Below are 112,872 nucleotides of genomic sequence, written 5' to 3' on the forward strand. Positions count from 1 at the left end.
TTCAACTCAGGGCTCACACAGTCAATTCACCACGAATTCCTTCAACAGAACGCACCACAACGGATTCTCCTCCTCACGACACCGTTTCACTCACTCTCTTCTCGCCACCGGCTACCGGCGCTGCCGGGCACCGGCACCTTCCGTTTTTCTCCAGCGTAAATCGCTTTCCGTAATTGCCCCTTTCCGGGGCTTTAAATTCCGATTCGCGGTTTTCCACTCAATGCGAGCGAGCGAAACCGAAACCGTAACCTAAGGGTTTCTGTAGCTAGGGTTTCTCTTTCGGTTGGGGATTTCGCAGTTTCGTTGGTGGTGTTGGAATGGCGGATCGCGAAGACGAGGATTTGCAAATGGCGATTCGGATGAGCATGCAGTACTCGCCGCCGGAGCCGAAGCGGAGCATGCCGCAGGACGCCGTCGCTGGGGGCGGCGTTTCGGAGTCGCCGGAGGCCAAGAGCCGGCGGTTGCAGCGGGAGCTCATGGCGGCGGCTGCTGAGAAGCGGATGGCGGGGAAAGGCGGTGGCGAGGTTGGGAGGAGGGAGAAGAGGGACGAGGAGTGTTCGGAAGGTGGGAGTGCGGTAGAGCTTTCTCTTGAAGAAGCGAATGAGTTGTTTGATGTGGTGTTTGGTGGTGAGGTCTCGAAGGGGATTCTTGCGCAGTGGAGCAACCAGGGAATAAGGTAGTTTCAGTTTTTGATTGCTTGGGGTTAGGTTATGGCTGTTCATTTGTTTGTTTGGCTCGTTTTTTCTTACATTTTGTTATTATTTGCTGGATTCAATTCAAATGCATCCACACTCTAAAATAATCTAATTAAAGTTTATCATATGTTGAAAATTGGTTGAGTCCAGTGGTCTTAAGTTCGAGTCTTCGGTATTCACACACTCAAAGGGAGAGTGTGGTTCTATTTCTACCCAGGATTGCTTTCTGTGAAGGTGGAAAGGATACTTGTGATCTCTTAAAAAAATATTGAAAATTGGTGGCTTTTGTTAGTACGTTTGACTGTCGTTTTGTTTTACAAAAATGATTTTTGGCCTCCCAAAAACTTATTTGACACCTAGTGAGAGAGAGATAACAGATAAAATTATAAGTATGATAGATGATATGATGTGATAGGAAGAGAGAGATAGATAGAAACAATGAGTGTTAATTAGGTACTTGGAAAAGTGGAGTACAAAAATCATTCTTTGTTATAAAAGATGATGATTTTACACACTGATTGGGCATAAACCATTTGGCCCTGTTTAAAACGAATAGGAAATGAATTTGAATCATTGGATGACTTGTAATGTGTTTGGATTACTATTTCAAAGCCTTAAAACAAGGTAGTCAAAATTGAGATTCTACTAAAATTATAAAATTCTTATATATGCATCTAACATAGGGTAAATATGAGGGGAAAAGGCCATCATAACACATGTAATGCTTAATTTAAGCTTAAATTCATAATAACAGATTTATAAGCATAAAAAAGTCGATTACTAAACTCCATACAGAATTGAAATAACCAACAAAACAAATTAAAAAGTTGAAACACTGCACTGCAGTAACAACTAACAAGACAACTTTAAACACCTTCACCTAGTTTAGACCTTTGATAGACTAACACTATGGCTGAAATAGATCATAGAAATTAAAATCATAATCACTAGAGATATCCTTATTTCTTCCAACATCTTCTCCTTGTCCTTCATTAACCATATTACTATTAGCAAGATGAGTCTCATCTAGAGGTGGCACACAAAGAACATCATCCCCATCCTCATCCCTCATTTGGAGGATCCAGTTCTTCATTCTCTTCCACTTCTTCATCATAATTTTCCATAATCCACTCATCATCAGATGAAAGATTATCAAACAAATCTTCAGATAACTAAATTTCAGATGATCTTCTTTTAGCTTGTTTTTTCTCTGGCAGCTTAGCCAATTTTAAATTAACCATGACTAAAACAACATTATTCATTGTATTTTGCTTCAAACAGTTTCTTCTCTTTCGTGGACATAAAGAAAAATGCAAATATGGTTGTTGGTAATCATTAAACAAATTACTATAGTCTAATACTCAACTATTATTAATACATAATTTACAATTCAAATGAAAATCTTAATTACCATCTTGAATGCACTCTAGTTACACTTACATCCAGAAGGACTGCATGTCAAACTTATAACAAACTTTTGGAGCTCTGGATGTTCATCTCCATAAGTCTCCCACTAAGCTGTTGGAGTCTTCTTACCAACTGCCCTAAAAGGCCATAGGATGACCAAACATCAAGTTTGGATTCTTGAAATCTTCTATTTTAACATCAACCAAAGTTTGTTCATTAGGATTCTACACCCTCCTTTGTATACATGTAATTAGACCCTTTTTAACTTCCAAATCAACTTTAAATTTAGGGGCCATAATGCAATTTAGGGTTCATATAATAGGCCGCAACATGCAATGGCTGGTGAAGTCGCTTTTGCCATCTTTCATCAATGATATTCCATAAAAGGCTAATAACTAAACAGGAAAGAATAAAATGAATAGAGTTAGTGTTTGCTCAATTAGTTAATTGCTTTTGAAACCAAAACCACAAAACAATATTAATAATAATTATAATAGGTACCATCCTTTTGACACCATTCAAGTCTTTCTCAATCTTCTCCTTAGTCTAGTCCATTGCCTTTTAGTTGACCCTTCATAGTGTGGTTAGACTTAGACTTTTATAATGAATTCAATTCAATAATTATGTGTCCTTTGCTTTCTACCAACATTTGAAAAAAAGCAAGAGTTTAAAAAAATGCAATTGTTATGGACTATCCCATTCCTTGATTTTGTTTCTTCATATTATTTCCTTTGATTCTCTTCTTTCTTTCCATGCAAGTTATATGGATGTGGCAATTGATTTTCTCCTTGTTTTCCCTCTTCATTTCATTCCATTAAGAGTGTTCATAAATTTTAGTTCAGATGCAAAAACTCATTTTTGTTAATCTTTTGAGTTTCCTTGGTGCTTTTGGAATCAACATTTGACATCCCTGAGAGGCAGTTGATATATGTAGTATATCTTTGGTATAATTTTTGTATGTCTTTCATTTCTAGCCAATAGGAAGATTTTATGAACCTTTGGAAGTATTCTATTTTAGTATTTTATTTTTAATACCCACCTTTGGAGGGTGATGCATCTGGATTAAAATAAAATGATGCAAAAGAAATAGAAATATATTAATAAAATATGCAATTGAATCATTAAATTCATGCAAAGTTATCTGAGGAAGCATTCAAGTCTTGATGTAAAAGGTACTGCTGAGACACATGTAACATTACATAAAAATTCAGTCTTTAGCAAAAATTGGTTTTTTAGCAACAACTGTTTCTGTGCATCTTGTGGAGCATAATTTATAAAATAAAAGGAGCAGCTTAAGGCATGAGAGCACCTCCAGTGGGGGGTGCTTAGGGTGTATCTTAAAAATAAGCAACATTGCTTATAAGAAATCCCCACTGGAGTTATCCTAGGTGGCAAAACAAGTCCAAAATTTTTTAGCACTGTTGTTTGGAGAAGCAACAGTGCTTACACTCTGAAAATTAAAATGAAAAGGTTTGATTGGCTGTTTTTCATCCTAGGTGGAACATGACAGTGACAATGTTTTTGCAAACCAAAAAAATAGATAAAACTTCCACACCTAGTTCTCCCTCTCAATGGACTCCCTCCGATGGCCATGTTCTGAGCAGCGACAGCACGTCCGGGGCGGCGTGGTTATGGAAGCTGGCCGCGCGCACGACGGTGGTGGTGTGGTAGTCGAAGCTGGCCAAGCGGATGGCGGTGGTGGCGAAAATCGTTCGCAGCACGCGCGTCTCCGGGGTCCTTCGTCGCGCGAAAATCGTCCGACCAGATCTCCTCTGGCACCGGCCGCTATGCCCAATCAGACCTCCTCTGGTGCGCGCGCGTCTTACCCCGACCGACCATATCAGACCTCCTCTCTGCCAGACCAGTGCCCGTCAGCCGCGCACGTCTCCCGCCGACCGGACCCCCTTTGGCGCGCGCCGCTCCGCCCGACCAGACAGCCTTAGCTCCGTCCACAGCTCTGCCCAACCAGACCTCCGCCCGGGACTCCTCAACCGCCCACACGTCTCACCTGGGTGGGTCTTTCATGGTGAAACTTTGAGAGAGAGAGAGTGAAGGGTGAGAATAAGAGAGAAGAAAAAGAGACGTTAAAGGGAAGGTGAGAAACGGAAAATGAGAAAGAGAAAGTGAAAAGTGAGACTTGAACGAAATAAAAAAAAAAAAAGAGACGTTGGGATGCTTATAAGCAATTTGCATTGGAGTAAAAATTGTAAAAATATAGTATGGGTTGTTTATGAGTGACGTGGCACAGTGGGACCTATTTAAAGTGGTTGGGAGTTGCTTATAAGCAACTCCCATTGTAGATGCTCTGAGACTCCTATCATTGTGGGGCATGGGAAAGGTCTGGTTATATGTACGAATCCGATGAAGTATGACTGATAAAATAGTTTCATTCTCCAATGTTTGATACTTAATCATACATGTTTAGCTTCAACTCTTCATTTGAATGTTATGCTTTTGCACTTTTCATCCTTTTCTAGAAGGATTTTGAATTATTTGTTTCTTATACTTTTAAATTCTAATCTGTTTATAAACTTATTTTCTGTTGCTAATACTATAAAAGTGTTGCTATATAATATAGGTTTAGCTCTGATCCAGAAACATTCATGGGCCTAGTGCAGCATGAAGGTGGGCCATGTGGCGTTTTGGCAGCTATTCAAGTAATGGTCCCATTTTTAGTTGTGCTTTCGAACTTGTAGAATGCTGTCTGTCACTATTGGATTATGTTTTGACGTCCAATGTTTTATTTATTTAAAGCTTAATATTTTATTTATGATCAACTATTATGAACATCAAATTTTAATTTGACTTCTACTTTTAGAATCACTCCTTAAATGGTTTGGAAAAGAGTGGAGAAGACTTGTAGAAACCCCAGGGAGGAGGGTGAATGAGATGGAAGGTTGCCTAAATGTCAAAGGCAGAGGGAGATTGAGAAAAACTATGGCTGAAACAATTAAGGATTTAAAAGTCAATAATTTGTCTGTATGTGATTTATGACATAACATCATGGTGTCGTTTGATTCATGTAGCTGATACCATGAGAAAAGACTTCATTGTTGTTGTTGATGCTACTGTTATATCTAATATAAAGTCTGAAATTTAAATTTAAACAAGTAATGCACCAATTTGTCCACAGTAGTCAACCTCATTAAAGACCATTTTATTATTTGTAGGTATGAATTTAGAATATTTGAGGAATGTCAGCAACATACACTTTACCACTCATTACTATTGTTTGAAATTTATTTGTGAACCATGAAATGATGTGGGTCTCTCCCTATTTAGTGAACCATATGAATTTCACTTAATAATGAAGAGAATGTTATAGATTGTTTTGATAGCTTTTTTCATAATATTTTTACGATGCTGCTTGTGTTTTTCCTTTAACATTGCAGGCATTTGTGCTCAAATACATTCTTTTCTTTCTTGATGAGTTGAAAGATGTATCAAGCATGCCACTGAATTGTGGTCCAGGCTCATTACTAAAAAGTCAATATGTTCCATCATATAATTTTTCCTTACTCACTGAAGGTGTAAAAGTAAGGTGATTAACTTTTCATGACCAGTCATTCATGTTTAGCTGGGTAAATACATTATCATAGTCTTGTGATTTGTGCTTATTCCCATCAATTTCTTCCACTTTCAACATTCTGATTTCTTGTGCATCATGAATATAAATATTGATTGCAGTTGCACTGTTGTTGTGCTTTTTTATTAAACTGGCTGCCCTTTTTGAGTATGTGACATAATTTAATCCTTAATAAGTGCTTTTGTTGAATTTAGAGGGGTAGATTTAGAGGAAGAGGATAGAATGAAATTTTTTAAAGAGAATTTAGAGAATGATAATGCTTTATTATTCAACCAAGTCTGTAGCACATAGGTTCTGCATATTATCCATATCCATCTATATATATACAATTGATAAACTTAATTGAGACTATTTCCTAGGCTACTATTTCCTAGGCTAATATTTGGTGTAACTTTTTAGATGCTAATACCCATGAGTACTAAATGCATTTTATGTGATACAAGAACATAACTATTTCCTAAGTACTTTAAATACCATTATTTCCAACATTTTTATTTGTCTGCTAACTTTATTATCAATATATTTGGGTTCCTTTGTTAATCAATTGTATTTCATTTATGGGATATTATTCATTTGACCACATTAAGTTGAAGTAGGACCTAATCTTTTAATTGAATCAAAACCACAACAAAAAAGGGCTTGCTTTTTATTCTTCAATGTCTTTCTCTTTTCATCTGCCAGTTTGACAACATGACTTGGTTAAAGCTCTATTCTTGAATCTTGTTAATTATGTTTAACACTTTATTGTTCGCAGGTATTCTTTCATGGTTGCACACATGCTTTCGTCTTGACTAATTTTTGCTAATATTTTGATAATCTTCTGGCAGTGCCCTTGTAAGAAGCATGTGCGAAATATTATTTATGTGTGGAAATAACGAGCGGGCTGTGATTGCAACCTTGAACATTTTAGGGAATTGCATTCATCATTCTGAAGAAATTTCAAATGATGAGGTAGCTTGAATGTTCTATTGATACTGGTGATTCATGCAGCACCTTGTTAGCAATAGATGGAATTGAAATTTTTATCTTGGTACTGCATTCTTCTTTTGTTCTGCAATGATATTTTTATTTACATGAGTCTTGTCCAATGATTAGGTTATTACAAAAGCACTTGAAGGTCTTACAATTGAATCAGCCTTGGATCTGCAAAAAGTTCTTAGAGTTGAAACATACACATTGCAAGCAAGTGCAATGAAAAGGCTAGAAGCAGTGATTCCCTTATTCCAAAGTCGTATGGGGGCATTGCTTTTCCTGATCTCTGCTTTACTTTCTCGGGGACTGGTATGTTTTCTAATTGCAATTGGCAGCCTTAGGAGTTCACTGTCTTTTAAGTGTGAGATACTTGGGATCTTTCTTCTATCTCTAGTTCTTTCCTATTTTATGGAAATATGTTAGGCATTCCTGATTCTACCTACAAAATATGAACTATGTTTTTGACCGAATTTGTGTAGGTTTAAATGCTATTTCACTGAATATTAGAATGTCTCCACACCAGACATTTTGTACCCATTATTAAAGATTAAAAAAAAAAATCAAATCAGATTACTAGCTAAGTGATTTATTGGGTGTGGTTACTTCATATTTGCTCAAATTTGGCAACTTTGATGTGGGTAATTTACTTAAGAGGAAAAAATGAGGCATCTCAATGACTTGGTAAGAATATATTGGACAATTACAAGATTCCTATTTGAGGAATGCAATGACTTAGTAAGAACATCCACTAGTTGGTCTTTGGATTTGACAAAACAGGTAATGATGTCCTTGGATAAGATATTCTCCTAATGAAATGATAATCTATCTGAATACGTCTAGTCCTCTCTTGAAACATGGAATTTGAGGCAATATGAAAAGTTTCTTGATTATCCCAAATGAGTGTCATAAGGCCGCATCAACCAATCCTCAGTAGACCCAATCTGAATGGAAGCCTTACGTGTGTCACCTCCAGGTGTGTTTTTTCATGTGTTGCCACTCCTTATCACACCTAGCAGCATGTCTAATAGCAGTTCCAGATTCCAATTGCAGCACCAGTGGGGTATTTCTTTGTCTTTCTAGATTCTGCTGTCACTTGTTTGATTTGGCCCACGGTTTTGTTGGGTACCCTCGATACATGTTCATTTAATACTTGTTTCCTGTGTATTTCTTTTACCGACTGTCACCTATTGCTAGATCTACCTCTGGTAACAATCCTAAGGCTGGGACTGCTATTTTTACCAATTTGGTCAGTGCTCTAATTGAACATCTCTAACTATGATACTTGGGTTTCTAACAATTGTCCTCCTTGCCCAAAATGACAACCGCATCTACTAGAGAAAACTGATCACAGTTATTAAACTGAAGATTGATGAATCGAATGAGGCTGTTTAGCAACATTGGCTTGTGGTGGAGCTTGTAGTGATGAGGGTTTTATGTGGCAGGTTCAGCTACATTGATGGAGGCAATGCTTTACTTTACTTATATTCCATGGATCAAATTTGTTGCTGATCAATGATATTGTTGATTCATATTCTTCAGGCAAACCTTCAAAGAATCACATTATGGTGTTCTTTTGAAGTTACTTCTCCAATAGTAGGTAAAGCATCAACAAGTGCTTGAATTCTGGGTAGATATTCTGAAATCAATCCATCCCCAAGTGTTGTACATCGAAGCTGTTTGTAGCTGTTGAGCAAGCATTGGTGTGAAAAGAGAAATAAGCATGAATTTTGTTCCAAAATCTTTCATGAGATTTTTCATCCAATGACTTGAGTGAGCATCTCGCCAGAGATTAATGGCTGAAACCATGATAGAAGCAATTGATCTTGCTGCTCCCATGTGACAGATTCTTTTGATACTCAACTAGCTTCACACTCTTCCACTAACAATTTTTTATGGAATAATCTTGTTGACAAGATAATGGTGAAGTCAATGTCCTTTGATGATTGATTCTACCTGATGACACAATAACAATGGTGATTAGCTTCACAAAAATGGAATATGGGGTGACAGGTGCTGCCATTACTGTCGAAGCCTCCATGGTGAAAACAATATATACAATTGCAGTGGTTGAGTGAAAGTTGGTGTGGAGGAATGACCAGGGGCATTAGGGTTTGAACCTAGCTCTGATACTGATCGATATCTGTGAGGTTCTTATGATCATGTGAATGAATCTGTGTCTTGACTTCATACTAGAGGGTTTCATTTATAATTAGTCATAAATACAATGGATAACAGTTACATAATCCGTGTGCCTTACTAGTTACTATCCTAATTACAATATTTCGGCATTTGTTCAATATTTATATAATTGCAAGATTTCTAACATTTAACTTGTAAGCAGCTTCTGACTGAGTGAGCTAAATTCAGAATGTGTCCAGTTCATATACTCTTAAATTTTGAGCTAATGTGAGAATGGCTGTCTGTCCAAAGATGTTTATATCTTGGAAGCTAAAGATTCCTGTCTTCATGCTTTTAATAAAATGTTTTTTCAGTTTCTTTGACATGATTATAAATTATGGGTCTTCTTTTCCTGTGTACCATACATATGGTGGAATGCAATAGCCACTTAAGTGCTATCAATGCAAAGGAGGATCTTAATTTGCATTGGTCGTTATTTTTTATAAAATGGGCTCATGTTAATGCATGGAATATCATGCTTTCATCTATAGGACTTGGTTCAAACAGACAGGGATGATCCCAGCCAACCTCTGGTTACTGCTCCCTTTGGACATGCCTCTCAGGTATATACCAACAGATAATTTAATGTTGCTATCCTTTTAACTGCTGTACATTTTAGAATCTCTTCCAGGGAAGATCTGATTTTTTATTTTTTTTTTTCTGCTGGATATTGTTTTGCAGGAAATTGTAAACTTACTGCTCTGTGGGCAGGCCGTCCCTAACGTCTTTGATGGGAGAATGGATTTAGGTGGAGGAATGTTTTTGAAAGGTATTTCCCAGCATGTCGAAGTTGGATTTCTCACATTGCTAGAATCCCTTTGTTTCTGTAAGGTTGGTCAGTATTTGAAATGCCCAAGGTGGCCTATATGGGTTGTTGGCAGTGAATCCCATTACACAGTACTGTTTGCTCTTGACACCAGTGTTCAAAATGAGAATGAGCTGGAAGAAAGGGAATCACAGATTCGCAAAGCTTTTGATGCGCAAGATCAGAGCGGAGGTGGTGGTTTCATTGGTGTGGATGGGTTCCATCAGGTTCTCAGAGAAACAAATATCAAACTTCCACAAGAGAAGCTCGAACACCTTTGCAGTACAGGCTTCATTGTATGGAGCGAGTTTTGGCAGGTCATTTTGGATCTAGACAGGAGCTCGGGAGGTTTAAAGGATTCATCAGGATTGATGGGTAAAAAGGTGTTTGATCTTTACCATTTTAACGGAATTGCTAAATCAGATCTGAATAGCAGCCAAGTAAATTTTAGGGGTGAAACAACACTACAAAGACCTAGGCTCACAAAATTGAGAGTTTCAGTCCCCCCAAGGTGGACGCCTGAGGAATTTATGGCAGATGTGACGGTTTCCTCTGCTTCTATTGCAAATGAATGTTGTGGTAAGGACAGCGAAGTAATTAAACCTGAGCCTTCTCAGCATGCACCTTTGGTAGATTGCATAAGGACGCGCTGGCCCCGTGCTGTTTGCAGCTGGTCAGGGGATCCTCCTAGTATAGTCTGAGTAATTAAGCTATGCCAAAAGAAACAATATATGAAATTTTCCTGTTTTACTTTGATATTCTCCATGGGGATCCAATATCCAAAATTCTTCCTATATGTGCATACTGCATAGCTTATGATTTAGAGTAATGTATCTTTTAACATTCACTTCAATTTTGTCTTGCCACTCGAAAGGGATGTTATACTTGATGTCAAGCCAACTTGTAAAATCTAGTTGAATGTACACTTGTCATCAATTAGAGAGATTTAGTTCTTTGGGCGAGGGGTTGTTATGTAACTGTCAAATTTGATGCTTCTGAATTGTTGTGATGTTCATACTATATTGCGCTCGTGTTCTAAATAAGGAAAATTGAATATTTATAATAGGATTAAATAAGTTTTTAGTTATTCAAGAATTCGATTTTTAGACCTTGAATTTTTTTTTGTCAATTTTTTAATCTTTCATTAATTTTCTGTTGCCTAAATTATTTCTTAAAGGTAAGTTTCTTTTGTTAAGTACTAATGTATATTAATAAATTAATAATCGACTATTAATATTTTCGTGACTATTTAATTAGATGTCAAATTATATGACATGTACATTTTTTTCTATTTACTTTTTAGGTTCGTTCTTGGAGTATCCATCGCCGACAGTAGTGATTAATCTCCTCGCTACGTTGGAGGCACTTCAAAGAGTGGGATAGCTGGCCTCAAGATTTAACGCGGCTGCATACACAAGACAAGATTCTTTTTGAAAATATAAAATGTTATTAAAATAATTTTTTACCTTATAATCTTGAATGATTTGATATCTATTAACAATATGTAAATATTAATAATAAAGTATTTTATGATTTACACATCACTACTTAATAATTGAGACTTCATTTAAGCATTATTTTATGTGCAGAAAATTAATGGAAGATTAAAAGTTGATAAATTTTTTTTAAGAGAAACTAAAAATTAAATTTTAAAAAATTGAAGGAATTTAACCCTTTATAATATTATCACCACCACATGGGCCCTAGAAAATCATTACTCTTCTCTAAAGATGATCACCTGCATCTTAGTTTTAAATCTTTTTGTAGAGTTTAATTAGGAAAGATATGCTCCACCACAGTCTAATAATTCCTCCTAACAACCGCGTGAGCATAGCATGTCAAATATGAGCCCCTAATCATTAGTCAAGCAGCAGAGTACGCGCCTATATCGCAAAGGAAAAAGATCGCAGTTTATTGAAACCTGCAAGCAATTTCTTAAAAAAAAAATAAAAAATAAAAAATAAAAAAAAAAGTGAGAAAAGCAGATACCATAATTGCACTTGCTGTGATTGAATATGGAAGAAAAGAAATATCGAGTCAGCATCCATTCAAAAAAGCATACAAGTGAGTGAAAGTGAGGAGAGTAGGGTTAACTCATTTTCTCACTTTCCTGAATTTTCAAAATCCAACCAACCTCTTCATTTTAGTCTAATTTCACATCACATCAACTTGTTGAGGTTAGTGGCAGGGATGATCCAGGAAGATTTATTTTTTCTTCTTTCATAACTGCTTACATATTTAACTTTTTTTTTTTTGACAAATATTAATTAACTTCCAAAATAAATTTACTAGTTTTACATATAAAATTAAAATAATTTTTTATTTCAAATAAGAGTGAATGATTGGACATGTTAATTTAGATTAAAATTAGGAATGATAATATAGAACAAAGAAAAAATGTAATAGAGCGCATATACGAAAGATGTAATAGAAGATAAATTGTAGTGTCATTTTGTTTGCAAAGATATAATAGAAGATAAATTGCAGCTTCAATTAGTTTGCATGATGGATCAATTGCTCTGAGGGAAAAAAAACTAATTGGAAGGGTGAGAATGGAAGATGAAGTAGTGTAAGAATGTGGATTGATTAGGGTTAGAGCATTCGGATATCGTCCAACTATTTATAATATAAAAGTTAATATATATTCTATTACGTTGATATATTATTATAAAATTAATTTTATATATTTTCATTCATCATATTTATTTATGTGGAAATTTTTTAAAATTTCTATCTTTTATTATATTTTCTTTATACTTTTTATATATTATATCTCTTCACATTCTATTTAATTTAATCCTCATTTTTTTATTATCTAATTTTTATTCTACTATGATCATCATTATCAAAAGGATATTATTTCTCTCTCTCTCTCTCCTCTACCCTTTACATTACACATTTACATTTTACCTAATCTATCTCTCATTCTTTTAGTTTAATTTTCATCTCATGACAATCTTTGTCAATATAAAAGCTAAGATACTTTCTATCACGTTGACATGTGATTATAAAACTAATTTTATATGTTATTATGCAAGCATATTTGTCTATGTGGCAAATTTTCTAAGTTTCTATCTTCTATCATATTTTTCCTTTACCTTTTATATATTACATCTCTCCACATTCCATTTAATCTAACTCTCATTTCTCTATTGCCTAATTGTTATTCCACTACAATTATCATCATAAAAAAGATACTACTTCTCTCTCTCTCTCTCATTCTCTTTGCTTAATTTTTATCTCACATAACAATCTTTGTCAAAAATGAAAGGTACTACTTTTTCTTCCTTTTTTTTCTCTCTACCATTTCTATTACATATTTACGTTCTATCTAATCTACTTCTCACCCTCTTTGTTTAATTTTCATCTCACATGACAATTTATCTATCTATTTATAATATAAAAGTTAAGCTACACTCTATTACGTTGACACATCATTATAAAACTAATTTTGTATGTTATCATGTCAACTTATTTGCCTATGTTGTAAATTTTCTAATTTTTTATATTCTATTATATTTTTTCTTTACCTTCTATATATTACATCTCTCCACGTTTCATTTAATATAACGGTAATTTTTCTATTATCTAATTTGTATTCCACTACAATCATCATTATCATTATCAAAAAGGTACTACTTTTTTCACTTTCTTTTTTTTTTCCTTCTCTACTCTTTATATTACACATTTACGTTTTATTTAATTTATCTCTCATCTTTGTTTAATTTTCACCCTAGAATATCATTACTCTTCTATAAGATGATCACCTACATCCTGGTTTTATTAGTGACTAATGACAAACATCAGTCTTCTGAATTGCATTTGCAAAGTTATTTTTAAGAATTTTTAAAAGTAATACTTTTCCTTTCCATTTAATTGTTTTTCACTTAATGATTGTTTGAAAAGAGAATATTAATCATTTGAAAACTATGTCCACTCATTTTCTTCAATCTTAATATATATAAAAAACTATCCCATTGAATTTCAACATTTATTAATTTTTCCCTAAAAAAATGGTTAATTAAGGGTATTATAAAGGGAAAAAAATTAATACAAGAGACAATCAGAGGTTTATCAAAAAGAACAAACAATAATGTAAAAAACATTATATTATATTATAGGGATGAAGATATTAACATTTCAGCATTTCAATATAAAACTAATTATTTTTTATATTTTTTTATAATTTTTAATATTATATTTTATCATTTCTAATAAAACATTAATAATAAAGTTAAATATAAAAAATTATTATCCTTTTCATCTATTTATTCTTAATTATGTATTAAAAGAATGAATACGACATTTATTATTGGAGGGCAGACTCTTCTCAGCATTTCTCTTGCAGAAATGGAGCACCAACTTCCCTATTCCAATATGATGACGAATTTGTCAAAGTTTTATTAGCATGAGCATTAGGTCCTCCAAAACATATTATTATGGCAAAAATTAAATATTTCTTCTTAACTGTAAAAGAGAATTGAGAGCAAATAAAAATAATCGAGTTAGCTTTCTTTTATTTGGAGCATCTTATGTGTGAACTTTGCTTTAATGTATAATAAAAGAAGAAAAAGTAAAAAAGAATGTGAAGGAAACTCAAGTGGAAAATAAAGCAAAGGCACCATAATAGATAGACACTACAATTTGTCTATCACCACTTAATGTAGGATATTTATTTAAGTTTGAGATACAATTAAAAGCACATGATTTCATGTCACAAAAATAAATTAGATAATTTTGAACCGTCAAATGTATATAACAAAAATAAATTATTATATAGTTTTGAAGCATCAAATATATATAGTCCAAATAATATTTATATGACATGCATTTTGAAATTTTCGATTTACAAAAATCCTAGTAACACTTTATTTGTCTATCTAATAATTTCTCTATGTGAAGTTTTTTTTTTTATATATTTTTTTAATCTTTTTGTGGAGTTTAATTAGGAATGATATGCTTCACCATAGTCTAATAATTCCTTATAACAACCGTGGGAGCATAGCATGTCAAATATGAGCCCCTAATCATTAGTCAAGCAATAGATAAAAGTAACTAAAGCAATATATAAAAGTCACTATAAGAATGAGATAATTAAAAAAAAAAATTAATAACTTTTAAGATAATTATTAGAATTGTCACTAAAAAAAAAAAATTTCTAATAATTTAGTGGATTTTTACCAACATTCTATATAAATATCAGTAATAATATTAGTGATCCTAAATACACTACTAGCCATTATTTAATTGTTGATAAAAAAAATTATATATGAGTACTAAATAATAAAATAATCACAAAAAAAAATAATTTTGGTGTAATTGTATAATTAGGAAACATATGCTCCACAATAGTCTAATAATTCCTCCTAATTAATAACCGTGTGAGCATAGCATGTCAAATATGAGCCCCTAATCATTAGTCAAGCAGCAGAGTACGCATTATCGCAAAGGAAAAAGATCGCAGTTTATTGAAACCTGCAAGCAATTTCTTAAAAAAAAAAAAAAAAAAAAAGTGAGAAAAGAAAATACCATAATTGCACTTGTTGGGATTGAATATGGAAAGAAAAGAAATATCGAGTCAGCATCCATTCAAAAAAGCATACAAGTGAGTGAAAGTGAAGAGAGTACTAGTAGGGTTAACTCATTTTCTCACTTTCCTGAAGTTTCAAAATCTAACCAACCTCTTCATTTCCTTATTCTAATTTCACATCACATCAAGTTGTTGTTGAGGTTAGTGGTAGGGATGATCCAGGAAGATTTTTCTTTTTCGTCTTTCATAATTGCTTACTTATTTAACTTGTAACAAAGAGTTATTTGACAAATATTAATTAACTGCCAACAAAATATTTTTTTTTTCTAGTTTTACATATAAAATTTAAACAATTTTTTATTTATTTTAAATAAGAGTGGATGATTGGATTTATTAATTTAGATTAAAATTAGGAATTAGAGATGATATAGAGCATAGAAAAAATGTAATGGAGAACATATAAGAAAGAAAGATGTAATAGAATTTTATTTATTTATTTATTTATTTTTCATTTTTTTACTATTCTCAATTTATCAGACACTTTATCTAATTTATTAACTACTTACATTGAACTAGAATTTTAAATTATTTGTTAAAATACAACTATTTATTTTGCAGGAAAATGAAAGAAAAATAAATTATTAAAGTGACAATGATATATTATCTATATAACATTTTGTATAATATTATTTTTATTATCCTTCTATATTTGTATTGATTAACAAATAGATTTAAATTGTATTTAATTAGTAAATTATTAATTATACAAATAATTATATTAATTAATAATTAAGAGATTAAATTTAATTATATTTTTCATTGTGAAGGAATAAAATACAAAAAATATTATGCAATTATTATTAATTATGAGTAACATAACAAATTTTTTAGTTGAAAGTATATTGTGTGAATTTAAAATTACATTTAATATATAATTTGTAACGACCCACCGTGATCCTTACACTTAGTGAAATCGCACTAAATACTAGTGGACTAAGAAAATATATTAAAACTGGATAACTCATACATACAGGTATATATAAAAATAATAATAACTATGTTTCTATGTACAAAATATAATACCATATATGTACAGTCATCCCAAAATAATATCACCTAATGCTGGTCAAGCACGCCTAGTCAAACACTCCAACACTAACTTTGACACTGAGACAAAACACCTAATCTCGTTAGTAGCGGCCACATCAACTCCAACCTAATCCTGACATGCTCTCATACATAGAATTATCATCGCAGTTCATCCATATGGAAATAAAAGGATAAGCTAGAGTTCAATAAACAATCATACAAGTATAGAATAATAATCTATATATTCTACACATTCATCTAATCATGCCCCCAAGGGACTTTCCATCTCAATCAATCATCAATTCATCAAACATGAAGTCAACACCACACACTTCATCATACCAGAAATCATGCAATAATAGAAACTCATGACAGATATCAATGCATATCAATCATCTAATGTTTCGTCACGCATTCACCTAGGAGATCTCCTTAACAGTAGAACAGTATAAGTGACATTTCAATCCTACCGAAACCACCCCAACCATTTTCAAGCCCAATGCGCCGCTCGGTCATAGCTAATCACTCGAGTTTACTCAGATGATGTCACTTACACACTTGGAAGTCTGGTTCCATCGTCAAGTATAGCACAGCTGGGTACAAGTTTACCACGACCTTGACATGCATTACGAAGTCACTTGTGAAGTTTGCTCACCGACTATCCGCAAGGAACCACACACTTTCCCCAGTACTTGGTTAAGGGAATAACCCTCAACCTCATACCCCGCTCCAACACTAGATAAGGACTTAGAGGAGACTCGCCCAAACTAGTGGCCTATCTAAGCACCACTCTCACCCAAAACTAGTGGCCTATCTAAGCACCACTCTCATTTACACTGCAAGAAAAATGTAAATTTCTGACGGAAACATTTTCGACGGATATAGATCCGTCAGAAATTTCTGACGGATTTATTTTTCCGTCAGAAATTTCTAACAGGATTTTCCGTCAGAAAGTTTCTGTCAGAAATTTCTGACAGAAATATAAATCTGTCAAAAATTTTTGACAGAAAATTTCTGACAGAAATTTCTGTCGGAAATTTCTGACAGAAAAATAAATCCGTCGAAAATTTCTGACAAAAAATTTCTAACGGAATATTCCGTCGGAAATTTCTGACGGATTTATTCCATCGGAAATTTCTGACGGATTTATTCCGTCAGAAATCTCTGACGGAATTTTCTGTCAGAAATCATTTTTAATTATTATTTTTAATTTCTTTTTTTTAATTTCTTTTTTTTTAATTTATTATTTTTAATTTCTTATATATATTTGTAGTATTAAAAATTTTATATATCTTTTGAAGGTATAAATACATATTATAATTATTTATTACAAGTTTTTTATATCTACGATTAGTATTAAAGATGAAAATAAATTAGGTCATACTATATTTTATTATAATTTACATGGTTTGAACCTAACTTTCTTTAAAAATATATGTTTTAAGTATGATTTATTTATCTATCATAGACAATTTTTAAATGTTTGAGTAGAATTACAATCATAATTAAAGACTTATTTTATAATAATTTAACATTATTAAAAATATAAAAATAAATATGTTAACTTTATAAAAATAAAGTTTAATTTATTTATGATATAAATATGTTTTTAATATCTAATATATATTTTTAGATGATAATTTATTTTAAAATATATCTTATAATAACAATTCTAAATGGAATATAAATCTTATGATTTTTCTTATTTTGATTTTTTTAATCAATGTATTCAATTTTACTATTTTGATTTTTTCAATCAACGTATACAATAAATAAAAAACACAAAAGATAAACATGCATGCTACAAATTTTATTTTATCAAAAAATTATTGGTTTTAATATATTAATTATATATGTGAATATTAAAACATATATATATATATATATATATATATATATATATATATATATAGGGACAGCTGCACGTTTGGAATAGTGAGGCACTTGCCCTCACTACTAATGAATTAATTATAATATATATATATATATATATATATATATATATATATATATAATATAGGGGGTTATAATTATACTGGTGTAACTTTTACTAAGTATTATGCCGCTCTATAACTTTATATTAAATGTGAATTTTATAAATCCAACCGTTAAACTGAAAGTTCATATCACTTTATACGTGTATATCAAATTTTTTTAAAATTGAACAACAACTGGAAGATAATCCAAGTGTTCATATTTTAGTGTATTTTGAAATGAATATATTACATCAATTTAAATGAAGTATCAAATCATCTTGATTAATTATAAATTTTTGTATATACTAAGAGATATGAACTTTCAATCTAACAGTTGGATTTACCAAATTCATATTTAATATAAAGTTATTGAGCAGTGTAATACTTTGTAAAAGTCACATTTAATATATATATATAATATATATTATATATATATATAATATTATATAAATATATATATATATATATAGAGTCACACACACACACACACACACACACACACATTATATATATATATATATATATATATGAGGGGCGTTATAATAAATTATTACTAAGTATTACACCGCTTAGTAAATTTATATTAAATGTGAATTTTGTAAATTCAACCGTTAAATTGAAAATCTTTTACTCTGTAAATCATATATATAAAAATGTTATGTTAATCGAAGATGAATTTATTATAAAAACAAAATTAAATCTTTCGAAAAAATTTATATTTTCGATGAGAAAAATTTTTGTAGGAAAAGCTATATTATTGATAGAATATTTCAGACAAATTTATATTTGTCGAAAATATAAGAACTGGTTTTAAATTTGATATTAAAATATTATGATATAATTAGATAAGATTTTAAGTTAGTATTTTATTAATGGTTGATAATTAAAAAATAAAACATGGATAAATACATTTTTTGAATTTTATAAGTTTGATTTAAGATAACTTACAAAATAACTCTTGGTAAAGTTATTCCGCTCAATAACTCATGGTGTGTGTTGAATTTCATCGATCCAATTAATTATTAAATTAAAAGTTATTAAATTTTACTAATAATTAATATAAAAAATTAATTAGTTTTGGAATAAGTTATTTGCTAATTAACAATATAATTGAAATATTAATTATTTTAAATTATTTAACTAAAATCTTATTGACAATTTACTATATGATCCTAATATTTTTGTACTACTAATATCTGGTTTTAAATTTGATATGAAAAATATTATATATAATTAGATAAGATTTTTAAGTTAGTATTTTATTAATAGTTGATAATTAGAAAAAAAAAATAAGGATAAATACATTTTTTGAATTTTATATGTTTGATTTAAGGTAAATAAATACTATATTAAATTAATTAATAATTTATTTAAAATATTAAAATTTAATTTATAAGTATATGTAATAAATAAATATTTATAATTTTATAAATTATATTAATCATTATAAATTATAAAATTAAATAATTTAAAATTATAATTTTAAATAAAAATAAGTAGATCTTAATTATAAAAGTAAGTACATATAAATAAAGAATAATTAAATATATTATTATTATTATTATTATTATTATTTGGTAATATAAAATTATTATATATTATTATTTATAGTACAAATTGAGATTGTATATTTGAGGATGACTTAAATGAATTAATTTTGTACAAGTTATACTGACAACATACATAGACATTTCGGTAACTTACTCATCAAAAACTTCACAGTTAAGCGTGCTTATCCTGGGGTAGTAGTTCTGGGGATGGGTGACTTTCTGGGAAGTCTCCCAGAAATTGCACAAGTAAGGATAAAACACGCTAAACAGTGAAATATTGTGAAATAGAACTCTTGAGAGGCCAAATATGAGAGTTGTTACATTAATAAATTTATTAAAATTACAAAAAATTATAATTTTTGACGAAATTTTCTGTCAAAAATTTTGACAGCAATTTCTGACGGATTTTTCTGTCAGAAACTTCTGACAGAAATTTCTAACTCTGACAGAAATTTCCGTCAGAAATTTCTGACAGAATTTTTCAAGTTTGAAAAATTTCTGTCAGAAATTTCTGTTGGAAAAATTTCTGACAGATTTTTTTTTTCGACGTCACTTTTTCCGACGGATTGAAATCCGTCAGAAATTCATCGAAAAAAGAAAAATCCATCGGAAATTTAGTGATTTCTGTCAGAAATTTCTGTCAGAAATCAGCATTTTTCTTGTAGTGTTATATCAGTGGCCTATCCCAGCACCGCTCTCAAGAAACTCTATGTGCTTCTAGTTCGAAAACATTTCCCTCTCCTCTAGTCCTAGGCTAGACACATGCCTTAAAACATCACATGCAATAATGCATCATACACCATACATGGTTAATCCACCATCATGATCAATATCATTCTCATATGAACATATACACATGTCATATCATATTTAAACATTCAGTACAAGAAAATTTGCTATTACAGACGGCCAGAATCCGTGGAAAATGCCAAATATCCATGGGTAATAGTGCATTTTTGACGGATTACTGATGGACACCAATCCGTCGGTAAATTGCTCGTCTGAAATATTTACCGACTAATTTTTATCCGTGGGTAATTACCAAAAATTATAATTTTTTTAATTTTAATAAATTTATTAATGTAACAACCCTCATATTTGGCCTCTAAAGGGTTCTATTTCACGATATTTCACTGTTTAGCGTGTTTTATCCTTACTTGTGCAATTTCTCAGAAGGTCACCCATCCCTGTACTACTCCAGGTTAAGCACGCTTAACTGTGAAGTTCTGATGAGTAAGCTACCGAAATGTATATGTATGTTGTCAGTATAACTTGTACAAATTAATTCATTTAAGTCATCCTCAAATATACAATCTCATATTTGTACTATAATAATAATATATAACAATTTTATATTACAAATAATAATAATTAATAATAATAATATATTTAATTATTATTTATTTATATGTACTTACTTTTATAATTAACATCTACTTATTTCTATTAAAATTATAATTTAAATTATTTAATTTTATAATTTATAATGATAATATAATATAAAATTATAAATATTTATTTATTACATACTTATAAATTAAATTTTAATATTTTAAATAAATTATTAATTAATTTAATATATTTATTTACCTTAAATCAAACATATAAAATTCAAAAATGTATTTATCCTTGTTTTTTTTTCTTCTAATTATCAACTATTAATAAAATACTAACTTAAAATCTTATATAATTATATATAATATTCTCATATCAAATTTAAAACCAGATATTAGTTATACTAAAATATTAACATTATATAGTAAATTGTCAATAAGATTTTAGTTAAATAATTTAAAATAATTAATGTTTCAATTATATTGTTAATTAGCAAATAATTTATTCCAAAACTAATTAATTTTTTATATTAATTATTAGTAAAATTTAATAACTTTTAATTTAACAATTAATTGGATCGATAAAATTCAACACACACCATGAATTATTGAGCGGAATAACTTTACCAAGAGTTATTTTGTAAGTTATCTTAAATCAAAGATATAAAATTCAAAAAAAAAATTATCCTTGTTTTATTTTTTAATTATCAACCATTAATAAAATACTAACTTAAAATCTTATCTAATAATATCATAATATTTTCATATCAAATTTAAAATCAGTTCTTACATTTTCAACAAATATAAATTTGTCTGAAATATTTCATCAATAATATAGCTTTTCTTACAAAAATTTTCTCATCGAAAATATAAATTTTCCAACATATTTAATTTTGTTTTATAAGAAATCATATTCGATTAATATAACATTTTGTATATATGATTTAAGAGTAAAAGATTTTTAATTTAACGGTTGAATTTATAAAATTTACATTTAATATAAAGTTATACGTCATCTTGTAATTGATTTTTTCTAAACAATAATAGATAATCATACCCCTAACTGATTTTTATTTTATATATTCTAATTTTATTTGTAATAATATGATTATATATTTAAATAGTTTAATTTTAATAATTTTTTAAGTATATTTTTGTCTTTTCACTTAAAATATTTGAATTTTTATATTTTAATTTGAATTATTTTTTAAGTATATTTTTGTCTTTTTTTCTTAAATTTTTGAATTTCTATATTGTAATTTTAATAATTTTTTATTTCTATTATTTATTAATTCTTTTCTTTTTTAATGTTTTATAACATTATTAAAATTTTATATTTTTAATCTCTATAATTTTATCTTACTTTTTATTTTATAAATATAATTTGGATTATTCATTCTGTTAAAAATTATTTTTTTTAAATTCAAAATTGTATTAAATAGTTATCCTATTTAAAGATATTAAATCAATCATGGTTATGTAAATAAAAACAAGTTCATTCATACAAAATAAAATGACGTACATAACAAATAAAGTTTAGGAGTTCAAATTTAAAAATAACATATAGTACTATGAGTAGAATTATAACATAATGTCTAATAATTAGAATATCCATATTGTTGCTATCTAATAATCAAAGATTGAGGGGTTTCAATACATTCTTAGAATGTAAACTCATAAAAAATTTAAAAAAGTTAATTTAATTATAAAATGAATAATCCAAATTATATTTATAAAATAAAAAGTAAGATAAAATTATAGAGATTAAAAATATAAAATTTTAATAATGTTATAAAACATTAAAAAAGAAAAGAATTAATAAATAATAGAAATAAAAAATTATTAAAATTACAATATAGAAATTCAAAAATTTAAGACAAAAAAGACAAAAATATACTTAAAAATAATTCAAATTAAAATATAGAAATTTAAATATTTTAGGTGAAAAGACAAAAGTATACTTAAAAAATTATTAAAGTTAAACTATTTAAATATATAATCATATTATTACAAATAAAATTAGAATATATAAAATAAAAATCAGTTAAGGGTATGATTATCTATTATTTTTTAGACAAAATCAGTTACAAGATGACGTATATTTTCCTTTATCTATTATTATAGATAATCAAACAACTATATATTTAACTATTTGTCTTCCATTCATTTTCTCTGTCTTTATCTCTACTTTATATATATAGATTCATTGAAGTTTTAAATACTCATATTTATACTCGTTGCTTTGTATTTTACTGATTTACTTAAATATAAAATTCAGAAATCAATAAAATGTAAATTTAAGAAATTACTACAACTTGAAGAGATATTTTTAAATCAATCAGTTATTAGGAACAAAAATAATTATTTAGTGTAATTATTTTAACTTTAATTTTTTAAGTTTTAAATAAAGAAGATTTAATCTAGAAAAAATTCCATTAACCCCTACTTGAAGTTTTTCTCAATAACGTCATACGTATATCTCTTCTCAAATTTTTAAGTGAGTATTAATTTTCCTATTTATTTATTTAAGTGGCACATATAACAACTTATATAAGATAATATTATTTATATACTATTAAGAGAAAATAATTTATTAAAACAAATATCAATAATTAAATGAGATTTGATCTCTTATTTCATTATTTCAACTTTTTTGAAATTTATTTTAAATATCATACACACTGTGATTTAAAAAATATATTAAATTTAAGTAATAATTTTAAAAATGAATTGAAAAGAATCTTATTTTCAAAATTGAAGATCAATGAAAGTTTTCATGAAAATGACATAGTATTAGATGTAATTTAGAAATAAATGATAGATACATATATATGATTTGCAGAACATAATTTAACTTTTTTCCCCATTATTTAATTAATAACGTTATTTTCAAAGAGATGAGTGATTTTTAAAAATTAAAGAAAAGATATGTTATTCTTAAATTTGGACGTCATGTGTTGGTATTTTTCAAGATAAGTAAAAAAAAATACATTTACACTAATTAGTTTATAATTTATAATAACCTAAACATATAATTATATATAGGTAAGTCATACATCACTCACTCTGATTTATATTTATCGTATTCATTACAATATATTTATATTTTGAAAACACCCATATAATAATGAAAATATTATACAATGCATTGTTGTGTATATCAATGGGATTAGGATTGCTTGCATTTGAAAAATAATTAGCTTATATTTTATTTAATAATTTCATACGGATTTAAATCCGTCAAAAATTTCAGACGGATTTAAATCCGTCGAAAATTCCATTAGTTAAAATTCCATCAAAAATTTCCGACGGATCTAAATCCATGGGAAATTTCCAACGGATTTTTGTCCATGGAAAATCATCCGTCGAAAATTCAACTTTTTCTTGTAGTGATTCATATATATCATTACCAAGCATACATATGAATCATACACCACCATACATTATATATCATACATACATGATCAAATCTTGAACTTTAAACATGCATAAACATCATTTTCAATCAACATCACTAAACATACTCACGCCTGGCGCAACCAGCTTGAGCTCGACCTAACATCTAACCCGAGAGCTCTAAGGCTCATCCACATCCGGCACAATCAACTCAAGCCCGATGTCCTTAAGACAGAGACTACCAAAGGTTTCCACGCCCAACACCATATTAGTAAAATGCCACAACAAACCACTATCTGATATAGCGCCCGACATGGTTCTCCTCATGTCCGATGTGAACTCAACCAGAGACTCCATGATGGACTAGCCTTGAAGAATGGTTGATGTTCTTCAAGCTCCACCTTCAATCCTTTTCTTCTCTTGAGGTTAGGCATGCCAATGATAAAGAATCACCTTTGAAGAAGCTCCAATGGTGAAGAAGCACTAAGGAGTGCTCGGTTACTCCTTATACAAGTAGAAGGAGACAAGGTTCTAAGGCACAAAGGTGGAAACCTTTGTGAAGGAACTAGGAGAGAAAATTCTCCACGACTAAAGTGACTTTGAGAAGAGATAATTCTTTTAGAAATTTTGATTTCATTCATCTAAAGTGTGGGAAAATGAGAGGTTTACAAATATATAGAAGTAGGAATCTTGTGGAGGAAGCTAAGCTTAACCATGGTTCAAGTGAACCATGGTTGGCTTAACTTTGACCGTCGACTCTAGTTTTAGGAGGCTTGTGGAGCAAGCTTCTACCTTAGCTTGCTTGGGAAGCAGGCTAAGTTAGAAGCTTAGAGCACAAGCTTCCCAAAAACACTAAAGCTAGAAGCAATTTCGACCAAAGGAAGGAAATTAGGCAAGCTAGGCAGTCTTGGACTCTATTTGCCCCATTAATCCATTTCAAAAATGTTTGATTTGGTTTAGCTAGGTTCATTCAAAAATAGTGAGACCTAGTTAAATTAAATCCTTGAAAAATATGGAGCAAAACAAGTCCAATATGTAAAATTTTGCCTAGGCCCAATTTTGGCCTAATTGCTAAACACACCCTCATGCCTTGTTATTTGCTACCCCTCTTCTACTACTGAAAAATGTAAAAATGGTTGACTTTTAATACAAGGTCAAATGGAGTAAAAGTCCCCAAAGAACCTACTTTAAATTCCCTATACAATGATCTATAAAAAGGAAACAAAGTGCCTTACAAATACAAAGGCAAAATGAACCTATACAAGTAACTACTATATTTACAAACATATGAAAAGGTCTTCAAAATTATCCCATTCCTTTTGGTTCCTTTAATATATCACCTTGTCTCTAAGCTTTCTTTGAGAATGAGCTTATGAGGCTCCCTCTCAAAGAAAATCTTATATACTTTTATCTCTAGCATCCACTAAACTTTGAAATCCTAGTTACTATGTTACATAATTATATATAATTTAATAATTTTATTAATTAAGAAATTAAATTTTGTTAAATTTTAAGTTACAAACCAATTAATTTTAATTATAAATAAAAATAAAATGATTTTAATTAATATTAATCATAGATTAAAATATTCAATCATTAATTTATTATTTAAGAAATTTAATTTGATTAAATTCTACATTTCAAAAGAAGTGATAATAATTAATATTAATATTAATATTAATATTAATGTTAATTATAAACCATTATTAAAAAACTATTTTTGTTGAAACCTAATAATTATTATTAATTGACATTTATGTTCATTAATAAGAAAAATAATAAATTTTTGATTAATATTAATTTTAAACAATAATAAAACATTTTTGACAAGCCTCTCAACAACTGGATTCCTATATGAGAAGCTACATATTTGAAAATAATATATATATATATATATATATATATATATATATATATATATTCTTTATTATCAATTTATTAAATTTATAAAATATTGAAATAGAATATTTTATAATTTAGTTATAAAAAATATTTATTTGGATATACCTTTAATTATGAACTTTTTAAAAGATTATTTACCTGAATTTTATATTTTTGAATTTGAATCTAAAAAAAATAAAGGATGAAATATTATATAAATATAAATATAAAAAATATTTATAATAATATTTTTCTTTATCCTATTACAAACAATAATTGTGACACCCATTTATCCTAGGAGAGATACCAATTAAAGATACAAATAACTCTTAAATTCTCATTTCATACTCATTAAGTCAAAAGTAACTCAATTCAATAGAAAAATAATAATAACGGATAATGGTAAAAGATTCCCAACTTAAATATATTGAATTAAAATTAAGAAAGATAACATAGTTTGTAAACTACACTTAGGCCCCCCGGTGTGACATTGACATTAGAGTTTCCATATGCATCTAGATATCTCTATACTCCTCAAAAATTGAAGATTTTTGTCTACAAAAGATACAAAACATACCAACAAACAAATAAGGAGTGAAAACAATTTCATTTTATAGGGAATGGGCCGCAATCCTCGGTATCCCATCCTTTCATGGTAACAATTATAATAACAATAATAAATACATCAACTTCAATTGTAAACACCATAAATTTCATCGACAACCACATACATCTAAATGCATGGGGTACCTGACCATCATCATCAAGAATATACAGTTCATACCTAAGTCTCCAGTTAACCTTAGGCTACCAACACAAAAGTGTTCCCACTATAACACCAATAGATTCCCACCAAAACTACAGAAACAGGTTCCCACTAGAATCACAGAATCATGCAAGTATGATGTATGTCACAACCATGCAAATGCTTCTATATTAATACATCATGATTGTCATATAATTCATCGTTATGTTAACCAATATCCATATTCATCCATATCAAATGTCATCTATCAAGATAAAAATCATCATTCATCAGGTATATATATATATATATATACACACACACACACATCATCATCATCATCATATAATCAATCATTAACATCATAATAACCTTATTTAAAATGTCATAAATGAGACTCCTAACATTCTACACAGGACTTGAAAACCTACATTTGACTCTAAACTGAGAAAAGAGCACTCCAATCATCTTACACTCGACTTCACTAAGCCACATTCGATCGACTTTAAGCTGAGACAGAGAACACCTAGATCTTTTCACGTCCGGCTTCACAAAGCCATGCTTGGCTTTAAGCTGAGATAAAAAACACCCTAAACATCCCATGCCCAGCGTGGACATTTCCTCGACCGGTGCCAGTATGTCTAGATAGTGCCTTTATACGCGTGAAGGCATGCACGACTTCGAGCACTTGAGTCTAGCACCACGTACAATCCAACACCTAAACACACCATGATCGGAACAATCGGAACAATAATCTCAAATAAACATCACAATAAACGATCATGCAAAATTCCAAACAACTAGAATTCATTTTAGTCCATAAAATTAACCACTCGATCGAGGTAGATTCATCCAATTAAACGTCTATGACTCTAACCACTTTCCACACAACACTCAATTAATTACTTCAAAACAATAAAATTATCAAATAAAATTCATATTAGGAATCTACTCGACAAACAACATTAAATGCACACAAGATTACATCAAACATAACACTTATGGGATCGAAGTCAATCTCTCTATCCTTTATGCATACACTCAATTTCCAAAGATGAAGGTTCTCGCTCTCCCATATATTGAGTGATGCAACGTATCAGATCTAAACTCCTACCTCTTCTACGATGATCCCTTCTCCTTGCTCTCCAGATGCGTTCTCTTCATAGCACTAAAGCTTCGAAGAACATGAAGATGTAAAATATATCAACCCTTCTTTGCCTCTCTCCTAATATATAACTCCCTATTTCTCTAAACTTCTTTATTTTTAATTATTTATAATTCTCCTCTTAAAGATTAAATCTATTAAAATAATAAAATAAAATAAAACCATCATTATCTTTCTAATTAATTATTATTAATTATAAAAAATTCTACGATGTTAAAATAATAAATTTATTTATTGTAAAAAATCAATAACAAATTCATATTACATAATTAAAAATATTATATATATATATATATATATATATAACTTATATATTAACAAATAAAATAATATTTTTAATTTAAATAATTTTATTTTTATCTACGCATTGCGTGGATCTATGTCTAAATATAAATAAAGTGTCGTCCATGAACATAGATAAAATAATAAAAAATAAATAAATAAATAATAATAATAATAATAAAATAATAATAAAAATAATAATAATAATAACAACAACAACAACAACAACAATAATAATAATAATAATAATAATAATAATAATAATAATAATAATAATAATAATAATAATAATCATAATAATAATAATAATAATCATAATCATAATCATAATAATAATAATAATAATAATATTAATAATCATAATCATAATAATCATAATAATAATAATAATAATAATCATAATAATAATAATCATAATAATAATAATAATAATAATAATCATAATAATAATAATAATAATAATCATAATAATAATCATAATAATAATAATCATAATAATCATAATAATAATAATAATAATAATAATAAATAATAATAATAATAATAATAATAATAATAATAATAATAATAATAGTTATAGTTATAGTTATGTTTAAAAAGCTATTTTAAAGTACATTAAAAGTTGTATAAGTTTTTTTTATACATAAAGTAGTCTAACTTTGAATGCTAATTGTTATTATTTTTAATTTTATGAAAAATCACTTTCGGAACTTTTGTTTACAGGTTTCGGATAAGTGAATTAATACAGAGAAGAGAACTCACCGCTCTATATAAATGTTGCCATGGAGCCTTGTGAACTTCACAAGCCAAAGAATAAAAATCGATCGTAATTCTCTTTTTGTTATCTTCGTCAGTTGTTAAGATAAATTCTCATGAACAAAATCATAATGAGCCGTTATTTTCTCAAAGTATTTTATGCTCTGTTATTCCTTTTATTGCATTCCTCGGGACTTAAAATTGCTGCTGAGGTGAAGTGCATAGAGAGGGAGAGACAAGCACTCCTCAACTTCAAACAAAGTCTCTTTGATGATTCTGGCATCTTGTCAACATGGAGGGACGGTGACAACAATACAGATTGTTGTAAATGGAGAGGCATACAATGCCACAATGAAACTGGTCATGTACGCATGCTTCATCTTCCTGGTTCTCATACACAATATTTGAAAGGTGTAATCAATCTCACTTCATTGATTGACTTGCATAATATTCAACATCTCGACCTCAGTTATAATAATTTTCTGGTGAGTCACCTCCCAGAAGAACTCATGGGCTCCTTGGCCAACTTAACATATCTCAATCTCTCTTATTCTGTATTCAGTGGCATGATTCCATCTACACTTGGAAATCTTTCACAACTACAATATCTAGACCTCGGAGGGAATTATCTCTGTGGAGTAATTCCTTTTCAGATTGGCAATCTCAGTCAATTAAAATATCTTGATCTTGGATATAATGCTCTTTCGGGAGAAATCCCGTATCAAATTGGGAATCTCAAACAGCTACAATTTCTTTATCTTGCGGGAAACACTCTTTCTGGAGGTATCCCTTTTCAGGCAGGAAATATTCCTCTCTTGCACACTCTCGGGTTGGGTGGCAATTTTGATTTACAAGATAAGGATGCGTGGTTCTCTAATCTCTCTTGCTTAACAACTCTTCAACTCACTTCATTACACAATCTTAGTGCCTCTCGTCGCTTGCTACAGACTATAAGTAAGTTTATTCCAAACTTAAGACAGATGAGTCTTGTTGATTGTTCACTCTCAGATGCTGACATCAGATCCTTGTTTTATTCTCACTCCAACTTTTCCACTTCTCTTACCATCCTTGGTCTTTCTTCTAATCTGCTAACATCCTCAACATTTCATTTGTTATCTTCTCTTTTGCCAAATTTTCCATCTCTTAAGATCCTTGACCTCTCTTATAATAATCTTTCATCATCAATATTTCAAGGTAATTTTAATTTTGGATCGAAACTGAAAGAGCTTCATTTAGAAAACTGCAGTCTTACAGATAGAAGTTTTACTGTTTCATCTACTTCCACAATGAATTCCTCATCTTCTCTTCTCTACCTTGATCTCTCCAATAACTTGCTGAAATCATCTGCTATATTTCATTGGCTTTTTAACTTCACCACCGGTCTTAATACTCTTTGCCTTAATCATAACTTGTTAGAAGGTCCGATTCCAGATGTATGTGGAAAAACAATGAACTCTCTTGAAGTTATTGATCTCTCCTATAACAAACTACAAGGCAAGATTCCATCTTTCTTTGGGAATATGTGCAGATTGCAGAGCTTATACCTCTCAAATAACAAGTTGAATGGGAAAATTTCTAGCTTCTTTCAAAATTCCTCATGGTGCAACAGACACGTATTTCAGAATTTGTATTTATCTTATAACCAAATTACTGGCAAGATACCTAAAAGCATCACATTGCTATCTGAGTTGGAGCAGTTATCCTTAGGGAGTAATTCTTTAGAGGGTGACGTCACTGAATCTCATCTTTCTAATTTTTCTAAATTAGAATATTTGTCCTTATCACAAAACTCATTGTCTGTAAAATTGGTCCCTAGCTGGATTCCTCCTTTTCGATTAAGTTATTTGGGCGTAGGATCTTGCAAGCTAGGCCCGAGTTTTCCTAGTTGGCTCCAGACTCAAAGTTCCTTGATTTATCTGGATATATCTGATAATGGGCTTAATGGTTCCGTACCAGAATGGTTTTGGAACATGCAATTTTTTTACTCGTTGAATATGTCTCACAATAATCTCACTGGTACTATTCCTAATATACCATTGGAGCTTCATGCTGTACCGTCAATAATTTTGAATTCAAATCAATTTGAGGGCAGCGTTCCATCATTTTTGCGTCAAGCTTCAGAGTTGTTGCTCTCTGAAAATAAATTTTCAGACTTGTCTTCATTCTTATGTGACCAAAGGACAGTTGCAAAGTTTGGCATTTTAGATTTATCAAAGAATCAAATAAAAGGACAACTTCCAGATTGTTGGAAATCTGTTGACCAATTACTGTTTCTTGATTTAAGCAACAATCAATTGTCAGGGAAGATTCCTATCTCCATGGGCACCCTTGTTAAATTGGAAGCTTTGATTTTAGGAGGCAATAGTTTAATGGGTGAATTGCCTTCAACTTTGAAAAATTGCAGCAATTTATTTGTGCTGGATGTGGAGGAAAACTTGTTGTCTGGTCCAATACCATCATGGATTGGAGGAAGCATGCAGCAATTGATAATCTTGATAATGCGAGGGAATCACTTCTCTGGAAATCTTCCTGTTCAACTCTGTTCTTTAAGGCATATTCAAATGTTGGACCTTTCGAGGAATAAGTTGTCAAAAGGAATTCCAACATGCATAAAGAATTTTATTGCAATGTCTGAAAAAAGCATAAATAAAAGTGAAACTTATAGCCGTATATATGAATATGATATCACTTACTATGATTTTTATGGTCCCTTCTCTTTTGATGATTATAAGCTTGACATCACATGGATGTGGAAAGGATTGGAACAACAATTCAAGGATCCCGAATTGAATCTTAATAGCATTGATCTCTCATGTAACAATTTAACAGGTAAAATACCAAGAGAGATCGGATATTTGCTTGGCTTAGTTTCTTTGAATTTATCGAGAAACAATTTGAGCGGAGAAATTCCTTTTGAAATTGGATATTTAAGTTCACTTGATTTCCTTGACTTATCAAGAAATCATTTTTGTGGGAGAATTCCATCTTCTCTCACACAAATTGATGGTTTAGGAAAATTAGACTTGTCACACAATTCTCTCTCAGGAAGAATCCCATCGGGAAGACATTTCGAGACCTATGGTGCCTCTATTTTTGAAGGAAATAATGATCTTTGTGGAGAGCAAGTTAACAAAAGTTGTCCCGGAGATGAGACAATAGTGAAGCCTCAAGAACAAGCTGTGCATGAAGAAGATTTTGTTTTCTATGAAGCATTGTACATGAGCTTGGGGATAGGATACTTTGTAGGCTTTTGGGGCTTAATAGGGACAATACTAATTTGGAAACCTTGGAGAATTGCCTACACGAGGTGCTTGAACAGAATTACGAACTGGGTAACAGTGTAGTGAATGTGACAAAGTTCTGTCAGTGGCTCAAGGCTAGGCTAGCAGGTGCGTTGTAACCTTTGTTTTTTATATTGTAAGTTTATACTGCAATTAGTAATATAATTCTTTATCCTAAATTGACTACTTTATTACCCCTAACATACAGAATTATTACTTACACTGGAGTGTAACTTAGAAGGGAATAAAAAGAAAGGAATGGCTCTTATTGTCAAAGTATTCCATTTTGTTTAAAAATTCATTTATAAGATAGATTTGGATCAAGTCATGCAACATGTTTTATACAGGTGCTTTCTCTAAAGGACTATTTTTAGATGTCTCAACTGAATTTCGGATATGTTGATGATGTCTTGGTTTAATTCTCTGCCGGGTCATCTGTCTCATTCTCCTAAAATTTGGTACTTGGAATTCAGATGTATCCAATATATAGATGGGAGACAAAGTACCAAATTAATAACACAAAATAAATTTGATGAGGGCATTTTGTAAAATATCATGTGTTAGCAAAAAGTTTTCTAATGAGGATATTTGATATATTTTTTCTTTCCTTTTTCAGAAAAATTGCTTGCTTCTTACCAAATTGCAACATATTTCTTGACTTGGGAATTTATGTATCATTTTTTTTATATCTTCCTTATGAAATAGCCTAATTTGATTCGTAGTGAGTCAATTAATTTTGTGGGAAGCTTTACTCACGGTAAAACTAGCCTACTGTGGTTCTCATGGACACACAAATATATAATTCCCAAATCACATTGGTGTGTCTGTTTGCACTTATTTTCTTCTGCTTCCACCAACAGATTCTGAACCATTTCCTGTGATACATGTTATTGCAAGTATACTATTTCAACATGTATGAGTTCCTTGATCTTTGATCCATGCCTCTGTCTCAGATAATGGTAATTATTTTATTACTCAAATGAAGTGATTACTTTTCAGCTTTTGAAGTAGTAAGTTGATGAGTTGAATCAGAGAAATTGACTGGATTTAACAAGAGTATCTCTAATGTTTGAAAATTCTAAGTGTTTGTTGTTATCCCTACAACTCTGGTGGTTCTCTAAGTCCAATCAAAGGTGGAGGTCTGGGGTTAAATTTTCAAGTCCTCGTAACTCACATTGAAAAATGTTGCTATCCTTTTTAACCGTTAATTATAATTTAATTCTATGCTAGATGTAGAACATATTTGAAATTTTGGTTTCCAACTAAATCTTGTTGTAGGGAGCTATGAATTAACTGCTTTGTGGACAGTGTCCCTATTGATGCGAGGATGGAATCTGGAAGAGGTGTGTTTCTACATTGGTGGCCAGAATTTGTAAGTGTCCATTACTGTTAGCACCGAGTTAGAGCAGCAAACTTTAAGGAAAAAGGGCTATAGGAGTATTATATAAAAAAGGAAGGGGTCAAAGTATACCAAATCGATAGGAGGTTAGGAGGGCTAATTAGTTCAGTTTTGTATTCCCTATAAATAAGCCCTGTGTCAAGTAATGAGGGGAACTTCAGAATATTTTGTAAGGTTTCACCGTGAAGGAGAAAGCTCCATAGAGGATATATTTGTATAACATGGTTCTTGGTTTGTAATCAGTTTTCTGTAATAAAGAAAGGAAATACAGAATCTTTTTCTGTGTGCAATTATTCTTTGTTATGCTTTATCGTTTCTTGCTCTAAAAGGAAAATCCTAACAATTACACTGGACTTTTTGTTTATAATGTCTTAAATGTCAGATCTGAAAACGAGAATGAATTTTTTAAAAGTAAATATGAAATTTGGAAAAAGTTCACAAAGGGGGAGGTTTTTTTGAAAGGTTCAATCATGTTGTCTGAGGCAAATATTAAACTTTCACCAGCTTGAGCACCTTCACATAACAGGCTTGAGTTTATGAAGTGAGTTCTTCCAACTCATGTAAAAAGATCCTGATGACGGTAGTTCTAGGAATATTATTCGAAGAACTTACGGATTTAGGGATTTCAAAGATGAATATGAAGAATTGTATATCAAATAGAGAAAAAGATTTTATAGAGGTGCATTGCACCAACTGACTAAAACAACCAACAACACAAAAACTGGAAAATCCTAACAAAATTATCAAAATTAAATTGATTGGCTGCCACGTGGCTTCCTTATTAACTTAATAAGATTAGCTCCTGTAACCAAGGAAATTTTATGATCATGACCTTTTTCTCTTAGGTGGCAGTCTGGTAGGTTCCTGGAAAATATCATCAAATTGCAATAATAAATCATCTATAGATTTCAGGAATAATGTGACTGTCCGCATGTGTAGTGGTGAGGTTTTTGCGAACTCTCTACTTGGCAAGCGGACCAAGTTTCGATGTAGTATTTAAGTATGGGATTTGAAAATTTAGTAATTCTTACTCTAATGATCCAATAAAAGACATTGATATGATTGAAAGTGAATTAATGTAAAGTAAAATAAAACGATAATGTAAAATTTATAAGAATAATTATAAGAAGCGAGGATTAGACTCAGGAGTACTTGCTAACTCTTAAATCTTCTTAAAATAAATATGATTTCAATTTCATGACTTCCACGTTCATGTAATAATTCAACAAGATCCCTCAAAGTTGAATCCTAAAGTCATTAATCTAAAACATGATTCCTCAATGTTTTGAAATTAACACTTTGCATTAAGAACAATGACTTGAACAACGTGACTAAACAAATCAAGTCTATTCCTAGAGCAAGAGATGTTTAGGTGCAAGATTCAGTTCGGATTTTTAAAAATATTTTCCAACCGGATTCAAAAACCAAAAATCATACAACGGGTGATCAAGCGATATAAGCATTAAGAGAAGAATCAAGCACAAGTAATGAAAATGAAATGCATATATATATTTAAGAAGAAGAAGAGTTAGTAGTTACATCCAGACCAATCCTCAAAGATTTAGCCCCTCATGGCCATTTACAAGATCAAGGGAGTGGAAGAAGAAATTACAAAGGAAGAGATGAAGAAAAGGAGTTGATCCTCGTTCCCACTCCGTTCTTTCTTCCTCCTGTGCTCCCAGCTCTTGTTTTTCTCTCTATTTTCGTTCTACCCAAAATCCCCCTCGTTTCCCTTTTATAATAGCTTTAAAACAAGGGAGGAATTGTAATTTTTAAGCTCACTGCTGCAGCTGTAGATTCACAGCTATGGCTGTGGGAACACCTTCAAGGTGAAGTAAGCTTCATAGCTGTAGCTGTGGTTTTACAGCCATAGCTGTGGAAACTCCTTCAAGTTCAAGGAACCTCCAACGCTTTAGCTATGAATTTCACAACCATGGCTGTGACTCTCTAGTGCTCTCTCAATCTTTAGTGTTCCATGGCTCTAGCTGTGAGCCCACAACTTTAGCTTCAAGTCTCTAGACCCTTAAATTTGCATTCCAGATTTTCACAGCTATAGCAGCAGAACCACAACTATAGCTGCAACTTTCTAACCTTCTGATTTCTTCCCAAATTTCCATAGCTATAGCTTCAGAACCACAACTATGGCTGTGGAATTTTGTCTTCCTAAATTTTTTGCAAAAAATGAGGGAAATCATCATTAGTTTTCTACTACTCTTCCATCTTTTAATATCTACTTAATTCTTCCTAATTAGAGTTAAATTATCATATATATATATATTTATAATTTATCCAAAAAGAGTACCAAAAGTTGAGTGTAATTGATGAATAAAAGACACTCAACATGTAGTTAATGAATGCAGTAGGAGACTATTATCCTTGTCACACAACTGCAACATAGACAAATGCACACCAGAGGCAATTGTCTTCTGTAATTGTTTTTTCTGGCAATTTTAAGTCTTTCACCTATTGCTCCTCTCAATACCAGCTTCTTATCTTGAACATAAAATTGCATGGACAACCTATTGAAATTCCAGGAAAAGTCTCCTAGAGTAACCAGCCACTTAATTCCTATAACACCACATCACAACATCCCATTGGTATAAGAAGCATATATGAGGTAAATCCCGTGTTTTGAATTGTCCACGGAAACTGCTTAGCAGTAGCTGTAATGTTTACTCGAGCTCCATCAGCTACTGCCACTTAAGGTAGGAATATCTATTATAGGATAACCCAATTTCTTAGCCACCTCCTCATCTAAAAAATTATGGGTACTTCCACTGTCAATGAGTATGTGCAAGGGCTTCTTCTTATAGTAACCAGTCACTCGCATAGTTTTGAAGTTAGTTATACCAGTCAATGCATTAACTGATATTTGAGGGTCCAAAGAAGTACTACCATCTTCTGGAGTGTCATCAATCTGATCTACAATATCCTCCTCAGTATCACTCACCTCTAGCTAGAACATGAATCTCAAGTTTCTTGTGTGTCAACGCATGTGTAGGGCTATATGGTTCATCACAGAAATAACAGAGTTCTTTGGATCTCCTCTCAATCATAAAAGCAGGTGTGAGTTTCTTACTAGTTTGTCTTTGGTTTGTGTTTAGGGTAGTTTGTGAATCAGTAAGCTTGTATATAGGTTTATGTGTAGGTAAAATGGCTTTTGTACTAGTTTGTGTATGCTAGAATTTAGGAGGAGTTTTGGTAGAGATGTTTGAACTGGAAGTTGATTCATACAATTTAACCAATTGGAATGCCTTTCTTAAATCTTGGGGCTGAAACATTTTGACTGTCATTTGAATATCTTTTTTTAAGCCTCCTAAAAAATAGCTTAACAAGTGCGTATCACTTAGGTTTAATCTAGAAGTTATTTCATCAAAGTGATCATGGTATTCTCCCACAGAACCTTGCTGCCTTAATTTCATAAGTTCTGACATTGGATCGTCGTCTATTTCACCAAAGCGATCTATTAGTATGTTCTTAAATTCAGTCCAATTAGGAAGATTACCTCCTGGAAGAGTTTTAACAAAGGATGTATGCCATTGTAGTGCCTTCCCTTCAAAGTGAATTACAGCCAATTTCACTCGAAAATCTTCAAGAGTGCTGTCAATCGTGAAATACATTTCACATTGATAGATCCACTATTGAATTGCATCACTGCCAAAGCGCGGAAAATCAATTCGCGCCAACCATGTTCTGCAAGAATAATTAGAATTCAAAGGGCGTGCTCCTCTGCGAATAGAACCTTGTCCTGTAGCATCACTATCTGAATCTGGGTTCTTTTGTAAAGTTTCTAAGATTCGTTGATCCACTGATGCATCAATTGCTTGCCGAATTGAAGAGGTAATCTCCATTATGCGCCCTTCGAGTTTCAATAGGATCTTGTTTTCCAACCTCTCCTCTTGTTCATGTACCGCTGCTTGAGAACGAGTTGCTTATGCCATAACTGCCGATGGAAGGTCCAAACTGATACCATTGATGACGGTAGTTCTAGGAATAGAGATTATTCGAAGAACTTACGGATTTAGGGATTTCAAAGATAAATATGAAGAATTGTATATCAAATAGAGAAAAAGATTTTATAGAGGTGCATTGCACCAACTGACTAAAACAACCAACAACACAAAAATTGAAAAATCATAATAGAATTATCAAAATTAAACTGATTGACTACCACGTGGCTTCCTTATTAACTTCCTACATCAAATTCAATCTTGGAGAGCTATTTGTAAGCGTGAAATCTGTTGTTGCTTTCAGAATTGTTATAATGAAAAATCATTCATTGTGATTGACATTTGAAATGGTAACATGCAAATAATTAATGACGTGTGAATTTTTTTTCCAACCAGAAATAGCCTCTAAATATAACTTTTATATCAAATAATTCATGACAAGTGGATGTTTTTTCCAACTTCAAAGTCATTGTATCATTATTTATTTAAGTTGAGAAGTTATTAACAAGAACATCTACCTTTTTAACTTCCCTCTATTAAATAACATACCATGACTCACTGGTTCAAGTATGAGATAACATTTTCACCCATCATATCAAATGAAAATATCCAAGCTTTGTCAATCATCATACATAAAGAGATCTGCAAGTATATAAATTACAAACAGCTTTGCGCTAATTACCATAACAAATTTCTCTATCCCATGTTCCATCTCATCATTTTTAAAAAAACAATGAGTGAGGACCTTCTAGAATAGAGGATAGAACATGTCTTAAGTTACAAAATGAAAAGGGAGTCTATAATGAAGTACACGTGACCAAAACAATATGCTTAGCCCAAAACACATGGCCATGATCATCCAACCCACAATCAAGAACATTACAGCGGACCTCAACACTGGCCATAACCAACCAAATCCAAACAAAGCAAAGCTCACAGCAGCCACAACCATTCCAAGTCCTACCTTATATTTCCCTGTATGGGAGGCTGCAAGCAATGACACCATTCCACCAACACAAATGGCTAAACCTGAGGTTGTTGCTGCTTTTAAAGGGTTTGGCAAACTTGCTTTCTCTTCATTGCTATCTCCCTATTCTCTATCTATAATAAGCCCCCTTTGCTCATCTCTCTTCATTTGAGCAACCTCTATGTCCAAATCGATGGACACAGACCCAAACTTCTTTCTGGCTCTGCTACAAGCCCAGAACACCAACCCCATCAAACTCCGTTGCATGATGACCTTAATGTCTTGCCATAACACATGTTGTTATGACCATCCCCTCAATGGCTGCCATAACAGCAGCCTGTAGCCATTGCCAAGTCTGCGGAAAGAAGAATAAAGATCAAAACAGAGGTAACATTTTGTATAAATGATAAAAGAAGAATAATTTCAAATCTTATTATGTTTATCAAGCAAAACATGCATTAGAGAATGAGGGATAAATCACAATTTTACCCATAAAAAACAGTAAGGGCCTAATAAACAACATTATTAAAGCTTATATCATGGTTAGCCCCAGAGCATGCAAGAAGCTTCTATTTTGGCCGCTGTCAAAAACTGCTCTGCTATGAGACCATATACATGACAGGTGAGATTGTAAATATCATCATTCATTACCTCACAATGCTTGCGAGAAAATCGGTGTCCATCTCATGAAGACTCAAGAGTTCAGAACAACACCACAAACTCGACAGACAGGCTGATCAAATTCATTATACCTCTATGCATATGTGTAGAAAGATAGAAATAGTTAGTGTGATTGGGTAAACTTTTCCGTAAGTACTTTAAGGAGAGAAAAATAGGAAAAGAAAATGAAATGAGAAAGTTAAAATTAATTTGTGTATAAACTAATTTGTAGAAGCTTTATCCTATTAGCTTCTTCAAAATCTTATTTTTAATTCTTGCATAAGTTAATTTTAACACTTAGAGAAATTTAGTTAATTTTTCTACTTATTTTTCTCTCCTAAAAATATTTATGCAAAAGCTTATCAAAAAGAGACCCTTAAACTAATATCGAGTATAATTTATCCAAATAAGAATGGCATAATTTTATGCTAAACAAAATAAAGCACAAATAAATCATCTGATTAAGTTTAATTTTATGCTGAGCTAAGAAGAGGCGTGTCTTAAATGTTACCTGGAAGAGAAGAACAATAGTTGAATCAATAATCATCCATTGCCAGGAAAACAAGAAGTTTGGCCAATTGCAACATGCATTTTTGTGCCACACTCGTTTTGATTTTAGTACAGATTAACAGTTTAAAACCAATTCAGAACTAGTTCAGCAACAGTGTTAAATTAGTTTACCTGTTCAGAACTGGTTAACTATTTGTTCATCGATATCAACAAAAAGAATTGGTTAAAACAGGATTGCAGATTGCGGTTGCCTTCCCAAAAATATTCAGAATTTTTCGAAACCAAAACCAATGCAGCAAATAATGTAATTGTTGTAATGGAAGAAAATTATGAAATAGAAGTAATGGTGGGATGATCCATATAATGAATATTAATTAGTAAATAATAATTTAAGCATTTAGGTCACAAGATTTTATGACTAGCTAGGTCAAGAATGAAGTGAAAGCATAAGTATGGAATTCAGAATATGAAACAAACAACACACTGTCCATTAGTTACGGATGGTGTCCCAAAAGTACAAAGTAGAAATGAAAAGAAAAAAAAGGGACTTTTATTTCAAAGTTCCTCTTCTACCTAATCAACTATAGGGTTTTGATGAAATATTAAATACGAGTTTACACATGTAGAGATGAAAAAATTGACGCAAGTAAATGAGACATGTGACTAAAACGGTTAATCCGACGAATCCATCTCGCCAAAATCAATAAATCAACTGGATTGGACTGCCAAAATTTGAATGATTTAAATATCGATCGGTCTATTAAACAAATAAAAAAATATAAATTATTCAAACATAATATATTATTATAATCATTCAGATGTTATCTTATTGAACTGTCTTTCATATTTTTAGGAATTAATAGAGTAATAAAAAAAACATATTTCTAAAAATATTTATAATTACTAAAAAATTAATAAAATAAAGTTAACCCAATTCAACTTGTTTCTTAATTAATTGTGTTGATGGACTATATAAATGGAAGAGTTAAATTATATAACTGAACTTAATTTTGACAAAATTATGGGTTAAAATTTAGGTTGAGTTTTGGCGTCCTTTTGTTAACTCTGTGTATGAGGGGATTATGAAATTAGTGTATAAAAAAACAAGTGTAAGTAAAAAAAAAAATATTAATAATATAGCATTAATTGTTTGATGTTTTTCTTAAAGAAAATTATTTGTCTTCGTGTGGAGCATAAATAGAGTCTTGAAATTGTTGAAGAAAATTTTATGGTTCAAAAGTTAATTAACATGAACATATTTAAACTTTTTTATTTATCAGTTTTAATTAATTTGGATGCATAATAGATCGTTTTTGGTTCCGCTGTTTGTGTTATGAACATTGTTTCTCTCTCTCTCCTGTTGCCATGCCGCATGCCTCACCCTCCAACCCTGAAAACGTTTATAGTTTATGCAAACTCTAGTCTCAACTTTATATATAATTTTTACATTACTTGGCAATTCTACACAAAAAGAAAAAATGTAAATAATTTTTTTCACACATTTGATAGGGAGAACATTATATACTACGTCATGCCTACTACGTTGTGGATGTGAAACCAGAGCTAATAATTCCACTTAATTATGTGCCAATTTTGATGCTTACTGCATATTTATTTTTACATGTATAATAATTTGCAAATATTTTAATTTTTAAATTGAATTGTTGACAAATATTAATTTATAAATAATTTGCACAATTGATATAATTTTAAAATATTTTTATATACAAATTCAATAAATTTTTACAATTGTTTATTTTTTTTTAATAATTTGATGTAATATATCTCTCAATTATAATTTTGATTAGAAAATGCTTGGACCAACTAGTAGAACAATTATAAAAATTAATATTTAGAAATAAAATTAATAAATTCCAGAGAGTCAAAGGTCATTGTCATATCAAAGGTTCCTAACTTTAAGACTCTTACGTTGAATGAATTTTTAGGAGTCCTGAGTTTATGAAATCTATTTGAACATCAAGTTTATATCACTTACAAGTTAATAATTTTGTTGCTCTAAGAACCGATAAAACTAATAAGAAGAGAGATAAAGACAAATTTTGAAGGTAAAGTCTAAGGACAACAACTCAGAAAAAAATTCAGAAAACTCAATGAATAATGAGATATCTATCATATCCAGAAAATTTATGAAGATTTAGAATGTGAATGTTAATATTATTCATGTGATTCATGCAGCAAATTCAGTAGCCGATTGTATTACAGGTCTAGCCCACAATAAAGATATTAGTCCTACTATTTTTAATGATCCACCTCTAAAGTATAGGGGTTTGGTTTGATAGGATTTTAGGGAGTTATTCTTACTAGTGCATCTTTGTTGTGTAATTAACCTTTGACAAAAATAAAAGTTACCTAACATGAGTAGACTCTTGCAGTTGTAGAACACTTAAATTGTTTGCTTATTGTTTTGTAAGTCTGCTAATTTAGAGCCTTACAATTGACTAACTTAGATTAAATATGGGTCTCTTTACATGAATTTATCCAAAAATACTTCTAAGAAAAAAAAATATGATGAAAAATAAAATTATTTTTTTATAAGTTAAATTAAATTAACTTGTGTACAAACTAATTTATAGAAGTTTTCTCCTGTTAATTTCTTCAAATTTTGTTTTTTAACTCATGCATAAATTAGTTTTTTAACTTATAAAAAAAATATTTTAATTTTCTGTTTTATTTTTTTAAAAATGCTTACGGAGAAACTTATCAAAAACTTGGAACTGTATGATGAAGATTATCATAACATTTAGTGTTCGATTCATGAAGCATTAATTCGCGTACACACTTCTCAGAAATCGAATAGGGATTAGCCTTAAAGAAACTAATGTGTTAAAACAAAAAGTAAGTCCAAATTGGATCAACTCATCCAAAACTGCAAATTTGGTATGATTGCTCGCTCACAATTGAATTATACAAATTATTTATAAAATTATGTAACAGAAACTCGGGGAAAGTGACTCAGATTTCCACTCTACTCATGAGATTTATCGCACTAGCCCCTAATGTTAAAAAAGAAGTTATCGCTAAAAAATTAAATACCCAAGTCATGTCATTGAATATACCATAAACATGTAACATACATTGGTCTTCAGTTTAAAGTCTAAACTCTAGAAAATGGAGACTCTTCAAACAGCTACATTTATCACCGTCACATTTGTTCAATTTTTGTGACTTTTGCAAGTGTCAACAAAAAGAATGGAGAAATTTGGGATCAAAATGAACTTCTTTTTCCTTATCAATTGTCGGATTTACAAAAGTGTTTTGAAATCATAGACATACCACGTGATAATTAAGCATGATGTGTTTTTATGTGTGACACGTTTGTACAAAAGACTAAATTTAAGTCTTTTCACTAAATTATATGTATATAAGAAAAACAAAGTAACAAAACATTTGTGTACCTGTCTTGCGGGTACACTCGAAGTCTTCTATGGGGAAGGGGCCGAACGAGAGCTTTAGATACTTCGTATGAGGGGGGAGGTACCTGCAAAAGGCACTCCGACGCTTAAGTTAGAATAGACACAACTTTCTAGAATAATTAATGAACAGTGACATACCTTATTATGTGTGACCTATTTATAGTACCTGACGTGGGCCTGAGCATGGTGGGCCTTCTCAGATGTTTACCAAATTAGGTAATATGATGTTAATCGGTTGTTTTGCTTTAACCACGTGCTTACCTTTCCTAATTGTGATTAACATTATAATCCGTTTTACCTTTCGGCGAGTGACCGAGCCGATTGATTAAGACTTGGGAAACTGTATGCCTTCGGCTGTTGACCAGGCCGATACATGCCTTACTCGGGTGTCTCACTCATTTGGCATTTGGCCGAGCCGATTCGATAGGTAATGGTGCTGTCTGTGTCGGCCTTAAACCGAACCGGTGGTTGCTAGTAGACTGTTCCCGGCCTTCGGCTGTGTGCCGAGCCGATTCTAACGTCAAGGTTTGTACGAGCATGGTTTAATACGCATGAGTGTCTGACGGACAGGCACGTGTTGGTTCACGTGACCGATACTGTCCCTCCGGTACAATTTGCAAGAGGAAAAAAGAATGGAGAAATTTTGGATCAAAATGAATGTTTTTTTCTAACAATTTTCCCTTTTTTTTAAAATAAAATATTATTTTTACTTTTTTAAAATCAACTTTTCAGAACTTTGTTTGCTGGTCTCTAAGAAGTAAGAAGTGAATCAGCATGGAGAGCCAACCACTATATAAATGTTGTCATGCCATCCAACCATGTTAACTTCAATCTCAAGCAATAGAGAAAAACTCCATCATAATTCTCTCTCGTTATATTATTTCTTTGTTCTTAGTTAAGATTCTTTCTCACCAACAAAACTATAATGAGTAATTGTTGGGATAAATTTCTTACACTAAATAAAATTTTTTCATCAATCAATATTAAGACCCATTGTTTAAAATTATAGAGTTAAGGTTAGTAATACATACCTGTATCCATTGATGTTAGACAAAGGTTGCAGTGGAATAGTCTTTTCATACAATGATCTTCCTTAGGCAAAATCACTGGATATTCCTTAACCGGGACTTAATATTCCTCTTCTAGTGGAGAGACAGAGAGACGTGTGTTTTTGATTTGACATATTAGGAACCATGACCATCTTTATAATTTTAAACCTATTAAGGTTCCCATTAACCCCTAACAGGTCAAATTTGGTTTCCAATTATTTGAACCCATATTAGTTTTACTATTGGCAATTTAAAGGCTCACTAAAATTAGATCACTTTTATTAAGCCCAACTAAATGTAAATAGCTAATATAAATACTATAAATTATATATGTAACCCACAATATTATTTATTAAAAATAAATTTTCTAACAATCTTTCGCTTGGACTTCATATTCATTAAAGCATTTATATCACAAAATTCTTTAGGCGTGCAACCGTATGCTATTCACTTTTAGACTCCCCTTAAACAATCTGGTTCATCATTACCCAATGTGACTAAACCACAATGATCACCACAGTTGTATGCACTCAATGACATAGATCAAATATGGATAAGTGACATGGAAATTACATGCAACGTGATCTCAATCATGTTTATTTTCAACTGGTCCAAACTTTATTCCTTATAGAGATCAATTCAAAATACAACATATATATTGCACAAATGAACATCAACTTTATTTTTTGTAAAAAATCCAAATAATACAAATATATGGAAAAATAAAAAAATAAAGAAGACATAAAACATAAATGAGACTCTCATTACTAAGGTACTATCAAGAATTACACCCATATGAGTAGTGTGCTCGTGAAATACTTTACACACCAAACCCTTAGTAAGTGGATCAACTAGCATAAAATTAGACCCTATATGTTATATAGAAAATTGCTTATTCTGAATTCTTTTCTTAACAACCAGAAATTTTATATCAATGAATTTTGACTTGGTTGTACTCCTATTATTTTAGGATAAAGAACTGCATAGTTATTATTACAATAGATTTTCAATGGCCTTTTGATGCCATTAACCACATGTAAATTAGTGATAAAATTCACACCATATCCCATGGTTAGACGCCTCAAAACAAGCAATGAACTCCTCAGCCATGGTTGAAGAAACTATAATAGTTTGTTTAACATACTTTCAAGAGCTAACTCCTCCGACCAACATAAAGATATATCCAGATATGGAGCGTTTGCTGTCTTGACATCTAGCAAAATCAAAGTCTAAGTACTCAATGATCTCTAAACTGTTAGACTTATGATAAGTGAGCATATTTCCTTTTGTTCTCTTCAAATAGTGTTTTACGTGCTTCACTGCCTTCCAATGTTGCATTCTAAGATAACTTAAGTATGTGCCCAAAACTTTCACTACAAATGCAATATCGGGATGAGTACAAACTTGAGCGTACATTAGACTTCCCACAGCTGAAGCATAGGAAATCTTTTGCATCTCATTTCTTTCAAGGTCATTATTTGGGCATTGTTTAAGGATATATTTGTCTCTTTTGGCTATAGGGGCATCTCTTGGTTTACTATCTTTCATCTCGAATCTATCTAAAATTTTATTGATATAAGTATCTTATGATAAACTTATGATACCATGATAACAATCTCTTAGTATCTTAATACCTAATATAAAAGAGGCTTCACCAAGATCTTTCATTTCAAAATTTTTTGTTAGAAATCTCTTGGTTTTGTGTAATAAGCCTATATCGCTACTAACAAGCAATATATCATCAACATATAACACCAAGAATATATATTTACTCCCACTAGACATATGATAAACACAATCATCAACTATATTTGCCTCAAAACCATATGAGGTAATAGCCTAATGGAATTTGTGATACCATTGATGAGAAGCTTGTTTGAGATCATAGATGGATTTCTTTAGTTTTCATACCATAAACTTTGAGTCACACTAGTGGAAAAAAGACTTTTAAAATCAGTTATTTTCAACTTTTAAATCGGTTCCGTAATCGATTTTAAAAGAGTCAATTTTAAAAGTTAGAGTTTTAAAATCGGTTAAATAACTAATTTTAAAAGTTAACTTTTAAGATCAGTTGTTTTATAACCGATCTTAAAAGTCCTGGCTCCGAAATAAATTAAACTGGAACGGGCCGTTTCAGGTTGTTAAAAAGGCCTAAAAAGATAGTGTGGAACGGGCCATTCTAGCATAGTTTGGCATAAGTTTAACCAATCCAGAATGGACATCAGTACGGGCCGCTCTCCTTGCAGTACGGGCCGTTCTCCCTAAAGAACAGGTCGTTCTCCCTGAAGAACGGGTCGTTCTCCCTGAAGAACGGGTCGTTCTCCTTGCGGAACAGGCCGTTCCAGATTCGATATTTACCCAAAATGAACCTACAACGAAAATAAAGACAAGAGAAGAGCATGAGAGAATGAAAAGAGAGACAAGAAGAGTATGAGGAGAAGAAAACGAAAATGAAAATGACAACGAAATTTACCTTATTGGAGACTTTAGAAAATAAGAGCGCGAGAGAGTAAAAAAAGGAATGGAGGGAAAGATTAAAGAGAATGAGAATGGAGGGAAATATAAAAAGTTTCTGACGATACTTTTAAAATCGGTTATTTAAGAACCGATTATGTATACTACATACAAAATCGGTTCTGAAATAACCGATTTTAAAAGTAGCACTTTTAAAATCGGTTCTTAAATAACCAATTTTAAAAGTGCTACTTTTAAAATCAGTCATAAAATAACCGATCTTAAAAGTACTTTTAAGATCAGTTATTTTATGACCGATCTTAAAAGTTGTGTCTGATATAACTTTTAAGATATCGTTTCTTTTGTAACTGATCTTAAAAGTTGTGTCAGACATATCTTTTAAGATCGATCATAAAATAACCGATGTTAAAAGTATTTTTAAGATAAGTTAAATTTTAACCGATCTTAAAAGTGTTCATATTATTTACAAAATTGTCACCGCGTCACTTTTAAGATTGATTACCTTGTAACTGATCTTAAAACTCTGATTTTAAATCCAATTTTTGCACTAGAGTCACTAGAGACAAATTTTTCTGGTTGCATCATATAAATCATTTCTTCAATGTCACCATTTAGAAACGCGATTTTAATATGTATCTGATGGAGCTCTAAATCATGATAAGCTTAAGTAGTGTGAGAATGTGGATAGATTAGGATAAGAGCATTAGGATATCATCAACTTATTTATAATATAAAATTTAAGATACATTTTATTATGTTAAGACGTCATTATAAAATTATATTTATATATTGTCATGTCCGCATATTTATTTATGTAACAAATTGACTAAGTTTCTATCTACCATCATATTGTCCCTTTATCTTTTATAATACATATATCTCTCCATATTCCATTTAATATAACTTTCATTTCTCTATTGTCTAATTTTTATTCCACTATGATCATTATCTCAAAAAAGGCACTACTTTTTTCTTTCTTTTTTGTTTTCTCTTCTCTACCCTTTATATTACACATTTACGTTTTATATAATTTATCTTTTATCCTCTTTGTTTAATTTTCATCTCAAATGACAATCTTTGTCAATATAAAAACTAAGATACATTCTATCATGTTGGCACATCATTATAAAATTAATTTTATATGTTGTCATGTTAGCATATTTGTCTATGTGGCAAATTTTCTAAGTTTATATCTTCTATCATATTTTTGCTTTACCTTTTTATATATTATATCTCTCCACATTCCATTTAATCTAACTCTCATTTATCTATTGTCTAAATTTTATTCTACTACAATCATCATCATAAAAAAGGTACTACTTTTTTCTCTTTCTTTTTCTTTTTCTCCTCTACCCTTTATATTACACATTTATGTTCTATCTAACCCATCTCTCATCTTTTTTGTTTAATTTTCAACTCATATGGCAATCTTTGTCAGAAATGAAATGTATTACTTTTTTTTCCTCTACCTTTTATATTACATATTTACATTCTATCCAATCTACTTCTCACCCTCTTTGTTTAATTTTCATCTCACATGACAATCTATCTATCTATTTATAAAGCTAAGCTATATGCTATTACGTTGACACATCATTATAAAACTAATTTTATATTTTGTCATGTCAACATATTTGTCTATGTGGAAAATTTTCTAAGTTTCTATCTTTTATCATATTTTTTGTTTACCTTCTATATATTATATCTCTCCACATTCCATTTAATCTAACATTGATATCTCTATTGTGTAATTTTTATTGCTCTATAATCATCATCATCACCAAAAAGGTACTACCTTTTTTTTCTCCTCTACCCTTTATATTACACATTTACATTCTATCTAATCCATCTCTTATCTTTTTTGTTTAATTTTCAACTCACATGGCAATCTTTGTCCGAAATGAAATGTATTACTTTTTCTTCTTTTTTCCCCTCTACCTTTTATATTATATATTTACATTCTATCTAATCTACTTCTCATCCTCTTTGTTTAATTTTCATCTCACATGGAAATCTATTTATCTATCTATTTATTATATAAAAGCTAAGCTATACTCTATTACGTTGATACCTCATTATAAAACTAATTTTATATGTTGTCATGTCAACATGTTTGCCTATATATGTGAAAAATTCTCTAAGTTTCTATCTTTTATCATATTTTTCATTTACCTTCTATATGTTATAACTTTCCACATTCCATTTAATCTAACTTTGATTTCTCTATTGTCTAATTTTTATTCCTCTATAATCATCATCATCAAAATGGTACTACTTTTTTTTTCTCTTTCTTTCTTTTTTTCTCCTCTACCTTTTATATTACATATTTACATTCTATCTAATCTATCTCTCATCCTCTTTGTTTAATTTTCATCTCACATGGAAATCTTTGTTAGAAATGGAAGGTAGTATTTTTTCTTCCTTTTCTTCCTCTACCTCTTATATTACATATTTACATTCTATCTAATATACTTCTCACTCTCTTTATTTAATTTTCATTTCACATGACAATCTATCTATCTATCTATGATATAAAAGCTAAGTTACACTCTATTACATTGATACATCATTATAAAACTAATTTTATATGTTATCAAGTCACCATTTTTGCCTATGTGGCAAATTCTCTAAGTTTCTATCTTCTATCACATTTTTCGTTTACCTACTATATATTACATCTTTTCACATTTCATTTAATCTAACTCTGATTTCTCTATTGTCTAATTTTTATTCCACTACAATCAACATCATTGCAAAGGTACTACTTTTTTCTCTATTTTTTTTTTACCTCCTCTATCCTTTATACACTACAAAAAATTAGAGTTAATTAGTGGCGGTTTTTTTTTCCAGCGGTTTTAATAAACTGCTACAAAATGTTATAATTTTGGCGGTTATTTTAATCGCCACAAAATAATTAAACCTTCTGCTTTGCTTCTTCTTCTTCTTCCATTAAACCTTCTGCTTCACTCTCAAACTTCTTCTTCTTCTTCTTCCGTTAAACCTTCTGCTTCACTCTCTAACTTCTTCTTTCGTCAAACCTTCAACTTCATTTTAGGCTCAGCACAATCATTCGTGAGCCAATATTCAATGAAAACATTTCGCTAAGTGTTCAATTTGGGGTTAGTGATTTCGTAAAAAAGCTCTCTCTTCTCTACTCTGTTCTTTGATCGATTGTTTCCATTTAAGGTGAGTTTTCGATTCATATCCATTTTGATTCCCTATTTTTGCTTTGTATAATATTTCATTACAATTTTTTTTGTTCAGAGGCTTTAGATGGAACAAATTTTTCAGAGATTATAAATTTGAGGTAAGGGAATATAAATGTTCTTTATTTATTTTTGGTTGTGGGTGTTTGGTTGGTGCAAGGAATTGCTTTGAGGACATAGGAAATGAGGATGTTATTTCATGGAGCTCGTTGGTTTTTGTTTATGCGAAGAACGATTTGTTGTGTGATGCTTTGGAGGTGTAACTATATTGTGTAATTATATTTTGTGGCTTTATGTCACAATGTATGATCTGGGTGCAACATTCCTCGTGCAAGTAAACATACGCTCTTGCAATCCCAAAGGCAATCTGGTTTAGATATATTTAGATTTAAGATATTGATGGATGTGTAGCAGTATGATATCTGGTTGTATTTAGTACTAGTGATGTAATTTACACATTTACATTCTATCTCTCACCTCTTTGTTTAACTTTCATCTTGCATGGCAATCTTTGTCAGAAATGAAAAGTACTACTTTTTCCTCTTTTTTACTTCTTCTACCTTTTATATTATATATTTACATTCTATCTAATCTATTTCTCATCCTCTTTGTTTAATTTCTTCTCACATGATAATCTTTGTTTGAAATGAAACCACTACTTTTTCTCTCTTTCTTTTTTTTCCTCTATGACACCCTCTACCCCAACATACATATATAATAATTATAAAAATAATATTCTTGGAGTAAATAAAATATTTAGAATTGAAACAATGGTTTCACTAACATAAGAGTAGAGAATTCACATTCATAATTAAACTTAAATCATGGTCAAATGCGGAATTTACAAGAAATGAAACATGAGTTTTTCCAAAACAAAATAACAATAATGAAATCCTAAACTAAGCCTAACTATGCCCCGATGTCACATATCCTATTAGAGCACGCTCAACTAAAGCTTAAGCCTTATCACCAACATCCTCATGCTGATGATCACCTGCAACACAATTTAAACACATACAAAGAACAACAAGGGAGTGAGAAACATCTCACTCAAGTTCAGGTGCAGAAATAAAGGTTAGACAACGCACACACAACAAACATAATACAAGTCACAAGCACCAATCACATATAAATAATACACATAAACAATTAGTATTACATGCACACTCATTTATCATGCAATGATGTCATGGACTTGACTCATAAATGCATGCATGTGGCGCTAGTCATATGTCTCATAATCACATATCACGTGGTATGCTTCCGAAGCAACATACCTAGAGTAGTCTAGGAGTACATGTCAGCTCAACCGTGCACTTTCAACTAGAAGGATGTACTGCTAGGGTCTCGTTAAGATAGTGAAGCCGCGCAAGATACGTCCTATGCACACAAACGGGCAAAATTGGGCCTTCCAAACTACACTATCCCCTAAGACTCCTCTAAGATGTTTCACACTTTGAGGGCCTTCCCTAATGATGTACTATAAATGCATATGATGCATGTCACACCTCCACAAACTCATGGACTTAACATTTTACTTGTCAAGAAATTTCATGACTCATGTCACTTGTTCACATTTCACCTTTCACATTTCTCATAATCATGCTCATAAGATCATCATTTGGAGATTAATGTCCTTATCATGCTCATAAAAAACATCACATGCGCTAACACAATACTAAGGCAATTTCCACACAATTTGCACCTTCAAACAAGGCATAAAACATATAAAATCACAGGGGTCACACCCGGTGTGCCCCAACTTGCACCCAGCACATTAGATGTCGCACCAAAAGTGAAGCATTACGCCCGGCGTGCCCTAAGCGCACTCGAAAAATTTAATGCCGCGCTTAAAGCGGAGAACTTTGCCCGGCGCAACTTTCTTGCGCTCGAAATAACTTTCCTAAGCTCGACTCAATTTTCTTGCACCCGACGCAACTTTCCTGAGCCCGACTAAATTTTCCTGAGCTTGGCTCAATTTTTCATGGGAAACTATTAATTTGCACCCAGCGCGAAGAACTACGCCCAGCGCCCTTAGTGCGAACCTACACTTCGAAATCAGACGATTTTTCACAACCAACATGTAATCATATAAATCAATTGCTAAAAATCCTCCAAATAACACTTAGAACATAAATTCATACTCAATTTTACATAAAATACCTCAAGTCTTGTCAAAAGATCATACCCCTAATTGTTTCTCATAGGGTTTCCAACAGGAACCCACAGAGCACTCTAATTCATATCAAAACTTATCTAATTTTAAAATCAAACACATATTCATGCATCAAATCCAACCAGAAATCCAACAGAAAACTCAGATATTAAAATAGAAAACTTTCATAATTTGCTTGTTCATAAAGCATGCATCAGGCAAGGGATTGGGGGCCAATCCTGCTACCCAAAAATTATTCTCACACTCCTGAGCAAGATTTCTCACTCTCCCTTACCTTGATGAACATAAGATGAAGCAAGAGCGGAATCGGGATGGTTCTCTGCTTCAGGTTCTCATTGGTCTTCAAAAGCGTATAAAGAAAATGAGTCGGGAAGAAGTGAATGCGAGGAATGACTCTGATAACTTCTAATAACCTCCCTTTTCTCAAATTATTAATAATAATATATAATAATAATAATAATAATATTAAACATATCTTCTCCCTTTTATAAGATAACTTAAACATAATTATTAATAATAAAATACATTTCCTAAAAATAACTCTTACTCCACTAATTAAACAAAATATAGTTACAAATTGTGTCACATAATTAAAATAAACCTCATATAACTAATTAAATAATACCCAAAACTCTAAAATAAATATATTAAACGAGAAAATAATTTCTAAAATACTAATTATTATAAGATATGAAATTTGGGGTGTTACATCCTCTACTCATTATATTACATATTTACGTTCTATCTAATTTGTCTTTCATCCTCTTTGTTTAATTTTCATCTTACATGGTAATCATTGTAAGAAATGAAAGGTATTACTTTTTCTTTCTTTTTTTTTTTTTGCCTCATCTATCTTTTATATTACATATTTATGTTCTATCTAATATATCTCACATTCTCTATGTGTATTTTTCATTTCACATGACAATCTTAGTTAGAAATGAAAGGTATTGCTTTTTTTTTTCTCCTCTACCTTTTATATTATATATTTAAATTCTATCTAATATATCTATCACCCTCTTTTTTTATTTTTATTTCACATGGTAACCTTTGTAAAAAATGAAACGCACTACTTTTTCTTTCTTTTTTTTTCCTCAACCCTCTATATTACATTTTTACATTTTATCTAATTTATTTCCTACTCTCTTTGTTTAATTTTCATCTCACATGATAGAAAATACTACTTTTTTCATTTTTTTGTATTATTCTCAATTGTCACATATTTTATCTAATTTATTTCCTACCTATATTGAACTTGAATTTAAATTTCTATTAACATACAACTTTTTATTTTGCAGGAAAATAAAAGAAAAATAATTTGTTAATGTTGAATTGGATCCTTACTTGCATGTTCATTGTCTTATGATTTATTTATTTTAATTTTAATAGAAATTAAAAGTGACAATCATATATTATCTATATAGCACTTTCTATAATACTATTTTTATTGTCCTTCTATATTTCTATTTAGTAACAAATACATTCAAATTTTATTTAATTATTAAATTAATAATTATATAAATAATCATATTAGTTAATAATCAAGAGATTAAATTTAATTATAAAGAAATAAAATTCAAAAAATATTATGCAAACAAATTTATCAATTAAGAGATTAATTTTGTTAACTTTCAGTTACAAATAAAATAATTTTAATCATAAATAAAAATGAAACAATATTAATTGATATTAATTGTAGATTAAAATATCCAATCATTAATTTACTATTTAAGAAATTAAATTTGATTAAATTCTCTGTTTTAAAAAATAATGAGTATTATAGTTATAACATCCCGAATTTTCTACTAATATAATATATAGTTAATTATTATTTATTTTTATATTTATGAAAATTATTTTCTTATAATTATTTATTAGAGAACTATGTATTCTTATGATATTTTATTATAATAAGTATTTGAAAAAAATTATGTGTTATAATTGTAATTATTTCTATATTTTATTTTATTTATAATTGTGTTGGAAGAAACAAATATATTTGATATACATATATATATATATATATTTGTTAATTATTAAATATTTTGAATTTTAGTAGCCCAGAACGAGGTGCTCCCAAACTGGAATGGGGCGTTCCAAACCACTAAAAAGGTCTAAAACCCTAGTTGGAAATGAGTCGTTCCAAACATGACCGTTATGAGTTAAAACTCAACTCCAGAACGGACTGTTCTGCTTTAAGAATGAGCCGTTCTAGACGCGAATTTAACACATGATGAATGAATCCAGAACAGGTCATTCTAGATCTAAAACGGGCCATTTTGGCCACTTCTGACGTCTATAAATAGCACACTCTAGCACTACCAAAAGTATTTTCTTGCTTTTGACTTTTTTTTCTTCTACATCTCTGAAGACCAAGGAGAACTAAGAGGAGGAGACTAGCAAGATCCTGCTCTAGTTTTATCTCCCGCTTATCGAGGTAAGGGGGGAGTGAGAAACCTCATTTTGGGTGTTGGAATGTATGTTGGGTAGTAAGATTGACCCCCAATCCTATGTTTGTTGTATACTCATGTATGAGGAGTTTTCCCAATTGTATCTATTTCATCTATTGCTCTTCTTATATGTAATTAATTGTATGATTTGAGATCTCTATGGGTTTCTATGGGAAACCCTAAGGGAATACATTGGTAGAGGAGATTGTTTAAAGAGGTAATTATATGAGTAAATTGTATTGTTTTAAATGTTTATCGTATGATTTAGAATGTGTTTTCCGATTGTATGAAGAGATGTATGATATGCAATAATGTGAATCTCTTGTGTTACTCAATGTTATCCTCTAGTGAATATAGTTGATGAGTATGTGATGTGAGACAATTTGATACGGAATAACGACATGATAATGTTATATGACAATGAGACATGATAATATTATATGATAATGAGACATGATAATGTGATATGAGAATGCATAGAGTCTTGAATTACATGCATCATTTGTATAAATGTTTCAAGGGTACGATATGGAATACACCGCCAGGGAATGCCCCTTGTGTAAAAGCTTAGAGATTAGTCCTTGGGGATAGCTCTGTTTGTAAGTCCCAGTCTCGCCCATTGTGTGTATGGGATGTATCTTAATTTGTAAGTTACTTTGATTAGATATATGGTTGACATTTACCAACTCTTGTCATTTGTATGTAATTTGGTCTATTAAAAATATATGAATTGTTTGGTATTTTATTAATTTCCAGGTTTTGTTCAGGGATCCTCCTAAAATAAGTCAAATATTTAAAAAAAAAATTTAACCACTTTTAACATCGGTCATGCCATGACCGATTTTAAAAGTCCCACTTTTAAAATCGGTCAACAGTGACCGATGTTAAAAGTGGGACTTTTAAAATCGGTCACTGTTGACCAATTTTAAAAGTCCGACTTTTAACATCGGTCAACGATCGATTTTAAAAGTCAAAAATGACCGATTTTAAAAGTACTTTTTCCACTAGTGCTTGCGCAGCTTAGCTATCCCAACTTTACCTTGGTAGTATGACCTTCTAGTGAGAGTGTGCAAAGGGTGTGACCCGACATGTACTCGTAGACTACTCTATGTGTGTTGCTAGCGACAATACACCATGTGATGTGTTACTGGCGCCACATGCATGATAATATGTAGTCTGTGTTCATTACATATTCATTTTTAATGTTATATGTTAACTTGATTTTTATGTCTTTGGTGAGTGGCATGTGATATTGTTGTTTATCTATGCTATGTACATATACATGTCTTATTTGTGTTTGATTATCCCGTATGTATTCCTACACCGTGAGACAGAGTGAAATGTTTCTCACTCCCTTTTCTTTTGTGTTGTTTTCCTTTGATTGTTATACATGTACAGGTGATCATCAGCATGAGGCTGAGGATGTTGGTGATGAAGCTTAGGCTTCAATGTTGAGTTTTGCTCTGATAGGGCATGTAACATCGGGGCGTAGATAGGATTAGTTTAGGATGTCATTTTTATTAAATTATTTTGAAAACCTTAGCCTTATTTCTTTGTAATTTCCACTTAATATGTTATTTGTTTAAGTCATGGATATAGTGCTCTCTAGCTGAACACGTTTGATATTTTAATTATGAAAGATTATGTTCTTCAAATTTTGTTATCTATGTGTTATGGTATGTGAGGTAGAGGGTGTCACAATAGTAATTAATATTAATATTAATATTAATTATACATCATTATTAAAAAAATTGCTTTTGTTGAAACCTAATAATTATTATTAGTTGACATTTATGCTAAAATAATAAATTTTTAATAAATATTAATTTTAAATAACAATATTTTTTTTGACAAACCTCTCAACAATTGGATTTGTATATGAACATTTACTGAAAATAATAAATATATGTATATTATTTATTATCAATTTATTAATTTAATAAAAATATTAAAATAGACTGTTTTATAATTTAGTTATAAAAAATATTTATTTAGATATATTGCCTTTAATTATGAACTTTTTAAAAAGATTATTTACTTGAATTTTATATTTTTGAATTTGAATAAAAAAAATAATGAATGAAATATTATATAAATATAAATATAAAAAAAATATTTATAATAATACTTTTTCTTTACAAATCTTATTACAAATAATAATAAATTTATTTATTATAAAAAATTAATAACAAACTTATATTACATAATTAAAAAAAATATATATATAAAATTTATATATTAACTACTAAAATAATATTTTAATTTAAAAATATATATATTTTTTATCACGCATGTCGATCTCTAATTATTTATAAAATTAGGTAACAGAAACTCAGGGAAAGTGACTCAGATTTCCAACTCTACTCATGAGATTTACCACACTAGCCCGTAATGTTAAAAAATAAAATAAAATTTATCGCTAAAAAATTAAATACCCAAGTCATGTGGTCAATGATATACCATAAACGTGCAACAAAGTAGCGAAGCATTTACAAGTGTGAACAAAAGAATGGAGAAACTTGTGATCAAAATGAAATTCTTTTATTACCATTTTCGGATTTATAAAAATCTTTTGAAATCATAGACATACCATGTGATAAGCATGATGTGTTTTTACGAATATGAGACACGTTTCTACAAAAGACTAAATTTAAGTCTTTTCACTAAATTATATGTATATAAGAAAAATAAAGTAACAAAACATTTGCAAGAAGAAAAAAGAATGGAGAAATTTTGGATCAAAATGAACGTTTTTTTTTTTTTTTTCCTAACAATTTTCCCATTTTTTTAAAAAAATATTATTTTTAATTTTTTGAAATCAACTTTTCAGACTTTTGTTTGCTGGTCTCTAAGAAGTAAGAAGTGAATAACTATTGCTCCATAGAGAGCCAACTACTATATAAATGTTGTCATGCCATCCAATCATCTCAAGCAAAAGAGAAAAACTCCATCATAATTCTCTCTCGCTATATTATTGCTCTGTTCTTAGTTAAGATTGTTTCTCACCTGCAAAACTATAATGAGTCGTTACTTGTTCACAATGTTTTATGCTTTGCTCCTGCTTTTATTGCATTCCTCAGAGTTGGAAGAGGCAAAGTGCATAGAGAGGGAGAGACAAGCACTCCTAAACTTCAAACAAAGTCTCTTAGATGAGTATGGCATGTTGTCTACATGGAGTGAATATGACAATGATTGTTGCAAATGGAAAGGCATTCAGTGCAACAATGAAACTGGCCACATACAACTACTTCATCTTCATGGTGATCGGCATGCAAAAGCGCAACATTTGAGAGGTCCATTCATCAATCTCACTTCATTGATGACTTGCATAACATTCAACATCTCGATCTCCGCAATAATTATTTTCGGGGGAGTCACCTTCCAGAAGAACTCATGGGCTCCTTGGCCAACTTAACATATCTCAATCTCTCTTATTCTCTATTCAGTGGCATGATTCCATCTACACTTGGAAATCTTTCACAACTACAATATCTAGACCTCGGACACAATTATCTCCGTGGAGTAATTCCTTTTCAGATCGAGATTCTCAGACAGTTACAGTATCTTGATCTCGGAAACAATTAACTTTCGGGAGAAATCCCGTTTCAAATTGGGAATCTCAAACAGCTACAATTTCTTAATCTTGCAAGTAACACTCTTTCTGGAGCTATCCCTTTTCAGACTGGAAATCTTCCTCTCTTGCATACACTCCGGCTGGGTGGCAATTTGGATATAAAAGATAAGGATGCAGAGTGGTTTTCTAATCTCTCTTCCTTAACGACTCTTGCATTCACTTCATTACACACACTTAGTGCCTCTCCTCACTTGCTACAGACTATAAGTAAGTTTATTCCAAACTTAAGAGAGATGAGGCTTGTTCATTGTTCTCTCTCAGATGCTGATATCAAATCCTTGTTTTATTCTTACTCCAACTTTTCCACTTCTCTTACCATCCTTGATTTTTCTTTTAATATGCTAACATCCTCAACGTTTCATTTGTTATCTTCTCTTTTTCCAAATTTTCCATCTCTTAAGATCCTTGGCCTCTCTTATAATAATCTTTCATCATCAATATTTCAAGTTAATTTTAATTTTGGATCAAAACTGAAAGAGCTTCATTTAGAAAACTGCAGTCTTACAGATAGAAGTTTTACTGTTTCATCTACTTCTACAATGAATTCCTCATCTTCTCTTCTCTACCTTGATCTCTCCAATAACTTGCTGAAATCATCCGATATATTTCATTGGATTTTTAACTTCACCACCGATCTTAATACTCTTTACCTTAATGGTAACTTGTTAGAAGGTCCGATTCCAGATGTATTTGGAAAAACAATGAACTCTCTTGAAGTTATTGATCTCTCCTATAACAAACTACAGGGCAAGATTCCATCTTTCTTTGGGAACATGTGCAAATTGCAGAGATTATACCTCTCAAATAACAAGTTGAATGGGGAAATTTCTAGCTTCTTTCAAAATTCCTCATGGTGCAACAGACATGTATTTCAGACTTTGGATTTATATTATAACCAAATTACTGGCAAGATACCTAAAAGCATCACATTGTTATCTGAGTTGGAGAAGTTATACTTGGATGGGAATTCTTTAGAGGGTGACGTCACTGAATCTCATCTTTCTAATTTTTCTAAATTAAAATATTTGTACTTATCACGAAACTCATTGTCTCTAAAATTGGTCCCTAGCTGGATTCCTCCTTTTCGATTAAGATATCTGGGTCTACGATCTTGCAAGCTAGGCCCGAGTTTTCCTAGTTGGCTCCAGACTCAAAGTTCCTTAGCCCGTCTCGATATATCTGATAATGGGCTTAATGGTTCCGTACCAGAATGGTTTTGGAACAACATGCCCTTTTTGAACCGGTTGAATATGTCTCACAATAATCTCACTGGTACTATTCCTAATATACCATTGGAGCTTCATGGTGGACCATCAATAATTTTGAATTCAAATCAATTTGAGGGCAACTTTCCGGCATTTTTGCGTCAAGCTTCATTGTTGTTGCTCTCTGAAAATAAATTTTCGGACTTGTCTTCATTCTTATGTGACCAAAGGACAGTTGCAAAGTTAGCCATTTTAGATTTATCAAACAATCAAATAAAAGGACAACTTCCAGACCGTTGGAAATCTGTTGACCAATTACTGTTTCTTGATTTAAGAAACAATCAATTGTCAGGGAAGATTCCTATCTCCATGGGCACCCTTGTTAAATTGGAAGCTTTGATTTTAGGAGGCAATAGTTTAATGGGTGAATTGCCTTCAACTTTGAAAAATTGCAGCAATTTATTTGTGCTGGATGTGGAGGAAAACTTGTTGTCTGGTCCAATACCATCATGGATTGGAGGAAGCATGCAACAATTGATAATCTTGATCATGCGAGGGAATCGCTTCTCTGGAAATCTTCCTGTTGAACTCTGTTCTTTAAGGCATATTCAAATGTTGGATCTTTCGAGGAATAAGTTGTCAAAAGGAATTCCAACATGCATAAAGAATTTTATTGCAATGTCTGAAAAAGGCATAAATAAAAGTGAAACTTATAGTCGTATATATGGATTTGATATGACTTACTATGAAATTTATGGTCGCTCCTCTTTTCTGATGGGTCCAGCCATAGAAAAATATTGTGGTAGGTGTGATAAGTGTGGTAGGTGAGGTAGGTGTGGTAGGTGTGGCTTAATAATGACCAAGTATCAAATCAATGGTTGTGGTGTTTTCTAGCCACATATATCCAATGGCCATGATGCATTCTTGAAGCCTATATATAGGAGGCTTGAGAGGAGACTTAATCATCCAAGAGTGAAGCATTTCCACTCATAGTTTGAAGAAATAGAGAGAGAGCCTTAGAGAGAGTTTCTCTAAGAGAGAAAAATAGTGAGCCAATTTGTGAGTGTCATCCACAAATTGAGGATACAATATCATTGTATTTTGTATTCCCATTATTTTATAGTGGAAGATTAAGTGGCCTACTGGTCCCGTGATTTTTCCTTGAGAAAGGTTTTCCACGCTAAAATTTCTGGTGTAATAATTTTACGTTTCCGCTCAGTGCCCATTTTGAGTTAACAGAGAAGGGAAATTATGATGCCATTTCCCAACAGTGGTATCAGAGCTCTCAGAGCTCTTGAAGACTAAGGTGTCGATCTCATAAGAAAATTCTTAGTATGCTCTGTGGTTGCAGTTTTATCTGATCTTCCACATCAGAAAAGATTATTCTTGTGGTTGGACACTATTCAGCCTGTATAATTCAAGATGGAGAGTACCACTACTCATGATGGAGATATGTTCAAGCTAACTGCTGATAATTTCTCATATTGGAAGCCGATGATGGAAGACCATTTATATTGCAAGGATTTGTATGAGCCAATCACCCAGCAAAGTAAGCCAGAGGGGAAGACTGATAAAGACTGGGAGATCTTGAATCGGAAAGCTGTAGCTGTGATCAGAAAATATATTGATCGAAGTTTGTTCGAGCATGTATCAACTTATACCAATGCGTATGAGTTGTGGACAAAACTTGAATCTTTGATTCAAAAGAAGACACCTAGGAACAAAGCCCACCTTTACAGACGACTTGCAAAGTTGGAGTACATGGACGGTCAGAACATGATCGAACATCTGAATACCTTCAAAGGTCTTGTGAATCAACTGAAGAAAGCAGAAATAAACATAGATGATGAGGTGCAAACTCTTATGCTCTTCAGTTCTCTACCTGAAAGCTGGGACACTTTAATTATCACTCTCAGCAATTCTGCTCCAGAAGGAAAGCTCAGTCTAGATTCTGTAACAGACAGTTTGCTGAATGAAGAATCAAGACGAAGAGAAAGAGGCAGTATTAACTGCAGCTGATTTGATTAATTTGTCACCTTCAAGACCGTTAAATGGAGAGATACCAGAAGAAGTATGGTCTGGAAAGAAAGCCTACTATGGTCACCTGAAAGTTTTTGGATGCAGGGCTTTTGTCCATATTCCTAAGGATGAAAGAGCAAAGTTAGATGCTAAGGTGAAGGAGTGTATATACCTTCGTTCACCAAAAGATGAACTTGGCTTTAGATTGTGGGATCCTGCAAACAAGAAGATTGTTCGAAGCAGAGATGTGATATTCTTTGAGGATCAAACGATCCAAGATATCAAGAAACCTGAGAAGCCAAAGCAAAAGAAGGTTCAAGATTCAAGCCCCATAGTGATAAACAATTCAGGGGGAGAGATTTCTCAAAGAATTGATGAACCTAATCAGACAGAACAGCCTGAGTCAGAACAAAGTCAGACAATGCAAGAAGAACAAATGGAGACTAATCAGGAAGAACAAGAACCTGAAGTTAGAAGATCAATGAGAGTCAGACAACCGTCAAAAAGGTATTTCTCAGATGATTATGTTAATCTTACTGATGAAGGAGAACCTCAAAGCTTTATAGAAGCCATTGAGATGAATGATAAAGAAAAATGGTTGCAAGCAATGGAAGAAGAATTGCAGTCCCTGAAGGAGAATGAAACTTATGAACTAGTGGAGTTGCCACAAGGAAGAAAAGCATTGAAAAACAAGTGGGTGTTCAAGCTCAAGACTGAAGAGAACAACACAAAACCCCGATACAAAGCAAGGATTGTTGTTAAGGGGTGCAACCAGAAAAAGGGAATAGATTTTGAAGAAATCTTCTCACCAGTAGTGAAGATGACATCCATCAGAGCAATTCTCGGCCTAGCTGCGAAGCTAGACTTGGAGATAGAACAACTCGATGTCAAAACTGCATTCTTACATGGAGAATTAGAGGAAGAAATCTATATGGAGCAACCTGAAGGCTTTGCAGAACCAGGCAAAGAACATCTTGTGTGTCGCCTGAAGAAGAGCCTCTATGGTCTGAAGCAAGCTCCAAGGCAATGGTACAAGAAGTTTGATCTTTTTATGGCCCAACATAATTTCAAAAAGACCTCCGCAGACCAGTGTGTGTTTGTGAAGAATTATGAGAATGGTGAGTCCATCATACTATTGTTGTATGTTGATGATATGCTAATTGTTGGAAAGGATAAAACAAAAATAGCTGCTCTCAAGAAGGCATTAAGCAAGTCCTTTGCCATGAAAGATCTGGGCTCAGTGAAGAAAATTCTTGGAATGAAGATAATTAGAGATCGTTCCAAAAGAATGTTGTGGATGTCACAAGAAGACTATATCAAGAAAGTTCTTGAAAGGTTTAATATGCATAACGCCAAATCTGTGCATGTTCCATTACCTGGTCATCTCAAATTGAGTAAGAAGCAATGCCCAGTGAATGAAGAAAAAGAAGAAATGAGCAAGGTTCCCTATTCCTCTGCAGTAGGTAGCCTTATGTATGCAATGGTCTGTACAAGACCAGATATTGCTTATGCTGTAGGAGTTGTGAGCAGATTTCTATCAAATCCAGGAAAGGAGCATTGGAATGCTGTGAAATGGATACTACGATATCTGAAAGGAACTGCCAAAAGTTGTTTGTGTTTTGGCAATGGAAATTTAATGCTCACTGGATATTCAGATGCAGATATGGCTGGAGATGTAGATTCAAGAAAGTCTACATCAGGATACTTGATTACTTTTGCAGGGGGAGCTATTTCTTGGCAATCACGACTACAAAAGTGCATTGCCTTAAGCACCACAGAAGCAGAGTTTATTGCAATCACTGAAGGTTGTAAGGAGATCCTGTGGATGAAGAAATTCCTACAAGAATTAGGACAAGATCAAGAAAGCTATGTTCTCTACTGCGACAGTCAGAGCGCCATACACCTCAGCAAAAACTCGACATTTCATTCAAGGTCGAAACACATCGACGTAAGGTATCACTGGATCCGTGATGTGTTAGAAAGTAAAATGCTCAAGATTGAGAAAATACACACCAAAGACAACGGGGCTGATATGATGACAAAATCTCTAACAAAAGAGAAGATAGAAGTCTGTAAAGAAGTTGCAGGCTTAGCATCAACCCTAAACTAATCCAAGGATAATCCCTTTTTATGACTGGAGGGGGAGAATTGATGGGTCCAGCCATAGAAAAATATTGTGGTAGGTGTGATAAGTGTGGTAGGTGAGGTAGGTGTGGTAGGTGTGGCTTAATAATGACCAAGTATCAAATCAATGGTTGTGGTGTTTTCTAGCCACATATATCCAATGGCCATGATGCATTCTTGAAGCCTATATATAGGAGGCTTGAGAGGAGGCTTAATCATCCAAGAGTGAAGCATTTCCACTCATAGTTTGAAGAAATAGAGAGAGAGCCTTAGAGAGAGTTTCTCTAAGAGAGAAAAATAGTGAGCCAATTTGTGAGTGTCATCCACAAATTGAGGATACAATATCATTGTATTTTGTATTCCCATTATTTTATAGTGGAAGATTAAGTGGCCTACTGGTCCCGTGATTTTTCCTTGAGAAAGGTTTTCCACGCTAAAATTTCTGGTGTAATAATTTTACGTTTCCGCTCAGTGCCCATTTTGAGTTAACAGAGAAGGGAAATTATGATGCCATTTCCCAACATTTTCATGGGTATACGCTTGACATCACATGGATGTGGAAAGGATTGGAACAACAATATAAGGAACCTGAATTGATTCTTAAGAGCATTGATCTCGCATGTAACAATTTAACAGGTAAAATACCAAAAGAGATCGGATATTTGCTTGGCCTAGTTTCTTTGAATTTATCGAGAAACAGTTTGAGTGGAGAAATTCCTTTTGAAATTGGAAATTTAAGTTCACTTGATTCCCTTGACTTGTCAAGAAATCATTTTTGTGGGGGAATCCCATCTTCTCTCACACAAATTGATGGTTTAGGAAAATTAGATTTGTCACACAATTCTCTCTTAGGAAGAATCCCATCGGGAAGACATTTCGAGACCTATGATGCCTCTATTTTTGTAGGAAATAATGATCTTTGTGGAGAGCAAGTTAACAAAAGTTGTCCAGGAGATGAGACAATAGTGAAGCCTCAAGAACAAGTTGTGCATAATGAAGATTCTGTTTTCTATGAAGTATTGTACATGAGCTTGGGGATAGGATACTTTGTAGGCTTTTGGGGCTTAATAGGGACAATACTAATTTGGAAACCTTGGAGAATTGCCTACACGAGGTGCTTGAACAGAATTACAAACTGGCTAACGATGTAGTGAATGTGACAAAGTTCTACCAGTGGCTCAAGGCTAGGCTAGCAGGTGCGTTGTAACCTTTGTTTTTTATATTGTTAAGTTTACTTACTACTGCAATTATTAATATAATTCTTATCCTAACTTGACTACTTTATTACTCCTATCATACACAATTATTACTTACACTGGAGTGTAACTCAGAAGGAAATAAAAAGAAAGGTATGGCTCTTATTGTCAAAGTAAAGTATTCCATTTTGTTTAATAATTCATTTATAAGATAGATTTGGATGAAGTCATGCAACATGTTTTATTCAGGTGCTTTCTCTAAAGGACTTTTTTTTTTTTTCTATCTCAACTGAAATTTGGATATGTTGATGATGTCTTGGTTTAATTCTCTGTTGGGTCATCTGTCTCATTCTCCTAAAATTTGGTACTTAGAATTCAAATGTATCCAATATATAGATGGGAGACAAAGTACCAAGTTAATAACACAAAAAATAAATTTGATGAGTGTAAAATATCATTTCTTTGCAAAAAGTTTTCAGATGAGGATTTGATATATTTTTTCTTTTCCTTCTTCAGAAAAATTGCTTGCTTCTTACCAAATTGCAACATATTATTTCTTGATTTCTTGTAATTTTTCATGTATCATTTTTTTTATATCTTCCTTATGAAATTGCCTAATTTGATTCTTAGTGATTCAATTAATTTTGTGGGAAGCTTTACTCATGGTAAAACCAGCCTACTGTGGGTTCTCATGGACACAAATATATAACTCCCATATCACATTCTGTGTCTGTTTGCACTTATTTTCTTATGCTTCCACCAACACATTTTGAACCATTTCTTGTCATACATGTTATTATAGCCATACTATTTCAACATGTATGAGTTCCTTTATCTTTGATCCATGCCTCCCTGTCTCAGATAATGGTAATTATTTTATTACTCAAATGAAGCGATTACGTTTTAGCTTTTGAAGTAGTTAGTTGATGAGTTGAATTCAGAGAAATTGACTGGATTTCACAAGAGTGTCTCTAAGGTTTGAAAATTCTAAAAGTGTTTGTTGTTATCCCTACAACTTTGGTGGTTCTCTAAGTCCAAACAAAGGTGGAGGTCTAGGGGGGTTAAATTTTTCAGTCCCCCTAACTCACAACTAATTGAAAAATGTTGCTATCCTTTTTAACTGTTACTTATAATTTAATTCTATGCTAGATGTAGAACATACTTGAAATTTTGCTTTCCAACTAAATGTTGTTGTAGGAAGCTATGAATTAACTGCTTTGTGGACAACTGTCCCTATTGATGTGAGGATGGAATCTGGAAGAAGTGTATTTCGACATGGGTGGTCAGAATTTGTAAGTGTCCATTACTGTTAGCACCGAGTTAGGGAAACGAACTTTAAGGAAAAAGGGCTACAGGAGTATTATATAAAACGGAAGGGGTTAAAGTATAACAAACCGAGAGGAGATTAGGATCGGAGGGCCAATTAGTTCGGTTTTGTATTCCCTATAAATAAGCCCTGTGTCAAGTAGTGAGGGGGAACTTTAGAATATTTTGTAAGGTTTCACTGTGAAGGAGAAAGCTCCGTAGGGGATATATTTGTATAACATGGTTCTTGGTTTGTAATCAATTTTCTGTACTAAAGAGAGGAAATTCATAATCTTTTTCTGTGTGCAATTGTTCTTTGTTATGCTTTATCGTTTCATTCGCTAAAATGAAGATCCTAGCCATTACACTAGACTTTTTGTTTGTAAAGTCTTAAATGTCAGATCTGAAAACGAGAATGAATTTAAAAGTAAATATCAAATTTGGAAAAAGTTCGGAGAAGGGGAGGTTGTTTTGAAAGGTTCAATCAAGTTCTCTGAGGCAAATATCAAACTTTCACCAGCTTGAGCACCTTCATTTAACATGCTTGAGTTTATGAAGTGAGTTCTTACAACTCATCTAAAAAGATTCAATCTTGGAGAGCTATTTGTAAGCGTGAAATCTGTTGTTGCTTTCAGAATTGTTGTAATGAAAAACATTCATTGTGATTGACTTTGATTAACAAGAACATCTACATTTTTAACTTCTTTCTGTTAAATAGCATACCATGACTCACTGGTTCAAATATGGATAACATTTACATCCATCGCATCAAATGAAAATATCCAAGCTTTGTCAACCATCATACATAAAGAGAACTGCAAGTATAAAAATTACAAACCGCTTTGCGTCAATTACCTTAACAACTTTCTCGAACCCATGTTCCATCTCATCATGTTTAGTAAAAATACAATGAGGGCCTTCTAGAATATAGGGTAGATAGAGCATGTCTAGGTTACAAAATGAAGAGTCTATATAGGTGCATGATGAAGTACCCTTGACCAAAACTATATGCTTAGACCAAAAGACATGGTCATTATCATCCAATCCACAACCAAGAACATTACAGCGGACCTCAACACTGCCCATAACGCACCAAATCCAAACAAAGCAAAGCTCACAACAGCCACAACCATTCCATGTCCTACATTTTATTCCCCTGTATGTGAGGCTGCAAGCAATGGCACCATTCCACCAACACAAATGGCTAAACCTAAGGTTGTTGCTGCTTTTAAAGGGTTTGGCAAACTTGCTTTCTCTTCATTGCATTGCTATCTCCCTCTCTATCTCTAATAATAAGCCCCCTTTGCTCATCTTTCTACATTTGAGCAATGTCTATGTGCAAATCGATGAACACAAACCCAAACTTCTTTCTGGCTCTACTACAAGCCCAAAACACCAACCTCGTCAAACTCCTTTGCATTATGACCTTATGATATGATTTTTTCTCTGAATATTAATATGCTCGATTATATGGATAAAAAGTATACTGACAAGTAGCAGGAAAACAGAAAGAAAAGAAGATTCTCCAAGCTCATGACATGAGACTCAAATAGAGAGAGAAAAGCAAAAGAAGATTTTCAGAAAAACCACCACACTCCTCCCTAGATGTCCACTCTCAATTTATATGCTATTATTCCCCTCAAAGTTCATTTGCAATTTCTACGTTTTCCGCTTTTCACGTGTGTTGCGCCTCAACTTGCCAAATTCTGTTATTGCATCCATATCATCATATGCCGCGTGTCCCTTCTCAATATCATATTTTGTTATGCTTTTTGATCCCGTATTAATGCCCCTTTCATTAAGATTGACCTTGACCTCAAGGTCAAAAGATGGAAATTGTTGCTGCATAAAAGATACAGACTCCCAAGTGCTGTCAGAACGAGGTAAATGAACCAAAACTTGATCAACCCAACGAACTTGTTGCTTAATTCTCCTCGAGTCGAGAATGCGACATGGAATTGGTTGGAAATCCTCAACAGTCGTGTTTAATGACAGTGGAACATACTGCTGAGAAGAATTACCCATGCATTTCTTAAGTAAGGAAACATGAAAAACAGGATGAATTCGAGCACATGGTGGTAACAACAATCGATAAGCTAACGGAGACCCAACTTTTGATGACCATGTGAACGCAAAGTGGATTGCCTATATGGTTGCAGCTTGACAAAAACCATATCCCCGATTTGAAATTCCACATCCACACGTTTACGATCAGCTATTTGTTTCATGCGGTTCTGAGCCCTTGCCAGATTGAGCTTGAGAGTAGCTAATACATCATCCCTTTGTGCCAACAACTGAGCAACATCAACAGGTAAATGCTCAGATGGACTGCTGATCAAGTTAGGAGGAGGGCGCCCATACACCACTGAATATGGAGTCATACCAGCAGCTGAATGATACGATGAATTATACCAATATTCAGCCCAAAGAAGGAACTGGAACCAACTTCGAGGATGATCATAAACAAAACAACGTAGATACATCTCAATACAATGATTTAAAACTTCTGATTGGCCATCTGTTTGTGGGTGATAAGCGGTGCTCATAACTAATGTAGTACCTTGAGATTTGAACAATTGCTGCCAAAAATTACTGTAAAAGTTCATTCTCTATTTTGAATTCTCTTGTTCTTCCTTGGTTCTTCTAATAATTATGTTATTCCTAGTTCCATCTACATCATAATCCGACGAATCCATCTCGCCAAAATCAACAAATCAACTGGATTAGCCTTCCAAAATTTGAATGATTTGAATATTGATCTATTAAATAAATAAAAAATATAAATTATTTGAACATAATATAATATTATAATCATTCGGATGTTATATTTTTTTAAGAATTAATAGAGTAATAATTAGAAGAAACATATTTCTAAAAATAGTTATAATTACTAAAAAAATTTAATAAAATAAAGTTAATCCAATTCAACTTGTTTTTACTTGTTTACAGTATTTAATCGTGTTACTTCAATCGTATAATGGAAGAAAAATTATGATATTTCCTTTAATCATGTTACTTCAATGGCAAGTTATAGTATTTCCTTGGCAGTTTATGGTATTTCGTTGGCATTGAAGTAACACGATTAAAGGTGGGTATTGTTATATCATAAAGAAAATACATTTTGGATATCTCGGAAGATTGAAATCGTTATGTTGGATTGTAAGCCCATGAACATTCCTATGGGTTCAAATGTCAAGCTCCTTCTTAATCAAGGGAGTCTATTCATGATCCAGGAAGGTAGCAAATACTAGTTGGAAAGTTGAATTATTTAACTATTACAAGACCAGATATGCATCATTTGTTGTCAGTGTTGTTAATCAATTCTTGAATTCTTCGTGTGATGGCCATTGGGATGCTGTGGTTAGAATCTTGAGATATGTTAAAGGATCTCCATAGAAAAGACTAGTATACAAAGACAAAGGTCATTCTAATATTGTTGGATTGGATAAGTTGCTCGATCGATAAGCACTCCACATTTGGGTATTGTTTTCTTATTGGAGCTAATTTAATTTGTTGAAAAAGTAAGAAATAAAACATTGTTGCTAGATGTAGTGTTGAAATAGAGTATCGAACTATGGCTCTCACTACATGTGAACTTTTGTGGATGAAGCATCTAATTCAAGAAAATTGCGCTTATGTGAAATTGGTGTTATGAAATTAATGTGTGATATCCAAATAGCTATGCACATCGCCTCCAATCCAATCTTTTAGGAGAGAACTAAGAATATTGAGATTAAATATCATTTTATGCATGAAAAGATTGTGTCTAAAAAAATTATTACTCCTTTTATCAAGTTTGAATGAGCAGTTCATAGATATTTTCACTATGTCTCTTTGTGGTTTGGTGATAGCTTACACAAACTAGATGCATATAATCTTTTATGTACCAACTTGAAAGGAGTATTGAGATATAATTTGTTATAATAAATTTATCTTTATTAAGATAGGATAAGTTTATTTTCTATGTTTATCTTTATTTAATTTTATCTTTAAACTTATTTTTATCCAGAATAAATTAAGATTATATAAATATGTACCTTTTTACATTGATTTCTTAAACAATAATAATCATTGTACATTCATATTCAACAATTGTTGCATCCTTCCTTCCTTTTTCTATCTGGGAATGACACGTATAGGAAGTTCATGTCTTTTAATTTATGCATTTAACCTAATAACTAGACATAAACCTGCACAATGTCTGAATAAAAAGAAATTATTTAAATTAAAAATGTTAACTTTTTGTTAATATATAAGTTTTATATATAATTTTTTTAATTATGTAATATAAATTTGTTATTGATTTTTACAACAAATAAATTTATTATTTTTTATAATAGGATTTGAATAGAAAAATTATTATTATAAATATTTTATATTTATATAATATTTCATCCTTTATTTTTTCCTAGATTCAAAATTAAAAATACAAGATTCAAGTAAATAAATTTTTTAAAAAGTTCATAATAACTAAATTATAAAACAGTCTATTTCAATATTTTCTCAAATTAATAAATTGATAATAAAGAATATACATCTATTGATTGTTTTCAAATATGTAACCCTTCATATACAAATTTAAATCTAATTGTTGAGAGATTTATAAAAAAAAATTGAATTATTTTTTAAAATTAATATTAATAAAAATTTATTATTTTCTTATTATGAGCATAAATATCAATTAATAATAATTATTAGATTTTGATAAAAGAAACATTTTAATAATGATTTATAATTAAAATTTATATTAATATTAATTACTATTTGTTTTTTGAAATGGAGAATTTAATCAAATTAAATTTCTTAAATAGTACATTAATCATCGAATATTTAATCTACAATTAATATCAAATAATATTTCTTCATTTTTATTTATAATTAAAATTAATATTTTTGCAACTGAAAATTTTAATCTCTTAATTAATAAAATCATTAATTCATATATAATTACATATTAAACATAATTTTATATTATCACACATTATAGTTTTGATGAAAAATATATTTTTATTTTTTGTATTTTTTATAACGAACAAATTAATTAAATTGAATATCTTAATTATTAATTAATATGATTATTTATAGAATTACTAATTTACTAATTAAATATAATTTGAAGCTATTAGTTACTTAATACAAATTTAGAAGTACAATCAAAATAATATTATAGATAAAATGTGTGACAAATTCAGAATAGTGAAAAATAAGATGAAAAAAGTAGTACCATTTATTGTTTTACAAAGATTATATCATGTGATTGTGTATTAAATATCATATTATGTGTGACAAATTGAGAATAGTAAAATAAAAGATGAAAAAAGTTATACCTTCTAATTTTGACAAAGATTACCAGTGAGATGAAAATTAAACAAAGAGAATAAGAGATAAATTAGATAAAACATAAATATATAATATAAAGGATAGAGGAGAAAAAATAGGAAAAGAGAAAAAAAGTAGTATCATGATGAAATAAAAATTAGACAATGAAGAAATGAAGAGAGAAAAAAATAAACAGAGAAAAAATAGTAACCTTTTTATGACAATGATGATAAAATAAAAATCAGATAATAAATAAATAAGAGTTAGATTAAATAGAATCTAGAAATATATAATATATAGAAAGTAAAGAGAAAATATGATAAAAGATAAAAATTTAAAGAATTTATCACATAAATAAATATACTACATAAAAACATTTAAAATTATTTTTATAATATATTTACGGAATTGAGTGTAGCTTAACTTTTATATACAAATAGAAGATAGATAGATTATTACTTTTTCAACAAAATTAAGATTATTGTCTGTCTTCTTGATATTTGAGCCCAGATTATCCTAACACCATGACTCTCCAAACATAACAGTAGGACCTTAAATTATTAGATAAAAATAAACTATCTATGTCTAATTGCTATCTCTGACTAGTATAGCTTTAAGAAAATTATGAAAACATATTTAAAATGAGGAAAATATAATATATAAAAATTAGAAGAAAATGTTTATTTCTTCTTAATATATTTTGTCATATTCACTCAAATAAATGGTTGTATAATTTTCGAAGTTATTTGGGAGAGGTAGAGGATTGTCATCCAACTACTGCATAAATGAATTATATTTAAGGAGTTTTTTATTTTATTTTTAAATATGACTATATCAACCGGAAACTATTTGAGGCTAATAAAAAACTAACAAATCTATCTAAACAAGAAGTTTGATAGGAATCCACTCAACAAAGGAAATTAAATAATTAAATAGCTGAGGAGGCCTTGTCTTTTCGACAACGTAATTCAAATATATATAGATATATTTGAATTTATTTACAAGAAAAGTAGAATATGGTGCATCATTCTGTATATTACAATTGGAACTTTTCTCTTTGTTTTTTCATTTTTTAAAATAACGCACTAACGAGATGTATGTGTATGTATATTGTGAGAATTCTCTACGGGAAGATCAATTATAAACAAAAATCTGTTTTGGATATCAATTTTTTTTTATCATGTGATTGGTGTAATTTTGTCTTTGGTATGTGTGATTCTTAGGCTAACTTTCTTGATGTAGAATGAATTCAAAGAAAAAGACATAAAATAGGATTTTAGCGGAAAAAGAAATCATACATGAATATAATGAACGCTAAAGAACGTGTATTGCGTTTTTTGTTGATAGAAACCCTAAGCATCAACTTGTGTGCGTGATTGAGATAGAATGAGAAATGTGCGAATGAGAAGAAGGTGATGTATATTGCGCGCATATTTTCCTTAATTTCGTGGCTTCTATTTTTCATTCCGCCCTCACAAATTTATATATATATATATATATATATATAATTATATTGGTGTAATTTTTATTAAGTAGAATACTGTTTAATAATTTTATATTAATTATGAATTTTATAAATTCAATCGTTAGATTGAAAGTTCATAACTATTAGATCATATATATAAAATTTTATATTAATTTAAGATGATTTGATACTTTATTTTTATAAAATAAAATTAACGTAATATATTCATTTCAAAATACAATAAAATATGAACATTTTGATAAAATTCAAGTTGTTGTTTAATTTTAACAAAATTTGATATACATGTATAAAGTGATATGAACTTTCAATCTAACAGTTGAATTTACAAAATTTACAATTAATATAAAATTATTAAGCTGTGTAATATTTAATAAAAATTATATCGATGTAATTATAGTCTCTCAAATATCTATATATATACACATAAACCTTTAATGCCAGAATAAAAAAAAATATAGTTACGAATTTATCAACGTTGCATAATATAAATAAGTCACGAATCATTTAAGTCACATATATTTAATCGCGGTTTATTATATTTATGATTAAAAATTCGTTGTTTATTTTATATCTACAATTTTAAAAATGTGTTCTAAAGAAAATAACCCATAATTATGATTTACGAAAAAAAATCTGGTTTATATCTTATTTTAAATGTCAATTTTTATATCTTATTTAAAATTATTTTTATTTTTATTTTGTAAAAAAATACATAATATATATAATGTCTACATAGATATTATATTATTAAATATATAATTTAAAATTAATAATATACTATAAAAGTTATTTAAGTTGTATATATTAGAAATAAATACATTAGAACAAGTAGTCATTGTTATAATTAATAAGACTCTTTGCTCTTCCATTAAGAGATTTAGTTTTTATTATTATTTTTTGGTTTATGGTCCCTTTAAAAAGTTATAAAAAAAAAGTGGTTGAACTAGTTTGACTCACCGGTTCACTAGTTGAACCGGAAAATTAACTGGTTTAATCTGGTTTAAAATGAGTCGACTGCATAACTGATCTAACTTAAAATTCGGACCGGCTGAACCACCAATTCTCAATCTAACCGATCTAACCGGTCTGACCAGCTGATTCGATCCTTTAAATCACTAGTTGTAGTGACAATTTTTTTTTTATTTTAAAAAAGAAGTAAGAAAAGCATATACCACAATTGCACTTGCTGGGATTGAATATGGAAGAAAAGAAATATCGAGTCAGCATCCATTAAAAAAAGCGTACAAGTGAGTGAAAGTGAAGAGAGTAGAGTTAACTTATTTTTCTCACTTTCCTAAAGTTTCAAAAACTAACCAACCTCTTCATTTCCTTAGTCTAATTTCACATCACATCAACTTGTTGAGGTCAGCGGCAGGAATGATCTAGGAAGTTTTTTTTTTCTTCTTTCATAACTGCTTACATATTTAACTTTTTTTTGACAAATATTAATTAACTTCCAACAAAAAAAAAATTACTAGTTTTATATATAAAATTAAAACAATTTTTTTTTTAATTTCAAATAAGAGTGAATGATTGGACATGTTAATTTATATTAAAATTAGGTGAAAGATCATATATAAAATTACTAGTTTTTTCTCTTTTTTTTTTCTCCTCTACACTTTATATTACACATTTACGTTTTATATAATTTATCTTTCATTCTCTTTGTTTAAATTTCATCTCACATGACATTTTTATCAATATAAAAACTAATTAAGATATATTCTATATCATGTTGACAGATCATTATAAAATTATTTATATGTTGTTATGTTAGCATATTTGTGTATGTGGCAAATTTTCTAAGTTTCTATCTTCTATCATATTTTTGTTTTACCTTTTATATATTATATCTCTCTACATTCCATTTAATCTAACTCTCATTTATCTGTTGTCTAATTTTTATTCTATTACAATCATCATCATAAAAAAAGGTACTACTTTTTTCTCTTTCTTTCTCCTTTTTTTTTTCTTTCTCCTCTATCCTTTATATTATACATTTATGTTCTATCTAATCCATGTCTCCTCTTCTTTGTTTAATTTTCATCTCACATGACAATCTTTTTCATAAATGAAATGTATTACTTTTTCTTTTTTATTCCCTCTACCTTTTATATTACATATTTACATTCTATCTAATCTACTTTTCACCCTCTTTTGTTTAATTTTCATCTCACATGGCAATTTATCTATCTATCTATTTATAATATAAAAACTAAACTATACTCTATTACGTTGACGCACCATTATAAAACTAATTTTATATGTTGTCATGTCAACATATTTGTCTATGTGAAAAATTCTCTAAGTTTCTATCTTTTATCATATTTTTCATTTACCTTCTATATATTATATCTCTCCACTCTATTTAATCTAACTTCAATTTCTCTATTGTCTAATTTTTATTCCTCTATAATCATCATCATTAAAAAGGTATTACTTTTTTTCTCTTTCTTTCTTTTTTTCTCCTCTACCCTTTATATTACATATTTACATTCTATCTAATCTATCTCTCATCCTCTTTGTTAAATTTTCATCTCACATGGCAATCTTTGTCAGGAATGGAATTACTTTTTTTTTTCTCAACCCTCTATATTACATATTTACATTTTATCTAATTTATTTCTTATTCTCTTTGTTTAATTTCATCTTAGATGATAGAAATGACTACTTTTTTTTTCATTTTTTTGTATTATTCTTAATTTGTCATGTAATGACCTGGCAGGTCACTACTCTCACAATGACAACATACCGGAAACACTAGGCAGAATAGAACGAGTATATAAATATAGTGTCTAGAATATAAATATATACATATGTCCCAAATCCAACTAGAGTTAGGGTATGCAATACAAGGATTTCATCAAAAGTCACTATACCCAGTGACTAACACAAGCAAAACATCCATAGAAGTCAGCTCCATCTCTCTCTACTGCCAACTCATCACTATCCACCACCTATCCCTACTCTGCTCCCATACATAGTACCGATCATAGTAGTCCAACCACATGGAAACACAAAGGGTAAGCTAGTATAAAGAGAACAACATATGGAAAATTTTAAACAAATACAACAAATACTACCATCACACAATTCATCAATGAGCATCCAGTCAGTTATTTCCACACAGATTTACCAATACACACAAAATGCATCGTCACGCATATCACCTCGGAGATCTCCTACAACACCTCAGCCTTTCGGCCTACAACACCTCAGCCTTTCGGCCTACAACATCCAAAAGCAACACACAGAGTAACACAACTGTTCAGCTTAGCATATCAACTTACAACATTGCACAACTAATACAACTCACATACCATCTTATAAGAATATGCTACTAATATATCTCAACATCATCAACATTATTATCTACTTTGTATTCATCTATTTCGAATCAACTTAGCATACAACAACATTGCACAGTATATAATCACAACCTCACTAACGCGCCTGGCGCGCTCGTAGTTGCGCCCAGCACCGTACAACCAGAGGGAACCAGAGGGTCAGCGCGCCTGGCGCAAGCATGCCCGCGCCCGGCGGGACCCAGCCAGAGGCTCAAGGCTCCCTCTCGCTTGGTGCAATAGGTAATTGTGCCCAGCGTAAGCCAGACAGAGACTCCCAGTAGTTTTTTGCGCTCGGCGCACCCAACTCGCGCCCAGCGTGGGGAAGGCAGAGACCTCCCTTGGTCTCGTGCCCGGCGCAATTTGAATTGCGCCCGGCGCCTCCCATGGTAGAGACTCCAAGGAGTCTCTGCACCTAGCGCGGCCAAAGTCGCACGTAGCGCCATACCAAAAACCCCAAAATCAATCTTCTACTGATATCGCGCCCAGCGCGGTTCGACTCTCGCCCGGCGTGGGCCATCCAGAGGCTACATCTCCAAGCCCGCCCGGCGCACACATCCTTGCGCCCGGCGGCTTGCCTAAATGCTACCCTCAGAGGACCACGCGCTCGGCGCGAAGAACTACGCCCAGCGCGAATTTAGCAGCAGACCCCATATTTTCGAAAATGCTCCAACAATCTGCAAAACAATCAGAAAACTCCCACAGGCAATCAGTTCAAATGACTACGTTTTCATTCCAGAGTCCAAAAACACCACCTTTTTCAACATGCAACAACAAATCAAGGATTTCCCCAAATTTTCTCAAAAACCCCGAAACCCCCAAAAACAAGTTCTCATTCAACACAGCCACGAATCAACCATCAATAAGCATCTAATGAGTTTCTAGAACTCGTCCACAGCCAAAAACAGCGACAAAAGAAAGAAAATTACTAGCTTCCCTTACCTCGGGCAAAGGATCCGAGCTTCCGGGAAAGAAATGGAGAAGAAGAGAGCTGAAAAAGGAGATGAGGGAAGAGGCTCCGCACGATTTCGACCAGAATCCACCCTTCAATCAGCTCCTTAAGTTGAAATGGAGCACCAAATTAGTCACAGGGAAAAGCAAGTGAGAAGTGAGTGAATAGAGGTTAGCAAAGTGATGAAGAAGAAAAAAAGAGAATGGGTCCGGGGAGAGGGAGAAGGAAAAATAAAAAGGACCTCACATGTCACATATTTTATCTAATTTATTCCCTACCTACATTGAACTTGAATTTTAATTTATTTATTAACGTATAACTTTTTATCTTGCAGGAAAATAAACAAAAAATAAATTGTTAATGTTGAATTGGATCGTTAGTTGCATGTTCATTGTCTTATGATTTATTTATTTTAATTTTAATAAAAAATAAAAGTGACAATCATATATTATTTATATAACGCTTTTTATAATATTATTTTTATTGTCCTTTTATATTTTTATTGAGTAAAAAATTGCTTTAAATTTTATTTAATTAGTAAATCAGTAATTATATAAATAATCATATTAGTTAATAATTAAGATATTAAATTTAATTATAAAAAGATAAAATATAAAAAATAATATGCAAAAGAATTTATCAATTAAGAGATTAAATTTTTTCAAATTTCAGTTACAAATAAACTAATTTTAATTATAAATAAAAATAAAGCAATATTAATTGATATTAATTGGAGATTAAAATATCCAATCATTAATTTACTATTTAAGAAATTAATTTGATTAAATTGTTCGTTTTAAAAAACCAATAAATATTATAGTAATTAATATTAATTTTAATATTAAATTATTATTAAAAAATTCTTTTGTCGAAACCTAATAATTATTATTAATTGACATTTATGTTCATTAATATGAAAAATAATAAATTTTTAATTAATATTAATTTTAAATAACAATAATTTTTTTTACAAACCCCTCATCAATTGGATTTGTATATGAATAGTTACATATTTGAAAAATAATGATGAAATCGAATATAAATATAAATATAAAAAATATTTATAATAATACTTTTTCTTTACAAATCTTATTACAAGTAATAATAAATTTATTTATTATAAAAAATCAATAACAAACTTATATTACATAACTAAAAAAAAATTATATATAAAATTTATATATTAATTACTAAAATGATATTTTTTAATTTAAATAATTTCTTTTTTATCGTGCAGGTCCATCTCTAATTATTTATAAAATTAGGTGACAGAAACTAGGGAAAAGTGACTCAGATTTCCACTCTACTCATGAGATTTACCGCACTAACCCGTAATGTTAAAAACTAAAAGAATTATCGCTAAAAAGTTAAATCATATGGTCAATGATATACCATAAACGTGCAACAAAGTAGCGAAGCATTTGCAAGTGTGAACAAAAGAATGGAGAAATTTGTGATCAAAATGAACTTCTTTTATTACCATTTTCGGATTTATAAAAATCTTTTGAAATCATAGACATACCATGTGATAAGCATGATGTGTTTTTACGTGAGACACGTTTCTACAAAAGACTAAATTTAAGTCTTTTCACTAAATTATATGTATATAAGAAAAACAAAGTAACAAAACATTTGCAAGAAAAAAAAAGAATGGAGAAATTTTGGATCAAAATGAACGTTCTTTTTTTTTTTCCCTAACAATTTTCCCATTTTTTTAAAAAAATATTTTTAATTTTTTAAAAATCAACTTTTCAGACTTTTGTTTGCTGGTCTCTAAGAAGTAAGAAGTGAATAACTATTGCTCCATAGAGAGCCAACCACTATATAAATGTTGTCATGCCATCCAATCATGTGAACTTCAATCTCAAGCAAAAGAGAAAAACTCCATCATAATTCTTTTTCGCTATATTATTGCTCTGTTCTTAGTTAATATTGTTTCTCAGCAGAAAAACTATAATGAGTCGTTACTTGTTCACAATGTTTTATGCTTTGCTCCTGCTTTTATTGCATTCCTCAGAGTTGGAAGAGGCAAAGTGCATAGAGAGGGAGAGACAAGCACTCCTAAACTTCAAACAAAGTCTCTTAGATGAGTATGGCATGTTGTCTACATGGAGTGAATATGACAATGATTGTTGCAAATGGAAAGGCATTCAGTGCAACAATGAAACTGGCCACATACAACTACTTCATCTTCAAGGTTATCGGTATGCACATGCACAATTTTTGATAGGTCCAATCAATCTCACTTCATTGATTGACTTGCATAACATTCAACATCTCGATCTCAGCAATAATCGTTTTCTGGGGATTCACCTCCCAGAAGAACTCATGGGCTCCTTGGCCAACTTAACATATCTCAATCTCTCAAATTCTCTATTCAGTGGCATGATTCCATCTACACTTGGAAATCTTTCACAACTACGATATCTAGACCTGGGCAGCAACTTCTTTCTTCATGGACCAATTCCTTTTCAGATTGGGAATCTCAAACAGCTACAATATCTTGATCTTGGAAACAATCAACTTTCGGGAGAAATCCCATTTCAATTTGGGAATCTCAAAGAGCTACAATTTCTTAATCTTGCAAGTAACACTCTTTCTGGAGCTATCCCTTTTCAGGCAGGAAATATTCCTCTCTTGCACACTCTCGGGCTGGGTGGCAATTTTGATATAAAAGATAAGGATGCAGAGTGGTTCTCTAATCTCTCTTCCTTAACAACTCTTGAACTCACTACATTACACAATCTTAGTGCCTCTCATCGCTTGCTACAGACTATAAGTAAGTTTATTCCAAACTTAAGAGAGATGAGGCTTGTTCATTGTTCTCTCTCAGATGCTGATATCAAATCCTTGTTTTATTCTCACTCCAACTTTTCCAGTTCTCTTACCATCCTTGATCTTTCTTCTAATCTGCTAACATCCTCAACATTTCATTTTTTATCTTCTCTTTTTCCAAATTTTCCATCTCTTAAGATCCTTAGCCTCTCTTATAATAATCTTTCATCATCAATATTTCAAGGTAATTTTAATTTTGGATCAAAACTGAAAGAGCTTCATTTAGAAAACTGCAGTCTTACAGATAGAAGTTTTACTGTTTCATCTACTTCCACAATGAATTCCTCATTTTCTCTTCTCTACCTTGATCTCTCCAATAACTTGCTGAAATCATCCGCTATATTTCATTGGTTTTTTAACTTCACCACCGATCTTAATACTCTTTACCTTTATGGTAACTTGTTAGAAGGTCCGATTCCAGATGTATTTGGAAAAGCAATAAACTCTCTTGAAGTTATTGATCTCTCCATTAACAAACTACAAGGCAAGATTCCATCTTTCTTTGGGAACATGTGCAGATTGCGGAGGTTATACCTCTCAAATAACAAGTTGAATGGGGAAATTTCTAACTTCTTTCAAAATTCCTCATGGTGCAACAGACACGTATTTCAGACTTTGGATTTATCCGATAACCAAATTACTGGCAAGATACCTAAAAGCATCACATTGCTATCCGAGTTAGAGGATTTATCTTTGGAGGGGAATTCTTTAGAGGGTGAAGTCACTGAATCTCATCTTTCTAATTTTTCAAAATTAGAATTTTTGTACTTATCACGAAACTCATTGTCTCTAAAATTGGTCCCTAGCTGGATTCCTCCTTTTCGATTAAGCTATTTGGCGGTAGGATCTTGCAAACTAGGCCCGAGTTTTCCTAGTTGGCTCCAGACTCAAAGTTCCTTGATTTATCTGGATATATCTGATAATGGGCTTAATGGTTCCGTACCAGAATGGATTTGGAACAACATGCAATTTTTGTACCGGGTGAATATGTCTCACAATAATCTCACTGGTACTATTCCTAATATACCATTGGAGCTTCATGGTGGACCATCAATAATTTTGAATTCAAATCAATTTGAGGGCAGCCTTCCGTCATTTTTGCGTCAAGCTTCAGAGTTGTTGCTCTCTGAAAATAAATTTTCAGACTTGTCTTCATTCTTATGTGACCAAAGGACAGTTGCAAAGGTTGGCATCTTAAATTTATCAAAGAATCAAATAAAAGGACAACTTCCAGATTGTTGGAAATCTGTTGACCAATTACTGTTTCTTGATTTAAGCAACAATCAATTGTCAGGGAAGATTCCTATCTCAATGAGCACCCTTGTTAAATTGGAAGCTTTGATTTTAGGAGGCAATAGTTTAATGGGTGAATTGTCTTCAACTTTGAAAAATTGCAGCAATTTATTTGTGCTGGCTGTGGAGGAAAACTTGTTGTCTGGTCCAATACCATCATGGATTGGAGGAAGCATGCAACAATTGATAATCTTGATGATGCGAGGGAATCGCTTCTCTGGAAATCTTCCTGTTGAACTCTGTTCTTTAAGGCATATTCAAATGTTGGATCTTTCCAGGAATAAGTTGTCAAAAGGAATTCCAACATGCATAAAGAATTTTACTGCAATGTCTCAAAAAAACATAAATAAAAGTGAAATATATAGTCGTATATATGAATATAATATGACTTACTATGACATTTACGGTCTCCTCTATCATCAAGACTATACGCTTTACATCACATGGATGTGGAAAGGATTGGAACAACAATTCAAGGAACCCGAATTGAATCTTAAGAGCATTGATCTCTCCTGTAACAATTTAACAGGTAAAATACCAAAAGAGATTGGATATTTGCTTGACTTAGTTTCTTTAAATTTATCCAGAAACAATTTGAGTGGAGAAATTCCTTTTGAAATTGGAAATTTAAGTTCACTTGATTCCCTTGACTTGTCAAGAAATCATTTTTGTGGGAGAATTCCATCTTCTCTCACACAAATTGATGGTTTAGGAAAATTAGACTTGTCACACAATTCTCTCTCAGGAAGAATCCCATTGGGAAGACATTTCGAGACCTACGATGCCTCTATTTTTGAAGGAAATAACAATCTTTGTGGAGAACAAGTTAACAAAAGTTGTCCCGGAAATGAGACAATAGGGAAGCCTCAAGAACAAGTTGTGCATGAAGAAGATTCTGTTTTCTATGAAGCATTATACATGAGCTTGGGGATAGGATACTTTGTAGGCTTTTGGGGCTTAATAGGAACAATACTAATTTGGAAACCTTGGAGAATTGCCTACACGAGGTGCTTGAACAGAATTACAAACTGGCTAATGATGTAGTGAATGTGACTAAGTTCTGCCAGTGGCTCAAGGCTAAGCCAGCAGGTGCGTTGTAACCTTTTCTTTTTATATTGTTAAGTTTACTTACTACCGCAATTATTAATATAATTCTTTATCCAAACTTGACTACTTTATTACCCCTATCACACACAATTATTACTTACATTGGAGTGTAACTTAGAAGGGAATAAAAAGAAAGGAATTGCTCTTATTGTCAAAGTACAGTATTCCATTTTGTTTAATAATTCATTTATAAGATAGATTTGGATCAAGTCATGCAACATGTTTTATTCAGGTGCTTTCTCTAAAGGACTATTTTTTATCTCAACTGAATTTTGGATATGTTGATGATGTCTTGGTTTAATTCTCTGTTGGGTCATCTGTCTCATTCTCCTAAAATTTGGTACTTGGAATTCAAATGTATCCAATATATAGATGGGAGACAAAGTACCAAGTTAATAACACAAAAAATAAATTTGATGAGTGTAAAATATCATGTCTTAGCAAAAAGTTTTCTGATGAGGATTTGATAGATTTTTTCTTTTTCTTTTTCAGAAAAATTGCTTGCTTCTTACCAAATTGCAACATATTTCTTGATTTCTTGTAATTTTTCATGTATCATTTTTTTTATATCTTCCGTATGAAATTGCCTAATTTGATTCTTAGTGAGTCAATTAATTTTGTGGGAAGCTTTACTAATGGTAAAACCAGCCTACTGTGGGTTCTCATGGACACACAAATATATAACTCCCAAATCACATTGGTGTGTCTGTTTGCACTTATTTTCTTATGCTTCCACCAACACATTTTGAACCATTTCTTGTCATACATGTTATTATAGCCATACTATTTCAACATGTATGAGTTCCTTGATCTTTGATCCATGCCTCAGTCTCAGATAATGGTAATTATTTTATTACTCAAATGAAGCGATTACTTTTTAGCTTTTGAAGTAGTTAGTTGATGAGTTGAATTCAGAGAAATTGACTGGATTTCACTAGAGTGTCTCTAATGTTTGAAAATTCTAAAAAGTGTTTGTTGTTATCCCTACAACTTTGGTGGTTCTCTAAGTCGAATCAAAGGTGGAGGTCTAGGGGGGTTAAATTTTTCAGTCCCCCTAACTCACAACTAATTGAAAAATGTTGCTATCCTTTTTAACTGTTACTTATAATTTAATTCTATGCTAGATGTAGAACATACTTGAAATTTTGCTTTCCAACTAAATGTTGTTGTAGGAAGCTATGAGTTAACTGCTTTGTGGACAGCTGTCCCTATTGATGCGAGGATGGAATCTGGACGAGGTGTGTTTCTACATTGGTGACCAGAATTTGTAAGTGTCCATTAGGTAGGAGGTTAGGAGGGCTAATTAGTTCAGTTTTGTATTCCCTATAAATAAGCCCTGTGTCAAGTAATGAGGGGAACTTCAGAATATTTTGTAAGGTTTCACCGTGAAGGAGAAAGCTCCATAGAGGATATATTTGTATAACATGGTTCTTGGTTTGTAAACTATTTTCTGTACTAAAGAGAGGAAATTCATAATCTTTTTCTGCGTGCAATTGTTCTTTTTTATGCTTTATCGTTTCATTCTCTAAAACGAAGATCCTAGCCATTACACTAGACTTTTTGTTTGTGAAGTCTTAAATGTCAGATCTGAAAACGAGAATGAATTTGTTAAAAGTAAATATCAAATTTGGAAAAAGTTCGGAGAAGGGGAGGTTGCTTTGAAAGGTTCAATAAAGTTCTCTGAGGCAAATATCAAACTTTCACCAGCTTGAGCACCTTCATTTAACATGCTTGAGTTTATGAAGTGAGTTCTTACAACTCATCTAAAAAGATTCAATCTTGGAGAGCTATTTGTAAGCGTGAAATCTGTTGTTGCTTTCAGAATTGTTGTAATGAAAAACATTCATTGTGTTTGACTTTTATTAACAAGAATATCTACATTTTTAACTTCTCTCTATTAATTAGCATACCATGACTCACGGTTCAAATAAGGATAACATTTCCATCCATCATATCAAATGAAAATATCCAAGCTTTGTCAATCATCAAACATAAAGAGAACTGCAAGTATACAAATTACAATCCGCTTTGCGTCAATTACCATAACAACTTTCTCGAACCCATGTTCCGTCTCATCATATATGTTTAGTAAAAATACAATGAGGGCCTTCTAGAATATAGGGTAGATCGAGCATGTCTAGGTTACAAAATGAAAAGAGTCTATATAGGTGCATGATGAAGTACACTTGACCAAAAACTACATGCTTAGACCAAAAGACATGGTCATGATGATCCAACCCACAACCAAGAACATTACAACGGACCTCAACACTGGCCATAACCAACCAAATCCAAACAAAGCAAAGCTCACAGCAGCCACAACCATTCCATGTCCTACCTTATATTCCCCTGTATGGGATGCTGCAAGCAATGGCACCATTCCACCAACACAAATGACTAAACCTAAGGTTGTTGTTGCTTTTAAAGGGTTTGGAAAACTTGCTTTCTCTTCATTGCTATCTCCCTCTGCTCTATCTCTAATAATGAGTCCCTTTGCTCATCTTTCTTCATTTGAGCAACGTCTATGTGCAAATCGATGAACACAAACCCAAACTTCTTTGTGGCTCTACTACAAGCCCAAAACACCAACCTCGTCAAACTCCTTTGCATTATGACCTTAATGTCTTGTCATAACACATGTTGTTATGACCCTCCCCTCAATGGCTGCCATAACAGCAGCCTGCAGCCATTGGCAAGTCTACAGAAAGAAGAATAAAGATAAAAAAATAGGTAACATTTTGTATAAATGACAAAAGAAGAATAATTTCAAATCTTATTATGTTTATGAAGAAAAACATGCATTAGAGAATGGGGGAGAAAACATTGGCCACGTTTAAAGCTTATATCATGGTTAGCCCCATTGCATGAAAAAGCTTCTATTTTGGCCGCTGTCAAAAACTGCTATGCTATGGGACCACATACATGACAAGTGTGATTGTAAATACCAGCATTCATTACCTCACAATGCTTGCGAGAAAATCGGTGTCCATCCCATAAAGACTCCGACTTCAGAACAACAAAAACTCGACAGACAGGCTTATCAAATTCATTATACCTGTATTTATATGTGCAGAAAGACAGAAATAGTCAGGGTCCGACCGTCCGAGTGGGTAAACTTTTTTATAAGTCCGAGTCAGGTTACCAGATTAAAACCAATTCAGAACTAGTTCAGCAACAGTGTTAAATTAGTTTACCTGTTCAGAACTGGTTAACTATTTGTTTAGGGATATCAACAAAAAGAATTGGTTAAAATAGGATTCCTTGCAGAAGTTACCATCTATTGATTAGTAGTATAAGGGAAACTAGAACAATTGTAGATTCTGATTGGATTAATTAGATTTTGTTGTAAATTTAGTTGAATTGTTAAAAGTTGTAGAGTCTGATATAAATAGGAAGGTTTGGAAAACTGTCATTGGAGTTCATTTGAATTCTCTTGTTTTTCCGTAGTTCTTCAAATAATTCCGCTATTCCTAGTTCCATCTACATCATAATCCGACGAATCCATCTCGTCAAAATCAACAAATAACTGGATTAGACTACCAAAATTTGAATGATTTAATTATTGATGTATTAAACAAATAAAAAATATAAATTATTCGAACATAATATAATATTATAATCATTATCGAATTAAATTGTCTTTCATATGTTTTAAGAATTAGTAGAGTAATAATTAAAAAAAAAAACATATTTCTAAAAGTAGTTATAATTAATAAAATAAATTTAACCCAATTCAACTTGTTTCTTAATTAATTATGTTGATGGACTTTATAAATGAAAGAGTTAAATTATTTAACTTAAACTTAATTTTAACAAAATTAAATGGGTTAAAATTTAGGTTGAAGTTATTTTGATATTCGCGGGGTTAATGTCAGTTTCACTGATTAGGATAATTTGATCTTGTTTGAGTTGGATGCTCTGGATTTGTTTTGCATTAGGGAAATGTATTTGAAAATTAACTTTTGAGTTTTGACTTCCTTTTGTTGACTGGGTATGAGGGAATTATGAAACTAGTGTATTAAAAAACAAATGCAAGTAAAAAAAAAATTTAATAAATATATAATATATTAATATGGCAAGTTACGGGATTTCCTTGGCAGGTTATGGTACTTCCTTAAAGGTGGGTTATTGTTATATCATAAAGAAAATACACTTTGGATATCTCCGAGGAAATTGGTATGTTGGATAGTAAGTCCATTGATACTCTTACGGATTCAAATGTCAAGCTCCTTTCCTAATCAGGGGAGTTTTTTCATGATCCAGGAAGGTATCAGAAACTAGTTAGGAAGTTGAATTACTTAACTATTACAAGACCAGATTTATTATTTGTTGTCAGTGTTGTTAATCAATTCTTGAATTCTTCGTGTGTGATGGCCATTGGGATGTTGTGTTTAGAATCTTGAGATATGTTAAAGGATTTCCTAGAAAAGGTCTAGTATACACAGACAAAGTCATTCTATATTGTTGGATACTCAAATGTTGATTAGACAGGTTGCTCAACCGATAAACGCTCCACATTTGGGTATTGTGTTTTTATTAGAGCTAATTTAATTTGTTGAAAAAGTAAGAAATAGAACATTGTTACTAGATCTAGTGTTGAAGCAGAGTATTGAACTATGACTCTCACTACATGTAAACTCAAATGTTTATATATAATTTTTTTAATTATGTAATATAAATTTGTTAACGTTATTGAGTTTTTACAAAAAAAATAAATTTATTATTGCTTGTAATAAAATTGGTAAAGAAAAATTATTATTATAAATATTTTTGATATTTATATTTATATAATATTTCATGCATTTTTTTTCTTAGATTCAAAATCAAAAATATAAGATTCAGGTTTTCACTATATTTATATAATAAATTTTTAAAAAAGTTCATAATAACTAAATTATAAAATAGTCTATTTTAATATTTTATCAAATTAATAAATTGATAATAAAGAATATACATCTATTCATTGTTTTCAAATATGTAACCCTTCATATACAAATTTAAATCTAAATTTTAAGAGATAAGATAATTAAAGAGTATATAAGTAAGTAATAACTATCACCTTACAAGTTGATTTAGTAGGGTTGAGTTAGCTTCATAATTCACTATTCTAAATTGGTATCAAATCATCCACTATTACCGAGTTTTAGAGCTGTCAAAATGGGCTCAACCCGTTGAGCCAACCCGGCCCACTACGGGTTTGAGCCGGGTTGGGCAAAAAAAAAAAATTTGAAAATTTCAGTACAAGACAAATTTGAACCTGGCTCACTAACAACCCGGCTCATCCGGGTTGAACCTGTGGTGAGCCGGGTTGACCTACCAACCCATAATAATAAAAAAAAATGTTTACTCTTATTGGGCCAAATTAGGGTTGCACTCTCATTCAGTTCTCAGTTCTTCTCCCAGCCTCATCTGATCTCATCAGTCCGCACCGCACTTTGCACTCCCGCTCCGCACAGCACAACAGCCACAACCATAGCTGCTGCCACCACACCGCACCGCACCACACCACACCACATCGCGAGCCATGAGCCACGGTGCCCACCGCGCACAGTAAGTTGCGAGCCACTGTGAGCCACCGCTACTTCCAGGTTCGTTCTTAAAATACTTCTCATGCATTTTCCTTCGAGTAAAGGCATTTGCATTGAGGTTATTTGCTTTGCTTTACTCTAATCTGTAGTGTTGTCTTTTTTCTTTGTTCTTCATTGGGATATTGTTGTAAACCTAGAAATTGAATTTGATTTCATTGATTTATCTTGGGTTGGTTGAATCAGTGTAATATTTGACAAGATAAATTTATGCCTGTTATTAATTGTGTTGTGTATATTTATGGTTTTACAAAATAAAATGAGATCTAAAACCGTAGATGAATAATGTGTTAATAATAATTTAATAAAGCTTTGCCATCAATTGTAGTAAGAGACCTAGGGTATCTACTTCTAATGTTTGGGGTCATTTTACCAAAAATGGTATAAAAGATGGTAAAGAAAAGGCGAAATGTAATGCATGTGGTGTTGAGTCTGTTGTTGGTGGGACTAAAATAGGAACTTCAACAATGTTGCGTCATTTGTCAAAATGTGTAGTGCTAAAAAAATTAAAAGATAATGATGTGGGGAAAATGATAATTGATCATGTTGGGAAGTTAAGGTCTAGGGAAATTGACCAACAAGTTGTAGATGATCTTATTCAATGGCTATTATTCAACATGGGTTGCCATATAATTTTGTTGAATATAAGTGGATTAAAGAATTGCTTATATATCTAAATCCATAAGTAAGAGTTCCAAGTAGGAATACAGTCGTGTCTAATATTTCAAAGAAATTCCATGAACACAAAGAAAGGGTGAAAGTTGCAATGCATAAATCTCATAGCCAAATTTGTTTGACATCTGATTGTTGGACTTCTATAACTCAACAAGGGTATATTTGTTTGAATGCTCATTTTGTTGATGCTAGTTGAAAGTTGAATAGCAAGATTATTGCCTATTGTAAAATGGAACCTCCACACATTGGTCATGATTTGGCGCAAATTTTTTTTACTTTGTTGCTTGATGTAAGATCCCAAATTTTATACTAATATAATGGTTGATTATTATTTATTTTTATATTTCTGGAGATTATTTTTTTATAATTATTTTAATTAATTAAATGGGTTTTATAGAATATTTTAGAGGTTTTTTTAATAATTATGAGTATTTTAATAATAAATATTTATGAAAATTATTTTGTATAATATTTTGATTTTTAGTAGCCTAGAACAGGCCATTCTCAAACTAGAATTGTAGACACTCAATTTCGTCTAGGGGCATAACAACAAGGAAATGAACCTCTATTATGAAGGGAAGGAGCTCCCAAAGCATGCAAACAATAGGACAGGACATCAGAAGGCCTAAAGCCCAAATAAATTGGTTTTAGTGGCTCGGAACGGGCTGTTCCAAAATCAGAACGGGCCGTTCTAAGCCACAAAAAAGGCCTAAAAACCAAGTCTAGAACGAGTCGTTCCAAAACCAGAACGAGTCGTTCCAAAACCAGAACGGGCCGTTTCTAAATCAGAACGGGTCGTTCCTAAACCAGAACGGGTCGTTCCTAACCGCTAAATAGCCTAAAAAACCTAGTTTGGAATGGGCCGTTCTAGCAATGCATTTTTGTGTTAATCTCAACTCTAAAACGGGCCGTTCTGGTTTTAGAATAAACTTTTCTAGGGTAAGAATTTAACACACAACGTTCAAATCTAGAACGGGCTGTTTCAAATTTGGAACGGGCCGTTCTGGCACCCTTCTAATGCCTATAAATAGACAGCTTGGGCACAGTTCTCAGGGCCCTAAAAAATTTTGTCCAAAACTCCTTAGAGCTCAAAATTTCTCTCTCTCTCTCTCTCCCCCTCCTATTGTATTTCTTGAGATTTGTGAGGCATTTGTTTAGTGTGAAAGGTTGCCACAAAGCACCTAGAATTTCTATATCGGAAGATTTAACAAAGCTTGCTATAAGGTATTTCAATTAATATTCTTCTATATCTTTTATTTCTCATCTTTATCTCTATCTTTTATTTATAACAAATGCAATCATGTAGACATTTTAGGGTTATTCATATAATTTAAATTTTAAATATGTAAATAAATATTAATAAAGGGAATTCAATATTTAATTTATTAATTCTTATCATGTTAACTTCATCATAGGGTACCGATTAAGGGCGTACGTAATCGACCCTCGAACCCAATTCTGGTTATCAAGGCCATTATTGGACTTTTAAAACCTTTTCTTTTTCCAATGTTTTGAGTAAAATATCAGTGGCGACTACATGAACCTATTTTCAAAATCATTAATTAAGAATTAGTATGGTGTTTGGGCATTTCTTAATTAAAAAGGATGTCTAAATTATAGGTCGCAAGATCAGAAATTTTTGGGTTGCAACAGATGGCGACTCCACTGGGGACGTTCTAAGAGGGTCAAGCCCAATAAATGATGAAGTTAGTAAAATATGAATAATAATTTAAATATTTTTTCCCCTTTACTTTGTTTTTTTATTTGCTTGGCCTTCATATTTGTTTGTTTGTTTAAATTCTGCACCTGTTTGAATAAAATTGTACACAATCCTTTGCACACAATAGTTTCCCCTACACCCGGGGGCATGAGGGTAATAAACATAGGGAGTAGTTGACATACGATCGGCCCATGTTTGGCCTTGGAGCCTGCGAGCCTTGTCAGAAATCACACTCAAGGTGATAACTAGTTACTCTAGCCTAAAATACTACGACAGACCTTAGAGTTTGTCAAGTGACAGCGACAGAGATACTGAGTCCCTATAATGGGGGCACCTTTGGATCCTTAAAGACCAATGAGATTAGAATCGCCCTATATAATGCACTTTTCTTATAGGGACCACAGACCAAGGATTTGAACGTGACTGTCCGCGGGTGTACATTTGTTTGAGCATATGTGTGTTGCATTTGTTGTTTTCTCTCTCTAATCATTTCAAACAGAAAGGAGTTATAGACAAACAAACAGATATCAATAAAAAAAACTAACCCTCTTCTATATACCCTAACTCTAAAGCATCATATAGGGTAATTTATTTCAAAAAAAAAAAATATAGCTAAAAAAAATCATGCATCATAACCCTTAGTATAAAAAAACATGATAAGTTTAGGCAGAAAACAAACATTATGCATCTTGTAGGATAATATATTAGCATACATTCATCAGAAATGGGAGGCACATATAATAGTATGCAAAGATGTTCTCTAAACAAAAATCAATGAGAATGATATCCATTGAATTTCTCAAGTGACTTTGTATCCTATTCTAGGTTTCATATACATAACACGCCTTCCTTATAAATAATAAATAAAAATTAAAAGGGAAACTTAATCTGTGCATGTTAACCGTATAATGGAAATTACTGTAATCAAGTGCGAACTCGACACATCAAATCGGCAAACACTTATCAGTAATTGGGGGCATCACATGCCCAAATCGACAATTCAAACACCCAGACTTTCCCATGCTAAAACGACAATTTTCAAGATAGGAGGAATGATCAAGAATAGACGAATCCTTGCTTCTAGGGAATTACAAGACAAAACTCAATTAAAAAATAAAGGCATTGCATGATGAGGACCTGCTAGGACGAAAACCCGCATGGGGCGTTCTAGGCAAAATTAGGGCAAAGAAAAAAATAATCAAGATCCCTATAGGATACATCCTGTGCAAAAATTAGGGATACATAAATAAAAAAAAGCAATGCTTGCTCAAGTTAAAAATCGAAAAGCAGCTTGAGTATCCCCTTTGAGAAGTAAGAATCTATAAAGGTCTCACTCCAAATTCAAAACACCGACATTCTAGTAAGTGGGAATGTGTTCCTAAAGTAGTCCGACCAATCATCAGCCATGACTCTTTAGGGGCAACCTCCATCTATCTCTCCGTATATGAATCACGAACTCGGGGCATGCCTGGGCCCCATAGCTTTGCTAAAGGGGCACATGTAAATTGGAAGTATTGTTTTAAATGCCATAACACTCCTTCATTTCTTTTCTCCATTTTAATATCCACTCTAGGCCTCATCTATCAATCCTTAATAAACAAAATATATTTGCGATAAAGATGTTACTCGATAATAGCATGGAAAGGATAACAAAGGAACAATCAGGAATCCAAACATGACTAGGGTTCAATAAAAATAAGGGCATCCCACACAAATGCTGCAAAAATGAAAGCCTGACAAGAAACCTACTAAGGGAGCTGCGCAAAAGTTAGGACAAGATCTGCTAGGCAACCCACAACTAAAAAAGGTAACCTAGGCAAAAGTAAGGATCAAAAGAAAATGTCTACTAGGGAACACATCTAAAGTAACTTAGGCAAAAGTTAGGATGTCAAAGCAGCAACCTGAGTTGAAAACTGAAAGGCGTCTCAAGGGATCATCTAAACAAAGCACAACCCCAAGTCATCACTCCACTTTCCAAAAAAGGTAAAACACAATGATAGCTTCTTTGTAGCAAATATGCTTTGTTTAATAGCCATAAAGACTAAAGCCCACCTTGTCCAGCCATTCTTCTAAAAAACCCTTTTGGAAATTCTAACAACCCTTCTGAAAAAATACAAACATCCTTTCTTTCTTTTCTCTTGCCCCTTATGGCATTAAAATGGTACCGAAAATATACACGGAGAATGCACAGTGAATACTCACAGAAGAAAGATTGAGATGCCCCCGAATAGAGTTGGGAGACGCTTGACTACATATCGACTGGATAATCAATGAGCCACTAAAAGCTTGGGTTCAAAGGAACACATCCTGACAATAATAAAAAATGGCATGGATAAAAAGGAATCATCATCATTAACCTTAACGCGTACATGTTAATTTCCAGACATAAAAAAAAAAAGAATTGCATTTTTTAGGAACAAACACATGAGCATAAATTGCATCACATGTATATGAGGTAGGGGCATATGAAAGGGCGTTACTAAAAAAAAGGGGAATAAATAATAAAACCATTTCTGTCTTGCATTTTCATTGCATCCATACATCCATGCATTCTACTTCCTATGGGTCAAAGGAGTCATCAACACAAGGCACTTGTAAAAGCTAAATAGCCAAGCATGAGTCGAATGGTGTCCAATGGAAACCCTAAGTGATTCTATGTGCCCACTAAGCAAAGACATATCAACAGTGGAATAGAATGGAATCAGCCAAATAAACAAGTTTGTAAGTAGAAAGAGGCCATCACGCCTTCTGAATCAAATGAAGGATGATTCAAGAGAATGCCAAGATCATGAACGGTTTCCTTACCAAAGCTAGGAGTGGCTTCCAAAATAATACTTATCAATAAAGATTCAGCGAATAACATCATGGGAATAGATCCCTCCACCAATGATGACAATAAAGAGAAAAAACTACGAGAAAAAGGCAAGCTTCGTAAATGTTGAAAAACCTGAAGCATTTTTAAAAAAATAACAAAAAAAGGTAGACTTCAAACATGGAAGAGCTGAAACTAAACAAAAATGAAATTCAGAAAAAATTTACCACAAACAGACACCTCGAGAGGCATTACAATACTCACATGATAGGGGCAGTACCAGAACCCTTTCACCCATTTACTCATTTGCCCACCATCCCAAGGGCACCACCTACCAGCAATCATCGTCTTCATCAGACGTCTTCCTTAAAAAAGGGGCAATCATATCATCAGCATCAGCAGGCAGCCTAGAGAGGCTAAGCGTAATAATATTCAACATTTACTCCTTTGCCCACCATCATAAGGGCACCACCTACCAGCAATCCTTGTCTTCATCAGACATCCTCCCAAAGTAAAAGGGTAATCACATCATCAGCATCAGCTAGCAGCCTGGAGAGGCCAGGCATAATAATACTCAACATTTACTCTTTTTCCCACCATCACAAGGGCACCACCCATCAGTAATCCTCGTCTTCATCAGACGTCCTCTCATAGAAAAGGGGCAATCACATCATCAGCATTCAGCAGGCAGCCTGGAGAGGCCAAGCATATTAATACTCAGCTTCAACAGGCAGCCTGGAGAGGCTAGACAAAATAATACTCACCATTCAGCAGGCAACCTGGAGAGGCCAAGCATAATAATACTCACCATTCAGTAGGCAGCCTGGAGAGCCCAGACATAATAATACTCAACTTCAGCAAGTAGCCTAGAGAGGTCAGGCATAATAATACTCACCGTTCAATAGGCAGCCTGGAGAGGCCAGGCATAATAATACTCACCATTCAGCAGGTAGCCTGGAGAGGCCAGGCATAATACTACTCACCGTTCAATAGGCAGCCTGGAGAGGCTAGGCATAATAATACTCACCGTTTAGCAGGCAACCTGAAGAGGCCAACCATAATAATACTCCTTTTTAAACAAGCTACAAATAAAGTGACACATTATCACAAGAGAAATAATGGAGCTTCTACTCGAAGACTAAAGATCAGATGTACAGTTTGTCAACCTTGTTACCCAATAGAGTACGCAACAATGCTTAACTACTCTAAAGGGTGAGGATACGAGCAAATACACCTATCCAAGGGAAACAACGCAGAAGCACCAAAGAGATAAAGAGAATACCCACACAAAATATCTACGTCTTTACTTGTCTTTGGAAAAATAACACATTACTATTCTAAAGGACAAGTAAAGAGCGGCAGCTGTAGATACTCAATTTTGTCTGGGGGCATACAAACAAGGAAATAGACCTCTGTTATGAAGGGAAGGAGCTCCCAAAGCATGCAAACAATAAGGTAGGACATCAAAAGGCGTAAAGCCCAAATAAATTGGTTTTAGTGGCCCAAAACGGGCTGTTCCAAAATCGGAACGGGCCGTTCCAAGCCACAAAAAAGGCCTAAAAACCTAGTCTGGAACGGGCGTTCCAAAACCAGAACAGGCTATTCCAAACCAGGAAAAAGGCCTAAAAATCTTAGACTGGAACGGGCTTTTCCGAAACCAGAATGGGCCATTTCTAAATCAGAACGGGTCATTCCTAAACTAGAACGGGCCGTTCCAAATCACTGAATAGCCTAAAAAACCCAGTTTGGAATGGGACATTCTAGCAATGCTTTTTTTGTGTTAATCTCAACCCTAGAACGCGCCGTTCTGGTTTAAGAACAGGCCGTTCTAGGGTAAGAATTTAACACACAACGTTCAGATCCAGAACGGGCCATTCTGAATTTGGAACGGGCCGTTCTGGCACCCTTTTGATGCCTATAAATATACAACTTGGGCACAGTTCTTAGGGACCTCAAAAATTTTGTCCAAAACTCCTTAAAGCTCAAAATGTCTCTCTCTCTCTCTCTCCCCTATTGTATTTCTTGAGATTTGTGAGGCATTTGTGTAGTGTGAAAGGTTGCCACAAAGCACCTAGAATTTCTATATCGGAAGATTTAACAAAGCTTGCTACGAGGTATTTCAATTAATATTCTTCTATATCTTTTATTTCTCATCTTTATCTCTATCTTTTTTTTATAACAAACACAATCATGTAGATATTTTAGGGTTAGTCGTATAATTTAAATTTTAAACATATAAATAAATATTAATAAAGGGAATTCAATATTTAATTTATTATATCTTATCATGTTAACTTCATCATAGGGTACCGATTAAGGATGTTGTAGGGGTACTTAATACCTTCGCTATACATAATTGACCCCCGATCCCAATTCTGGTTATCAAGGCCATTGTTGGACTTTTAAAACCTTTTCTTTTTCCAATGTTTTGAGTAAAATATTGGTAGCGACTCCATGAACCTATTTTCAAATCCATTAATTAAGGATTAGTCTGGTGTCTAGACATTCCTTAATTAATGAGACTTTTAAAAGGATGTCTAAATCATAGGTCGCAAGATCAAAATTTTTTGGGTTGCGACAGGAACAGGCCGTTCCAAACTACTAAAATGACTTATAACCCTAGTTGGGAATGGCTCGTTCTAGTTTAAGAACGGGACGTTCCAAACATGGTCGTTATGGGTTAAATCTCAACTCTAGAATGGGCCGTTCTGGTTTAAGAACGGGCCATTCCAGATGCAAATTTTACACATGATGGATGAGTTCAGAATGGGCTATTCTAGATTTGAAATGGGCCATTCTGGCCACTCCTGACATTTATAAATAGCACGCTCAGGCACTCCCAAAAGCACATTTTTCACTTTTAACTTCTCTTTTTTCTACACACTCTAAAGACCAAAGAGAACTCAGAGGAGGAGACCAGCAAGATCTTACTTTAGTTTCAGCTCCTGCTTATCGAGGAAAGGGGAAGTCAGAGACCTCGCTCTGGGTGTGGCAATGTATGTTGGGTAGTGGGATTGGCCCCCAATCCTATGTTTGTTGTGTGCTCATGTATGAGGGGTTTTTCCCAATTGTATATGTTTCATCCCTGTTTCTCCCTGAATGTGTAATTGATGTAATTATTATGTATGTATAAGTAGTGTTTATGTTTGGATTATAATCGCAAACTTTGGTGTTCCTATGGTTTCCTATGGGAAACCCTAAGAGAATGCATTGGTGATTGTAAGAGGAGATTGTTTGAAGTGCCAATTATATGAGTAAAGTGTATTGTTTTAAATGTTTATTATATGAATTAGAGTGCTCTGTGGGTTCTTGAGAGAACCTTATGAGAAACGGGAAAAATATGAATGTTTTCTATTTTGCTTTCTGATTGTTCTATTGTATTCCTTGTTGCATAGAGTTTTGATTAACATGCATCATTTTCATAAATGTTTTAAGGGTACGATATGGAATACACCGCCAGGTAGTATGGCTTTGGAGATTAGTCATTGGGGATAGCTTGGTTTTGAAGTTCTAGTCTTTTCCATTGTGTGCATGGGATGTATCTTGCGCGGCTTAATTATCCCACCAGACCCAGGTAGTATGTCCTTCTAGTGAGAGTGCCACTACAAGAAAATTGCAAATTAGAGAGGGAAAGATCCTTCGCAAATCCCTCACAAATCCCTCGCTAAAAAATATGGTGAGGGACTAACGAGGGATTTGCGAAGGACTATTCCCTCGCTAAATTCAAGTCGCTAATTGGTGACAGATGCATATCCCTTGCAATTCCGTCGCTACATTCCTTCACTTTTCCCTCGCAACCATCTTCGCTAGTCCGTGACAAATTTGTGCCGCTAATTCATCGCTATCGCCTCGCAAATGTAAAACCCAAATTCCCTCGCTAATTGCATTTAATATTTCCTCGCTAATCCCAAACAAATCCGTCACAAGTATCCCTCGCGATATTGTCGCTAATTTCTTGCAACTCTGTCGCAATATATCAATTGAGGTTCTTCGCAAAATCGCTCGCTAACCCCTCACAAATATGTCCTTCACAAATCCCTCGCTAACCCCTCGCAAATCCCTCGTTAATCACTTGCAAATATGTCCTTCGTAAATCCCTCGCTAACCCCTTGCAAATGTGTCCTTCGCAAATCGCTCGCTAATCCCACGGAAATCCATCAAAGCATATCAATTGAGTTCCCTCGCGCATACCATGCTAATCCCTAGCAAAACCTTCACAACATATCTTTTTGAGTTTCCTCGCGAATCCCTCTCTAATCCCACACAAATCCATCAAAGTATATGGATTGAGTTCCCTCGCGAATACCACGCTAATCCTTCGCGAAACCTTCACAACATATCTTTTGAGTTTCCTCGCGAATCCCTCGCTAATATCTCATTAAACCTTCCCAGTTTATCTATGTATATATACATTATTCTCTCATGAATCCATGTAGATATGCCACTTAATTTGATATTTTAAATAAATCTAAATCAACTACATAATTTTTTTTCAATTCTACATGATTTAAAATAAAAGTTGCATCTAACGATATCTCTTACAAAACCAAATTGTTAAATGTCTTATAAAATCCAACTTGTGCATACTATCTTAAAGAAACCCAAACTAATCAATGTCTTACAAAAAGAAAAGTCAAATAACGAGTCAGCCTAATAGTAATCAACCTAAGTTAGTAAAATCATCCTCTCGTCCTTGATCCTCCCTATATTGGTTGGTTGATGGTGTTGTTGATGGTTGAACTGCCTGAATTATTTGCCTTATCATCTCTGGTAATTGTGTTTGCAGAAAAGAGGCCAATGCATTATTTATAACTGTAGTGACCCGTTCTTCTATCATAGGCGTAAGATTTGTAGAAGAACCTGCAACCTTTGGAGATGAAGCTTGGGTAGAGCTACTAGTTCCAAGATCCAAGCAATGTCCCATGCCATAAACCCTTTTCTTCTTGTTTTCACCTGCAGCTTTTAACCAAAGATCAGAATCAATTACAGGATTAGATGAAGTGTCTTCTCCATATTTTTGTGTCATTGATTCTTCATATGTTTCCTACAAATAATAAACAAAAAAAAAAAGTGAAATAGCAAGAGGTTAAAAATGTACATAATCAATCTTAAAATATAAAATAACATGCAATAAATTTCTTTGCCCTAGTTGAGACAAATTCACCATCATTTTTTTTGTGAACTTTGTTATACACTTCACGATAAGAAACAGGATGATTCTGATGTGCCTCCTGTAAAAAAATTACGATATAAATTTTAAGTAATGAAATTTACCAAAGAAACTCATTAATTTTCAAAACCTTAAACTTTCACAACTTGTTAAAGAATTAAAAAAAACTACACTTATAGAACTGCAAATTAGGATTTAGATAATTCATAAGATTCTAAACTGTCAAAGTAACTCCCATCATTAATCAACATAAAGAATCATATTTTTTATCATTAAAATTACAATCACAATAATAGAACTCAAACTTAAAAGTCCTGAGAAAGAATATCATAATAGCAAGCACTTTCAATCAAAAAAAAAAGTTAACACAGAAATTCAATTAAAGGCTACTACAAAAAAAATTGAGACACATTGCAATGAAAGACACTTTCAATTTAACACAGATAAATAACAACCTCAAGAACATAATAGTGGAAGATTTTTCAAGGTGATGTAGTAAAAAGATATGTCGAATACTTTATAATACTAACTAGATTTGCAAATACACCGTCACTCAAAGCACTTCCATCAGTATTCCCGATACTTTTACAAAAAATAAACAAATCAATAACCAGATGAGATAAAAATAAATACAAAGACAACTGAGTTGGTTTAGTTTTTATAACTTTTAAAACAAATGCAGGTATGCACAATAACAGAATTAAAGCAAACACGTTAGTGTAGTGAGGAAAACTAGTAAAGGCTTTGGCTAAATGCATACCTCAAGTTTAGAATAAATGTGTGATATGGAATCTTTCAGTCTTTTTGTCTGCATTTAATTAATAAGTGAATAGAACATCAGATGTAATAAAATGCAACTAAGAAAAGATTACTAATGAACCACTACAAACATATCTACAATATAATGCATGTATGATCCAATTATCACCAATCGGATATAGAAGAAAAACCCCTGTCAACTCATCCAATGGCTATCGGGCTAATCACCTCAATGTCATTGATAAACTACTAAAGGGAAAAGAAAGGAAGATTCAAGGCCACATTGGACCCAGTACACAATTCATAGTCCTTCAAATCCATCTAGCCATTTGTGAACATCAAAAACTTATTTGACATACACTACTTATATTGTTATTTTTATTATAAAACATCTAGTTAACTACTCAGATCAGCTGCTCCTTACACAGTATCAAAGCCTCTTTCTTTGACCCACAAGCAAAATAATATATGGATTGATGCTTGATAAGTTTACAAGATCTATAGATATTAGTTGAATGGTTACTTGCATCTTAAAACAAAAGGGCTTTTCTTGTCAAAGCTTGTTGGGCACAAGCCTGAAATAGTTCATCAAATGCACATGACATAATATCAAACCCCATATCATCACCCTTTCTCATATCAACCTTAAAAATTCAGTTCAAAGATAACACAACAGTTTATATAAAATCAAGCAAAATTTTGACAAAACTGATTTACTGATTGACCCACCATGCAGGCAAATAGAAACTTGCAATGTAAACCATAACAAAATATTATCATGAAGTGAATATGTTACTAGATAAAGGAGAGACAAAGGAATAGAGTACAATGAAGATCCATGATAAAAACAAATGATATATGATGAGCTCAAGAAACCAATGCAAACAAATCCTTATCCCAGTATTCCACTGGTGCAATATTAGATAGGTCATGCATAGAAATCAAACGTTGAAAGATCTTGTTGAAATCAAGCATTAAAAGATTTGAAAAAACAACTAATTATGGCATCTGATGTGAACTATTTAGGAACACTCCAATTTGGAAAAGCAAAACTTGTATGAACATGAGAAAAAGGAAGAGAATGCAAGCATTTTGCCTAGTAGAGGGGAAGATGAGGAGTTAACTGATTCCTTTAAGGGCAGGCAAAAATACAAGGACGTGGCTGATGCAGCACAAGCAGCTTTTGAGTAAGTAGCATATGCTGCAGCTGCTGCAAGAGCAGCACTGGAACTCTCCCGATTTAAATCACATGATCCTAATGATCATGATAGTCCAAGCCCCTAACCAAGAAAAGTAGAGGATGATGGACATGATAATGTGAGGCCTCCATCGGAAGAAAATGAATTCCTCAGGGAAACAGAAGAAGAATTTGACAAGGATATAGATGACATAAAAATGCCAAAAGACATTATAAGTTGCAATTCAACTGATGAGATTTTGAAGGGGGCTAAAATTGATGTTGATCCTTTGGAAAAGCAAATAGTTTTTGATGAAACTGATGAAGAGACTGATAATGAACATAAAAGAAATCAATCTTCTTCTAAGACTTCTTTAGGGTATGGTGCTTAATATTTAAGAGGAAAATGAAAAAAAAATTGTTTATTTTCTAAACAAAGTAAATTCTGAAGCAGTAATCCACAAAGAGCTTAATCTGTGGCATGTCAAATAAATTCCCATATCTCTGTAGAAATTGAAAGCCATGTCATCTAGAGCATAACACTTCATTTAGTAATGTTTTTAAACACATTGTTGGTATTATTAATGCTTTACTAGCAGAAAAGCAAAAGGCACTTATCAAATCATGCCCATAAAAACAAAGAAGGAACATAGCCAACATATTCTAGATGACTTCAAATTTCAAACACGTAGAAAAATTGTCAAAAACGGATGGTGCAAATCTAAGTGCCATCTACCACTCCCATATGAGTTAATACCAAATATATGTGTTTCCTTACTATACCGTATTATTAGCTCTTAAGAAAACAAAAGGGAATTTATATTAGTCCTAGTATTGAGCAAGTTAAGGGAATTTATCTTACTATCCACAAGTTTATTATAGACGCAGACAACATTTCCTCTCTCTCTTTCTCTTTTTGTTTTCCAATTTTTTTCCTTCAGTAATTCCATGACTACGAACCAATTCAAAATATTCTCGTGCACCAGTAAAGACAGCCCCAGTATTACTACCCTATTCAAAACTTTATTTCTTCAATTAAAAACCTAACCTCAATTCCAAGAAGCGGCTCGGAACTCAAGTAGGAAACATTTTTTGATGGACGTGGAAGCTGGAACCCTAAATTGAACACGCAAGTCAACCGTGCAAAGACGAAGTGAATTGAATTTGAATGAGAATTTGGAAGTTAGTGATTGAGTTGAGTACCTTGGGGGCGGTGGTTTGAGGGAGGTGGTCCGGTTTGGCCTGACCGACGACGGCGAGGAGGAAGGGCGAAGCGGCTGGATGAGCAGTTTGAAGAAGAGAGGGTGAGAGTGGAGGGTTTGAAGAAGAGCAGTTTGAAGCGGTAGGGATTGGGAAGAGAAGCAATTTCACTTAATAAGCAAATATAATTTTTATTTATTTTTAGGAGGGAAACTAAAAAAATAAGGCCCTAACAACTCCTTTTTTTTATTTATTTTATATAAGTATAAAAATTATTAGTCAATATAATTTTTAAACATATTATATTATTAAATACTGTAACGACCCAGCTGGTCACTATACGTGGTACAACACACTGGAAACACCAGACAGATAGAACAAGTATATAAATATAGGATCTAGAATATATCGATATACACAGTTCCAATCTGACTAGAGTTAGAGTGCACAACAAAATACATCATCAACCGCTACACCAAGTAGCTAAATAACAAAAACACAAAACATTCCCATAGAATCAGCTCCAACTGCCAGCTGCAGCCCAATTACCAGCTACCGACCTATCCCTGCTCTGCTCCCATACATAGTATGATCATCGCAATCCAACATCATGGAGACAACAAAAGGGTAAGCTAGTGTAATTAAAAATCAACATACAAATAGATAGATAGCAATAAAATAAATCCATCGTTATAGTTATCAGCACATTTATACAACTTATACCACTTAACAACATTAGCACCGCATTACGGCAATATCAGCATAGCTTATCAGCAACAACAACACCACTTCAAGTGGCTAAGACAGCACCGCAAAGCGGCTACAACAGCACCGGCTTAGCAGCTATAACAGCACCACGTATGTGGCTAATAATAGCACCGACTTAGCGGCTATATCATCACACAACTCAGCACAGCACAGCACAGCACAGCATATCGCAACACAACCATTTAACATGTTTATTGCTTTTCACAATTCAGCCCAATCTTCTCTAGTTTTGTTATACTATAACTTTTGCATATTAAATTCATCGATTTCAACTCAACAGTACACCTCTAATACAGCTAAACATTATATCTCAGCTTTTTCACCTAGTCATCACAGCCTATTCATCAAATATAACTTACTTCAGCACATAACAACGATTTACATTCTCAGCACAATTCAATTAGCCAACAACATATTTGTAAATATCTCCTTGCGCGCCCGGCGCACTCGAGGTCGCGCCCAGCATGGCTCAACCCGAGAGCACCAGGGGACTAGCACGCCCAGCGCAAGAGTACTCGCACCCGGTGAAACTCAATCCGAGAGTACCAGACTCCCACGCGCCTGGCGCAATTCCAATTGCACCCAACGCCTGCCAGGCAGAGACTCTAAGGAGTCTCGTGCGCTCAGCATAGCCAAACACGAGCCCAGCGCGGGGAAGGCAGAGACCTACCAAGGTCTCGTGCCTGACGCAATTTGCATTGCGCCCAGTGCCCTCTTAGCAGAGAATTCCAAGGAGCCTCCGCGCCTAGCGAGCCCAAACGCGCGCCTAGCGCAGCATTAGAGTACCCAAACATGTCACCCTTGATATCGCGCCTGGCGCAGCCCAAGTCACGCCCGGCGCGGGCCAACCAGAGACTCTCATTTGCAAACTCGCCCAGCGCACACAGCATTGCGCCCGGCGGGCTCACCTAAATGAAGTCCCCTGGTGGTCACGCGCCCAGCGCGAAGAACTGCACCAGCTCGAATTCAACAGCAACCATCTCCAAGTTTGAAAATTGTCACAATCCTACAAAATATAACAGAAAACCAGCATGCAATCCAGCCAAAAGTCCCCAACCTCATCAAATATCAATAAAAATACCTCATTTTCAACATGCAAACCCAATTCAAGGATTTCCCCAAAAATTTCCCCAAAGACCCCGAAAAATCGAAAACCCCCATATCAGCCATTTCTAGCAGTTCTCAGCTCAAATATAGCAACATCATACCGCCCAACGAATTCTTAGGACATCATTTTCAGCTAAATAAGACATAGGACTAAATTCCCTTACCTTTGTTCAATGGTATGAGTTTCGGGAAGGAGAAAGATGAAGAAGGAGAAAGTTCCGCCCTCGGCTAGCCCCAAATGGTTTCAAGATTGAGAGAGAGCACCTCTAAGATCACTCACGGCTTCAGTTGAAGGAAGAAAGACCAGCCACAAGGTTCAGGGAATTGCAAGGATGAAGAGAGTGAGAGTGAGTGATAAAAATGAGAGTTAAAGTGAGTGAGGAAAAATAGAGTCGGGGAGGGAAAAGGAAAAAGGTTTCTCACAACCTCCCCAACAACAAAAGTTTTCGTCCCCGAAAACAGACTTACTTGGGAAGAGAAACGGATACCGCTCTCTACACTGTTGCTCCACCTTCCAAGTAGCCTCACTAGTAGCTGCATCCCACAACACCTTCACCAGAGCAATGGACTTTCCTCTCAGCTCTTTCAGTTTATGATTGACCACAACTACCGGCAACTTCTCAAAGGTCAGGTTCTCCTTCAATTGCACATTGTCTAGCTCCACCACATGACTGGGGTCATGAATATACTTTCTCAGCTGGGACACATGAAATACATCGTGTAGGTTTGAAAGAGACTGTGGCAAAGCCAACCGGTAAGCAACCGGACCTACACACTGTATGATCTGATAGGGACCAACAAATCTAGGCGTTAACTTCCTAGCCTTCAGTGCTCTGCCCACACCAGAAGTTAGAGACACCTTCAGAAACACATGCTCCCCCTTAGCAAACTCCAAAGGCTTACGCCTTTTATCCGCATATGATTTCTACCTACTCTAAGTAGTCTTCATCTTCTCCTATATCATCTTCACCTTTTCCGTAGTTTCTAGGATCAGCTCCGGTCCCACAACCACTAACTCACCATCCTGATACCAGCACAGAGGAGTCATACATCTTATGCCATACAGGGCTTCATACGGCGCCATCCCAATACTAGCATGGAAGCTGTTGTTATAAGTAAACTCCACCAGCGGTAGGACTTCCTCCCAGCTACCCAAGTGGTCTAACACATAGGCCCTCAACAGATCCTCCAAGGATTGGATTGTCCTCTCTGACTGACCATCTGTCTGAGGATGATAAATAGAACTCAGCTTCAGCTTTGTGCCTAGGGCTTGATGTAGACTCTGTCAAAATCTAGAAGTGAACCTCAGATCTCGGTCAGAAATGATACTAGAAGGCACCCCCTGCAACCGTACTATCTCCCTCACATACAACTGTGTAAGCTTCTCCAAGGACCACCTGATATTAACAGGCAAGAAATGCGCACACTTGGTCAGTCGATCAACAATCACCCAGATAGCATCACTATTCCTAGCTTACCTAGGCAACCCCACAATGAAATCCATAGTAATGTTATCCCATTTCCACTCGGGAATCTCAACATGTTGCATCAACCCACTCGGTTTCTGATGCTGAACCTTTGCCTTCTAACAGGTCAGACAGGCTGCCACATACTCAGCGATTTCCCTCTTCATACCGGTCCATCAGAAATTCTTCTTGAGGTCTTGGTACATCTTAGTCATACCCGGGTGTATGCTAAGTTTGCTCTTATAACCTTCTTCTAATACAGCTCTCCTCAGCTCAGCGTCCTAAGGTAGGTAAATCCTGCCTCTGAACCTCAAGATCCCATCTTCTCACAGGTCAAAACTAGTAGCTTTCTCGGTATCCAGCAAACCAAGAAGTCTCACCAACTCCGCATACTACAACTACTTGAGTCCAACCTGCCTCAAGAACTCATTAATGGTAACTGCCCCACAACTAATGTGATCCTAAGCTAACTCCACATAGAGATTCAAATCTCTGAATTCCTCAACCAGCTCCAGCTCCTTCATCATCATACTCGATATGTGGATGGATTTCCTACTCAGCGCATCTTCTACCACTTTGGCCTTGCCTGGATGATACATCAACTGAAAGTCATAATCCTTTAGAAACTCCATCTACTGCCTCTATCTCATGTCCAGCTCCTTCTGATCAAACAAGTACTTCAGACTCTTGTGATCATTGAAGACGCTGAACCGAGCACCATACAAGTAATGCCTCCAAGTCTTCAAGGCAAACACCACAGCTGCCAACTCCAAGTAATGAGTGGGATAGTTCCTTTCATGAGTCTTCAGCTGCCTTGAAGCATATGCCACCACTCTCCTATTTTGCATCAACACACACCCCAGAACCTGATGAGAGGCATCACAGTACACATCAAAAGGCTCACTAGAATCCGGCAATACTAACATAGGAGAAGTAGTCAGTCTCCGTTTCAGCTCAATAAAACTCTATTCACAAGCATCAGTCCAAATAAAAGGCTGCTCTTTCCTCGTCAGCTGGGTTAAAGACGCTACTATCTTGGAGAATCCCTCAATGAACCTCCTAAAGTATCCCGCCAAACCCACGAAACTCCTGATATCAGTGACAGTTCTCGGGCGCTCCCACTGCAACACCGACTCCACCTTGGTCAGATCAACAACAATCTCCTCAGCCAAAATCACATGGCCCAAGAACTTTACCTCATCCAACCAGAACTCACATTTTGAAAGCTTAGCATACAGTTGCTTCGCTTTCAAAATCTCCAACACTGTCCTCAAGTGCTCGTGTTCTTCCCGGGTCCTTGAGTAAATCAATATGTCATCAATGAATACCACAACAAATTTATCCAAGAACGGCCGAAAGATCCTATTCATGTAGTCCATGAACACTGCGGGGGCGTTGGTCACACCGAACAACATCACAACATACTCATAGTGACCATACCTAGTCTTGAAAGCAGTCTTTGGTATGTCACCCTCCTTCACCCTGATCTGGTGATAGCCTGACCTCAAGTCAATCTTGGAAAACACCGATGCTCCCCTCAATTGATCCATTAAGTCATCTATCCGGGGAAGTGGATATTTGTTCTTAATGGTCAACTTGTTTAGCTGCCGGTAATCAAAATACAATCGACTACCTCCATCCTTCTTTCTTACAAATAACACCGGAGCACCCCACGGCGAAATGCTTGGTCGCACCAACTGCTTTTCCAACAAGTCCTCCAACTGACCCTTCAGCTCAACCAGCTCAGCAGGAGCCATCCTATAGGGAGCCAACGACACTGGCCCCGCACTTGGAACCAAGTCAATGTTGAACTCCAGCTCCCTAACAGGAGGCAGCCCTGGCACCCCATTAGGAAATACCTCAGCAAAGTCTCTCACCACCTCAATATCAGCTAAGACCCTCTCGGTCTCCACACTCACAGCAACAAGCAGAAGACAGCACTCTGCCCCATCTCTTAGCAAGGACTCAACTTGGCCAGCTGAGATCAACAGTTCATCCTCCTCCTGAAGAAAAATCAACCGCCTATTGGCACAATCTATTAGAATGTGATTGGCAGACAACCAATCCATTCCCAAGATTATGTCAATATCCACCAAAGCTAAACAAATCAGGTTCACCTTGTACTTCTTCTCATTCACCACAATCAGGCAACCCACACACAATTCAGAAGCAATCACTGAAGCAGAAGCGGACGTCGACACAAGCAGTCTCAACCCCAAATCACACACAGGCACACCCAATATAGCAGTACATGCATAAGATATAAAGCAATGCATAGCACCAGAGTCAAAAAGAATCATCACATCCTTACTAGCAGCTTTACCCTTCCCCCTCACAAGGTTAGAAGAAGTCAAAGCCTCAGCACCGGTCAAAGAAAATACCCTACCAGCAGTAGTGGGTCTGTCACCCCTCTGAGTTTCAGCTCTCTGTGCACTACTCCTCTGAGTCTCAGCCCTCTGTACATCACTCCTCTAAGTGCTCCTCTGTGGTCTGCTCCTAGTAGCTCAGTTAGTTGACTCGTGGCCTATCTGATGACATCTGAAATAACGGCTCTCCTTGTGTTGACAGTCCCTGACAAAGTGGGACCTGGCACACCTGTAATATCTCAGAGTGGCACCTCCACTCTGTCTACCTCCACTAGCAGCATTGGAAGATTGTCGAGCAACAGAACCCCCTTGTTGTGACTGGGGCCTGTCATATGGTTTTCTCTGACTCTCACCCTTCTTGGACCCAGATGGCCCCCCAGCAGTCCTCATAGCACGGTTACCACCTTCCAACTGCTCCACCACCTTTGCCTTTTCCACTAAGGTTGGGAACTCAGTGATGGCCATAGGCACCACCACCCTCCTCAACTCATATCTCAACCCATCAGCAAATTTCCTGCATTTCCAAGCCTTAACTATACCTTGCGAATAAAAACGAGCCAAGTGCTCGAATTTAATCGCATACTCAGAAACTGTCATTCCCCCCTAATGCAGTCGCATAAACTCTGCCTCCTTGGCATGCCTCACGCTTTCCGGAAAGTACCTCTCTATAAACACCTTCCGGAAGCACTCCCAGTCAACTGTGACTCCTCTAGCAGCAAGCATCTGATAGGTGCCTCTCCACCAATGCTCAGCCTCTCCCACAAGCATGTACACAACATAAGCTAACCTCCTCTCTGGAGGACATCCCAGGATAGTAAAAATCTTCTCCAGCTCACGGATCCAGCGGTCTGCTACCTCTGGATCTGCAACTCCTGCGAACTGTGGAGGGTTACATTTTTGGAACTCAGCAAGATCTCGGCTCTCTTGTGACCCTGTAGGCCTTGCTGCACCAGCTACAGCTCTCTCAGCCTCTATCCTAGCAAAATAGGCATTTTATTGTTGCATAGCCATAGCCATCATCTTTATGGCACGGGCTATCTGTTCGTTGGTCCTAGCCATCGTCTACAAAAGTAACAGCATCTTTAGTAAATAATAACTAAACCAACAACAATCAACAGCACAACAAACCATCACAGCAATTTTCAGCACAACAGACATCACAGCAAAACAACACAGCACAGTTAACACAGCAAAAAGCCTAAAGGGACCACCCCCAAAGAGTGTCCACTAAACTCGACCTGCTCTGATACCACTAAACTGTAACGACCCAGCTGGTCACTACACGTGGTACAACACACTGAAAACACCAGACAGATAGAACAAGTATATAAATATAGGATCTAGAATATATTAATATACACAGTTCCAATCTGACTAGAGTTAGCGTGCACAACAAAATACATCATCAACTGCTACACCAAGTAGCTAAATAACAAAAACACAAAACATTCCCAGAGAATCAGCTCCAATTGCCAGCTACAGCCCAATTACCAGCTACCGACCTATCCCTGCTCTGCTCCCATACACAGTATGATCGTTGCTGTCCAACATCATGGAGACAACAAAAGGGTAAGCTAGTGTAATTAAAAATCAACATACAAATAGATAGATAGCAATAAAATAAATCCATCGTTATAGTTATCAGCACACTTATACAACTTATACCACTTAACAACATCAGCACCGCATTGCGACAATATCAGCATAGCTTATCAACAACAACAGCACCACTTCAAGTGGCTAAGGCAGCTCCGCAAAGCGGCTACAACAGCACCGGCTTAGCGGCTATAACAGCACCACGTATGTGGCTAATAACAGCACCGACTTAGCGGCTATATCATCACATAACTCAGCACAGCACAGCACAGCACATCATATCGCAGCACAACCATTTAACACGCTTATTTCTTTTCACAATTCAGCCCAATCTTCTCTAGTTCCGTTATACTATAAATTTTGCATATTAAATTCATCGATTTCAACTCAACAGTACACCTCTAATACAGCTAAACATTATATCTCAGCTTTTTCACCTAGTCATCACAGCCTATTCATCAAATATAACTTAGTTTAGCACATAACAACGATTTACATTCTCCGCACAATTCAATTAGCCAACAGCATATTTGTAAATATCTCCTTGCACGCCCGGCGCACTCGAGGTCATGCCTAGCGTGGCTCAACCCGAGAGCACCAGGGGACCAGCACGCCCAGCGCAAGAGTACTCGCGCCCGGCGAGACTCAATCCGAGAGTACCAGACTACCACGCACCCGGCGCAATTCCAATTGCGCCCAGCGCCTACCAGGCAGAGACTTTAAGGAGTCTCGTGCGATCAGCGTAGCCTAACCCGAGCCCAGCGCGTGGAAGACAGAGACCTACCAAGGTCTCGCGCCCGGCACAATTCATATTACGCCCAGCGCCCTCTTAGCAGAGACTCCCAAGGAGCCTCCATGCCCAGCGAGCCCAAACATGTGCCTAGCGCGGCACCAGAGTACCCAAATATGTCACCCTTGATATCGCGCCCGACACAGCCAAGTCACGCCTGGCACGGGCCAACCAGAGACTCCCATTGGCAAACTCGCCCAACACACACAACATTGTGCCCGGCGGGCTTGCCTAAATGAAGTCCCCTGGTGGTCACGCGCCCGGCGCGAAGAACAGCGCCCAGCGCGAATTCAATAGCAACCATCCCCAAGTTCGAAAATTGTCACAATCCTGCAAAATATAACAGAAAACCAGCATGCAATCCAGCCAAAAGTCCCCAACCTCATCAAATATCAATAAAAATACCTCATTTTCAACATGCAAACACAATTCAAGGATTTCCCCAAAAATTTCCCCAAAGACCCCGAAAACCCCCATATCAGCCATTTCCAGCAGTTCTCAGCTCAAATGTAGCAACATCATACCGCCCAACGAATTCTTAGGACATCGTTTTCAACTAAATAAGACATAGGACTAGCTTCCCTTACCTCTGTTCAATGGTCCGAGTTCTGGGAAGGAGAAAGATGAAGAAGGAGAAAGTTCTGCCCTCGGCTAGCCCCGAATGGTTTCAAGATTGAGAGAAAGCACCTCTAAGATCACTCACGGCTTCAGCTGAAGGAAGAAAGACTAGCCACAAGGTTCAGGGAATTGCAAGGAGGAAGAGAGTGAGAGTGAGTGATAAAAATGAGAGTTAAAGTGAGTGAGGAAAAATAGAGTCAGGGAGGGAAAAGGAAAAAGGGGTTCTCACAAATACAAATATTTTAAATTTTTTATTTGATAAATTTAAATTACATTTATCTTTATAAATGAATTTAATTTAAACTATACATAAAAATAACAATAAACTAAATAGAAATAATACTGATAAAAATATACAAAAAAGATATACTATTATAATTTTAATATGGTATTATTTTAACTTCCAAAATAATATTAAAAAAGATAAATATAAGAAAAAAATTATACATAAAAATAAGTTGTTGTTTTAGTTTTAAAAATAATAAAATACTTGTATTTGAAAAAAATTTAAAATACATTAAAAATGAAGTGAAATATTTACTCTATGCAATTAGTTTTGTTTTAAATCTCATGTATTTATTACCTTTACCTTTTATAATATTAATATTGCTTTTATTTTGAATACTTTTAAATGAAAAAGTAAATTAAATTGATTAAAATTTTTACAATTCAAACTACTGAAACGAATATTACTTAATATTATACGTGTATTATTTTTTTTTTGGAGAAAAAGTAAGTATTTTTTTCTTTACACAATCATGCAATATTTATTAATTATAAAAAATACATTAGTAGTAAAATAAATACTTTAAAAACTAGTATTTCTTTACACAACATTATAATAAAATTTTTATTTAAGATTTATTTATATATGATATAAATGTACTAAAATTACAATTGTATAAAATAAAATAATATTTTGGAACAAAAAACTTATAAAAATGAAAAGTATTATAACATACTAATGTGGCAAGAGAGAAGAAAGTAGAGTTATGTTTATTGAAAAGAGAACACACACACACACATATATATATAATTTAATTTAATTTAATTTTCCTTCTCTCCGTAACTCTCTCTCTCTCCCTCTCTCTCACTCTCTCTCTCGCTCTCTCTATATATATATATATATATATATATATATAGAGAGAGAGAGAGAGAGAGAGAGAGGGAGAGAGAGAGAGTTATGGAGAGAAGGTAAATTAAATTAAATTTATTAAAAAAGATGGAGTAAAAAAAATATGTTGAGCAAAAAGATTTTTGACAAAATCGACACATGTTTAGAAAAAAAAATTCCTTTATATATAATATGATAATTAACAAATATCTTGATAAAATTGACTATTATATATATATATATATAAATATATATATATATATAATTTATGCTTACTTTAATTTTTCAAATATTATATATGAAATATACGCTAAATATTAATTTAGAGTTTTTTAATTTTGATCCTTCGAATTTTTTAAAATTATTTTTAATCCTTATACGATTATCCTTTCTCAATTTCAGTTTCAATCTTTATAATATTTTTTTTTCAAAGTTTAGTCAGTATAATTTTATATTTTTTTTCTTTCTAATTTTTAGTTGTTAGTACGAAGTTACATGAACTAAAGTGAAAGAAAATTATAATGTATATTTAAAGAAATAAAATTTGAAAAATTCATATTTATAAAGAGAAAAATAAATTAAAATTTATAAGAACTAAAATTGAGAAAACATGAACTTTCAGAGACTAAATTCATATCTAAATCAAAATAAACAAAACTATTTTAAATTATCAAAATTAAGAAAACAAAACATACACAGACTAAATTCATATTGTAAACATATTTAACATTTATGATATATATATATATATATATATATATATATATATATGTGTGTGTGTGTGTGTGTGTTTGTGTGTGTGTGTGCGTGTGTGTGTGCGTTTGCGTGCGTGTGCGTGTGCATGTGTGTATACGTGTGTGTGTGTGGGGGGGTTTAAAAAATATATATGAGTGAAAATTCGGTTACTTCAAAAATAACTCTTAAAATAGTTATTTAATGAACGTAATTACGTTATATATTGAATTTCTTATTCAATAAATTAAGTCTAAAAATTTGTATATACTTTATCTTTTAATCAATAATTTTATTTAATAGATAATGTTAGATAATATTTAATAAATTTTAAAACTAATATTATATAATATTTAATAATTTTAAAAATATTTTTAATATTCAATAATTAAAAAAAAATGAAAAGATAACAGATAAGATAGAATATATATAAGTAAAATAAAAAGGAAAAAATATGAAAAATTTCAAATTCTTACTTTTTTGGGAGAATTTGA

General features: G+C 32.8%; 3 protein-coding genes, 1 long non-coding RNA gene and 2 pseudogenes across 8 annotated transcripts in view; 5 read left to right on the top strand and 1 right to left on the bottom strand.

The window, feature by feature from the left end:
* LOC109817287 (uncharacterized) overlaps positions 1 to 10,663 on the top strand; it is a 10,838-nt gene extending 175 nt beyond the window's left edge. Inside the window, exons 1-7 of the mRNA XM_020382506.3 lie at positions 1 to 676; positions 4,681 to 4,759; positions 5,495 to 5,643; positions 6,516 to 6,639; positions 6,784 to 6,969; positions 9,330 to 9,401; positions 9,520 to 10,663. The exon at positions 1 to 676 is cut by the window's left edge and continues 175 nt beyond it. Coding sequence (XP_020238095.2) covers positions 318 to 676; positions 4,681 to 4,759; positions 5,495 to 5,643; positions 6,516 to 6,639; positions 6,784 to 6,969; positions 9,330 to 9,401; positions 9,520 to 10,344 — 1,794 coding nt within the window. The 5' untranslated portion in view covers positions 1 to 317 and the 3' untranslated portion in view covers positions 10,345 to 10,663. The remainder of the gene's footprint in view (positions 677 to 4,680; positions 4,760 to 5,494; positions 5,644 to 6,515; positions 6,640 to 6,783; positions 6,970 to 9,329; positions 9,402 to 9,519) is intronic.
* Positions 10,664 to 27,405: 16,742 nt separating this feature from the next.
* LOC145953924 (uncharacterized) lies at positions 27,406 to 28,512 on the bottom strand. Its single transcript, XR_014431145.1, has 2 exons — positions 28,259 to 28,512; positions 27,406 to 27,862 (listed from the first exon to the last, which is right to left on the bottom strand). It is a non-coding gene; the product is annotated as an uncharacterized LOC145953924 (long non-coding RNA).
* A 762-nt stretch (positions 28,513 to 29,274) lies between these two features.
* Positions 29,275 to 84,201, top strand: LOC109817300 (receptor-like protein EIX2). 4 transcript variants are annotated; one of them, XR_014434717.1, is made up of 3 exons: positions 29,275 to 32,736; positions 33,525 to 33,587; positions 83,926 to 84,201. XR_014434717.1 is itself a non-coding variant. In XM_083077188.1 (2 exons), the coding sequence occupies exon 1, from the start codon at positions 29,464 to 29,466 to the stop codon at positions 32,689 to 32,691; it is 3,228 nt and encodes a 1,075-aa protein (XP_082933314.1). In that variant the 5' UTR covers positions 29,275 to 29,463; the 3' UTR covers positions 32,692 to 32,736; positions 33,907 to 34,317. The 4 variants fall into 4 exon arrangements, 2 of the variants coding, with proteins under 2 accessions (XP_082933314.1, XP_082933316.1); XR_014434715.1 differs by lacking the exon at positions 83,926 to 84,201 and adding an exon at positions 66,280 to 66,599; XM_083077188.1 differs by lacking the exons at positions 33,525 to 33,587; positions 83,926 to 84,201 and adding an exon at positions 33,907 to 34,317.
* On the top strand, positions 58,167 to 65,364 carry LOC145953875 (uncharacterized; annotated as a pseudogene).
* On the top strand, positions 79,136 to 84,201 carry LOC145959090 (receptor-like protein EIX1). 2 transcript variants are annotated; one of them, XM_083077192.1, is made up of 3 exons: positions 79,136 to 82,145; positions 82,362 to 82,705; positions 83,896 to 84,201. In XM_083077192.1, the coding sequence occupies exons 1-2, from the start codon at positions 79,445 to 79,447 to the stop codon at positions 82,658 to 82,660; spliced, it is 3,000 nt and encodes a 999-aa protein (XP_082933318.1). In that variant the 5' UTR covers positions 79,136 to 79,444; the 3' UTR covers positions 82,661 to 82,705; positions 83,896 to 84,201. The 2 variants fall into 2 exon arrangements, with proteins under 2 accessions (XP_082933318.1, XP_082933317.1); XM_083077191.1 differs by having other exon boundaries at positions 79,138 to 82,705.
* Positions 84,202 to 100,295: 16,094 nt separating this feature from the next.
* On the top strand, positions 100,296 to 101,013 carry LOC145953887 (uncharacterized; annotated as a pseudogene).
* The last annotated feature ends 11,859 nt before the right edge of the window (positions 101,014 to 112,872 follow it).

This window comes from Cajanus cajan, chromosome 1, assembly GCF_000230855.2.
Source record: "Cajanus cajan strain Asha chromosome 1, NIPB_CcT2T_4, whole genome shotgun sequence".
NCBI classification, from domain to species: domain Eukaryota; kingdom Viridiplantae; phylum Streptophyta; class Magnoliopsida; order Fabales; family Fabaceae; genus Cajanus; species Cajanus cajan.

Bases quoted from the DNA above. Each gene is read 5' to 3' on its own strand.
- LOC109817300 (XM_083077188.1), top strand. From the start codon at position 29,464: ATGAACAAAATCATAATGAGCCGTTATTTTCTCAAAGTATTTTATGCT.
- LOC145959090 (XM_083077191.1), top strand. From the start codon at position 79,445: ATGAGTCGTTACTTGTTCACAATGTTTTATGCTTTGCTCCTGCTTTTA.